Consider the following 139,690-nt stretch of genomic DNA (forward strand, 5'->3'; position numbering starts at 1 on the left):
TATGGTAAGATCTTGTTCCTAAAAACAAAATGGGAAAACTATGTGTTTTTTTATTATTTTTTAATTTGTATGTTTTTAATGTGCACGTATGTATGTATGTGTGTTCACACATATGTGGGTACATGTACACATGGAAAGGCCAGATAGTGGGTGTCTTTCTCACTCTCTACCACGAATAGCTTCTATGCTTACGTTTCTCACCATAACTCTCTGATATGACTAGTTTATCTAACCAGCTTGTTCCGGGGATCCCCACCTCTGCCTCTAGGACTGCAGGTGAGCTGGTACACCTTCCTGGTGTTTATACAAGTTTGGGGGCGGGGTCAAAAACACTAAAGTTGTGTTGCTTATGCAGCAAGTGCTTTACCCAGTGAGCCATCTCTCTACCCCCTAAACTAGATATCTAACACAATACAGTGCTTTTAACAACAAGACTACAGTCACCCAAGGCTCCACACTGCTTGTCCTTGCCGCAGTTGAGCACAGCTTACCCAGCAAGTGCCCAGAAACTCTTTTTGTGCCCTCCTTCCTGGGCCACAAGGTCATGAGAGACTCAGCCTGCTTCCTTGCTCTCTTGCCAAGTGTTTTGCATAACACCCATCCCCTCCTTCTAACCACTGAAGGTTGATGCCTGGCTGTGAGTCCTGATGTTAAAGTCACCTGGGGTTGGTTGCAGCAGTGCCCACGTCTGGCACCAAACTCCGTCATACTGGGACAGGCTTGGTTGTGCCATACCTGCCAAACACCCCGGTATCATAGCTTCATTTCTGTTGCTGTTAGAAAATACTCTTTTAAAAAAACAAACAAGCAAGCAACAACAACAACAAACCCCACCTTGGGGATGGAGAGATGCCTCAGGGGTTAAGAGCATTGGTCCTGAATTCAGTTCCCACCAACCACAGGGTGGCTCACAACCTTCTGTCATGGGATCTGACGCCCTCTTCTGGTGTGTCTGAGGACAGCTACTGTGTACTTATACATTAAAAAAAACACTAAACAAACAAACAAACAAACAAACCACCTTAAGGAGAATAGGCTTATTTTAGTTCAAGGTTCCAGGTTCCAGCCCTTTACTGTGAAGCTGTCAAGATGTCGAGAGCCTGAAGCCAGGAGTCACAGTATATTTATAGTTCAAAGGAGAGAGAAGTCAGCTCATGGTCCCCTGCCTAAGGAATGGCGCTGCCCACAGTGGGCTGGGTCTCCGACACCAATTACAAATCTAGGTAATCTTCCACAAGCATGCTCATAGGCTAACCTGGATAGAGACAATGCTCTCACTGAGAGCCCCTAGGAGCTTCTAGCTTATGTCAAGTTGACAGTGCTAACTATCATACTCAGCATCCCAGAGACTGAAGAGTTACACCTTATTCTCACTCGTGTTGTCTGCAGGGGATGGCTGAGGCTCAGCTCCGCCATCTTTACTCCAGGACCTAGTCAACCATCTAGAGCAATGTGGTTCTTCCTGGCTGATGGTGGGGTAAGAGAGCTTAGCCAGGCACTAAATACCATTACTTCACTGGCTATTACTGGTTACTCAGCCTAGGGGACCACAAGCAGACAAGGCAGTGCTTCCCTCTGCCCTGTGCCTGGGGATACAGGGGCATCAGTGCACAGTCCCAGTGACCACCCTACATCTCATGCCAGGGAAAGAGTTGTCTCAGTTAGGGCTTTATTGCTGTAAAGAGACACCACGACTGAGGCAACTCTTATAAAGGAAAACATTTCATTGGGGCTGGCTTACAATTGTGGAAGTTTAGTCCATTACCATCACAGTGGCAGGCATGGCAGTGTGTAGGCAGACATAGTACTGGAGGAGCCAGAGTTGTATATCTCTATGCAAAGGCAGAGGAGATTGTATCCCACAGTGGGAAGAACTTGAGCATGGAGGACCTCAAAGCCCACCCCCACAGTGACACACCTCCTCTAAGAAGGCCATATCTCCTAAGAGTGCACTCCCCATGGGCCATGAATTCAAACACATGAGTCTATGGGCGCCATATCTATTCAAAGCACCACAAGAGTCTTGGTCTTATGCGGTGCATTCTAAGTAGGAAGAATGAGATACGCTGTGGATGAAGGTTCTGCTTACGTAACATGGTACCTACCACTCTATCTCTGCCAAGTGAAAAGTACTCTTCTCATCTCACAGGTTGGTTGGTTTGTTTGGGTGTCTTCAGAGTCCTGGATATTAGCCCTCTGGAGGCTGATGCCAGGCCCCCAACCACTGAGTACCTTCAAGCTTTCTCGCACTGAAATGTTAGGGAATGTATGCGCCTCTCAGTACACATCTTAGCAGAATTTCCATATGGACATTTTATTTGTATATTCCCGCAGATTGATGAAATAATTTTATTAAGACCATGTGGGAAGAGCTGGAGAGATGGCTCAGCAGTCAAGAGCACCAACTGCTCTTCCGAAGGTCCTGAGTTCAAATCCAGCAACTACATGGTGGCTCACAACCATTCGTGACAAGATCTGGCACCCTCTTCTAGAGTGTCTGAAGACAGCTACAGTGTACTTACATATAATAAATACATAAATCTTAAAAAAAAAAAAAAAAGACCATGTGGGAAAAGCCTTCTTCAGTTCCCTTCCAAAAACAATGAAGACACTGTTGTGATAGCTTTGCATAGCCAGAGGGCGGGAAAGGAGAGCGTGGCTGAGCAGGGCAGGGGCTGGGCAGGGCAGGGGCTGGGCCTGGAAGCTCAGAGGCAGGAGGCAGCGTACTTACAGTTTTACAATTCATGATCATGTTTCTTTTCTTTTCTTTCTTCTTTCTCTCTCTTTCTCTCTTTCTCTCTCTCTCTCTCTTTCTTTCTTTCTTTCTTCTTCCTTCCTTCCTTCTTTCTTTCTCTCTTTCTCTCTCCCCCTCTCTCCCTTTCTCTCTCTCTTGCTCTCTCCCTTTCTCTCTCTCTCTTTCTTTCTTTTTTTTTTCTTTTTGGATTTGGCTTTTTCGAGACAGGGTTTCTCTGTGTAGCTCTGGCTGTGCTGGAACTCACTCTGTAGACCAGGCTGGCCTCGAACTCAGAAATCCGCCTGCCTCCGCCTCCCAGAGTGCTGGGATTACAGACGTGCGCCACCACCGCCCGGCTCTTTCTTTCTTTCTTTCTTTCTTGATTCAGACACAAGAATTCTCTCATCTCAGATATTCTCAACAGATGATGTCAGAGGGCACAGGCTCTCAACCTGTGTGTCCTGACCTCTTTGGCGGCTGAACAACCCTATCACAGAAGTCGCCTAAGACCATCAGAAAATGCAGGTATTCTCACATCACAAGTCATAACAGTAGCAAAATTACAGTTATAATGTAGCAATGAGATAACTTTATGGTTTGGGGTCACCACAACATTAGGAAGTGCACTGAAGGGTCGCAGCATCAGGAGAGTCGATCGAGAGCTGCTGGCCTAGGGAAATGTCAGATCCTTAAGAAGCAGGGTCCTGAGGGCTGGAGAGATGGCTTAGCGGTTAAGAGCATTGACTGCTCTTCTGAAGGTCATGCGTTCAAATCCCAGCACCCACATGGTGGCTCACAACCATCCATAATGAGATCTGATGCCCTCTTCTGGTGTGTCTGAAGACAGCTATAGTATACTTAGATATAATAATAAAATCTTAAAAAAAAAAAAAAAAAGAAGCAGGGTCCTGACACTGAGGGGTCCTGTGGGAGAGGGACACGGAGCATCATGGCACCAAATCTGCTTCGAGTCTCTACACTGCAGGCTGCCTTCTCTTCCCAATGTTTTCCTACTTCCTGTTCAGTCTTGCTGCGACATGCAAATCAGGCCTGCAGGTTCCCTGGCTGAGGCTACAGGGCACCCATTGATGCTGCCAGGGTTTCTGTTCATCCTCTTCTTTTTTTTTTAAGTAGTATTTACTTATTATATCTCAGTACACTGTAGCTGTCTTCAGACACCCCAGAAGAGGGCGTCAGATCTCATTATGGATGGTTGTGAACCACCATGTGGTTGCTGGGATTTGAACTCAGGACCTTCGGAAGAGCAGTCAGTGCTCTTAACCACTGAGCCACCTCTCCAGCCCCTTGTTCATCCTCTAGGATCAGATGGTCACACACACTTCCTCCTCGTGTCCAAAGAGACTTAAAATAAAACAAAATGCACATTCTTTTCCTTTATGTATTATATAAAGTAATCGGGATCTATTTTTTAAAAATACTCAGTGTGGGAAAGATGGCTCCAGGGTTAAAAGCACTAGCTACTCTTTCAGAGGACCTAGGCTTGACCCTTGGCACCCATACGGAGACTTACCCCATCTGTACTCCAACCTAGGGGATTCCTCTGGCTTCCACAAACACCGGAGTACACATGATACACAGGCATACATTCAGCCAAAATACTCACACACAAAAAATATAAATTCAGGCTGGAGAGATGGCTCAGTGGTTACGAGCACTGACTACTCTTCCAGATGTCCTGAGTTCAAATCCCAGCAACCACATGGTGGCTCACAACCATCTGTAATGAGATCTGACGCCCTCTTCTGGTGTGTCTGAAGAGAGCAATAGTGTTCTCATATACATAGAATAAATAAATAAATCCTTAAAAATAAAATAAAGTGTCCTTTACAATCTTTAAAAAAAAAAAGAAAATATAAATTCATCTGCAAATATTTTAAAAGAGTATCTGTGGTGGGGGAAGGGCATGGTGGCACAAGCCTTTAATCTCAGCACTCAAAAGGCAGAGGTAGGTGAGTTCGAGGCCCATCTGCTCTCCATGGTGAGACCCTGTCTTAAAAGAAGAAAAATCATCAATTAGAAGAACTCCTACTCAACGACTTTCCTAAAGCTTTTCTGCCCTCGGCCACAGTTTTGGAGACTAGGAATCTATGAGGAGAGCCAGTTCCAGGATATACTGTGTGTTTGCTGTCCCCAGACAGCGACGTCTCTTCAGAGACCCTGGTCAGCTGTGTGTTCAAGTGTCAAGGGCACGGGTTGTTTGAGATGATGTCAGGCTGCCCGGGCCTGCGAGAGCTGAGGTGGCTTCTCTCCGACCCAACACAATACCCTCTTTCTTCTGCTGCAACATGCCTGAGCCGCGAGCCTTTGATTTTGTTGGAACAAGAGCCTTTGCTACCATCTGCTGGACGAGTCTCATAAGAGCTCATGGCTGCTTTGTTAAGATACACACACGAAATTATGAAACAACTCTCTAAGAGAGAAGTCAGTGACACGATAGGTCATCTTAGAGGCGGCTCCGTGGCCCAGGGGTCCTTGCTGGAGCAGCTCTGAGCCGGCCTCCAAGACAGAAGAAAGGTCAGGTCAGGGGAGAAATTTGAAGTGCTTCTAGCATAGCTCCCTATCTGCCCCCTTGCAGGCCCAGGCCTCAAGGAGGGCCAGGCAGAGCCTCAACTGGAGAGATGTGAAGGTAAAGACAGGGGCCTAGCCAGCAGCCTGGATATCCAGTGTCCCCCAGGGACCCAGGGCCCAGCATCTTCTGACCAAAGAAAGAGAAGGTTTCTTCTTCTGCAGGGAGGAGAAGAAGAGCCCAGGGTCCTTAATGACTCCCATCTACTATTCTCCGACCTGGTGTGTCTGATAGTCCTTTAGACGGTGGCCCCATCACCAGCCCTACAGCAAATGCCCTCTCTTGATGCTGCTCTACTCTCCTGGACATCCTACTGATTCTCACCATTTTGGGGATTCAGACTCCCCCCACCACAGGCTTTGGAATGTGTGAGAATCAAGGCTGATGAATTCAGCAAGTAGGGTGCCAATGGGGGTGGGACTGTGTCTGCAATACACAATTAGTGTTACTTTCTCATAGGCAGAAATGTCCCTGTCCCAGCATTTGGGTATCTAGAGGCCCAGCTAGTAAAGGGTTATATAGGGTTATGAACCAGGCATGGTGACAAATGCCTGTGACCCCATTGTGCAGAGAGCTGAAGGGGGGAGGAGGAAGAGGAGGAGAGGAGGACAGGAGGAGAGGAGGAAGAGGAGGGGAAGAGGAGGAGGAGAGAGAGGAGGAGGGAGAGGGGAAGAAGGAAGGAAAGGAGGGGGGAGGGGAGGGAGAGGAGGAGGGGAGGAGGAGGGGGAGGAGAAGGGGGAGGAGGAGGGGAGAGGGGAGGAAGAGGGGAAGGAGGAGGGGGAGGAGGGAAGGGGAGGAAGAGGGGAAGGAGGAGGAGGAGGGGGAGGGAGGAGGAGGAGGGGAGGGGAGGAAGAGGAGAGGAGGAGGAGAGGAGGAAGAGGAAGGGAGAAGGAGGGGAGGAGGAGGGGAGGAGAAGGAGGGGAGGAGGAGGGGAGGAGGGAGGAGGAGGAAGAAGAGAAGGAGAAGGAGAGGGAAAGAAGAAGAAGGAGGAGGAGGAGGAAGAGGAGGAGGAGGAGAAAAAGAAGAAGAAGGAGGAGGAGGAGGAGGAGGAGGAGGAGGAGGAGAAGGAGAAGGAGGAGAAGGAGAAGGAGGAGAAGGAGAAGGAGAAGGAGAAGGAGAAGAAGAAGACAGATAGAAGATTCACTTTCCCCCCTATATATGAGTTTACAGATTATGGTTGGCTTCCAAGAGCTCCTGAAGGTGAACAACTGTCTTTGTAATGCATAGGTTTAAGAGGTCAGGCAGAGGAATGTTCAAGTCCCATCTTGCAGGTGCATTTCCACGCGATAAAGCTTCTGTTATTTGGTGCTCCCTGAGTCACACTGGTTCCTTTTTATCCCAGGAGAATGGGGGCCCTCAGGACACTCAGTGTCAGACACTGAGACCCAGTGGGGATGGGAATGAGAGGCTCTCCTACCTCAGAACCTTCTGGAGTTGATGGCCTGACACCTCCCATCCCTACCCCCACTTGCTGTTCTATATTCCATCTGTCTGGAGCCTACGAATGCAGCTGACTGTGGAGAAGCTTCCATTGCTGTGGGATGACCAGCCAGGGCCCCACAAGGCACCCGAGATCAAGGTCATGCTGTTCCTGCCGAGCCTGAGGAGAGAGAGCCCTCATGAGCCTGCCTGTGAACGAGCAAGGTTGCCTGTGCTGAGCCAATCACTGGGGTGGAGCCAGTCACTCCAAGCGCTGGGGTGGCGCTCAGCAGATGTGGGAAGCTGCCTCCTACCCACAGTGGACATGGGGCATAGTATGCCTCAGAGGGGGACAGAAGGACTCAGTGGCACACCAGCAGACTGTCCCTGAACCACAGGCACTTCCAGGGCACAGTAAATCTCTCTGCAACATTGACCATCATCCTCCCTAACCACCCAGAGAGTACAGAAGCCCTAGACCTACAGCATGAGGGAGACAGCCACAGGCTTCCCAGGCCTTCAGGCGCCACATGTGCCCAGGTTGGGGCTTTTTTTTTTTGGCAGTCGCGTTTGAAATATTAATGTGTCACTCTAGGCTTTTACAGAACCAGGAAAACAAGCAGCAGATAAAACACCCTTGGAAACAGAGAAAAGAGAAAGGAACCCCACCCTGGCAGGGCTTGGCAGTTCCCACCCCATCTGCCTGATGTAACAATTACAAGTGTTGGCAGGTCAGGGACGCCACCCTCCCCAGAGCTCGCCTCCCCTACCACAGCTTTATAATGCCGCCTCTGTTTGAGCTCGGCTAGCAGCTTCCTGGTTGACAACCCCTGTCCTTTCATTCCTTTAAAGGTTACTTTCATATTTCTTACACAGGCATTCAACAGAGTCCAGAGTCGGCCAGAAACTCTTTGTGTCCCTGAAAAAACACACAAGCATTCAAGTGTTCAGCTCAGATCCCCGCGTTCTGATCAAAGGTTTCAGCTCTACTGTCTTTCATCAGCACCTCTGCTCAGTCCTGTGGGAACAGCTCGCCTGCTGGAAGCCACCAGGCTACACAGGTTCTAGGAGTTCATTCCAGCTTTACCCCACAGCCCAGGAATGTGGCAAGTACAGGCACATCTCAAGTATGTCTGTAAGACTTCTCTAAAGTAGACATAGCTGTACAAAAGCCAGCTCACGGGGGCCGTTCTCAAATACGGCATTGTTCTGGGGTTTCTTCAGTAAGTTTTTTCTCTTAACAAAAAGTCACTTTAAATAAAAAAAAAAATATCAAATGGCGTGTCATACTTAGCAAAGGTCAAATACACATTTTCTTGGTACTGTCCACAGGAATAATGTCATTTTCAGAAATGTTCCCATCCTACGCACCTCCCACCTGCTAAAAAAAAAATAATAATTCAGGGGGCTGGAGAGATGGCTCAGAAGCCACAGAGCACTGAACCTGGAGGACCCAAGTTCAATTCCCAGCACCTTCATGGCAGCTCCCAACTCTCTGTAACTTTAGTTTCAGGGGATTCAACATCCTCAACATCCTCATACAGATATCCATGTAAAACACCTGCACATATAATAATAATAATAATAATAATAATGACAATAACAATAGTAATAATAATAGTAATAATGAATAAAATACAAAAAAGTCAACCTATTATTCTCTACAATTTTTAGCATTGGATTTTCAAAATACTGAAATAACCTAAGAAACTCAGGGATTTTGATATTTAAATCAATATGTACAAATATGTATAAAATGCCCTGTCCCATTAAAATAAGGTGTATTTAATATACAATTTAATATACAGTGAACACACCACTTTTTGTTGTTGTTGTTGTTGTTGTTGCTGCTGTGCTATTGCTATTGTTTCCAAACAAAGTCCCATGTGCCCAAGGCTGGTCTCAAACTCCCTACGTAGCTGAGGATGATGACTTCCTTCCTGTTTTTCCTGCTTCCACTTCTCAGGCGTTAGGACTGCGGATGTCTTCTACCGCAGTCTGCCTGGCACCATACTAGGGTCCAACCAGGCCTTCCTGAATGCAAGGCCTCTCCCAACGGAGCCGTAGCTCCAGCCTCATGTGTTTTCTTTCTTGCCTTTTTCCTTTTTCTTTACTTTTTTTGAGGGGGTGGGGTTTCAAGAAAGGGTCTCACTATGCAGCCCTGGCTGTCCTGGAACTCACTCTGTAGAATTAGCTGGCCTGAAACCTCAAAGAGATCCACTTGCCCAGCTGATGGGATTAAAGACATTGACAATGCCTGGTCCCCACGAACATTTTTTTTCTTCCTCTTCCTCTTCCTCTTTTCCTCCTTCTCCTCCCCCCACTCCTCCTCATCTGTCTTGGGTTTTGTTTTTTTTTTTTTAATTTTTGATGTTGTTTTGATTTTGTTTTTTTTTTTTTCCTAGACAGCTCCTTTGTGTAGCCCTGGCTGTCCTGGAACAAGCTGGGTAGACCAGGCTGGCCTTGAACTCAGAGATCTGCCTACCTCCTGAGTGCTAGGACTAAAAGCATACATAACCACCACCCAGATGAACTTTCTTAAAATACAACAAAACTCTAATATCTTAACAGTGTTGAAGAAGAGAGACCAACGCCAAGCTATTAGTGACCAAACTCAGCTAATTTACACTTACTTGTGTCTCACACAACAGCAAAGTTAGAGCAATGAAGACAATTCAAATATATTTACTTCACTAAGCTTAACCTCCAGGTGGAACCCAGGGCCTTGAGCATCTGAGGTAAGTTCTTCCTAATCTTTCTCTCATTTTCTGAGACAGGATCCTGCTAAATTTCCCAGGCACGACTTGACTTTGAGCTCTTCTTGCCTTGGGCTCTCAAGAGGCTTGGATTATCAGTCTGAGCCAATAGGTCTGGGTCAATTAAATATTCCTTTCCAAGCTGGGCAGTGGTAGTGCACACCTTTAATCTCAGCACTTGGGAAGCAGAGGCAGGCAGCTCTCTGTGAATTTGAGGCCAGTCTGGTCTACAGAGTGCGTTCCAGGACAGCCAGGGCTACACACAGAGAAACCCTGTCTTGAAAAACCAATCTTTCCTTAACGTAGATTTATGTGTATGTGTATGGATGTGTGCACACAGGCCACACCCACAGGCCACACCCACATCAGAGAACTATGTGTGAGTCTGTTCTCTCCTTCAATCATATGGGCATTGAACTCAGGCTGTCAATCTTAGCAGCAAGCTCCTCTATCTGCTGAGTCATCTCACTGGCCCTTTATTAAATATCCTTACTTGGTATTTTCTCTGCCCACTAGAAATCTGAAAAATAGTTGTTTCCAAATAGGACAATAGGTGATTCCCTTCCCCCCTCTGCTGTCCTTGAACCTTATTTTTAGGGGGTAGAGAGATGGCTTAGTGATTAAGAGCATTGGGTTCAGTTCCTAGCATCCATGCGGAGGCTCCCTGTAACTAACTCTGTACCAGGGACTCCTATGTCCTAGTCTTGCCTCTGCGGGCACCAGTCACAGATACACATGCAAGCAAAATACGCATGCACAAAAAAGTGAATCAAATCAAATAAAAATAATTTTAAAATTTTATTTTTAAAACTCGATTTTGCTAGGCATGTTGGTACATAATCCCAGCACTTGGGAGACAGAGGCAGTTGGATCTCTGTGTTCAAGCCCAGTCTGTATAGTGAATCCCAGGCCAGCCAGTGTGATATAGTGAGACCCTGTTTCCAAAGAATAAAAATAAAGGGGCTGGAGAGATGGCTCAGCAGTTAAGAGCACTGACTGCTCTTCCAGAGATCCTGAGTTCAAATCCACATGGTGGCTCACAACCACCCGTAATGAGATCTGATGCCCTTTTCTGGGGTGTCTGAAGATAGCTACAGTGTATTTATATATAATAAATAAACAAATATTTAAAAAAATGAAAGTTAAAATCTATTTCAAGAAAATTCTAACATGGTGTTTTGTAACATTTTTAAAAGACCACTTATAACACATTAAATGTCTATAGAGTTATCATCAAAATAACCAACTGGATTTGAAGTTTCTGTTTTTGTTTGTTTGTTTGTTTGTTTGTTTCCTGACTATCTTGTAGGTCCTTGGCTACAGTGCCAAAAGGCAGGGCAAGGCCAGCTCTCAGTATCTGTGGGGAACTATGTTCTCAATTACATAAAGAACTTTAGGTCTCTAAAATGTAGAGTTTTTTGTTGTTGTTTTGTTTCGTTTGGGGTTTTGATGGGTTGGTTTTGGTCTTGTTGCTATTTCTACACTTGATCTTAGCCAAAAGGCCGAGAAGCGATTTTGTTGCTATTTTTCTTACATTTCTTAAATGTTTTCTTACATTTCAAAGCCAATTTAAAATTGGGCTAAGTGTATTTTTTAAATTCTGTGGGTGGAGATGGTTGAACCAATAACCCAACAGTGCGTGCTTCCAGGGCTAAGACTGCACCGAGGAAGACCATGGCCCCCCCAGGCATGGGTCACAACTCTGGGAGTCTCACTTTCATTTAGAAATCCAAATTTCACTCTTAAAAAAATTACAACAAACAAACAAACAAACAAACAAAAAAAACAACCCACTAACCTGGAGTGTGGAGTGACATTGAGTGGATCCTAGCCCCCATGGTAGATTTTGTTGTCGTTTTAAAAATAGTTTTTGAGACGAGGTCTTCCTCTGCGGCCCAGGCTGGCCTCACACCAACAGATATCCTTCTACCTTATCATCCTAAGTGGCCAGGTCAAGTGTGAGCCACGATCCTGACCCCCCCCCCACACACACATTTATTTTTAAGTCTGCAGAAAACAATACATAAAGAAGACCATGCTTGTAGTAAAAATATCACTTGCATGCAGCCAGGTCTCACAACTACACAGCACGACACACATTACCCTGCAGGTGTTCTCTGAGCACCCAAGTGCCACCCAGAGTCGTCCTTCTTTAGAGGACACCCTGTCCCCTGTAGGTAGGCTCTTTAGGTTCCTCTAAGCATGTTGGTGACACATACTGAATTAACAATTTTGCCCTTGAGATGCAAATTCTTCTAACAGGTCCTTTCAGGTCTCCTAGCACAGCCTTGACTCAATCATTCCGGTAGATATACTACAGATTCTTAAGAACGCTCAGAGAAAGGTCTGACTCATTTTCATACTCGAACTTGACGCTCCACGGCCATCAACCCCTCTTCTGGCTTTTCAGCGTCTCTGTAGCCCCAAATGGAGAGATTCTCCAGGTACCGTTCCCTAAAGCTTCTGCGATGCCTCCCCTGGGTCGGATCAATACCTCCAGGCTACCTGGCACAGTCCTGAGAGTGTTGAACTCAGTCCCAAAGCTACAGTCGAAGGTTATCTCTAAAGGTTTTGGAGATAACAAGGAGAAAGAACCTGCAGCTGACTGGCTAATTACTTCTGCTGGCTTCTTTGTAGTCTTGGCCACTGTCCAGGGCCAGAAGGAAGCATCCTTGGGACTGCCCTAGGCCATACAACAGCCTGGACAAGAGGTAGTAGCCATGGGTTCCTGCGCCTCCCTGTGGGCCTTAAATGCGCTGTGACCCACAAAGACTGTAAAGCTATGGGCCAAGTGTCCTTAATCCTTTCATGTTTGCCTGTACATGTCCCATCTTTAATAACTATTAACTGGTTGCCTGGTCCCGCAGACTTGTTTCCATTTTCCATAGCTTACAGTTTAGATGGAGCCAAGCAGAAATTATGTTTGTGCATGTTTGGATGTGTATGTAGGTGGGGGTGTAGTTTTTTAATTCATTGTGTTTTTTTTTTTTTTTTTTTTACTTTAGACGGGGTCTCTCACTGTCCTGAAACTTACTGATTAGTCTAGACTGGCTGGGGCCAGCAAGCTCTGGAGTATGTCTCTACCTTCCCATGCTGGGATTAGAAGAGCACAATACCTGCCGGACTGTGGTGGTGCTCGCCTGTAATCCCAGCACTTGGGAGGTGGAGGCAGGCAAATTTCTGAGTTCAAGGCCAGCCTGGTCTACCGAGTGAGTTCCAGGACAGCCAGGGCTACACAGAGAAACCCTGTCTTGGAAAAAAAAAAAGAAGAAGAAGAAGAAGAGTACACTACCAGGCCTATCTTTCCCAGGGTTCTGGGGCTCCAACTCTGGCTCTCGTGGTCTCTGAGCAGACACTTCACCAGTAGATGTGTCTGTGCAGCAATGGCTGCCTCACACTGCAGGGCCTGAGAATGGAACCCAGTCTATATGGATTCTTCCACTAACTGCAGAGTTCTGTAGGTTTCAGCTCCAAGTCTTATATCCATTAAGAGACTTTTAAGGACTTTCCGTAGACTGTGGCTTCTCTTTCTACTCTCTTTGCATATGTTTTAAAGAACATTGTTTTTAATATTGATGACATTTGATTTAACAGTATTTTCCCTGGTGGTCTACACTCTCCGTCCGTGTTATATCTCAGAGATCTTTGCCTAACCCAAAAGCAGAGATTTTCTGTTTTTCCCATATGCTTCACGGTCTTAGATTCTGACAGTGACCCAGCCTGAGATCCTTCGTGCACTGCATGAGACTCTTTTCTTTCTTTTTGTACATATATAGACATATCCAGTCACCAGAGCGCATTTGCTAAAATGATCACTGTCAATGCTCTATACCTTCACTCAGAGCCCAAGGACTGAGATGCGTAGTCTGTCCCCATCCGCCCCTGTTAGAGCCAGCACCCACCTCCCTGTCTCCATTGCCACAGATCGACACCGACTCCAGCTCCTGGCATAAGGCCTCTAATTTATTTTCTTCTTCAAGTTTGTTTTGGCTGTTCTTAATCTCTATTCCCATGTTAATTTTAAGATTGGCTTTAAGGTTTAAGTTCTAGCCACTCCCCTTCCTTTGAAGAGAAATCCAACAAAATTTCAAGGATTTTGCCAAATCTGCACGGAACTGAAAGGTAAATTTGAATGCTATACTGTTAAAAAGGCATAATGACGTAATTGTTTGTGCACACACGCCATGGCTTGCATGTGGCAGTCTGAAGAGAGCATTTAGAGGTTGGCTCTCTCCTTCCATGCCATTTGTGAGGCTATGTCCATTCATCCCATCTCTTTCTTCATTAATTTTATTATAATTTTATTAATTAATTAATTAATTTTATTTAAACACATTACTGTTTTTTTTTGTTTTGTTTTTTTGTTTTTTGTTTTGTTTTTTGTTTTTTGTTTTTTCGAGACAGGGTTTCTCTGTGTAGCCCTGGCTGTCCTGGAATTCACTCTGTAGACCAGGCTGGCCTTGAACTCAGAAATCTGCCTGTCTCTGCCTCCCAAGTGCTGAGATTAAAGGCGTGCGCCACCAATGCCCAGCAACACATTACTGCTTAAGCACTGCTTTAGCCACATCTCTCTAACTTTGATTTGTTTCTATTCAGTCTGAAATGCTTTTCAGTCCCCCCTTTGAGTTCTTCTTTGGCCCAGAATTGCAAGCAGAATGAGCTATTTAGTTTCTAAAACACTTGAAGATTTTCCAGATATCATCTATTCGTCTTTATTTTATCATTTGCTTGTTTTTCTTGTTGTTGTTGTCTTGTTTGCCTTTTTGAGTCAGGGTCTCTCTACATATCCCTAGTTATCCTGGGGCTTGCTGTGTAGACCAGACTGGCTTAGAATTCACTGACAGTCACCTCCCTCTACCTCTGATTCCCAAGTACTAGATTAAAAGCATGGAACACTAGGCCTGACAATTGATGCTTTTGAGATAGGGACCCACTATGCAGTTCTGACTGGCCTAAAAAATCACTGTGTAGACTACACTGGCCTCAGGACTCACAGACCCCTGCCTGCCTCTGCTGAAGCGCTGGCACTAAAGGAAGGTGCCACTATACCTGCCTGTTCGTTTCTAATTTCATTTCAATATATCTGATGACATTTTTCTTTTTCCATGTGTGTGTGTGTGTGTGTGTGTGTGTCTGCATGTTTGCACTGTGTGGATGTACCTGTGTATAGGGGATGTACATGCATAAAGTTGACATCTGAACTATTCTCCATTTCTCTCCCACCATAGACATCAGAATAGCACTTCTCAGTCAGTGCCAGAGCTCACCAATATGGCTAATCTTGCTAACCAACTTACACCAAGGATCCCCTTTCTCCACCTGCCAAGGTTAGAATTACAGCAATCTGGTATTTATATTTGTTCTGAGGATCTGAACTTGGGTTCTCAGGTTTGCATACCAATTTAATTTCTGAGCTGTCCATCTGCCCAGCACCAAGACAGCATATTTTGTGGCCTGCATCTTTCATAGTTGCTGATAACTTACTTTACAGCTTAGACTCTGATACGGCTTAGTAAGTGTTAGACATGCTTTCGGGAAGCATATTCTGCAGCCACTATAAATACGGAACATGAATCCACAGTAAACATTTAAGACTTTGACATCCCAGGAGCACAGGCCTGACACTGCCTGGATGGCCAGGAATCAGAGGTAAGACAACACAGAGACCCCAAGAGAGAACTAAACATAAAAATATTTAATAAAATGATTCATATAGTCATTGATTAACCTAGCCCAATTGTTGTCATTGGAGAGGCTTCACCCAGCAGCCGATAGGAGCAGCTGAAGAGTTCCACAGATGAACATTAGGCAGAGCCAGGGGGACCCCACAGAAGGGGAAGATTTGTAGGAGCCAGAGGAGTTGAAGACACGATAAGAGCGTGGCCCACAGAAGTAACCAAGCAGGGCTCGTAGGGACTCATAGAGACTGAAACAAGGAACATGGACCATGTATGGGTCTGAGCGAGGTCCTCTGTGGATACTGTATGGTTGTGTTACTTGGTGTTCTTATGTGACTCCTAACAGTGGGAATGGGGGTTGTCTCTGATCCTGAGATTGGGACCTGTTTGAGTCCGGGTTTCTATTCCTGCACAAACACCATGACCAAGAAGCAAGTTGGGAAGGAAAGGGTTTATTCAGCTTACACTTCCCCATTGCTGTTCATCACCAAAGGAAGTCAGGACTGGAATTTGAGCAGATCAGGAAGCAGGAGCTGATGCAGAGGCCATGGAGGGATGTTCCTTACTGGCTTGCTTCCCCTGGCTTGCTCAGCTTGCTTTCTTATAGAACCCAAGAATACCAGCCCAGGGATGGTACCACCCACAATGGGCTGGGCCCTCCCATCCTTGATCACTAATTGAGAAAATGCCCTACAACTGGATCTCATGGAGGCATTTCCTCAAGGGAGGTTTCTTTCTCTGATAACTCCAGTTTGTGTCAAGTTGACACACGAAATCAGCCAGTACAGGACCCTTTTCTTCCTGTTGGGTTGCCTGGTCCAACCTTGATAGAAGGTTGTACATTTTGTAACTTGTTATGCCGTGTTCAGGGGATGTCTGCTCTTTTTTTCCGCAGGGAAGCATAGGAGGAGTGGATCTGGGAGAGAGAGCCAGATTGGGGGGTGGTGCTACTGGGAGGAGAGGAAGAAGAAACTGCAGTAGACATGTAAGGAATGAGAGGATTTAAAAATTTTAAGTAAAAAAACCTTTCATCCCTTCTGATTTATTTTTATTGTTTATTTGTTTTAGATAAATACCTTTTTTGGGGTTTTTTGTTTGTTTTTTTGAAACAGGGTTTCTCTGTGTAGCCCTGATTGTCCTGGAACTCACTCTGTAGACCAGGCTGGCCTTGAACTCAGAAATTCACCTGCCTCTGCCTCCTAAGTGCTGGGATTAAAGGCATGCGCCACCACCGCCCAGTGATAAATATCTTTTTAAATATTAGATAAATACTGTGTTATGAGGAACTCTATGTAGATCAGGATAGCTTCCAGTTTAGGGATCCACTGCCTCTGACTCCCAAGTGTTGGGATTAAAGAGATACACTTCTCTGATCACCAGTAGAAGGGTGTGGAAACCTTCTGCTTAGGTGTGTTTTGTCTATTTCCTTTTGTGGTTATATTGCTTTTGGCTTGGTCTACCTTCCGGAAGCATTGCATTTAAATGCAAAAAAAAAATTAGTTTACTTCTTTATGCATATGTGTGGGTGGTATGTTCCCACTAATCTGGCTGGTCCTGGGAGTTCCAAGGACCCACCTGTCTCCTCCGCCTCTCAGTGCTAGGTTGGCACACCCAGACACACCTGACTTTGTTTTTATATGGGCACTAGGGATTTGAACTCAAATCCCCTTGCTTTTCTAGGAAGTGCTCTTAACCTCTGAACCCCTAGTACTTCATATTTGGTTTTAAAAAACAGATCTTCTATATGTTTTCTGGTAGTGAATTCTCCAGTCACTAAAACAAGAATCCTAAAGTTTAGGCTGACCTCAAACTCACTGTGTAAGAAGTTTGAACTCTTGATCTTTCTGCCTCTACTTCTAGGTATTGAGATTACAGATGTGTGCTACAAATACCTGGTATGCTTATATTTTTTATGTAACATGTCCGTTGTCTACATGATGTTAATCCTACCATGCCTGGAGCCACCAGATTCATGGGATGAATGCTCCTGGGGCAAGAGTAGCCATCGAGGAGGGGAAGGACACTAGGGTTGATAGCTCGGACACCCTGCATTCGGTGAGAGGACCCATTTGGAGAGAGAGCTGGATTCTCCTGGAGCAGTGGACCCAGGGGCCACAAAATTAACTCCAGGTTGATAGGTGGCTAAGCAGGATTATAATACATATGTGTCATATGTGCATATTGTTGTGTGCCTCTGTATGTGTGTGTGTGTGTAGTATCACTGTGTATGAAGGTCAGAGGCAGTATCTAGAGAGTCACTTTCATTCTCTCCCTTGTTTCGCGGCAGGATCTCTTGTGTGTCTGTAGCTGAGATATGTATTAGCAAGTAGCTAGCCTACCAGCTTCTGACTGACTCACGTCTCCACCTCAGATCTCACGGTAGGAGTACTTTGATTACAGATGAACACTGGGGCATTCAGATCTTAATGGGTGTGGAGGTCAAATTCAGATCACTCTTAACCTGCTGAGGCATCTCCCCAGGCCCTATTATTTACTGAAAAATCCTGGCATCCTAAACCCTTGGGTTCTATTTCTGCTTTATCAACTTGTTCTCAGTGCGTGCTTTCATGTGTGTGATAATCTTGGACTGTGGGATCATACTAGAAAGCCTGGGTTTTAGTATGAATGAAGCCGTGGTTGGGTTGGAGCCTGACCCCCAGATCACGGGATGAAGATTTATGCTGGGTACCACACCAAAGCCAGTTCATAACCAGGTGGACTTAACCTCTCTGAACAGGGTGTTTCAGTTCCCTTACCAAACCTGTCAGCCAATGGGTGATTCCAGCCCTTGGTGGGGAATGTGCCTTGGATTTTAACAGGTCCTTGGGAGTCACAAGGAAGGACTTGTTAAAATCTAAAGTTTCCAAGGTGGCAGCTTTTTTAGGGGGGGTTGTTAGACAGGGAAGTCCCTCTTCATTACACTTCCCAAGGACTTCCTCTTTAAGACTTCAGGTGAGTGGCATGTGCTCAGGATAACAAGGATGACCACACGACTGCACTCAGAACTGTTGCCAGGGGCAGATGGCCAGTGGGAAAGAGTTCTGGCTCTATAAACATGAAGGTGGGAGAAAGGCAGCGACACCAGGGCTACCATACACCACTCCTCAGCATATCCCACACGACACAATCCACACTCGAAAAAGGAGCTGTTGATGGTCCACCTGAATCCCACCGGGAAGGGCGTGTCCTCCTGTCCACCCCTGGCTGTTTACTGGGCACACACCCTCCCTTCTCCAGGACACGGCCTCGTGCTAGCTAACAAATTCAACTATATCCCAAGGGGTCTGGGAGCTAGCTCCATACGCCACCCTAGCGCTAGCTTGTCTGTGGTACTGGCTGTCCGAGGCAGGGATGTCAGCCCAGACTCCATCTCTCTCTGCATAGGACAGACCAAGAACTCCAGGGTCCAGCTATTACTAGACTCCAGCAGAGGTGACATTCTGGTCAGCTCCTTGCTCCACACCTCTATCTCACCCCTCCTAAGACGCCTCCCTTTAGTCAGACACCTAAATTGCTACTTCAAGCTCAACCTCTGAGGAACTGGCCTGCACCAGGTGGGGCTTGCTGTAGTCTTGGAAACACAGTCCAAGGAGGGGCCTGGAGTAAGGATGCCTACTGTCCCACAGATGGCAAGACCTAGCTCTGGAGGCGTGTGGAGACTGCCTGTCCTCCATCCACCCATAGCAATGCAGTGACAATTTTAAAACATGACTGCAGGCAGAGAGAAGGGTGGTGAAGTCCAAAGACACCCAGATCAAAGGGGCCTGAGCCTTGGGGCACAGCAGATGGTGACAACTGGGGGCTGCCTTAACTGTGGACTGCTGCACTAGGCAGGTCATTCTAGTCAGCCCAGCAGGTAAGGCCGCTGTCACCTGGCAAGGGTGGCCCTAATCATTCATCTGACATGGGGGGAGAAGAACCCAACAAGTGTAGGCTGATCAAGGTCTGTACCCCACAGGCAAAGGACGAAGTCACTGCTGCACTCAGAGCCAGGGTTGTAGCAGGTTGCCATATCTTGTAGGGCTTTTGAAAATTTGCAGCCAATCAGAGTCCACTCAGCTTAAGTCCAGGACCTACTGACCTGCACTTGAAAAGGAGTGGGCCCGGGATGTAAGACAGACTACACTGGAGATGGGTGGTGCTAGTCCTCCTTGGCAACAGCTAGTACTAAAGCCACCTTCCTAAAACAGCTGCCCTTAACCAATAGGAACCAACTCAGTCCCCTCTCCCCCAGGGATGAAAGGCACAGCCAATGACTAACATGAGAGTGTATGGGCACTCTCTTCAGAGAAAGCTCTTGGAGTGCCAACCCCATGGCTGTCATAGGGATGTGCCAAGTGACAGGTCATCACCCAGATGAGAGGCTGGACACAACAGGCCCACCTCAGTGTAGCCTGCTCCTTTCTCCTCTGCCTTCTCTGCCTGGTGGCTCTCTAGCCACCCCTTGGGTTTTCCTAGTTGTGATGCCCAGCCTCGGCCTAATGTCTTCCAAAGGTCTCATGTGTCTACTCTGGCCTGTACACATCTGGTGAGCCAGGGCCTGGAGCGTGAACCACAGCCTCTCCCTCCCACTGATACACAGATGATCTAGGGCCAAAGCACAAGGCAAGACGCAGATGAAGGTTGGAATTGCTTTTATTGAGGGGCGGACACCGCAGGGCCCCGCCCATGGTCAGGTTAGTGTTCTGCCTGGCATCTCCACCTGCCACCAGCTCAAGGTTAGTGGAACATGCAAAGCTCACTCAGAGGGTGGAGGCAGGGGTAGGAGCCACCAAGGCCAGGGACTGGCTGGACAGGAAGGGAGAGTGTCACTGGCCAAGTGCTTATGTTAGCACAGATGGGCCAGCCAGTGTCTCTGGGCCCTGGAGGGGCCAGGGCTCCCTGGGAGTGAGGTGGGCAGCAGCACCCAGAGAGGGGTTCCACAGGAGAACTCTCACATCTGCAGAACCCTCCAGCCTCGCCCAGCCAGAATGTCCATCTCCTACCCTGGGTCTGGGTCTTTAGGGCCTGGGTACAAGGACACAGAAGGCACTTACAAGGGGAGCTGAGGCTGGAAGGCTGAAGCAGAGGCTCAGGTCTCAGGGGAATCAGTACAGGGTGCTGAGCTACAAAGCGTAGATAGCTCCAATGGCAGCTGCAGGAGCCAGGCGGGAGGCTGGGGCCGGGACCAGGCCTTATCTTCCCATGGGGAAGGGGCTTCTCTGGGCAGGCTGGAAGAGATGGTTGGCCTGGGATCTCTCCTTCGCCAGCAAAACCCACTGAATATACAGGATATTCAGAGATACACTGGGGAGAAGCAACTGGCTCAGGACAGAGGCCTCAAGAGGCTCGAGAGCTGTCTGCTCGCAGGATTGTCCCCAGTTCCCCTCAGCAGCTAGGACCAGCAGGTAGACATCCAATGGGGTTGGCTTAGAGGTCTGGGGGCCTTTCCCAGATAGAATCCTCCCAGGAGAGACAGGAGAGACAGAAGTGCCCAGCTCTGGATTCTCCAAGGCACCTAGCTGTGGTGAGTGGCAGGTAGAAAGGATTAGGTTGGCCCAAGCAGAGTGAAATGGTGGTCACTGGGCCTGGGCCAGCCCTGCTTCCCAAGACACAGGCTGTCTGGACATCGCATATATATATTAATGTGTTAGTCTGGTCTTTTTGGTTAAATTTTAGGCACCGCTTGGGAGGAAGACACCTTTAAATGTTAAAAAAAAAAAAAAAAAAAAGAAAAGAAAAGACCCCAGTGCCTCCACAGGGGCCTGGCCACATGCAGAGCAGAAGGCAGGGTGCAGGCTGAGGGGATCAGGCCACTGCAGACTCAGGGCCCCCAAGAGAGGCTGAAGGCCCTGAGGCATAGCGGCGGCCATAGCCTGAGGAAGAGTAGGAGGAAGAAGAAAAGGTCATGGAGAAGCCAGAGCCAGTGGCATCGAAGCTGCCGCGGCGGGAGCCGGCCCTGGAGCCGGTGCGTGACCCAGTGCGTGACCCGGCGGTGGAGCCAGAGCCGCTGACACTGTAGGGGCTGTAGTAGCCCTTGCTGGACTGTGCCGCAGCTTCCAGCAGCCTCAGGCCTGTGCCCTCCTCCACCATGCTGCGATCCAGAGCGTCCTTGTAGGAGATCTTGAGCTTGGTCTTGGGGCACGTGAGGTACTTGGAGTAGGCACTGACATCACGCAGCTTCTGGGCTGTGCGGGCATCCACAGTGCCGCGCTGCAGGGCTTCGTCAAGAGACACGCGGCCCGGTGTGTCAGGCTCGATCAGACCACCAGTTAGGTACTGCACCTCCAGGAAACGTTGGCCTGCCTCGTAGTACAGCCAGCCCTTCTTCAGGGCCTGGGCAGCTGACATCTTGGTCTTGGTGCGAGGGTCCTCAAACCCACAGAAGGCCTTCTGGGCCAGATTGATACGGTCTACCATGATCTTGTCCACCAGGCCCTTGTTAACCGCCTCAGTGACTGGGAAGCGCTCACCAGTGCTGGGGTCGATGATGCCCCCGGTGCAGGCCTGTGCCTCCAGCAGCCGCTGGCCAGTGATGTTGTCTACCAGGTTGCGGTGCATGGCCTCCGTGATGGACACCTTCTCCAGAGTCTCTGTGTCTAGGATGCCAGCCACTGGGCCAGACTCCTCAGTAGGATCAGACCAGGAGGCTAGCTGGGTCCTAGGGACAGCAGAACTGATGGGGTAGGAGGAAGATGAGCCCACAGAGGAGGAGCGGGAGCGGAAGCCGCCGGCATTGCCGGAGAGCATGTCAGCAAACTCGGTGATGGAGAGCGTGCCAGCGCGGTACTGGTCCAGAGCTGAGCGGTCAATGAGGTTCTTAGTGATGGCATCATCGATGTCATACTGGCGGCCAGAGCGGCGGTCGATGATCATAGACTTGACGACGCCGTCTGAGGAGGAGATGGTGATCTCTTCCCACTCACACTCCTGCTCCGACAACTCCAGGTACGTCTGGTGGTCAATGAGGCCCTTGCGGTAGGCCTCATACACGGACATCTCCTTGCCCGTCTCAGGGTCCACGATCACCACGCGGCGCTTGCGCACTGAGGACTTGGAGGATGTCTTCCGCTCTCGCTTCTTCTCCTTCAGTGGCAGGAGACACAGGCCAGTCTGGGGGTCAGTGATGCAGCGCTCCATCAGCTGCAGGTAAGTGAGGTTCTCCTCTGTGTTGGGGTCAAAGAAACCCTTGGTGTCATCTGAGGGATCAGTCAGAATCTCGTTCATCTCCTCATCAAAGAGACCACGCTTATACGCCACCTCCACAGGCAGACGGTGGCTCTCCTCGGGGTCAATGATGCCACCAGTGGCTATCTGAGCCTCTAGCAGACGAATGCCGTGGTCCTTCAGGATTAGGCCCTTCTTCATGGCCTGGAAGAGAGAGATGAGTTTCCCAGAGTAGGGGTCCTTGTAGCCAGTGACAGCTCGCTCAGCTGACAGCAGCTTGTCCTTGAACTCAGGGCCCACAATACCCATCCGCACAGCCTCCTCCACGGTCAGCTTGAGTCCCTTGATGGGGTCAATGACATAGCCCGTGGCTGCCTGTGCTTCCAGGAGCTCAAAGGCCGTGCCAGGACGGATGATGCCCTTCTTCATGGCCTGGTACACGGAGAGCCGTTCCTTGGTAGCATCAACAAAGACTCCGGCAATGCAGCTGGTGCCCTCAAGGAACTTCTGCAGGTTTTTAGTGACCTCCTCGATGGAGGTCAGGCCTTCTTGCAGCTGTAGCGCTGTGGCCTCGTCCATGACTTGCGAGCGGACCAGCTCCTCCACAGTGATCTGCTTGCGCAGGCCACGGAAGGTCAGCTTGCGGGCATCAGAGAGCGGCAGCAGCATCTGGCCGCTGCTGTCATCGCGGCGGCAACGCTTGAGCAGCTGTGTGTAGCTGAGACGCTCATCCGTGGAGGGGTCCACATAGCTGCGCACCTCACTGGGCTCTGACAACTGGTCATGCGTGTCCTTATTGAGGTAGCCACGTTGGTAAGCCACCTCCAGAGGGAGGTGGAAACCCAGGCGGGGGTCCACAATGCCTCCTGTGGCTAACTGGGCATCCAGCAGCCTCAGTGCCTCCTCAGCAGGGATCAGCTCCTTCTTCATGGCCTGGAAGAGCGAGATGGTCTGTTCGGTGTAGGGGTCTCGGTAGCCAGTTACGGCTCGCTCGGCAGAGAGGAGCCGGTCATGCAGCTCAGGGCCTACCAGACCCTTGCGTACAGCCTCATCCACAGTCAGCCGCTCACCCTTCACTGGGTCCAGCAGGAAGCCCGTGGCTGCCTGGGCTTCCAGCAATAAGCGGGCCACCTCGGCGCTCAGCAACCCCTTCTTAAGGGCCTGGTAGATGGTTAGCGTCTGCCTGGAGCCTGGCAGGTACACACCAGCCACTGCTCCTGTGCCGTAAAGGTAGCGCCAGGCAGATTCCATCTCCAGAACCTCTCGGAGGCTCTTGGTGCCTTCCCGGAAGAGGTTGTAGGTCTCAAGGGAGATGATGCGGGCCTCGTACAGGTCCTCGGCAGTGAGGCGGCGGCGCACATAGTCATAGGAGGCAAGGTTCTGCTGGCGGATGATCTCCGTCTTCTCGATGATTTCGATGATGATGATGATCATACGTTCCTTGGTTACTCGACCCGCCTGGAAGTCAGCCATGAGCCGGGTGCGCTGATCCTCTGGGATCATGTCTGACTGCATCACTTCCCACAGAGACATGGAGGAGCCGCCGTGGCTGCCACCACCTGGGATGTCAATCTGCGTCTCCTCGAATGCTCTCCGCGTCTCCTCCTCAGTATACACCTGTGTGGTTTCTACCACCTCTGTCTTCTCTGCCCCTTTGAGCGGCAGGAGGCGCAGGCCTGTCTCAGGGTCTTCCACGCAGCGCTCCAGCAGCTGCAGGTACGTGAGGTTCTCGTGGGTGTTGGGGTCGAAGAAGCCCTTGGTGTCATCGCTTGGGTCAGACAAGATGCGGTTCATCTCCTCATCAAAGTAGCCACGTTGGTAGGCCACGTCCACAGGCAGGCGGTGGCTGTGCACGGGGTCAATGATGCCTCCTGTGGCGATCTGGGCCTCCAGCAGGCGGATGCCGTGGTCCCTGAGGACCAGGCCCTTCTTCATGGCCTGGAACAGCGAGATGGTGTTGCCTGAGTAAGGATCCTTGTAGCCAGTGACCGCCTTCTCAGCCGACAGCAGCTTCTCATGCAACTCGGGGCCCACCACGCCCGCCTTGACGGCCTCGTGGACGTACAGGCGTTGGTTCCGCACAGGGTCCACCAGGAAACCAGTGGCTGCCTGCGCCTCCAGCAGGAGCGTGGCTGTGCTGGGTCTGAGGAGGCCGCGGCGCATGGCCTCATAGATGGTCACTTTCTCCTTCGAGTCCTCCAGATAGATGCCAGCCAGGCAGCCGCTGCCTTGCAGCAGCGTCCGCACAGAGCCCACCTCCGAGAGATCTTTGACTGATGTCTTGCCATCCTTGAGCTGGTCAAACTGAGCTCTGCTGAGGATCCTGGCGGCCAGGAGCTCACTGGCCGGCACAGGGGCACGGAGGCCACTGAAGGACAGTCTCTCCTGCCGTTGGGTCTCCACCTCCTCTACAATGGTGACAAGGATCTTGATGACCTTCTCCACGGTGACCTTGCCTGTGCGGAACTGCCGTAGCAGCTCCTGACGCTGCTCTTCAGTGAAGTATTCAGAGCTTATGAGCTCCCACACTGTCATCGTTCTGCCCTTCAAGCTGCCCACAGGAACCTCCACCTTGGCCTTCTCCAGCGTCTCACGGGCCTGGAGCTCAGAGTAGACCTCCTCCTGCCGGGCCCGGACAGCCTTCTCTGAGAGTGGCAGTAGGCTCAACCCCGTCAGCTGGTCAGAGCGGCACCGCTGTTGGAGCTGGCTGTAGGTGACTGGCTCCCGGGTGCTGGGGTCCAGGTACATTCTGGCGTCATCTCTGGGCGATGTCAGAGCCCTGTTAGTCTCTTTGTCCAGGTAGCCCCGGGCATAGGCAACATCCAGGGGCACACGGTGGCTTTTGCTGGGGTCTACAATGCCACCAGTGGATAACTGGGCATCCAGCAGGCGCAGGCCCTGTTCTCGGGGGATGAGACCCTTCTTCAGGGCCTGGAATAGTGAGACACTCTGTCCTGAGTAGGGATCCCTGTAGCCTGTTACAGCCTTCTCAGCTGACAAGAGCTTCTCATGAAGCTCGGGACCCACCAGGCCAGCACGCACTGCCTCATCCACAGTCAGCCTGGCGCTAGTGGCAGGGTCGATGATGTGCCCAGTGCCAGCCTGGGCCTCCAGCAAGGCCACAGCCACCTCTGGCTGCAGCAAATCTTTCTTCAGGGCCTCATAGATGTTCAGCTTCTGCCCTGCTTCTTCCAGCCACACGCCAGCAATGACATTGGTACCCCGCAGGGCCTGCCTCACACTGTCTGCCTCGGCCACCTCCCGCACGGAGCGCTCACCCCGCTGCAGCTGCTGGTAGAGTTCGTGGCTGATGACCCCACTGTCCAGCAGCTCCACGGCAGGCACGAGGGCGCGGAGACCCTCAAAGCAGAGCTGGCCCTTCCGCTCGTGTTCCTCCACCACTGTGATGACAATCTTGATGATCTTCTCCACCGTGATGCGGCCCGTGCGGAACTGCCGAAGCAGGTCCCGGCGCTGCTCCGCTGTGAAGTACTCTGAGTTGATGATCTCCCAGATGGTCACAGTCTTGCCCTGGAATTTGCCAAATGGTGCAGACACAGTGGCCTTTTCGAAGACGTCACGAGCCTCTGTGTCAGTGTACACCAGTTCGCCACCCTTGGCAGCCTTATCTGTGAGCGGCAGGAGACGCAGGCCTGTCTCAGGGTCCTCCACGCAGCGCTCCAGCAGCTGCAGGTACGTGAGGTTCTCGTGGGTGTTGGGGTCGAAGAAGCCCTTGGTATCATCGCTTGGGTCAGACAAGATGCGGTTCATCTCCTCATCGAAGTAGCCACGTTGGTAGGCCACGTCCACGGGGACACGGTGACTGTGCACGGGGTCAATGATGCCTCCTGTGGCGATCTGGGCCTCCAGCAGGCGGACACCATGGTCCCTGACGATGAGGTCCTTCTTCATGGCCTGGAAGAGTGAGATCTGCTCCCCAGTGTAGGGGTCCTTGTAGCCAGTGACGGCCCGCTCTGCTGACAGCAGTTTGTGGTGCAGCTCAGGACCCACGACACCCTCCTTCACCGCCTCATTGACGGTCAGCCGCCGGTTCCGCACAGGGTCCAGCAGGAAGCCCGAGGCTGCCTGGGCCTCAAGCAAGATAAGAGCTGTCCCAGGGCTGAGCAGCTGCCGCTGGAGGGCTGTGTAGACACTCAGTTTCTCATTGGTGGGCTTCAGTAGCAGTCCTGCAATGCTGCTGCGGCCCTTCAGGTACCGGTACACATCTTCCCGCTGCGTGAGCTCCTCCACTGTGGTGTGACCCTGTGCCAGACGCTGCAGTTCCTCCTTGCTCAGAATGCCTGCTGCCTGTAGCTGCTGAGCTGGCACCTTCTGACGTAATCCCTCAAAGGCGTACTCGGGCTCGGCCTCCGCCGACAGGCCATCAAGTGCATCCCGGCCATTGGGTAGCGCCTTTGTGGCAGCAGCCTGGGCGGAGGCGATCTCCTCAGAGTGCGCCACTGCCGCTCGGTGCTCTTCCTCCAGGCGCTGCAGCCGCTCCCTCAGCCTCTGGTTCTCCTCCGCCAGTAGCTTCTCCTGCTGCTGCCTCTGCTGCTCCAGGCGCTGCAGCTCCTCTTGTTTGCGCCTCACACCGTCCTCCGCCTCGCGCTGCTGCCTCCTGGCCTCCTCCATGCTGGCCACCAGCTCCTGCTTTTCCTGCTCCATCTGCCGCTGCTGCCGCTGCTGCTCCTCGCGCAGCTGCTGCGCCTTAGCCACCTCGTCCCGGAAAAGCTGCTCCAGCTTGGCCTTCTCCTGCTCGATGAAGCGCTCCCGTTGCAGCAGGCTATCCTTCTCCGAGAGGAAGCTCTTCTGCAGGGCCTGTGTCTCCTGCAGTATCTGCTCCTGCTGCACAGTCTGCATCTGTTGGGGGGAAAGAAGGGGGTCAGCTCTCAGGGAGGACGGAGACCCAGGATGACTCACCACCACTACCCCATGGGTAGGCTAGACCCTCCCTGCCGCGGGGCCACCCTTCTGCCTGTGAGGAGGGAGGGCGGTACCTCCTCAGACTTGAGCTGCAGTAACTTGGCCTCCTGCTTGAGCTTCTCCTTCTCACGCTCCAGCTCAGCTATGGCCTCCCTCAGACGCTCGGCATCCTGGTCGCTCTGCTGTCGCTGGATCTCGAGTGTCTGCACCAACGTCACCTTCTCCTGTGTAGCGAGTTCAGTGCGGTGCAGCTTTTCCCCGATCTCTTCGGCCTGCTTCCGGAAGCGCTGGGCATCTTCCTCTGCTCGGGCCTGAGCCCGGCTCATCTCGGCCACGCGCAGCTTGAGGCGTTCGGCCTCTGCGCTCATCTCCAGCTGCCGCTGCCGCTCGGCCTCCAGAGTCCGCTGGAAACCCTGTGTCTCCTCTACCAACTGCTGAGCCATCTGCTCCTTGTCCTCCTGCAGCCGCCGGGCCTGCTCCTGGGCAAGCTCCTTCTGCTGCTGCAGCAGCTCAGCCTCAGCCTTGAGCCTCGTGGCTTCCTGTACCGCCTGCATCTTCTCCTTCAGCATCTTCTCTGCCAGGGCCCGCTGCTGGGCCAGGTCCTCCTCCGCGAGCTGCCGCAGCCTCGCTGCCTCCTGGGCAGCCACACTCAACCGTGCAGCTTCCTCTGCCACCTGCTTCATCTTCTCGGCCTCCTCCTCCAGGAAGCGCTGGGTGTTGTCCTTGTCCCGGAGGATGAGCGCCCGATTTTCAGCCTCGATGCGAGCCTTGAGCTTGCCCAGCTCCTCCATCTGCACACGGACAGAGAAGAGCTCCTCCTCCACCTGGCTCCGCTGCCGGGCCGCCTCCGTGACCTCGGCCTTTAGCCGCTGCAGCTCCTCGTCCAGGATGCTCTTCTGGTGGTCGGTCTCCTCTAGCTGCAGCCTCAGTGTAGTCAGCTCCTGCTCGACCTGGGCCTTCTGCCGCAGCGTCTGCTCCGCGAACTTCTTGTGCTTCTCCATCTCGGCGTCGGCTGCCTGCTTCTGTTTTAGCGCCGCCTGCTCGGCCTGCGCCCGGCGCGCCGCCTCCTGCTCGGCCTCCTTGCGCAGCTTCTCTGCAGCCGCCTGCGCCTGCGCCTGGGCCTGCGCCTGCTCCTCCGCCGACTGCTTCAGCCGCTCGGCCTCTTCCACTTGTTTCCGAGACCGAGCGGCCTCGCGCTCCGCCTGTTCCCGGGCCTCCTCCGCCTCCTCAGCAGCTCGCCTCGCTGCCTCTGCCTCGCTCCGCAGCCGCTCCAGCATGCTCTGCTCCTGCTGAAGCGTCTGCTGCAGCTCCTCCTCTCGCTGCTGCACCACAAAGGCGTGGGCCTTCTCCTCCGCCTGCAGCCGTTTCTGCGCGGCCTCCTGGGCCAGCTGCAGCTGCCTGGCGGACTCCTGCTCTGCTCGCTCCCGCAGGCGCCGGGCTTCCTCAACCTTGGCCTTGAGCCGCTCCACCTCCTCCAGTGCAGCCTTGCGCTGCCGTGCGGCCTCCTCCTCAGCCGCCAGGCTCTTCTGCACGCGCTCCTCAGCCTCACGGCGCCTCTGCTCCTCCTCGGCCGCCAGCTGCCGCTGCCGGGCTGCCTCCAGTTCTGCCTGCTCCTTGCTGCGCATCGTGTCCTCCGCATTGCTGCGGATGCGCCCCAGCTCCAGCTCCAGCTCCGCCTTGCCGGCGGCGGCTTTCTCGAAGCTCGCCTTCAGCGCCATGATCTCCTCCTCCACCTGCCGCCGCTGCCGCAGGGTGTCCTCCACCAGGCCCTTCTGCCGCTCCAGCTCGCTCTCGGATGCCTTGCGCAGCTGGGCCAGGCGCTCCTCTATGTCAGCCTTGTGCAGTGCCGCCTGCTCCTCCAGACGCCGCCGCTGGAAGGCCTCGTCTTCAGCCAGGCGCCGCAGGCGCTCATTCTCGGCCTCCTTCTCCTTGAGCGCGATCTCTGCCTCCGTCTTGAGCCTCGTGGCCTCACTGATGGCAGCCAGCTTCTCCGTCAGTACCCGCTCCGCCTCGGCCCGCTGGCGGGCGGCATCCTCCTCGGCCAACTGCCTCTGCCTCTTGGCCTCCTCGGCCAGAGCGCGCAGTCGGGCGGCCTCCTCGGCCAGCTCTCGGAAGCGGCCGGCCTCGGCCTCTAGCCTCTGCTTGGACTTCTCGCTGGTGGAGCGAGACTCTTCCTCGGCGCGTGCCTTGCTGGCCAGCAGCACCTCCATCTCCGCCCGAACCTTGGCCAGTTCGGCCTCCAGTTCCTGGCGCTTCTGCGTGGCCGCCGTCGCCTCCCGTTGCAGTCGGGCCAGCTCCTCCTCCAGCAGCTGCCGCTGCTGCTCCCCCTGCTCGGTCTCGGCCCGCAGGCGGATCAGCTCCTGCTCTGCGGCCAGGCGCTGCTGGGCGGTGCCCTCCGCCAGCTGCCGCTGCTTCTCCAGCTCCTGCTCGGCCAGCTCCCGCTGCCGCACGGCCTGCTCCTCCGCCTTGCCCCGCCGCCGCGCCTCCCGCTCGGCCTCTTCCTTCTGTTTCTCGGCGTCGGCCTGGGCCAGGCTCTTCTGCTGCGCCACCTCTTCGGCCTGCAGCCGCAGCCGCAGCGCCTCGTTGGCCTTCAGCTGCCAGCGCTCCAGCTCCCGCTCGGCTTCCTCGCGAGCTCGCTCGGCTTCGGCCTGCTGCTGTGCCCGCCGCTCGGCCTCCTCCCGCAGCTGCGCCACCGTCACATGCTCTTCCTGCAGAGTGCGCTCCAGCTGCGCGGTCTTCTCGGCAAAGGATGCCCGCTTGCTCTGCAGCTCCACCTCGGCGCTGCGCTGCGCTGTCTCCAGGGCCACCTGCACTTGGCGCGCCCTCTCGGCCTCAGCCTGGCGCAGCCGCCGCTCGGCCTCCTCGGCCTGCAGCCTCAGTTCATCCAGGGCCTGCAGGGCGCGCTGCTTCTCCCGCGCGGCCTCGGCTTCGGCCTGCACGCGCAGGGCCAGCTCTGCTTCCGCCTGCCGCTTGCGCTGGCTCTCATCTTGCACCTGCCTGCGCAGGCGTTCAGCTTCCTCCTGAGCCTGCCGCTTCTGCGCTTCCGCCTCCTCAGCCCTCGCGCGCAGAGCCTGTAGCTCATCCTCCGCCCCTCCACGCTGCCGCTCGGTCGTCTCCAGCTGCAGACGGACCACGCGGATCTCTTCCTCGATGCGCATCCGGCTGCGTTCTGCAGCCTCCACCTGCTGGGCCTTGGCCTGGATCTCCGCTTCTGAGCTCTGCCGCAGATGCTGCAGCTCCTCCTGGATGCTGCGCTTCTGCTGTTGTGCATCCACCGCTGCCTCCTCACGCCGCGTCACCTCCTCCTGCATGCGCCGCTGCAGTTCTTGGGCTTCCAGCTCTGCCTGGGCCTTAGCCTGGGCGTGAGCCTCAGCGAGCTGCCGCTGCTTCTCCAGCGCGGCCTCCACCTCGGCCAGGCGCTCCCGCTCCTCTGCCCGCTGTTGCTCAGCCAGCCGCTGTGGCGGCCGCAGAGAGGGGAAGAGAACCAGAGTCAGTGTGAGCGTGGGGACGGCCCAGGTGCTCACATGACATGGAAGGACCACCACAGTTCACTTGGACAATGCGATTCAGGGATCAGGGAGAACAGAGATTCCAACCCAGCCAGAGACAGCGTGCACCCGCCCAGGACACTCGAGCAGCGAGCACAGCAGCCCCACCATGCTCACCAGCCTGGGGAAGGAGGCCCAGGCGTCCTCCCCTCTTCCCGCAGAGAGACGACGGAGACAGACGGACAGGGAGAGAAAGAAAGAGCAAAGCAGGAGGCTCGCAGGGCCGGCAAGCCATACCCACCACAGTCCTGCCTGAATGCTACCACCCTAGCAGGCCTCATTCCCACAAGGGCCCTCTCCCCTCATGGGGAGTGGGGTCACTCCCAAAGCCCAGTGGAGTGGAGACAAGGTAAGGAGGCAGCCAGAGTAGGAACAGCCGTGCAGACCAGAACCGCTCAGAAGGCCTCTCAAACTGGCAGACAGGCGCAAAGAGGAGGTAGAGCTGTAGGCAGGCCAACAGGCTACCTGGAGGTAGGGAACTAGACAGATGACACCACGCCTGGCCAAGTTACTCTGAGACAGCCCTCTCCAAACCACAGAACCTCATACACCAACTCTTCCTAGGCAAGCGATCCAGTGACACCAACACAGAACCCCAAGAGAAGCACACATCAGAGCCAGGAGGAGCACGCAGGAGCACTCGCCAATAAGAAAGGGCACACTAGCCACCAGGTGGAGAGCAGAGCCAGGCCAGGTCAAGGAGGGGGCCACAAGGGCAGGCAACCTGGGCAGCCGAGCTGGGTGGGGTACCAGACAGCACCAGGCATGGGGCATGGAATGAAGTGTATCAGCTATCTCACACAGCTCTCTATGGGCTGCATTTGAAATCAGCAAAGAGGGCTTCCCCAACCCCCACCCATGGCCCGAGGCATACCTCCTCCTCTTCCATGCGGCGCAGTGTCTCACTGATGAACTTGATGTACTGACTCGTGAGTGTGGTCAGCTCACTGTAGCGCGTGCGCAGATCCACATACTGGGGGAAAGGGTTAGGTTAGCCACTGCCCAAGAGGCCCCATGAAGTCCATCTGTCCCCTCTGCTCAGCTGAGGCTTGGCCCGCCTCCATCCTACCTCCTGGATGACGCTCTCTGATCCAGACTGAACCTTGGGCTTCTTGGCAGGGGAGGCCACAGGTTCAAGCTGAGCCTTGTATGTGATCAGCTGGAGCTCATAGTCCTGTAGACACACACTGCAGTCAGCTACCTGCTCTAGACTCTGGCGGCCTGGGCACGACCCCCAGGCTGCCTCACAGGCTTTCTTTGGCACAGTCCAGGCTTGGGCGGTCATGCAAGAGTCCAATGCCTGCTCAACTGACAAGTGTGCCCCCCCCACCCCACCCCCCGTTTTGAGTTCTAGAGCTGCCAGCAGAGAGACCTCACCTTGATTGCATTGATGTACTGCTTAGCAAACTTCTGGCACTCCTCAACCTTCTCACCATGACGCTCAATCTCCTCCAGCAGGGCCTGAGGGAGGAAGGAGTTAGCATGGAGCTACAGGCTGCGCCCCGCTGCATGCCACGCCTTTCCCGGGCCTACCTTCTCCTGGCGCAGCTGTTCTCGCGCAGCCTGACTGTTGGCCATTGGCACGGCCTGGATCTGCTCTTGCCGCCTTTTGGCATCGTGCAGCCAGGAGCTCAGCGGATCGGCGCTCTCACGGTAGTAGCGGAGCTGGCGGCCCAGCTGTTCGAGCTCACGCTGCCGCACGTCGGTCTGGACTAGCACAGCCTGCCAGCGCTCCAGCAACTGAGTGACGCGTTCCCGCCAGCGCTCGACTTCCACGTCCCGCTCACCATGCCGCTGCTGCAGCCGCTCACCAACTTCCTGCGCCCCCCGCAACTCATCTCTTAGGGTGTTGAACACAGGCTGCTGTGCTTCGGCCTGCGCCCGCAGCTTCTGTTGGGCAAAGCAGGGTGGGTGTCACTGCAACATGGACTCCTGCTGACCCTGCCCCAGTGAAGTACAAGTCCCAAAAGTACCTTTAGTGAGGCCTTGGTGGCTTCGAGCTCTTGGAGTGTGGCAGGCACAGCCTGGGCCTCCTTTAGCTGCTCCTCATGGGTTTTTAGCACCTCCTCAGCCCCCTGGGTACTGCGAATCACCAAGCTGATGGTCTTGAGTCTAGGCAGAGACAGCAAAGCTCAGAGTACGTGGGCTCGAACAACACACCCTCAGTGAAGGACCTGGAACCACTAGGTGCCTCCTGCCGTGGCGGACTCTACCTGACCAGAGCAGATGGTCACTTAAGCTGGAAGGCCCAGAGGGAGATGTTCCAGCAGGAGCTATAGACTCTAAAGTCCTAGAGCAGGTGATACCACCTGCAGCGTAGTTCTCAACCTTCCAGCTCAAGACTGGCTGAGCAAACAGGAAGTAGGAAGGGGACCATGTGCCTGACCAGTGCATTCCTCTCAAACACTGTATTAGCATTTCTGAGTAAAGGCCAGGTGCACTATGTAATACAGAAAGCAATAAATGCTGGAAATCAAGGCTGGGGGCACAAGGCTTCTAAAGGTCAGGTCCTATGAGTGTACCTACTGTGCCTCTGAAACAAACAGAATGAAAGGTGCGGAAACTGCAGCTAGGTACAGGACGACAGGCAGAAGGGGCTGCAGCTAGGTACAGGACGACAGGCAAGGAAGGCTCTGAAGAGGCTGAGGCTGGAGGTCTGGGAGTGCCCTGCTGCCCTGTCCCTCGAATGTCTCAAGCCCTCTCCAGCATTCATTGCTCCTCTTAGGTCTCCATTTCTCTCCACCAAGAAGCCTGTTTGTCTCTCAAACTCACTGATGGCCTTCATTGCTCCTTCCTCCTGAAGCCGCTGGTCTGGCCGCACCTCAGGCCTCCCTGCCTTCCTCCCTCTCATCCACGCTCCCTTCCACTCAGAACCAGGAAGAACCTCTACTCTGACCCCTCCCCTCCCTCCCTCTTCACAGGGCTGGCTCCTGGTGGATGCCAAGTCTAGGACTTCCTGCCTTGGCATTCGGTGTCCCTTATCCCCCACTTCACTTCCCTCTAACAGGAAGACCTATGGATGTGATCTTCAAAGTGCATCAAGCTCGGAGCATTGCTTACCACCACATGCTGCCATGTTGGTCCAAGCCCACCGCCCACTAGCCAGACTGTTCAACAGTCCCCCAAGGGCACTTTACACCCCACCTCCTTCCTTCTTCTGCTCAGACCATGTTTGGAGTCCCTGCCCTCACCAGAGTAGCCCCACTGGATCTGAGATGTGCAGAGGGACACTCACTTCTCCAGGTAGATGGCGGACAAGCTTCGGACCTGTTCCAGCTTGCCCAGGGTCAATTCCAACTCCGAGCGCAGAGTGGGTGCAGCAGGTGATGGCTCTGGCAAGGCTAGAACTTTCTCAGCCTCAGCAGACAGCCGGGCAACTCCTTTGCCCAGCCCCTCCACCTCGGCCTGCGCTTTCTGTAGAGAGACCATGTAGGGGCACAGTGACCAGCAGGGCCTGACAGCCAGCTTCCCCTGAGGGCAAGAGAGGTCTGGATGGGCAGGAGGGGTGAGGAGGGAGGGAGGGCTGTGCCTGCCTGTTGCTCAGCGATGCGCTGGGCACACTCTCGTGCGGGGTCTTTGTCCAGCGGCAGCCGCAGACGGTGCACAACCCGGGTCTCACAGGCCTCCAGCTGCAGCCGGATGTCCTTGAGCTCCGAGATGCATCGCTGACAGCGAGACTCCTCCTGCTCACCTGGGGAAGCAACCAGGTTATGGGGAAACAGCCTGCATACAGCCTGCCCACCTGCCGCCCTCACAGGTCCTTGCCCACCCGTACCCTGCTCCAGGCTTTGTAGCAGCTGCTGGTAGTGACGGGTACAAGACCCATACTCGCGCTCGGCCACTAGTCGGTCCTCAGGCCCAAAGCCGCCAGCGTCCTGGCTGTCTCGAAGGAAGGCCTGGTAGTGCAGCTCCAGATTGCGCAGAGCTTGCCGCTGCTCCTCGGGCTTCAGGGTGCGGAACTGGAGGTGACACATGTCACTGAGAATGGGGCCAGGCCAGATGGTGCCTTCAGGACAGTATCTCCCATCTTTCCCAGGGCCCATAGCCAGTGCGCAGTCCTACCGTGACTAGGGACCAGGACCGGATGAGCTGTATGTCACGAGTGAGGCTCTGCCATGCCAGAAGACTCTTCATGTCCACGTGAAGCTGGTGCCACAGTGTGACCAGAGCCTGATGCTGGGCCTCCAGTCTGCCAGACAAGGACCACGGTCAGAGATCCTGTCTAGAGCCTGCTTCTCTCTCCTCGAACCCCTTCCAGCTGTGAGCCCCGGGTTACCCACCTAGCCCGGGTTACCCACCTAGCCCAGATTACCCACCTAGCCCGGGTTACCCACCTAGCCCGGGTTACCCACCTAGCCCAGATTACCCACCTAGCCCGGGTTACCCACCTAGCCCGGGTTACCCACCTAGCCCGGGTTACCCACCTAGCGACAGCTTCCTGGGCCTCCTGGTTGGGCGGCGGCACAAGAAAGCACACGGAGGGCACGGCGGCCTCACTGCTGGAAGCACTGAGCACCTTCCAGTGGGACGGCTGGGCAGGACCCACCAGCTGGCATTGGTCACCCTTGTGCACAGTCACCTGGGACAGTCAGAGTAGTAAACAATGCAGCTGGCCGACCTATGCTCTGGCCGACCCAGCCCCTCTGGCTTGGGCCCAGCCTGGCTCAGCCCTTACCTCCACCTGCTTGTAGTCACACACGGCAACAAGGGGCACGTGGCCCCGCACAGGGTGGGCAGGGTTGCGTGGCTTCAGCTGCACAATAGCCTTGGCCCGCTTGGCCAGGCCTGAGAGATGCCCCTTGTACTCATTCAGTTGCTCCTTCTCGTCCTGTGGGGGAGGGAGGCTCGGGGTGAACCCAGCTAGCTCCCAGTGCAGGGCTACCTGGCCCGGAAAGCAGCAGACACCCCACACACACCCAGTGCCCTGTCTGAAGAGGCCCCTGTGCTTGGAGGAGGGGCACTTCAAGGCAGGAGCAGTTAAAGGCAAGAGGGGACCGGCCTCCACAAGTTCATCCCATTGACCTCACTGCTCCCCACGAGACCAGGTACCCCACCCTACCTTAGGCTCCTCCTCACATCTAAAGAAGGGGCTAGGCCTACTGACACTCCAGCCCCTGCAGCGGCCTTGCCCCTGCTCCCTCCCCTATGGAGGCCATCTTCCTCCCCCCTCAAACCTGAAGGGAGAGGAAAGAGAACCACTCTCAAGAGCAGTTTAAGGACAGCGTCTATGCCGGAGCACCTGGCCCTCTCACCCTCTCGAGTCAGGGTTGTAGCTGAGGCTTTGCAGATCTTTGCAGTCTTTGCACATCATACAACCAGCTTCCTCCTCTCCCCACCGCCTCCGTGACTTCCTACCTAGAGTGCTGGGACTATTGTGGCTCACCCCGGCCACGCCCCAGCATATATGGGCCTCACATCCAGCTGCCCTTCCCAGCACTGCAGCCCCACCTGCTCCAACCATCAGGCCATAAAGTCAGAGCCTGTTCGCCAGGGCTGGAGGTCCCAGCTCACCTCCACTCAGAGCAAGCCACCAGTCGGGCACCTGTCACCAGTTTTTCTGTTTTGTTACCTGCACACGCACCCCAGTGTGTCTCCCTAGGCCTGCTGGCCTTCTATCCCACCGTCAGGTACCCTCACAGCCCATGTCCTATCTGGTCCCCCTCTCTTCGGCCTTACCTGGGCATCCTGCAGCAGGTCCTCAAGCCTGGTGACGGTGATGGAGCGGTCACAGCTGTACTTCCTGCGGAACGTCTCCTGTAGTTTCTGCAACTGTTCCTCAGCCTCCCGAACATCTGAGAAGAACTAGGACAGCAGGAGGGGTCATCAAGGGGGTGACAGAGCCCTGACCCTAGGCAAGCTGTTTGAGCAGAAGCCAGACCTGAGGGAAGAGGTAGTGGGACTCCCCCAGCCCCACCCCCGGAGGACGGTTAGCCAGGGCCACACATCTGTCAGGTGCTGTGAGGACCCTTTCAGGCACCACAGCTGAACCACAGGAGGAAGAGGCTCTGGTCCTTACCTGGAAGTAGGCTGTGTTCTCTTTCAAGTGTGCTTCAATGCAGCAACACAGCTGTAGCATCCAGCTCCACTGTGTCTGCAAGGCAGCCTGGAAGGACTGTGGACATCATGGTCCTTAGGACCCACTCCCCGGCCATCAGTCCCATAGCCCCACCCCCACAGATGCTCCCATGGCCCCTGCCGCCGTGCCCCCACCTCCACCGTGGGCCGGGCAGGATGGTCTTCCCGCAGCAGCCTGTCCCCTGTGTTCTGGATCTCCTTGATTTTCTTTTCCTTCATTTCCAGCTCACGCATCAGAGCCTGACAAAAAGGAAGAGAGTCTGAAGGACAGTTTCTTTCAGGCTTGCTGTACATGCAAGGCCATCTTCACAGAACCCCGGGAGCTGGACTCAAGGGGCTCCCAGCACTGGGGAGAAGTGTGTGTGGGTGGGTGTAAGCAAGAAGGGGGCGGGCAGACACCCTAAGGAGGGAAACGCCGCCTTACCGAGTAACTTTCTTTCTTGGCGGCCATGTTGGTGTTGCGGTCACTCCAATCAAAGCCCACTTCCTCCTCTTCCTTCTCATTCAGCCACATCAGCTCCTTGGTAGCTGCCGCCACAAACCCGTGCAAGCTCTCTAGGGCCCGGAGGCGGGCCTTGGAGGAGTTCTTTAAGCAGGAAAGAATTAGTCAGCAACTGCCGACTGCCGTGGCCACCGCCTCCCTCTGCCAGCTGCTCGCGTCCCCCACTCACCAGCAGCTTTGCATACTGCAGGTCTAGGCGGCCCAGGCAGTCTCGGTAGGCGCCCCGGGTGGCAGGGGAGAGCTGGCTCTGCAGGAGTTAAGTGAGTAGTAAGGTCTGCAGTGGCCTGGGCCTAGCGAACACCCACAGTCTACACCAAGCGTACCACTCACCTCATCATTCCGCGCCCGATCGATCTTGGCCCGAAATTCCTCGATAGACTGATGCATGCCTCGGTGGCTGCCCAGCTGGGCCTCCACACTAGGCAAGTCCACGCCCCACTCAGCACTGTCTATTCGACGCTGGTTCTCCTCTACCCATGCCAGCAGGTCTTGCAGGTAGCGCAGTGTGGAGTCCTCTAACTCTGGGCGCCTCTGTGTACTCTGCAGGGTCACTTGGGTCACAGGGGCACCCACCCCTGCCTTCAGCCGGAGGTTGTATTCAGTGCGGATGGCTACCAGGCGCTCATGCAGACGATACACCCTGAGGAAGCACAGGAGTTGGGAGGGGGCTCGGGGGGCTCCCAGGCCTCCTCGCCCAGCCCTCCCAGGTAAGGCCCATACCTCCGGTACATCTGTTCACCCTGTGGGTGCCGCCCATCTTTCAGGGTCTGCACATCGTTGAAGAGCAGCCGGATCATACCATCAGCCTTGTCCAGGTCTCTCTCCACTTCCCCAGCCCGCTGAGCCACCTTGCCTGAAGCCAGCAGCCGAATGTCCTGCAACATGGTCCTGTGTGACTCGGCCTGGCTAACTCTCCTGCTCACTGCCTAGGGCTCTCAGCCAAGGCTGCCCCTTCAGCCCTTTCCCCAGCCTAGGAATCAAGGTCCTGTCTGGCTCCCAGCCTTGGGATTCCCATTCACTGCTTTCCATCCCAGTGATCCCACGCATCTTCCTAGCATGCTTCTAGACTAATCTGTATCAGTTCTCTGGAGACTCGGGGTCCTGTTCAAAAGATTCCCACTAGGTCCAAGGACAGGGACCTTCACAGCTCTGTTCACAGGAGCCTCATGCTCCATCGCCTACCACATAACTTCTCCCACCCAGGCCCACACAGCCCCTGCCTTATGGACCCCAAGGCACTTATCCAGCCACAAGGCTGGGGTCCCCCTACTGCTCATTCCCTGAGGAGGGAGGGGATGAGGGCCACGCTGGACTGAGGCAGGGAGGCAGACAGTCCTCCCTGGTGGCCAGAGGCCAGTTCTGCTCACAAAAGGAGGTCAGGGCTGGCAGCAGACCAGAAGGGCCCTGCTTTTCCCGCCCTCGTGCCACGCCCTGGGCTCATAGCCCAGCAGGCCACAGCCCTGGCTGCAGAGTAGGCAGCCCAATGCTCCTCCTACTTCCCTCAGGCCTGGAGGGGTGCCCACCCCACCCCTTGCCCTGCCACCCCGCCCCCTCGCCCCGCCTCTCCTCTCTCCCTCACCGACTGCAGTAGGGAGTCCGCCTGGTTCAGCTGCTCCTCACACAGCCCAGCCTCCATCTGCAGTTTGCTCACAATGCGCTGAAGACACTCCAGCCTATGGACCAGATCACGACAGAGCCCCACAGGGAGTCACTAGGAGCCCACCACACTCCGGGGTCAGGGAGGAGCTCCCCCTGCTCTGGCCTCTCTGCCTGCCTGGGGCGTACTGGCCTGCTGGCCCCAAACACTGAAGCTTGGTTGGGTGTGGGGGGGTTTCCTCCTCAGGCAATGACTCACCCTGGGGTGGTTCCCCTGCCACCGCAGGGCCCCACCCGCCTGCTGTCTCCCACATCGCCTGCCACCCTCCACATGGCCCACCTCTCAAACTCGCTCCGGAGCTGCTTCTCCCGCTCCAGGATGGCCACGTGCAGCTTGCCCCACTCCTTCTCCACGTCCAGTGGGTGGTAGCCAGGGGGAATCTTGAGCTGGCCTGCTTGTACCGCCCCCTGTGAACAGGGGCAAGCTCAGGCCTACACTGAACACAGGGAATCCTGGATGTTCAGCTCCTCCACAACCTGGTACAACCTTGGTTCCTAAGCACTAGGCAAGGTCAAGCCATACTAGAGAGGCATCGAATTCTGGGGCTCATAGAGGCCTCAATTTATCTACCTAGGGAATACATGACCCTCATACCCGCAGCTACCCCAAAGCCAGGAGACGCTCCACTCACCCCCTTAGGAGCACCTCACTTTACCTCCAAAGACTGGTAGATGATTTTGGACCGGTTCTTGTCTGCCTCCTTGGCAGGAAGTTCTGTCTCCTTGAACTTCAAAAACTGGCACCAGAGGATCTGTGGAGACAAGGGGTGTCAGCAGCCACACCAAGACAATCAAAGGACACCAGCCCAGGCAGGCAGGCCTACCTCAATCTCTTCAAAGCTGGAGGGGAACTTGCGCTCCTCGAAAGCAGCGGTGTGGTGCCGGATCCACTGCAGCAGCAGCAGCACAAGCTCCCGGTATTCCTGCCACCGAAGCTGCAGCTCCTGGGAGCAAAGGAGTGCGTGAGCAGCCTGCAGGGTCCTGGGGTCCGGGCCTCGGCCATCGGGAGCACCCATCCACACACTTACATTGGCCCTCACTCCATCCTGCGCTCCGGGCACGCGGGGCATGGCGTCGTACAGGGATGAGACATAGGTGATGATGGACTTCTCATCAGGCTGAGGGACATCCACATCTGCGGGGAGAGGCTGGTTCAGTGGGGCCCAGGCCCCACGGGTGAAGATGGGGAAGCCAGCGGAGCACCGTACCTTCTGGGTCCAGGAGCCTTGTAACTCCCAGGTCCCGCTCGGCCACAGAGAAGGCCTGGTCCAGGTTCTCCAGGTTGGTCTGTCGATACACTTTATTCATGTCTATGAGCATGGGCCTGTGGACAGCCGGGGTGGGTAGCAGAGACACCCAGTGAGCAGGGCTGTATCAACACTCCTTCATACATCCTAGCAAACAGAGCCTGGACCCATCCCCTCTGAAAGATGTGTTACCTAATTCCCTAACAGCTCCAATCCTGCCAAAAATCTGAGTTGATTTTTGTTTTGGGTTGGGGGTTTGTTGTTGTTTTGAGGCAGAGTCTTACTTGTAACCCTGACTGACTGTAACTCCTGGGTAGACCAGACTCACAGAACCACCTGCCTCTGGGTCTGCCTCCAGAGTGCCTCCAGGGCTAAGGCATGCTCTGCCCCACTCAGCCACAGGGTCCAGGGAGCCCATGTGTGGGCACCAGCACAGCAGTGGCGCACAGGTTAGAGAGCATTAGCTTGGGCTGCTATAGTCTCCCTGCCGTCAGGCTTCTTGAGGGGCCATGTGGGCCTGACCAGGAAGAACAGAGGCGTTTCTGAAGGGCTCTAGGGACCTCCCAGGGGAAGCTGCTGGCATTCAGTATACCCTGTGGGCATCAGGTTCCAACAGTGGAAGATACTCCTCCTTCTCCCTCTGCCCTGACTTGTTTGGAAGTCACCGGGTTGAAGTCACCCAACCTCCAGCCTTCCTCGGTTCCACAGGAACACATACTTGTGGCGGTGAATGATAGCATTGAAGAGCCGGCCGTCACGCCAGCTGGTGGTGAAGTTGTCACAACGCAGGCCTTGGTAGCCCTCTACCATACGCTGTGACCAGAGCAGCAGCTTCTCCTTCGCTGTCATGTCCTCCGACTGTCCGCTCACCTGAATGTCTGAGATCTGGCACACACAGCAAAGGTAGTTTAGCTGTGGCTACCGCGCCTGCCTGACCACCCAACCACCAGAAGCCTTGACTAGCTCCTTAAAGCAGAGCAGCTCAGAACGTAACTTTGATCCCCAGGGCTCCCAGGACGCCTGGAGCACACTGGGAATTCCTGTGGGGTTCCTGTGGCTAAAGCCATTACCTCAGAGCCAGCTATTCTAGGTAGCAGCTTCCATAGAAGACAACAGAGTCTCCTCCTCTTCTACTGTCAAATAATTGGTGCTCAGGGATCCCCTTAGCTGTGGGAGGCTAGACTGTACCCCGAGCCCCCAGAGGCTATTGTGTAACCCAGAAGATGGGCAGCAGACACAAGAACAGCTACAGACAGTTAAAGCTGGTGAAGTTGGGGTGAAAGGGCAGGTTAAAGCCCCCCCTAGTTGCAGGCAGGACTGGGTCCACCAGCTTTTTGTCTGTTGGTCTGCCAGCCCATGTGACTCAGCTACCATGCCAGTCTGGCTTTTAGGCCCAAGATCTTAGATTTGTGGCTTCCTGTGAGGCTAGCACAGGCAATTGATGAGTCACCGGGGCATCCCTGCAGCTCCAGAAACTTCCCTAGGCAACCAGCAGAAAACGCATTCCTCTGCAAGGAGGTTCTACCGGCCCTATCTAGCTAGGGCCTGAGGGCACAGGATAGGCAGGTCTAGGAGAGACAATTACGCCCTAGAGCTACAAAACTAGCTAGCATAGGCTGAGGCTGGCAGGAAAGCCAACGAGCACCACCTCCCAAGCCACACCCTAGCCAGAAATAGGGCCAGCCAACCAGCCATGGGGCCCACCGAATCCCTAGGCCGAGGTGGATGGAGGCAGGACAGCCACCTACCTGGAAGTGCAGGATGATTGTCCAGATCAGGCCAAGGGTCAGCTTGGGGTTGCCGTCAGCAATGTCATCATTTCTGATGTTCACTAACTTCACCTGAGAACAAGTGGCTCCGTTAAACAACCCCAACCCGACACTGAGGGAGGTGGCCAGGTGTGGGGCTTCCGACCTAGAGCCTGGGGCCAGTCAGACGGCCTTATTTACCTGGCGATGTCGGAGATAGTCCAGGGCAATCTGAACATTCTGCAGCTTGTGGAAACGCATCCTCCCCTTCTCTCGGGGCTGAGAGGAGGCAAGACTCAGTTAGGGTCCACGAGGCAAAAATTGCTTCAAGGCCCAACCCGTCAGTCACCCCCAGAGCAGCGTGTCAACTAACCCAAGGGTCTCCCCTAGTGTATCATATCAACAGCCCCTCCATGATCCCAGGTTTACCCTCTGTAGCTGGATGACCACCAGCCCAGGGGCAGGCTCGGAAAGCCAGCAACCCTGGCTGTGGGAAGGAAGGAAGGGAGTGGGGAAGAGACAATAGCCAGGAAGCCACAGGCAGTGGGCAGTGGCATTGGGGGTGGAGGTCCTCAATGGTACCCATTGCAGCTTCTGGTGAGTCTCTGGCCCAGCCCCAGGTAGGCAGCATGGAGGACAGCAGGCAGCTTGACACACCGTCATCTGCCTGCCCACGAGTCAGATGTGGGCCAGGCTGGACAGTGCCGCAATCCCCAGGTGAGTTGGGTGAGCTCCACAGTCTTGGGAAGCCCAGGTGCCGCCATGTCAGCAGGCACAACCACTCACCAGGCGCACACTCCTGATTACGTCCCGCTCCCTCGGCTGCCCAGCCAGAGCAGGGCAAAAGGTAAAGGGCAGAGGTCAAGATTCAGAGTCCAAGCAGCAGAGAAACCAAAGCAGAGCAGAGCATGAGGTTACTGTGTTAGAGCTCAAATGCGGAGAACAGCGGGGGTCATGGCGGCCAACAGGGCTGGCCTTAGGCTATAATGCCAATGCCTTGGCTAGGAAGGAGCAGTTGGGTTGGAGGAGGCTGGAAAAGGCGAGAGACTGAGCTGGACACTGAGTGGGTCGAAGGGGAAAGCCCCAAGGAAGGAAGGAAGGCGGAGACAGACACATACCAGGCTGTCTCCTGAGAGGACTTCCAGCAGGGAGATGAGGTTGTGGCCATCACGGAGGTCTTCATACAGGTCGCTGATGTGCCTCTGAGCCTGTGGAAACAGCAGGAAGCAAGATGTCCACAGGTAAGAATCCCCAGGCCCATGCGGGCATGGGGCGCTGCTGTGGGATGGAGAGGCAGGGCCATGGGGCACACCCCTGGCCCATGCAGGCACCTACCTCTGCCCTCCAGTGCTACAGCGGAGCCATGAGAGACCAGAAAGAAGAGGAAGAAAGAGACAGGAGTAAGCGTGGGAGGAAAGGACAGAAAATAACAGGTTTCGGAGATGAAAGGGGAGCTTAAGACGTGTGAGAACCCCAGGGCGCGGGCCGTGGGCTGGGGAACCCTCCCAACTCATAAGCAGGCACCACTAACCTTGATAAGGTGTTTGTTGACCCACTTGGTGAAAGTTTTCTTCTGCACACGGTCTCGTTCATCTGGAGGAGACAAAACCAGTTTACCTACAGCCTGGGAAAAACCTAGAGAGGCCTCCAGAGGTGTAGACATAGTGGCCTGTTTTACCAAACCTTGCCTGACAAGGCTCCACCGGGGCAATCCGTGGCCTTTCCCAGATCAGAAAGTCGGGGGTCCACCGAGAAGCCTCCCCAGACTGACACCAGAGACCAAGGAACACAGGTCGAGCCAGGTCCAGCAGGGGGCTGCTGCTCAAAACCTCCATTGTTTCTAAGACAGGAGGTCTAGAGCCACTGGACAGAGCCCACAGCATACAAGTCCCAGCCTGCCCCACCCCACATGCTGGCTCCCAGGCTGAGCAGGAGCATGGCAGGGCTGGGGCCAGCAGGGCTTTTGGAGGGAAAGTCAAGTCTTCCTGACAGGGCCGCCGGCCTTCCCAGAGACACAGAGAGCCCCAGATCCCCTGGCTTACAGCTCAAGGACCAATCAGTATTGGGCACGGATCACTGGCCCCCATGTTGGAGCCTGTCCCCTAAATCCATACCCTTATAACAGAGCCCCACCCGACTCTGTGCCAAGACTTCCTGATACAGGAAGGGACCCTTCCTGTCACCAAGGCCCTGCCCAGAAGAAATGCCAGCTACCTTTCTTGCCCTCGGAGGCCCTGAGCACAGCCAGGTAGAGGTTGTCCTCTGAGCTGGTCCTCTTGCTACCCAGGCTTTCAGGCTCGGGCACACGGAGCCGGTGCTGAGCCATGGTGCTGCCCCGCCCCTTGGTCACCCTGTCCTCGGCCCTCAGGTGCCGTGCTCCGTCTAGTCTAAGCAGCCTCGTGCGGTGGTACACAGGCTGCTGAAGGCTGCCGGCCGCTCTGGACAGTAACTCGGAACTCAGCAGAGGCTCAGCTCAGACTGGAGTTCCTGTGGCCACTCCCTTGCCTGCAGGGCTCCTAGCGAGGCCGTCCCACCCAAGCTTTACCCCGCCTTCCCCGCCCCCCAGAGGGGAGTGTCCCTGCGGGAAAGGAGGAAGGCAGCCCCTCCCCCATGGCCACACCCTCAGCCCACCAGAAACAGGAAACCCGGGTTTCCTCACCCACCCTAGCCACAGCCGTAGGACCTGGGTATAGAGATGGGGGAGGAGCTGGCCCAGGATCACAAGGGAACACATACTAACCCCATGGCCACCCAGAGGGATCTTATATCACATTTAATGAGCAGAGGTCCCCTACCACACCAGGGCGTTAGAGTGTAGACACAGACGGCCTAGTTTCCTGCAGAGTGACTGTACAGTAAAGTCCTGGGGTGGGGACCAGCCGCCTCTCTTCTTGAAGCTCCCCTAAATCATATCTCCTGCACTGAACAGGGACTATTCCCCCCTGCTCATTAGCCGCCGCCGCAACCGCTGGGCTTTCAGGCCCTGCTGAAGGACCGCTTGGGTTTGGCAGGGTCTCCCACAGGATCTCCAACAGTCCAGCCCAAGCCAGCCCAGCCAGGCAAAGCACACCTCAGGCAAGAACAGCTCATAGCTCAGTGGTGACTCACCCGGCAGGGCAGCCCAGCCCAAGCTGCAGGGGCACCTCCCCAGTCAGGGTGGGAGAGAGGGTTGCTGGGGCAGGAAGGAGCTCACAGAGGGGGCACAGCCAGTGAGTCAGGCCTGGGGAGGGGGCCTGGGTGCTGTGAGTCACTAGAAAGGAAGCTGTATCTTGAGGCAGGATGGGGCTGTTTGCAGCAGGGTAGGGCTGGCAGATAGCAGCTGTCACAGGTTGTAAAGGTGGAGGACCTGGGCAAAGGGCATGGGCCCCTGAGACTACACCTGTCTAACTCTACACGTCTTCTTATAGCCTCTGACTCCCTGACGTCAGAAAATGGAGCCACCTAGGGCCAGCATCTGGAACTACCCAACCGGCCTAACCCACTCTAGGAAAAAATGTACCACCCAGACCACAAGAATTTTCCAGCAGAGGCATTGATGTGATCCAGCTGTGCGCTGCTGAGGACCAACCCGCTTCCTAGAGGCCTCTATTCCAGAAAAAGGTTGCCCTTGCTGCTTCCCTAATGGCCACAAGAGGGCAGCATAACTCTGTAGGGCAGAGCAGGAGCAAGTGATTAAGTCTTGAGAGAGCTTGAAGCCCTAACCCCAGAGAGCACGAAGCTCTCGGCCAGGTGTCCTAACTGAGGGTTCCCCTTTGGCCCAGCGCCCACTGCAACCCACCAGAGATGACTCCTCTCACTCCAGATGCCCTCTGAACCTCAAATCTGACTCCACGTTGGTCAGTGTTCTGGGCGCTTCTCAAAGACTAGGCCGGTAAGCTCCTAGTCAGGAAGCAAACCCTTCAGAGGGTGGAGGTGTGCCAACGGCGGCTGCACTGCTGCTGCGAGCTGTCACTCTGCTGAGGGCACAAGCTCTGGAAATGGACCAGCAGTTGAGCACAGAAACCCAAGAAACCACTAGACTGAGGGAGACAGGATCTGACATTAAAGACATGCGTGGACCCTAAACAAGACTCCAGCCAAGTACTTTCCAGCGCCGTCGACTTTGGCACTATGGTGTTCTGAGGATGCTGTCTGGGAAGTGGACTCGGACCCAGGACAGGGTTCCCACCCCACCCACACACCCACCCCAGCACGCCTTTCCTTAACACAGTTGCCCTCACCTCTCCCAACTCTGCCTTGCTCCTCGCCACGCCACGGGCTGGAGATGTCCCCTCCCCTGCTCGTCCTACTGACTCTCAAACCCACCCACAGGTAACTGTTCCCAAGATAGCCAGCCCCGACCTGGCCAGAGCCCAGGCATGCCCTCAAATGCCACTGCAGTCCTCACGGGGGCTCTGCCACCTGTCCAATCGGCCCCCCGGGACACTCCCCACCCAACACTGTGCTGCACATCTGTAGAAGGCAGCTGATCCTCGGCACTGAGTCGGCCTCCCTGAAAAAGGAGGTAATTATGGTCCGTTAAGGAATGTCTCCCTGATCAACATACACTCTCTCTCCTCTCTCTGTCTCTTTCTCTCTCCTCCCTCTCTGTTTCTGACTCTCTGGGAGAGAACCTTGAAGGCGCGAGGGACAGCACAAGTGGGAGGGCCAGGAGCCCCACCCTCAGCACCCGAACTACTCTGGGATCGCCAGCATGGCTAAAGCACTAAGCCCAGAAAACCCTCTGGCCCGCCCACTTACCATCCCCCTCCTCCAGAGGAAAACCTATCCCTGAGCAAGACAACTGTCTTCCTCCCCAGGTGTTTCCGGAGCTGGGAGGCGGGGCTGTACCTGGGCCAAGCAACACCCCAGGACAGGCTCAAGGCCTGCCCACCAACCTGAGCGGCCGCACCCACCTACACAACAGAGTTGCCGGTAGAGGTAGCCCCTGCGGACCTGCTCGCAGCCCCCATCCAGCCAGCAGGGCCGCTCCAGCAGGACCTCCCTCTGCGAAGTGAAGACGCCCTTCGCCGCCCACGTCCCTGCCATTGCCAGGAGTGCCCTGGGCTGCTCGCAGACGACACGGAAGCCGTGCCTGTGTTGAAGGCTGAAGGCCCTGGCTTGGCCTTCCACGTTCGCCCCCGCCCACAGGACGCAATACCCAGACCCGGAGAACCTGCCCCTGCTGCAAGCGCCCCGCCCCGTGTGGGCCAGGAAGCCGCGCCCCAGCCCATCGGGAGCAAACTGGCTCGCTAGAACTCGAGGGAACCGGGGTGCAGGTGCCCTAGAGTCAAAAGGGCCTGGGAACTGTCCAGTAATCGGAGTTTTCCGGGATTCCTCCCAGGCTCGGCGTAACGCTAAGACTGGTGTCTGTGGGAGTGCCACTCCCAGCAGGATACGCCAGGGTCACCCGCCCCCAAGGAGCCAGATCAGCTGAGGCAATGGGCAGAGTGCAGAATTGCGGGCGACCACGCCCACGCCTGGCGCTGCAGGGCACCTAGAGAACCAAAGGGGGACACAGGGAGCTCTTTCCCTCATGTGGTGACAGGAAACTAAATTGAGCTCTGGGCGTCTTGGTCCCAAACGAAAAACATCTCCGAGAGGAAGAAGCTCTAGGCCTGTGCTTTCTGTTGGATGCCACTGACTGCAGCTGACTCACCGGCTTCTGGGAAACCTAGAGCCACGCCTGGAAAACCCGCGCCCTGGCGATCTTCCGCTGGACGCTCAGACCCAGCAGGCCCGCTAGGGGGCACCAGGTCACAAACACTCCCACCAGTCCCGGCCTGAGGTGCGGCTCAGGAGGGCAGTCCCCCTGGCCAGAAGCCCTGGTGCAGAGCTGCCCAATCCCCAGGGACTGTCCCAGGCTCCATTGACTTCAGCCCCACCCCATCCTGCGGTGAGCTTGGCCTCCTCGGACTATAGCCCAAGGGCTGGTGACTTTGAGGAGAGGGCAGAACATAGCCCAACTTCTTGCCCCACAACTGGTTCTGGTATACCATGTTGGAGGACACTCAGACAAACTTCCTTTGTGCAACTCAGCCTACACTCTGTGGGCAGGGAGGTCACGAGGCAGGCTTTGTGGCGCTGCCCAGGTCAGTCCGTGAACCTGCCACTCTGGTTTTTCACTGCTATGGCAAGAGAGGGGGCCTTTCTTTAGAAGGTGGGCATTCCCATAGGCCTGTGCCCTCAATCGGAGCTCACCCCACCTCTTCCCATTCACCTATTCAGGACCTGAGGCAGGCTCGCCAGCCACAAAGTTCTACCCAGCACACCCCAGCAAGTGGCAGGCTCTTCAATGCGGAGTAGAGGGAGAGGGCACAAGGGAGACAACGGCTTTCACTAACACTGGTGTTTCACTCAGGAACAGGAAGAGGAGGGTTCGGAGAAGGCGAGGGGCGGGAGCAAGGCGGACCCTCCACCCCTGCCCCGCCCCATCTGTCAGGGGCGGTGGCCCACAACAGTGGCAAAGGCAAGGGTGCTTACCTTGCTCATCCAGTGCCTGCCGATGCCCCTTACGCCAGTGCCAAACGGCAGCCAGAGTGACAACATGACCCACGACTACCAGGGAAGGAAACAGGCTGCCCGACGGCTCCATGGCTGCCTCACAGACGGCAGAGCCGTCCTCACCAGGGACCGGCTGCTGCCAAGTCAAACAGCACCTCCCTGCATGGAGGGGGAGCGAAGGGGCGCCCCAGGAACCAGAGCCCCTTGTCTCCTGCTGCCCTGCCCTGCGCAGCCCTCAGAGACAGCCCTACTGTACTATCTGCACTCAGCCGGGGGACAATGTACAGTCCCCTCGGCACCAACCGCGCTCTTACCCAGCCTCCTCCCAGCCTCCTCCCTCTCGTGGCTCTTGGCCGCTCCCCACCCGCACTCCCCACAGGGCCCGGCTCAGCTGTCTCTACGCAGAGCCACCGACGCTCAAGGTTAACTGGAGCCTTAACCCTTGCCTACCCACAGCCACACCCGCCAGGAGGAGGGGCCTGTAGCTCTTCTCCCCAAGCCTCAGCCCCCCAGCCTAGCCTGGGCAAACTCAACACAGGTCCTCCTTCCCAAGTCCAGCGTAACCAGCACTCCCTGTCCACAGCAGAAGGCCTGAACGCCCAGTTTACTCTGAGGGTGCCCTCTGGGGACTGCCACCAAGCACAGAGGGTGGACAGATGTCATTGCCCTCCCTACAGCTGACCCCACCACCCTGACCCCACCAGATGGGTGGGCTCCTCACAGCCCCAAGGTCCAGTGTGAGGCCTTGAACAGGGTCTGAGGGAGAGGCCAGGTAAGGCTAGGCGGGCTGGGGTGTATGCAGAGGAAAACTGGAGTCAAGGCCTCCAGCCTAGCTGGATTCCCAAAAGACTCTGAAGGGTTGCCCCACCTACCGGGCACGATCTTCATTGGGGACAGCGACAGGAGCCCACAGGGCCAACAGGGAGCGGGTGAGGGGCGTGGGGAGGGTCACAGGCCCCTCTGAGGCAGCAAGCCTGCAGCGGCAGTGGTGAGGCCGGAGGAGGGCACAGCTTTCCAGCCTTGTCAGCAGAAGTTGGGGGAGGGGAGGGGAGCAGTGGGCAGGGGGCCCAGGGGGATATAAATATCCAAGGAGGGCAAGCAGGGCCCGTCACTTGTCCAGACTTAGTACATGACGTATGGAGCCCAGGCTCACTGGAGTCCTGGCTGGCCGGGCGGTCCCACAACACTTAGCCCCCTAGCGCTCTCCCGCTCTCCCCCCCAACCCCCATGGGTGATGCTATAATAAGGAGGTGCCTGGCCTCACGATCTCCCATGGATGGAGACAGAGTGGACGCAGGCTCATGTTCCCTTGGGAGAGGGTGCTGCCCATACCCTGCCCATCTTCTGGGGTGCTCTTGGGAAATGCCACAGGGGCCAAAGAGACACCAATCACTTTTCTCCCAGAGAGCTTTGTGCAAGACACAACACCTGGCCCCAGGGCTGACAGGACTGTGTCTCCAAGGTCAGTCTACAAGTCAGAGACCCAGGCAACCCAACACTGGGACCTAAGCCGTATGACCATTCACCTGCCTGTACCCACCGGGCTGCACCTCCCACCCCAGGCCTCTCCTGGAACCCCAGGAATTACAGAATGGGGAAATCCCAAGGCTCCCTGCACCCCTAGTCTGTAGAGGCACAGTGTCCACAAGTCAGCAAGCAGGCCCACAACACATCTGCCATATGCAATACTGACCTGGACCCCAGTGCTTCCTGAGAAACACGCTGAGAGTATGTGTGCATCCGTGAGCAGGAGGGGAGACGCACTCCCATCTCTTTCCTCCCAGGAGCCTGATCACACTGGGCCAGGCCCATGGGTCCTGACTGACAAACGGCTGAGGAGCCTTCTGCCCTCCATTCTGTAACACCTCCTGTGTGGAGCACCATTCTAGTACAATCTTGAGGACATCCTATAGAGTCTTGGCTATGAGTACACTAGTCAGATGAGGAAACTGGGGCTTGGTCATAGTGAGAAGCTGGCCTGAGCCTCCACAGGATCAAATGAGTGCCCAACATATATGGCCTTGACTAAATCAACACAGCAAAGCACACCAGCCTTGTTCCCTGCCTGCTGATGTGGGGCGCCCTGTTCACACGGGGCAGAGGAGTGCATGAGAAGGCTGGGCCCACACATAAACTAGCCTATGGTGCTCAGCTCTGGACAGCCAGGGATTGGGCCAGCTGGGGCGGGATATTGAAAGCCCCTTGGGCAGGCCTAAGAGACCCCTGATGACTGGCAGTGAACAGGAACAGAGATAGTCAGGGAAGGTTCAGCAGAGAGAACAGTACAGCCTCTTTCTCAGCAGAGCATCGGTGAGTCTCCACAGCCTCAGTGACTAGTGCCCCAAAGCAAAGTGCCCTGGCTCTGAGCAGCCCCCCACCACATTCTACACACCCTGAGCTAGCTGTGAGGGGCCATGTCGCCTTACGTCCTGGTGCCTGAGGTCATGAGAACTACCAGTAGTAGATGACACCTAGTCCATCCTCCCTCTGAGGACCTGTTCCCTGCCAATGCCTCCGCTGGAGACTTTGGTCCCTCCTAGCTTTCTAACCTGCACCTGAAGCCTCCACTGCTGCTGCAGTGCTGCCGTGCCCTACCTTGGCCCAGCTGGATCAGCTCCTCCATGCTGTACCTATCCATAGCTGCTGGCCAGGATCCGCTGCTCCCAGAACCAGCAGAGAGGAAGGGAAGGCCGGAAGGAGGGAAGGGGTGGGAGGCAGAGAGGGCTTGCTCATGCCGACCTCCACACCCAACAGTAGCTCCTCCTCATGACTGACTAAAGGGTCCCCATAGTCAGCCGGACCAACAGAACCCAAGCTGGGGACTGGCATCGGTGGGTAGCTTGGGCAGACGGATCTGAGGGTACAGAGGAAAGGCCTGCCTTAGTCCCTAAGCTCTGGGGGCCCCTTCAGGCCCCTGGCCTTCCCTACTAACTCTGCGGGGCACAGGCCAACTCACCCCACAGCATCCACTTCCCCCCAAACCCTCTTCCTGCCAGGCGAGCCCTGCCCCTCCCTTGCCCACACGTGAAACATCCACTTGCTGAGAGGCACACTCCATGTACCCACACACCCCGTTTTGGTGGTAGTAGGGATCGAATCAGTATCCTGACCACTCTGGGCGAGCACACAGCCACTGACTCACATGCCTTGCCCCTGGTCCCTCCACTTAACTTCTTTCCTTCTTAGTTATATTATTTATTTATGCGGTATGTGTGTGCTACAGCATGAAGACGGAGAGAGGCCAGAGGACAACTACGGGGAGTCGATTGCTTCCTTTCACCTTGCAGGTCCAGGGATCAAACCCAGCTCCTCAACTTAACAGCAGGCGCCTTTATTTGCGACCCATCTTGCTGGCCTGCCTGTCTACTCCTCCTTGTAGTCACATTCCCTCCTCAGCCCACAGCTGCCCCTCGTTACCCAAGTTCCTCAACTACCTCAGTCCTCAGTCTGAGCAAGCATGATGTCTCCTGACGGTCCACACTCCCTTCCATCCAGCTGTATATAACCTAGGAAACGCAGACCTGCCTTGTCCACGACCTGGGTACAAACCTTCCAGAGTCTCACAGTCCTTCCTGCAGCCTAGCACCGATGAGCACCGGCCAGGAGCCGGAGCCTGCTGAGCAGTGGGCCAGAAAGACAGAACAGTGCTGCAGGCCCGATGCACGCCGCACAGTGGACGACCACGGGGAAAGGCAGGGTGCTTAGCCACGTGGCGGCATGAAAATGAGAGAGCCGATGTCCACAAGGGAACTGTTACATGACAACCCTCTGAGAGCCCACGCCTCAGAGGGCTCAGTCACTTCTGGGCCAGTTCTGAATTCTGAGCCAGGTGAGATACTATCTTTTGGAGTTAAAATGAAATTCACATACAGAGACCACTCCAGCAACTTTATAACACAAGGAAATCTCTGGGCGCCTGCCTCTTCATGGTGACTCTTAGCTGACCAACTTCTTGACTGCCTGGTTGAGTTGAGCCCCAGCACCACTGATTGTTCCTAAAGCTACCGCCTACTACACTCTCTCTCCTCACCACATCTGAAACCACAAGATATGACACCTCCACTTAAGGGTGCGGATTGGAGATGGGGTGACAGGTATTCCCAAGTCATTCTGCCAAGTGTCTGGCTCCCTGGCCAGGTCCCATCGAACTGGGCCCATGCTGGTGGCCAGCACTGCTGCATCACAGACTTAATGTTTAACCCAGTGGAGGGCCGTGCTATTAAAAGTGCCAATCTTGTTGGTTCACTGCTGACTTTTTTTTTTTTTTTTTTTTTTTTTTTTTTGGAAACAGGGTTTCTCTGTGTAGCCCTGGCTGTCCTAGAACTCTCTCTGCAGACCAGGTTGACCTTAAACTCAAGCAATCTGCCTGCCTCTGCCTCGTGAGTGCTGGGATTGAAGGTGTGAACTGTCGCCACCACTACCCAGCTCGCTCACTCTTTTTAACCCAAAGGAGCCAATGGTTTTAGGTGGCATCAGATCTGCCCCAGCCTGTATATGGAGTCAGCCATCATGCCCCTGCCACCAGCCACACCCAGCACCTAAGGCCGGGAGCTCAGGCCTGAGGGTGTGGGGGGCGAATCCGCCTGGGGCCCTGACTCAGTCTGAAGCTGGAGCTTATTTCCTGTTGGAAACTCTGAATTGCCACAAGCGGTTGTGGCTGGGAAGACTGAGTCACCTCCATCAAAGACAGGGGAGGGAGGTTGCCCCCCCTTTGCCCACTACAGCCACACCCAGAACCCCCTCCTAGTCCCACTGCCAACTGCTGGCCCGGTCCGGACACGGACAAGGAAGCAAAGCAAGAAAAGCAGGGGAGGGCTCCCCTCCCACTCACCACACCCAAAAGGACTGAGACACAGCCATGGTTACAGGGAAGCTGGAGAGGCTATCGACTTGCCTAAGGCCATGGAGAGAGCCCAGAGGCCATTCAAATTCCCCTGCCCCTTCCAGCTATACTAAAGCTCCAATAAGCCACAGAAGTCCAACCCAGAAAGACCAAGACTAGAGCTTCTGCTCAGGCAGCTGTGCCCAATATACGGTCTGCCCTCACTCTAGACTCCCTCCCCCACTCCTAGAGAATAAGTCCCTGCCCGCATACTAAGGCACAAAGAGGGAGGCTGATAGATCCCAGGCCGTTCTGGTGCCTGTAATACATGGATAGTACTGGGTCCTGGGATGCCCTCAGCAGGCATTAGGACAATGTGCTCAGGAGAGCCTGCACAAGCATCACGCAGAGAGCCCATACGCCTACCCGTGTCCTGATGGTACAAGGGCTTAGGCACAGAGGGTGTTGTCCCATCCTCTAAGACCTGGTTCCCAACTGGGGGAAAAACAAACCCTCACCTAGACCACCGCTGGGTCAGCATCCCCATGCCCTGGCCTCTGCCCTCCAAGGCGATGCTCCGGACCTGTGCCCTTCTTCCCATCTCACCTAGAGCCACTCCACCTCCAGATCATGGCTAACCCAGCAGACCAAGCACCCAGTCCTGGGGGCCCTCAGTATTGTTCATATGATACAGAATCTGAGCCACTTGGCCATAGGGGAAGGCAGACTCAAGCCTCAGTGGACAAGTGGTTTGCCTGAGCCAGTCCCATGCCAGCAGATCTTCTATACACGCCCACTTCTGAAAAGAGGGGCCCTCCAAAGGCCACTGGGTGGGGGAGGAGGTGGGGGCAAGGGCAAGGACAGTGCCTGAGAGGGGTACAAACAGGACTATGCCAACAGCTGGTCCTGCCAGTCTTGGGGCAGAGGCCCCGCCCTCACCAGGATTTGCCCTGAGGAGCACAAGCCACGTGGGTCCATTGGCTGGAACACCCAGCCCCCTCAGGCAGAAAGGGCGCCACCTGCTGATATGAACAGAACCCATACACACAATGTGCTGCCCACCAGAGCCCACCAGACCTAAGCCCCAGCACCAAAAACACCTACAGTCACTTCCCATCCCTCATGGCCTGGAGCCAAAATGCAGCTGACCTGTGGCTGGGGCGGGCTCCGGGCCTTGCCTGGCCAGGGTCCCCGCGGTGGTGGCAGACACAACAGGGGTTTCAGATGCCCCCTCCTCACGCTCCTTCCTGCGATAGACCTGCCGCTCCTCACGGGCAGGGTCCTCAGCTGGCAGAGGCCCCCTCTTTGGTGGGCAGCCTAGGGGACCTTGCATGGTCTGCACATGGGGGGAGCGACGACGTGCAGGCATCACCATGGCGACAGGGCGGCGCACGCGCTGCAGAGAGGCAGGTACGATCTCCGGTGGCAGGTGTAGGTACTGGCGTAGGTGGTCAATGCCCTCGTTGGTCAGGTACCAGTAGAAGTGGCACCAGGCAAAGGTCTCCCGCACCAGGCCCCGAGCTTTCAGTGAGGTCATGGCACGCATGACCTGTAGATTGGTGACGCCAGGCACATGGGGATGTAGGCTGCGGGGTCGCCGGTCCTTCTTGGCAACCATCACCCCCTCACGAAAGAGCACCTCATAGATGGCCCGTAGCTGGTCCAGCGGCATGAGCATGCCAGCCACCATGGCTGCTGGACGCCTGCCGGTCAGCACAGGGTGAGGACAGCAGGTGGGGCACAGCCAGGAGGCTGATGAAGCTCCTTTGGCACAGGATGCAGCAGGGGCCACTGGCAAGGAGGCGGGCAGGCTCCGGCTCTAAGCACAAGGGCGCAGGCTCAGGGGCAGTATGGCTCCAGAGCCTTGCTCTGTGAATTCCCGTGCCGGCAAAGCTGCCTGTCTGAGCCTCCCGCCTGCCGCCTGCCCGCCCTCCAGGACGCCTGGGCCGGCCCCCTCTGACTCAGCAGCAGGGCCGGCCCCTCCCACCCACTACTGGCAGGGCCCCTTGAAGAGTGGGGGGCACCAATAAACTGCCCCTCCCCACGTGGGCCACATAACGCCAATGTCAGAAATTGCATCTGTTTCTAAAACATTTGTTCAAGGTTCTCAAGACCGTGTAAGGGCAGGATAGAGTAATGGATCAAGAATCAACACTCCCCCAGAAGATAACAGATGGGCAGAAAACAGGGAGCAGAGAGAGCAGGAAGGTAAGGACAGCACTGATCTGGCGGGAGGGGAGGGGGCGGGGGGGGGGTTAGGCAGAGTGTCATCTGACCATAGCTATCTATAGGAGGGGTTTCGCAAACTAGAAAACGAAAAAAATGCCAGGGAGGAAGATTAGAGTATGGAGAGGAATCTGGGGTGTGGTGGGTGGGCAGGGGCCAGAACACGAGCAGGGGAGCAGCCAGGACGCAGACAGCTGGCTGCAGGCACCACTGCCGCTGTCCATCAGAAAAGGAACAGGACAGGACAGTGCCCCTCTCACCAGATGACCACGGAACTTAACACTTTCATGCCAGGCTAGATTAGGGTGGGTCCAAAAACAAAGCTATCCAGCCCAAGACCTCCAAGAGAGCTCAGGGTGGAGGGCTCTGGGTGAGGCCTCTTCCCTCCCACACCTTCAGTGCAGCTGTTGGAGGCCAAGGACTCCCAGCTGCCGCAAGGAATCAAAGTCACCAACACACCCCAGGCTTGGTGGCCCTGACATCCAAAAACTCCCTCCGCCTAGGCAACCTGAGTGTCCACTTGTGGCCAGAGGGGCAGGTGCTGTGGAGAGGACACGAGGACACGTCAGGGACTGAACTGAAAGGAAGAGGAATGATCTCATGCCCGGAGGGCTGTCTAGCACAGCTGTCAGCTCTGCCAGGTCCTCACAACTGAGGGTCCTCACAACTGAGGGTCCCACACACATGTAGCCAGCGCTGGGTGCCACCACCCAATACCCCAACTCTCCCAGTTATGCGGCGCCAAACTGCCATGCTATTAAGGCTCTCCCTGAGTGGACACACCCATTCCCACCAAGCACTGCAAACCCAGGAACTGATTATAAATAGGGCGGAGGCGGGGGATCCTGCGGTGGGAGGTGCTGGCCAGCGGCGGGCGGGCAGCCAACAGAGCAGTGCGTGGGGCGGGTTTATGGGCTGTCACCATGGCGCCCCAGCCGACTCCAAACATACAGACACAGACGGTGGCGGGTGGAAACTCTGAAGGCTCAGCCAACAGTTCCCAAAGCCTTCCCTGAGGCCAGCCCAGCCAGCTCACTGCGGCAGGGCTCTCCCGCACCACGCCCCTAGCCAGACTCAGGCAGGAAGGGGGCCAGGCCCTCGGAACCCAGCCCTGGAAGTGCAGAGCAGCACTAGGTTGGGTCTGTAGGGCCAAGAGTGTACAGCCACCACACCCCCTTCCCTGCAGCACCTAAGGACCAAGGTTTTAGTTATAGGACCAGAACCAGCTCAGGTCTACACACCCCCTTCCCTGCAGCACCTAAGGACCAAGGTTTTAGTTATAGGACCAGTATCAACCCAGGTCTACACACCTCCTTCCCTGCAGCACCTAAGGACCAAGGTTTTAGTTACAGGATCAGTACCAACCCAGTTCTAAGAGCAAACAAGTTCCGACTTGCTTGGCCTGTCCTTCAGACACCCCTCCGCAGTAACCTGTTCTCACCCATCCCCACTCAGAGTTCCTATCTTCCCGACAGGATTTCCTAACCTAATCCCATCAAATCTCTAATCCCCCACCCACGAAGCCAATACACAATTCACACCATCCCCAAATGATCTCCAGCCACATCCAAAGGCCCCCGAGCCCTTGGACCTGACGTCTCTTCTGCCCAGTCCCACGGGGGTGCCCTTACAGTAACTAAGTCAGCCCAGCCATCCATCGTCCCTATCCCACCTTTAGGCGGGAGAGGGCAGTAGCTCCCAGCCCCAGAACCGCAACTCTCCTCCCTCCCACAGCCAGCGCACCTGCAATCGTGAGAGCGGCAGGGAGGAGCCTAGACCAACATGTCCTCCCACATCTGCCCCACGTGCTCAGGCACACACACAACCCTGGCCTGGCTCTGCTTGCCTTCAGGGTCCCTAGGCTTAGACCTCTCTGTGCCCTGCCCTACCTTGCAGAAACATTGAGAAGTTGCTGATTCAGCACGGAGAGAGCCCAGCAGCACTCCCTGGGCGGCCCCTTCGGGTTTCCAGAGCAACCAGACAGCGCCCTTGGGCAGTCCCTAGACCCCCAACCCTGGACAAAGAGCCACAGTGTGGCCTTTCCCAGGGCCAGCCCGTCTGGCGCCTAGTGCCTTGGGCATGAAGGTCCCCCCACAGGCCTACACTACCCCCTCATACACCAATCTGTGAGCAATCTGGCTCAGGCGGAGGAGTGCTGACTGCTCCAGGGCCACCACCCCCCACTCCTACTGATGCGGCTGCTGCAGTATTCACTGCAGGGTTGCAGGGCTGCTACTGGAGCTCCCCTCACCCAGCCCTAGGAAGAAATCTGGAAGGGTATGAGCCTGGGGTCCTCCATCTCCAGCTCGGCCCATTTCAATGTTACCAGGGAGACAGCTGACCCTGACAGTCACCCATGAGTGGTTGCACTCAGCCAGAGGTCACTGAGCGTCCGAGAGCCAGGCTCCTCCAGACTGTACCTTTGAGGGAGCTGATCTCATGCTGGATGGCTCTCGAGGGGTCCATGTCTTCACTTAGGGGCTGAGGACGGTGTGCTGCAGCCACTGTGTCCAGGACTGCACAGCACCGCACTGCCCAAGGCCAGCACTGCAGCCTGGAGGAGGAGCTGGGAGGTGTAGGCAGGGCTTGCTGGCCGGAGGCGGGGCTTCTGCTGATCAATTTCCAGGACACTGGTGTCCAAAGCGCATGCTCCAGGCCATGCACCACACTGCCCCTCCCCTACTACACAGCCAACAAGAGCTTCCTAACCAATAAAGTCCAGCCAGACTACCCAAACACCAGATAACAGCCAAGTATGCATACACAGCCAGCGCCACAGTCCAGGGCCTCTGCTACCTGAGGAGCCATATGCATGGCCTGCAGGTTGTCCCTGCACAGAGCCTGTCCGTCACACTGAAGCCCCAGCCTCCTATCCACTCCTCGCAGGTAACACAGAGTCTACACCTACAACCTTTAGCTTTGCCCCACCCAGCAGGGTGCCCCTTCCCTGGGCCCTGTCCCATCTAATGTCTTTTCAAGTGTGGTACTTGGTTACCCCTCCATCCTAGGCTCAAGATGCTTCAGTGTCCCAGGCGTTGCCTCTCCAGCAGACTTACTTGACATGCCCTGTCTGTCTAGCTCTGTCTATCCACCAACCCTGTGGCTCAGGACACAAGCTTGGGGTCACCATTCTTCATGCCATCCTCACAAGTCTTCCTGACTCTGCTCTTCATATGTCTTTTTGTCATCACTTCTAATGCCACCCAGCATGACATGCAGCTCCTAGCAGGGTCCAGTCGTCCACCCCTGCACCACTACCATCACCAAGAAGCAGCCAACAGCTACTCTGGTCCAGCCAGCACAGAGGTTGCTAGCATACGGTTAGCAACTGCCTGCCTCCTAGACAGGGTGTCCACACAGGTAGAGAGACAAGTGAACATGTGGTCCACAGCAAGCCATGGGCGTGCATGGTAGATCCTCTCTGCTGGGGAGCCGTGAGGGATGAGCTTACCTCCACAGGACGGCGCTAGCCTCTCTTAGTCTCCTGTCCACGCCCTTACTTTGTCCTCACCCAAGACCCTCTGAGGGCCTCTCAAGTTCATATAATGTAAAGCTGGCATAAAGTGCCCATCATTCTACAGGCAGGCCTGCTATGGCTGGTCAGGTCACAGCCAGGGAGGCCATGAAAATGCCACAGGGGCAAGGTTGGCCACAGCCTCAGAGTCCAGGTATCAGTCCCATTTGGCCTTAAAGCCCCTCACCCGCGCTCCTGCCATCTGTGGGATCCAGGGCATGGGTGCATTTCAGGAAACACTAGTTTCCAAACTTGAGGAAAACAGTAAAAAAAAATAAAACACAACTTTCTAAATCCTCCCTCTTAAAATGCTACTCTTTTCTAAGTTGTATCTGGACAAGCTGAGATTCAGCTTACAAGAAAACAATCTGTGTGTGTGCATGTGCGTGTGCGCGCGCGCGCGTGTGTGTGTGTGTGTGTGTGTGTGTGTGTGTGTGCATGTATGTACACAGAGCCTATACAGGCTAAAAGTCAGACTCAGAGCTTCTTCTTCAGAAGCTATCTACCTTGTTTTGAACCCGAGCCTTCAGCAAGAATGAGTGCTCTTACCGGCCAAGCCATCTCTCCGGCCCCATGATCTTATGGCTGGAAATGGGGACGGGCCTACGGGTAGGAGAGTGGCCTTGGGGGAAGCGGTGTGGTGGCACAAAGGCAGGATGCCCTGTCTTTCCAACTTTGATGAGGAGCCTGGTCCCTCACTGCAGAGCCCAGCTTCCTCACTCCCTTCGCCTGCCTCACTGCCCAGATGTCATGGCTCCGGGCCCCTGGAAACCATCGGTGGCTTACAAACCTTCACTGGCAAAGCACACAGGCCTCTAAAGCAGTAGGACATTCACTGCAGCTGGGCTCTCCAGCATGGAACACGGCAGGAAACCACAACCTCCAGTTTACTCAGGCCATCCTCAGAGGCTAGGCAGTCTGACCTGACACCGCTCCCATAGTGACTAAAAGTCCCATCATGGCCTCGGGACACGCATCATAGACAAAACCAAGTCCTCGGGACACTTTCTGCCAATACCAAGAAAGAAGTGAACACTCTGAGGCTCTAGGACCCAGGCCAAGCCAGACCCTCTCCTCAGCACATAGAGCAGCCCTTCCTCACACTTGCCCTGTGACGCCAGCAAGCTCAGCCATGTGCCCAAGACACAGAAAATTCCAGGTCGGGTCAAGCCTCCACCCACCCTGGGCATCAGATGGGCCACCCCTCGAGTCCTTCTGCCTTCCCCTTTGTTTTTCAAACAAGCTGGTTTCAACCTCAGGCTGGTGCTCTCAAGGAGCCCATCTTTAAACCTGTCTGTCCCTGAGGGAGCCTTCCTGTTGGGGTCCCTGGCTGAGGATTATGTGAGTGGGGAGTGGCCCAGTTGATCTGTGCATCGTCAGTCAGTAGATGTACACTCCTTCCCACTCCAGGAGACCAGGCTCAGTAAAACCCATCTCCAGGCGTCTGCAGAGAGGCCTCCCTCTGTGTTTCCTGTTGCCTAACTCCTTATTACCCCCTTGAGCCGTCATCACCTACTGAAGTGAAGTCCAAGAAAGACATATTTCTGAAGCGCTCCACCACTACTGCCTACTTCACCAATGAATTAAGGGGAAAAGATTCTGGGTGAGGGTTTGCTCAGTGGTTAAGAGCACTTACTGTGGGCTGGAGATATGGCTCAGCGGTTAAGAGCACTTACTGGGGCCTAAAGAGATGGCTCAGCGGTTAAGAGCACTTACTGGGGGGCTAAAGAGATGGCTCAGCAGTTAAGAGCACTGATTGCTCTTCCGAAGGTCCTGAGTTCAAATCCCAGCAACCACATGGTGGCTCACTACCATCCACAATGAGATCCGATGCCCTCTTCTGGTGTGTCTGAAGATAGTTACAGTGTACTTACATATAATAAAAAAGTAAATCTTTGAGCCAGAGCGAATGAGTCCAGGGGAAAAAAAATAAAGCACTTGCTGCTCTTCCAGACCTGGATTTGATTCCCAGCACCTACAGGGCAGCTCTCAGCCATCTCTAACGCCAGATCCAAGCGACCCAGTGCCTTTTCTAGCATCCATGGGTACAGTATACACATGGTGCACATAAATTCACATAAAATAAGTAGTTTTTAAGAAATAAAAGAATGGGGCTGGAGAGATAGCTCATCAATTAAGAGCACTGGTTGCTCTTCCAGAGAATCCAAGTTCAATTCCCAGCACCACATGGTTGCTTCTAACAATCTGTGATCCACTTCCAGAAGATCTAACATCCTCTTCTGGCTTCTTTGGGCACCGGGTACATGAGTGGCATACAGACAAACATGTAGGCAAAATGCCAACAATTTTTTATTTATTTCTTGGTTTGTTGGTTTGTTTTCAAGACAGGGCGTCTCTGTGTAGCCTTAGCTGTCCTATAAACCAAGCTGGCCTCAAACGCAGAGATCCACCTGCCTCTGCCTCCCAAGTGCTGAGATTAAAGGTGTGTGCCACCACATCTGGCTAAAAAAGGCTGTAGCCAAGCTGGCCTCAAACACAAGATCCTCTTGCCTCAGCCTTTGGGTGCAGGGGTTACAGATTTGGGCTACATGCCCAGCCTCCTGGACCACGTGTGGTGGTGGTGGTGGTGGTGGTGGTGGTGGTGGTGTGTTGTGTACTTGTCCCTGAGTGTGTATGTGTATGTGTGTGTGTGTGTGTGTGTGTGTGTATGCGTGTACATGCCAGAGTTCAGTGTACAGTGTCTTCCTCTGTTGATTGCACTCTACCTTGCTATTTTTTGAGGTCTCTTACTTATCAGAAGGTAGACATTTAGATTAGTCTGACTGGCCAATGTGCCTTGGGCATCTTCCTGTCTCCACCCACCCGGTGCTGGGGCTCCTGTTTTCCCCGGGGCTGGGGATCTGAACTCGGGTCCTCAGGCTTGCCCATCAGGCATTTCATCCACTGACCCCGGCTCTGGCCTTTTATTTAATTGAGTGAGTGGTTAGAGTAGTAGTTCAGTGGTTGAGCTCTTGACTGGCAAGGGGGAAACCCTGGATTCTGTCAGCAGCACATCAAATACAATGAATGCAAACCAGAAACAAGTGAGCTGACGGTGCTTTGGGCATCATCTGCGGGTTGTGTGTTAATTTATTTTTTAAATAGACCTTTAAAAGGGTAGAAGGATGGGACCAGTAGACCAGGGAAGTTTGTTGTTAATGAGGGATAATGGCCCTTTGAAATCACAAGGACAACCTCAGATGTTCACACACACACACACACACACCCGCAATGACTGTGGGAGGCTATGGAAAGGTGTTTGAGAGAACAAATGGAGAAACACAGCTGACTTCCCAGCATCAGGACCCAGCAAAGCTCCTCTTAGCACCCAAACCAACTCAGTCTATCACTGACCAAAAGAAGTCAAGAGTTCAGGTGGGAAGTGGTGTGGTACACACCTTTATCCCCAGCACTCTATGAGTTCAAGTCTAGCCTGTTCTACCAAGCAAGTTCTAGGACAGCTAGAGCTACACAATTACACAAAGAAACCCTGTCTCTGGAAAGGAACAAGGGGACAAAAACAGAAAACCAAGTCAGAGTTCACTGGCCTGCTTATTGAAATACATTTTCAAAAGACCAAGAGTCCAGTGCAGTGACTCATGCCTATATAATCCCAGCAAGCAGGAGGATCAGAATTTAAGGTCATCCTCAGCTATGAGGATTGAAGCAGCCTGAGTTATGTGAGATTCTGTCTCAAAAAAAGAAAAAGAAAAGAAAAAAAAAAGAAAAAAGAAAAAGAAAGAAAAAAGTAAAAAAAAAAGAAAAAAAAAAAACCCTAAAATGTGTGTGTGTGTGTGTGTGTGTGTGTGTGTGTGTGTGTCACTTTGGTTGCCCAAGCACTCACAGAGATCCACCTGCCTCTGCCACTAGAGTGCTAGTATTAAAAGCGATCCACCACACCCAGCTAAGTCTGAGTCAATGATCCCCGTTCAGAATGCAGCTGTCCAACTTCCCAGAAACGTTGTTCAGTAAGTTGACCTGGGTGCAAACACTAACTGTGGTTCTGGTCAACCTACTGCTGGTGCAGGGAGAGGGCTCTGTTAACATTTACCTCACCTACTCAAGTATGTAATGGTAAATATGTGTTATATCTTTGAGACTATAACACTAGATGTTAGCCAGGTAGGAGTCCACTCTCTCAGGCACTCCGAGGAAGAAACAATTGTAATAGCAGCAATCATCTTAGAATTTACTCTAACATGTGTTTGCTTGTTTTTAATATGGAACACTTCATAAATGTACACGTCTGTGTAGCCGTCACACTGACATTCTCTCTATTGTTCCAACTGTGTGTGCTGCCAAAATGAGCAGCGAAAACTTGTCTGGATAGAGAGCTGGGGTGTAGATCTGAGGTGGAGCATCAGCCCAGCATGCACAGACCCTGGATTAGATCCCCAGCACGGGCGGTCCAAGGGGAGCAGGGCATTTAAAAACAAAAAACAGAGAAACAGGTCTGAGTAGAAAAATCAGGAAGATCATAAGTTCAAGGTCACCTCCAGCTCCATGGAGAGTTTGAGGCCAGTCTAGGCTAGAGTCACTGTCTCATCATCTCAGAAAAAGGAAAAGATGTGTGTGTGTGTGTGTGTGATCATTTACATAAAATATCAACAAGAGAGTTAACAGTCTTCCTCTGATCCTGTCCCTCCATGATCCCAAACACAGTGTGAAATGCAATCACTCCTGCTCATTCCTCCATCTTCCTTAGGGTTAAAAACAAAACAAAACAACCCCAAAACCCTGGCTTTCCCATCAACCTTGTACCATGGTGGCCCCTCACACTGACAGGTAAAACACATTACTCTTGCTTTCTATGTAGGCACACAGGAGGGTGAAGGTGAAGAACTTAAACCTTGAAAATCTGAAACATTAACAATAGCCACAAACACTGCAATGACCCTGATGTGAAGTTCCTCGCTGTGCTAGCTTCTTTTGTGTGTGTGTGTGTGTGTGTGTGGTGCACAGTGGAAGTCAGAGGGCCCATGTGGGTCCTGAGGAGGAGCTCAAGTCATCAGGCTCAGGAGTAAGTGCCTTCACCATCTGAGCCATCTCATCTATAACAGTTTATTTAAAAACAACAACTACAACAGCAAAAAACCAACTACTAATAACCTTGATGTTCCAGGGGAAGGAATTATTTAATTGAAAATGTGTCCATTGCACTGGTCTGAATGTGGTTTGTCCCCACCAAAAATCATGTTGAGGCTTAACTCCTCAAGGTAAAGGGATTGAGGCAGCAGACCTCAAGAGAAGTAATTAACTGTTTAAGAAGGATTAATGCTGTCTCACAGGAGTGCTGTCCCTCAGGGGACAGGATTAGCACTCTCAGAGCAGATTGCTCTCTGTGCATCCAGATCTTCCCAGGACCTCTCTTCCATAGCTTTTAGCTTCCCAACGTGCTGGCATTTACCAGGCAATGCTGTAGCCCAAAGCCCACTCCCCCCTTCTCCCCCTCCCCCCCCCCCCACAAGAGGCCAACCAGATGAAGCAATCCAGATGAGTGCTGCTTTAATCTCAGCACTTGGGAAGCAAAGGCAGGCAGATCTTTGAGTTCAAGGCCAGCTTGATCTACATACAGAGTTCTAGGACAGCCAGGGCCACACAGAGAAAACATGTCTCGGGGGGAAAAATTTACAAATATTGGCTAGGTGGACACCAGTTAGGTGTAGTGGTACAAATCTTTAATCCCAGCACTTGGGAGGCAGAGAAAGGCAGTTCAAAGCTAGCCTGGTCTAACAGTGAGTTCAAGGATAGCTGGGGTTATGTAGAGAAACTGTTCCAAAAACAAAAAGTTACAAAAGTCAGTGCTGGGCAGATGGCTCAGCAGTTAGGAGCACTTGTTGCTCTGGGAACTGAACTTGGGATCTTCAGTTCCAAGGGATCTGACTCCCTCTTCCACAGATACCGATACACAAGTGGTACACAAACATATATGTAAGCAAAACACTCACACAGAAAAAATCTGGGAAAAAAAAGGATCCTTTAGAAAGAAAAAGAAAAGCGAAGAGTCAGAATTTAAGGATTCCTTGGTTTAGAGAGTTCTAGGACAACACAGAGAAACTCAGTCTCAAAGAAAAGAAAAAAAAGAATATGTATGTATATATATAAATACACACACACACACACACACACATTACACTAAGGTTCACTGGACACCTTTGTGGTGACAATTTTGGAGTTTTGGTTTTAAAAACACAGAAATATTACAAGAATGTTTTCGTTTTAATCCCAGGTGTGGCATATGGGGCTGCCTCAGATTGTCCACAGCAGCTGACTGTGATTTGCCTCGTGCTCTGGCAGAGGCTCAATTTAGCCAGCTGCAGGTAGTTTCTATGACTGTATGGTGAGACATTTGGAATTCTGGGACTTTTCAGAGGAAATGTAAGTTCCAAGGCCCCAAGAGGTGAGGGGTTACCAGTGGGTTTAGTGGACTGTTGGTTGGTGGTGGTCCTGGTTTGTTAATTAGTTGTGCTCAAAGAAACAAAAACAAGAAGAAATTAGATATCCTGATGGCTACCTAATCAGCAGGAAGTAGTCTGAGACGATGCTGCGCCCTTTCTGACCCCTGACTTTATCCAGGGGTCTCTTTCCTTTCCTCTCTATCCATTTTTTCTTATCTAGTATTAGGGGTGTTAGAAAAGGGACCCACAAAGTAGCAAAAGATAGCTACACACCTTATTTAGATAAAGCCCTAGCTGACGGGGTTGCAGAGATGGCTCAGTGGTTACTGATCTTCCAGAGAACCCTTGTTCCCAGGACCCACACGTTGGCTCCGAGCCATGGCTAACCCCAGTTTAAGAGGAACTGACCTTCTGGCCTCCCTCCGAGGGCACCAGGCATGCAAGTGCTGCATAGACATACATGGGCATAAACACTCACACATAAAACAAAAAAAATGTTAAAAACCCCTAGTTACTAAAAAATAGATACAAAGGTCTAAAATACTCCCTAACACTACATCATAAAGCCACAGGAAACACAGTAATAATCGTGGGGCCGGCAAGGTGTTAAAAACAAACACGAAACCAGGCGGTGGTGGCGCACACCTTTAATCCCAGCACTTGGGAAGCAGAGGCAGGCAGATTTCTGAGTTCGAGGCCAGGATGGTCTACAGAATGAGATCCAAAACAGCCAGGGCTACACAGAGAAACCCTGTCTCGAAAAACCAAAAAACAAAAACCAAAAACCAAACAAAACAAAAAACAAAAAACAAACAAACAGGAAGAAAACTTACATCAATCAAATACTAGTGTGCATTCTGAAGTGGGAATTAAATGGTGGACTCCCAAAACATATGTCTGTGTCCCTGAAACTCATAACTGCAGCCTTACTAGAAGACAGATCTCTAATTAAGAATCCATTCTGAATTATTTAGGTGGTCCTAGGTCTAAGGAGAAGTGTCCTTATGTGAGAGGAGGAAAGACACAGAGGCAGAGACTGGAAGGAGACAAAGCAAGCCGAGGAACAGGGCAGCTGGAGGGATGGCAGGGTCTTCTCGAGTGCCTCCAGAGACGACCCGCCAACGCTCGCATGTGCCTCCAGAGACGACCCGCCAACGCTCACATGTGCCTCTAGAGACGACCCGCCAATGCTTGCATGTTGGGCTTCTGGGCTGCTATGGTCTCAAATGACCAAAGAAATTAATGCAGATATCACGAGGTATGGGGTGCTGCTGTCACAAATATCTGAAAAGTCGCACATGGAGGGAGGGTGTGGTGGCTGGTGGTACACCCCTTTAACCTAGCATTTAGGGAGCAAAGGCAGGAGATCTCTGAGTTTGAATCCAATAAGGTGTGCATAGCTAGTTCCAGGTCAGTAAGGGCTGTATAGTGAGACCCTGTCTCAACAAAACAAAGCATAACAAAAATTTTTAAGCATGTAAATGGCTTAAAATTTGGTAATAGAAACTGGAGGATTTTGAGGCATACAAGAGAAAAAGTCCAGGACTGCCTGACTAACTGCTATTTAGAAAGATGAAAGATGAAATGGGATGTATTTGCACAGCCCCGCCCCACCCCAGCTAGTTTGAAGGCCAAGACAGGAGGATTGCTTGAACCAAGTAGTAATTAAGTTATCCTGGGCAATATAGTGAGACCAACATTTAGGAGAAAGAGCAGGTGGGGGTGGGGGACGACAATAAGCTTAGATTGCTGGTGAACTCACAGGAAGAAGTGGAGGGCTGGAGATGTGTGCGAGTTGGGAGAATGCTTGCCTAGCATGCACAAAGCCCAGGGTTTGATCCCCAACATCTCATAAACCAGGCAGAGTGGTGCGGTGACACATCTGTAATCCAGCCCTGGGTGGGAGAATCAGAACTTCAAAGTCACATCTGGATCAGAACTTCAAAGTCACATCTGGCTACATGTTGAGTTTGATGCTAATAACTCTGGGATACAGGAGACCCTCCCCACCACCTGCAAAAATAAAAGATAGGAAGAAGGAAAAGAAAAGAAAGTGTGGAGGTTTGAAAAAGAAAGGCCCCTATCAGCCCACATGTTTGAATGCTTGGTCTCCAGTTAGTACAACTGTTTGGGAAGGAATGGGGGTGTGGTCCTATTGGAGGAGGTATGTTACTGGGGGTGGACTTTGAGTTTCTAAAGACCACAACAGACCGGTCTCTTTCTCTCTGCCTGCAGATCAGGATGTAAGCTCTTAGGAACTGCTCCAGTAACATCCCTGCCTGTCACCATGTTCCCTACCACGATGGTGATGGACTTCAGATGTAACCATCTGAAGCTATAGGCAAGCCCCCAATTATATGCCTTCCTTTAGAAGTTGCCTTGGTTGTGATGTCTATTCTATTCACAGGGATAGGTACACTAACCATCCTATAGTATAGGAGAGAAAAGAAAGGAAGGAAGGAAGGAAGGAAGGAAGGAAGGAAGGAAGGAAGGAAGGAAGGAAGGAAGGAAGGAAGGAAGGAGTGGGGAGGGAGAGAAATGGGGCGAGGCCTTTAATTCCAGCATTTGAAAAGAAAAAGCAGATAGATCTCTAAAACTTCAAGGCCATGCTGATCTATATAACGAGTTCCAGAGATATATAGTAAGATCCTGTAAAGGAGGAGGAGAAAGAAACAGGTGGATCTTTGATTATGAGGCTAGCCTGGTCTACAGAGTCACTTCCAGGAGCCAGGGCTAAGCAGAGAAACCATGCTGGCTGTCACCGATCCCTGCCCCCCCCAAAAAAAAAATAAAAGGAGAAGAAGAAATAAATGAGAAAGCATGTTCTTGCATACTAGAAGCAAGGCGATCCTTGCTTGTCTCGCAGCAGCCACGCTGACTGGGTTGTGCTCTCCTGGGGGTGCAACAAACATGGACAATTAGCTGAAAAGATTTCCAAGCAACTATAGCTCAGTTTCTTCTTGTGGCTCATCTTAAAAGTCAGGAAGAAAAAGAAACTGAGGAAGGAACTGTTAAGCAAAAAGAAACCAGCACTGGTGATTTGGGAAATCCACAGGCTATTCAGCTTGCAAAGAGATGCTGACAAGGGGAGAGTCACTGTCTGGACAGGGTGCTCTGGAAAGAAAGGCCTGTGTGACTGGAGAGCCTCTGCCTAACTGTGACTCACCAGTCCATTCAACTGCCTCTGCAGAGTCAGGAGGAGAGAGATTACCCAGAAAAGCCCTGGGGCAGGCGCTCTGTGACACAGAAGGCAGGCACAGATTTATGAAAAGGCTCTGCCAGAAGTGACCCTGCCAGCCTGGACTAAAGGGACAGACAGAAGGAAACGGAGGTGCTGGACTTCCAAGAGGCTATAACAGGAACATGGTGGTAACCCCAGTCAGCTGCAGGCATGCCTTTCAAAACGGGCAGCAAAATGGATCCTCGTCCTCCTTCCTGGGTCAGGGATTCCTTTGCCTCAGGGAAACAATAAGTGTCTCTGTCAATAGCCAACTGCCCAACTTAGAGAACCCTTCCATAACTAAACCAGGACCCAGCCCCTCAGAGGTCAGGAATGAAGAGCCCCAAAGGCCTGTCTCTCCCGATCATCGATCATCGCCTTCACCTCGCACCGGCTCTACTCCCCACAGCCTCCCCACACCCCTTAGTGCCTGGAATCTGAAGACACACTAAAGAGTCCTGCTCAAGTCCCTCAGTCCCTCACCCACTGCTCCCAGGACTCTGCTCTCAGGACTCGGTGCTCAAACACATATGGTGGCCTAGGCCCTTAATTCCAGCACTGGGGAGACAAAGGCAGGCAGGCCAGCCTGGTGTACATAAAAAAGTTCCAGGCTAGCCAGGGCTACATAGAGGTCTCAATGCCAGGTAGCCCTCTCCACCTAGCCCGCATCCCCCCCCCCACCCTAGACTTGGAGGGTCTTAGGGGACAGGTCTTCCCTACAGATGGCTCCAAATGAACTGTCCCCTGTCAAACCCAATCCAGCATTTCCCACCATGCTGGCTCTCTAGTCACTTCCCATCTCAGTCAGCTGTATATACCAATGGAAGCCTATTGCGTTCCCTGACACAGAGACACTACCCCCTCTCAAGTGTTCTCCATCTTCACTGCCACCTCAGTAACTTCTTGCAGGAACTAAGGAATCATTTCAGGGACCTGGACTGCCTGAGGTGTCCTGCTCAGAGCCCACCTCTCTCTCCCAGCAAGTGAAGTAGGGCTCGGCTCAGGATACAGAGATACAGCAAGCCCCGGGCCCTGCTCTTGGAAGCTGAGTTTGGGGGAAAACGATGTTTAAAAAAGTCCTTGTTGCCCATGAACACACATCCAGACCCTGAAGCCTCCTATATAACAACAACAACAACAACAACAACAAAAAAAAAACAGATGTGTGTGGGTTTTGCCTTTATTTGTGTGTATGCATGTGTCTTGCTCTGTGTGTGCACACATGTATGCACATACATGTACAGATGCCAGAAGAGGTCACTGGATTTTTCCAGAGCTAAAGCTACAGGCCATTATTGTGAGTCTCTAGATGCAGATGCTGAAAACCAAACTTGGGTCCTCTGGAAAAGTAGCAAAGAATCTTAACCACTGAGCCATGTCTCCAGCCCATGGTTTTGTTTTTCAATAAAAGAAAGCCATTCAAAGCACAGCATAAAACCCAAAGGTCATAGGGTGAAAACTGGCAAATTTGAAAGACTCTTCTGGCCAAGATCTGTGGTACAGCTGAGGCAGATCACTGGAGCACAAGAATTTGAAAGCAGCCTGAAAAACATAGCAAAACTCCATCACAGGCAATACTAATACTAATACTTGTTATTAATGTATATTTAATAAAATTGATGTTATTTGGGGTGAAACAAGGTTTCTCTGTGTAGCTCTGGCTGTCCTAGAACTCACTCTGTAGACCAGGCTGGCCTGTAACTCACAGACTTGTCTGCCTCTGCCTCCAAGTACTGGGATGAAAGGTGTGAACCACCACTCCTGGTTCCAATAAAATTTTTATTATTAAATACTCAAAACAAATTTGCCCAAAGTCACCGTCAATGGACTCAAATAAAGATAGACTGATACTTTGGAGGCAGAGGCAGGCAGATCTCTTGAGTTTAAGGCCAGCCTGGTCTACAGAGTGAGCACCAAGACAACCAGGGCTACATAGTAAAGAAAGAAACCCTGTTTCCAAAAACCAAAAGAAAGAAAAAGAAAAGAAAAGCAGGAAGGAAAGAAGGAAGGAAGAGAGAGGGAGGCAAGAAGGGAGGAAAAAAGGAAGAAAGAAAGAAAAGACAAATTGCTGATGTGAGACTGAGCAATTGGGATCCAAAAACACTGCCTCCTGGTCTGGGCGGTGATCGCAGGCCAACTTTGAAACTGAAGCTATATGTGTACAATTTGTACATTTTTCTACAGAAAGGCTATGCTTAAATAAAACCTTCACTTGTTTACAAGATAACCAGAAAATATGAAGTTTACATAATACATAAAGATATAAATATCTAAAGAACTCTCACAAGGGAAAATAAACTTTGGAAAATGGAACACTGAATCAGTCAGTAAAATGGCTGCCACACAGGCACAAGGACTCCTCCCAACCATGTTAAAAGCCAGGAATGGGGATGAGGAGATGGCTCAGTGGTTAAGAGCACTTGCTGCCCTTCCAGAGGTTCAATTCCTCCATCATGGAGGCTTACAACTGTCTGTAACGCCAGTTCCTGAAGATCTGACTCTTTTCTTGCCTCCACAGGCACAAGGCGCATACATGGTACCCAGACATGTATGCAGACAAATACTCATACACATAAAGAAACTAAAGGAAATACCTACACACACACACACACACACACACACCACAGATAGAACAGCAAATGTTCATAATCCCAGAGCTGGGTTGAGAGAGATAGGCAGGTCCATGGGGTTCCCTGGCAGGTCATCCTAAGCTATGTGTTGCAGGCCAAGGAGAAAGCCTGAATCAAAACAGACAGACAGACAGACAGACAGACAGACAGGAGAGCATCAGGGAATGACATTGAGGGTGTTCTCTGACCTCTGCATCTCATATATGATCACATATGTGTACTTACATACACTGTAACAGACCTTCAGAGTTAGTTCTCCCCTTCCTGCGTGGGCCCTGGGAAATGAACTCAGGTTGTCAGGTGCACACTGCAAGTGCTTTGTAATCCACTGAGCCAGCTCACTGGCCCAAGAAACACAACCTTAAAATTTTTTTTTATTGTTTAAGATTTTATTTTTACAAGTCGTGCAGTGGTGGCACACGCCTTTAATCTCTGCACTTGGGAGGCAGAGGCAGGAGAATTTCTGAGTTCGAGGCCAGCCTGGTCTACAGAGTGAGTTCCAGGACAGCTAGAGCTACACAGAGAAACCCTGTCTCAAATAAACCAAAACAAAAAACAAACAAACAAAAAAAACAAAAGAAAAGATTTTATTTTTACTATTTTTTATTTATATGTATGGGTATGTGTCTGTGTGTGCCACATGAGTGCAGGTGTCTGTGGAAGCCAGAAGAGGGTGCTGTATCGCCAAGAGCTGAAATAAGGGAACTAAGCCAGCGTGGGCTCTGGGACTGGAAGTCAGGGTTTCCGGAAGACAAGTGCTCTACACCACCAACTTCTCTCTCCAGCTCCAATAACCTTTTAAAGTAAGTTCAATGTCCATCTAAGGACCAAGTAAATAAGCAGTAATGCTTCCAGGTAATAGAGTATTTTGTAATCATTTAAAACCATGAGACTGTTGGTGGCATTCAATAGGGAAAAAAAATCTTTCCAACAAATCATGCTGGAAAAACAGGATATTCTCACGCTAAGGAGACACCCACTTCATGTCATGTACAAAATGAACTCAAAACAGACCAAAGGCCTCAACATAAGAACTAAATTTATTCTGAGTTCAAGGCCAGCCTGGTCTACAGAGTGCGTTCCAGGACAGCCAGGGCTATACAGAGAAACCCTGTCTTGAAAATACCAAATCAAAGAAAAAAAAAAAAAAAAAGAACTAAATTTAGGGCTGTTGAGAGCTAGCTCAGCTCTGAACACGGCCTGCTCTTTTGGATGATGGGGGTTCAAGTCCCAACGTTTTCAAGGCAGCTGTCAACCATCTGTAACTCTAGTCCTGGGAGATATGATATGTTCTTCTGGTCTCTACAGGCACTGCACATGGTGTATGTACAAGCAGGCAATATAATCAGAAACTCAATTTTTTTTAAAGATTAATGTGCTAAATATTTATGACTAGAAGTGTAGCTCAGTGGGGACCACTGACCTCTCATGTGCGAAGCCTTGGGTCCACTCCCAGAGCCACCAAAATAAATACGTAAAAAGTACAACAAATAGTAAGTGTAAAAGCAAGAAGAAGAAGAAGAAGAGGAGGAGGAGGAGGAGGAGGAGGAGGAGGAGGAGGAGAACTGGAGCGGTGGCTCAGGGGTTAAGAGCATTGGCTGTTCTTCTAGAGGTCCTGAGTTCAATTCCCAGCAACCACATGGTGGCTTACAACCACTGTAAAGAGATCTGATGCCCTCTTCTGGTATGTCTGAAGACAGTGACAGTGTACTCACATATATGAAATAAAAAAAAAAAAAAAAAAAAAACTCCAGAAGAGGAGGAGGAGGAGGAGGAGGAGGAGGAGGAAACATCAGCATAAAAATTCCTAGCTTTGGTTTGAGCAGTGGCTTCTTAGATATAACATGTAAAGCATAACCAACCAGAATAAATAAATGAATAAATCAGATATATAATAATAACGACTTAATACACTTTCTGAGCTGAGGAGCCGGCTCAACAGGTTCAGGCACTTAGCAGCGGGCTGAGGGGCTGGGTTCAAGCCCTGATGCCCACATGGAAGGAAAGAAGTAAACTGCACAGATTGTCCTTTAACCTCCACATATTCACTATGACACATACTTGCCCCAGCCAACAGTGAGTGTAAAATCCCTCAGTTAAAAATACCCTTTCAGAACTTCAGTGTTAAAAGATCCTTCAGTAAATTAGACTGGTGCCCAGTACCCCAAAGGCCCTGGGTTGCATGCAGCTCTCCACAAGAGGAATAAAGTAGAAAAATTAATAGATGGGTAATGCAAAAGTGGGGGATGTACTCAAGACATGAGAGACGTCATGCAGTGATGTTGGGAGAGTGGAGAACTTCAGCTCCTGTGGAAAACCATCTGGCAGTTCCTCAAATGGTTAAATATAGAATGACCACATGACCCAGCAATTCCACTCCTAGTCATCTACCCAAGGGAAAGCTACAAGTCCACACACAGATGCGTGTGCAAATGTTAACAGGTCATTAGTCATAATAATCCAAACATTCACCAGCTAATAAATATGTGGATAAATGTTGCTATATCTGTAAAAAGAAAATTTTCTGCCATGGTGGCACATGTCCGGAAACACAATGCTCTGGAGGTGAAGGCAAAGGATTGTGAGTTCAAGACCAGTCAGGGTTGTACTGTATGATCCTACCACAAAAATGGAGGGAGGGGAGAACAGGGAGCTGGACAAAATACTGGTTTGTGTGAAAGAAGGCACACTCAAACAGGAGGAGCCCGTTTAGATGAAATAGGCAATCCAGAATCCGTAAGCAGGAAAGCACACCAGTTACAATAGCAGGAAACAGGGGACAAAATGTTCTGGAACTGATTATGATGGGTGTACATCTCTAACTATTCTAATACATATGAAAAAGATACAATTTTATATACATATACACATACATATACGTGTGTGTGTATTATGTGTGTGTGTGTGTTGTGTGTGTGTGTATACTTTTTTTTGGTTTTTCGATACAGGGTTTCTTTTTTTTTTTTTTTAAAGATTTATTTATTATATGTAAGTACACTGTAGCTGTCTTCAGACACACCAGAAGAGGGCATCAGATCTCTTTACAGATGGTTGTGAGCCACCATGTGGGTGCTGGGATTTGAACTTATGACCTCTGGAAGAGCAGTTGGTGCTCTTATCCACTGAGCCATCTCTCCAGCCCAGGGTTTCTTTTTTTAAAAGATGTATTTTTTGATATATGTAAGTACACTGTAGCTGTACATATAACACCAGCAGAGGGCGTCAGATCTCACTATGGATGGTTGTGAGCCACCATATGGTTGCTGGGATTTGAACTCAGGACCTTCTGAAGAGCAGTCAGCGCTCTTAACTGCTGGGCCACCTCTCCAGCACCCAGGGTTTCTTTCAGATTTAGAGATCTGCCCGCCTCTGCCTCACAAGTGCTGGGATGAAAGGTGCACACCACGGTGAATTGTATTTACGTAAGTGAATTGAATTATCACCTGTGAAATACTTTAGTGAAATACACTAAGCATGGGGTCAACAAACTAAGGGCTGACGAGGAAAGCCAGTGTCTCCAGAGGTCATCACAGTCAGAGAACTAGTGAGTACAGGAAGCTCTGTCTCCCTCTCTCCAGCTCCCTCCCCTCCCCGACCTCACAGACACAGCACCACCAGCACTAGCACCTTACTACTTTTTATAAAGGTAGTTGTATTGTGCCAGACTTTTTTTTTTAGTGTTTTCCTTTTCACAGTTGAGAGATCACAAGCTCTCTGAAGAGCCCCAAACAACGGCCAGCCTTCACCCTTGCCAGCTGAGCCCTACTGCACAGGATCCCTGCACGGTCACCGTTCATCCATCCGTGCAAACACCCCGCAAATGCAAGCTGGGGGGATGGGGGGAGTGCTGGTGCCAGGGACGAAGATAACAGAGCTCAGAGTCCAGTATGGAGAAGGACAGGACACAGGAGAGGGTACCACCCACAACACGCCAGGTAGGCCACAGCCTCCAAGGGAGTTTGGGAGCCCCCAGACAGGTCTTGCCGTAGACATATGGACATAGTGCCTGGCCCCTTTTCGACCCACTTTCCCCTCATCCTGGTGTGGGTCTCTCAGGCAGACAATTCTTGCAGATTCCAACTCCCAGTCCTTAGCTACTCTCCAACAGCACTCACCCCTGCCTCCTGCCTGTCCTGCCGCCTGGCAGTGTGGCCAGCACTCTGCCAAGTGCTACCCTGCCACCCATGCTGCCCGTTACTGTACGATCCCCATAACTGACAGGGTAGCCTTGAAGGTGCTGCTCCTCTCCACCCTAAACTGTGCCCTGACTCATACTTGGGGGTAGAGGAGGACCCAAGCGTTTTCTTCTTTACCAAACATCCCCATTTCTGTATACTTAAATTATCCCCTCTCCCTCAAAACTTACCCTGCCCTCCTCCTAGCCACAGCTCCTGTAGCACACTAGCGTGGCGCAGCTCTGGAGCCATTAGGAACCAGGCTCAGGGGACCAGGGGTTAGGATGCCTCTCACAGACAGACCAACTAGCAGTACAAGTGAGCCCACCGAATCACAGCAAGGGCGCTACCCTCCATCTGGTTAGGTACCCAGGAGTTTTTAACTCTGCAGGAATCTCCACTGACAGGAGGCTGGGTAGATCGGGAAGACGGAGGGACTCAAGTAGACAGGAAGTTTAGAAAGTTTTAGAAAAAGCATTGCCCTGTGGGAATGGCTGGGGATTTCCAAAGAAGAGCAGTCAGGAATAACCCTAGGGAAGGAGGGGCCTGGGAGGTTGTAAATAGGAATGAAAGTCAATGGGATGAGAGTCAAAAGGTGAAGGTAGTGTCTCTCTAAAGGCTAGGGCCCTTCTTCAGTTTGGGCACTCGAGGTGGAACGTCCTAGGGCAGGCGAGCTTCCCTACCTTCAGAGAACTAGCCAATGGTAAGCTGGGACTAGAAGAGAGGCATAACCACCTAACGGGGAGCATAAGACAGTTCCCCACATCCTTGCAATCTGGGGACCTCAGCAGCCCAACAGGACCACTAGGGTCCAATCTCAATGTGATTACAAGGGTCAGGCCTCAAAAGGAAGCGGGAGGTACAGGGCACATCTGGCAGGAGGCACGGGGCACATCTGGCCTCCTTCCTCTCCGCTATTCCTTTCCTCAGTCTGTAGTCCCAGCTTAGCTATCCCCTGTATGAGTCAAGGAGACTGGTGCTTCGGCTGCCTCAGAAGCATTCCTGGTCCTCACTCACTGCTCCGGGAGCCCCCAGCACCTGCTAGCCTGCTGTGCAACTCAGCTACTTTGAGGCTAGTGAGACACCCATGTCCAGGCAGCTGCACCCGTCACATGACAATTCCACGTCAGGCAGTACTCCTGTGCCCACCGCCCTCTCACCAGATCTCCCATGCCACCTATGCTAGAAGACAGACCAGGGCCAATACTGCCCAGTGAGTCTAACATAAAGCCCTGTCTCCAGTGGAACTAGGCTAAGAAAGAACACAGAGCTGGGCCCAAGGAACCTTCAGGGACATGTTAGCACACTCCTGGATGCACAGGAAAGCCGCACCTCAGGAAGAAGAGGCCATTATGGCTTTAGCATGATACTTAGACAAGGCTCTAGCACTGGACCATATAAGCCCAGCAAACCAACCAGACAAGGAAGGTTCTCGGGGTGCCACTATATATAGTCAATACTGGTCTACAGTACTGCCCTGGGGCTTGCCAGCAGGGTTGTGGCCCAAGGAGACAGATATTTCCATGCCCTGAATCTTTCCAGGGAGACCCTTGAGGAGTGAACAGCAGCCCAGCCTTCCCAATGGTCCTCTAGGGGTACAGTGGTCAGGCTCAAGAGCCCACGGTCCCAGGAGCAAAAGCCAGCCCCAGAACTAGCAGACCCCCACACAGCACAGCCACTGTGCCCACAGGACTATGAAACACCCCCTGCCTGGGTAGGGCGTGGGGTGGAGTGGCACCCAGGCCCTGGGCAAAGCTGTAACAGGACAGCTCTCTCCCTGAGCTGCCCTTGGGGGCAGAGCCAGCAAAACCAGCCATGTGGAGCTGGAACCTGTTTTGTTGGGCTCTGCCTGGGGCCTCAGTATCAACCCTCCTCAGTGTCATATACCCAGACCTCGAAGTCTTTGAAAGCTGGGAGGTACAGTTGGACTCATGCCTACATAGAGCTTACAGACCCCAACCCAGAGCCAAGCATTTGGGCCTTGTGTAGCCGACAGCGTCCAGAACCTGGGCAGGTCCAAGGCTCCAGGAGGGCATGGAGCAGGTTAAGTTGCCAAGGCCACAGACTGGACTGGATAGCCGCTCTGAAGTTCCTCTAGACAAGAAGGGGCTATTTCCAGGGGACAAAGTCAGGGTGCATTGGAATTCCCTGCCAAGGGAGGGTGTGGCCCAGCCCTGACCAGTTTGGGGAGGTGAGGAGAGGCAGTAGCTATGCCATTCACTGCCAGGCAGTAGCAGTCACCCCCACCCCACACAGGCAGTTGCCCCAGAGGAGAGGCAAGGGATAGCTTAGCCTTGACCCACGTGTCTGCTGGGTAACGCCACCGGACACTGGCCTAGACAGCGGACCCTGAAAAGTCCTGCTGTTCACACACCCGCCCCCACCAGGGCCCACCCCAGCCACCCCGTGCCTGGAGATGTCCTATTAAGGTCATAGACGCGGGGGCTCAGTGGAGCGCATCCATCCCTTCCCCGGGCAGAGGACGAGCGAACTTGGTGAGCCTTGCGGCGAATGACTGGGCTCGGTTGGTACAACGGTCGGGGACAGCAGCTGGGGACACGGCCGGCTGTCAGGCTGGCTAACCTGGAGGGGCCCGCGCGCCCAAAAGGGCAGCCAGGGGCCAGAGGCTCCGTTACCTTTGTACTTCTCCCGCACCTCCTCGTAGGCCTGGATGAAATCCTGTTCGTCGGGTGGTGGGCCAGACGTCAGCAGATGGGCCATGCTGGCGGGAGAAGAACGCAACGGGCCGCCGCGCAAGGCCAGCCCTGGCGGCCGCTCTGCCCCCGCCGCCTCCGCGCGCACGGCTTAAAGAGGCCTCCCCCGCCCCGCCCCGCCCCGCACCCAGGATGCCCCACGGGCGGGGCGGGGCCCGGCCGGCCAGCCAGCCGCCGACCTGCCCCGTGGCCGTACCCGCCGCCTGGCGCCCCTTCGCGGGAACCCGAGCCTTGATCCCACACACGGCCAGTTGCAAACACTCCCCTGCCTACTCGGGGAGCCAGAGGCGGCTGACAGAGCTCGGTCGCGGGTGGGAGGGTGGCCGTTCGCCACTTCTCCAACTCCTTCGCCCCGGGCAACTTCACCTGGCCACCTGAGGAGGCCCTTTCCGCCTGGCTCCCTCCCTCCCCTCGCCGTTACTTAGAACCGCCCTCCGTCATGACAGTGGAGTTTATAGTTTTGACATCGGCGAAATAAAAGAAGCCCTTGGAACACGGGGGAAAGTCGCACATAAAAAAGACGGTTACACAACTTACAAAAATACCTTAATAATTAAAAAAGTTCCTTTCTACCCAACCGTCTGACACAGACCGAGCATCGACACACCTTCCTTTACCGATTGGCTCTGGAAACCTTAAACACTGTATGAACCCGGAGCTGAAGCTCTGCGTCTAGAAACCAGTCCTTAGAAAATTACCAGAGAGCACAAAGACTACAGCATGTGGTGCTGGCTACAGCTTGAAAAGCAGTAAACACAGAAACCACCCAACCAGTTAAAAGGGCTTCTGGGGCCAGGCGGTGGTGGCACATGCCTGTAATCCCAGCACTTGGGAGGCAGAGGCAGGCGGATTTCTGGGTTCGAGGCCAGCCTGGTCTACAGAGTGAGTTCCAGGACAGCCAGGGCTATACAGAGAAACCCTGTCTCAAACAACAACAACAAAAAGGGGGGGGGGGTTCTGGGGTACCCTATTTCTACCCTCATCCCTGTCTTTAAAGGCCTGAGATAGTGAAGGGTATTCAAAAGAGTCCAAGTGGGGAAACAACCCCTTTTATAAGATGTGTGTGTGTGTGTGTGTGTGTGTATTCGCGCACCCGCACATGCACTCAGATCAGGAATAGTCCTAAAGGCAGGGTGGGGAGCACGTCTTTTATCTGTCCCCCTCCCCCATCTCCACAGGCTGCTGCTATGCGTCTACCAGCAAAGTTTCTGGATATTGCAGCATCTGCGTGCTCAGCTCCTAGCCTTCAGCTCCCAAGTCCACCCTTACCACCTCCTGCACGTCAAATGCCTCATCATCCCCTAGGGGATAGAGTCAGTGTTCCCTTTCCCCGGACATCCCACCCCAAAGGCCTCCAGCCTCAAATGACACACTTCTCAAAGGAACAGGCTGCCCTCCAGAAAGCTAGCCTTCGGCTGCCTGCTAGTCTCCCATGGTGCCTTTCACCTCACTCTTTCCCATCCTCAGAGTGGCAGTTCCTGAAAGGAACACCTAGCCTCTGGCTCATGGAGGTTCTGGGGCTCTCACGGATTAAACATCTTCTTTCCAGGTGGTAATGTGCTCCCGCCCTCTGATGGCAGCCAAGGCCGGAGAAGCAGTTTGACCTCAAGAGACCAAGAAACTATTCCAACTCACGATGGGCATCTGGACCCGTTTCCAGGAGACCACCGCTGAGCAGTTGCAGCCGGAAGCCAGACGTCAGCCCTTTAAAAGACCTCCAACCTCCTGCAGCTACCAAGGTCGAGCCAGCAGGTGGAGCTGTGCTACCTGAACTCACTAGTTCAGAAGGAGCCCTCCTTCAGCTGATCAATCGCCCCGGATGTCTTATCCAGTCCAACAGCTGGACACAGTTCATAGACGGTGTGTTAACACCCGTGCTGACGAGGCAAGCTGGCCGGACCCTTCCCCATTACCTGCAATGCGGATGATGGCCCTCTCTGCAGGATCCAAGACGCTCCCGTTGCCCACAGAACCACCTCCACTTCGGCGACTTCTCTGGGTTTTCCCGAGGTTCCAGGGCAGTGTGTCCCCGGGGCTGGGTGAACCACTGCTTCCATTGGAACTACCTTCGGCCACCGCCACAGTCCGTACCTCGGAGTCCTCCCCTGACATGGCCTCCTGGAGAGAAAGTAAGAAGGAGTCACACTCTCACCTGTGGGGAAAGTTAATACTGTGTATCGACCCACCACCACCTCCTTAACCTGAACATGGATACCAAACTCCTGTCTTGTCCACACACTGATCCCTGATGCTCAGCCCAGACTTTACAATAGCTCTCCCATTCCTACCTATCCTCACATCCTCCAGCACACACACTGCCCATCGTTCCGGTCTCTTAGTTACCCAAGCGCTAAACTATCCCCGCCCCCATCCCCAGCACAGGACACTGACTCCACCCTCCGCCTGTCAAACCGGAGGAGAAGAGGGTGCTACCTTCAAGCACACATTGATAGGACTCTGTCACTAGGACTAGAGCTTTCATTCCCTGCATTTCAGTCTTGGACTCCCTCTCCTCTGATCCTCCAATAGGCTGGCAATGAGGCCATCATCAACAAACACGGCTTATGCCCCTATTGTCCCACTCTTCAAAACAAGACCTTCAACCCCAGTCCGTGGTCACTGCATCTACCTCCAAGCTGCCTTTAGGACTCCCCATCACTCTGCCCCACCTCTAGCCGACACAGTCCCACCTCTGTCTCTGCGATCTCTGCAGCAAAGGCCTATAAATAGCTGGAACCGCAGCGGCGTGGGTTGCGGGAACTCGGATGCGGCAAAGCCCGGGGGAGCGGGGCAGCCGCTCTAGCAACCCACCAGCTTACTGCGTGCAGTCAAAGCGCACGCATCCCCACGCGTGCACACGCCCCAGCTCCTTGCCCCAAGAGCACTGGCGTGCGAAGAGGTGAATGGGGCTCTGTCTCAGCGGGGGTGGCACAGAGTGGGGGCACAATGTGGGCTCTGTGCCTCGCCCTCAGGCCAAGGGCTGGGAAAGAGTCAACGGTCCTCAAGCTGGTGCTTCTCTCGACCCCACTCCACCGCGGGGCCCTTCAGTGGCTGTCTCTGTTCCAGCCCCCAACCGAGCCTGCCTTCATCGCGGCGTTTTCTGCCCACACTCAAGCACCTCCCGTCCAGTTCCGCAATTTCCTGATCCCAGGGAGGTGTTGATCTCTGCATAGAGCAAGAGGGGCTGCGAAGCAGCCAGCACCTAGTTCCGGGTGGTCTGAGGCCATCCACCCCTACCCGCCTTTCCCCCCAAACTGCCAACACAACTGGAGCCTCTCCATACCCTCCCAGTTCTACGCTCCTGGTGGTTCCGCTTGCCTCCTCTCCGCCGCTGCAGCCAGACTCCTGGGGCCCAGGAGAACCGCGGAGGCAGCGCGGGCGGGGCTAATCTAGAGCCCCGCCCCGGTCCCACCAAGAGCTGCGCTGCCGGGTACCTCCGAAAGCCAGCAAACGATTCACGCGTGACCGGGCTACGTGCCAAGAGTACTGGACCGGGAGGTTGCAGAACCGGAGCCGAAGATATGACTAGATCAGGCGGCACCCACCGAGTGCGCACACCTTGGTGGGCGGTGCGTGAGGAGACAAGAGATGCTGCCGCCGGCGATCGTGAGGTCGTAGGAGTGCACCGCGTCCAGACGCCTAGATTCACTGCCCACCGCCGCCCCCACCCCTCCGTGAACAGCTGACCGGGTCCCTAGCCACGTGGGTGGCCCCCACTCCCTAAACAGGTCGGATTCCGAATTCCAGCCAGTCCTTCTAACTGGTTTCAAGTACAGGTTTATTCAAAGACAGAGCCCCGCTAGGGCGCGGTCCAACCAAGACGGGTGTGCCTGGTGGTGCACACCCTCCTGCCGTGTTCTGCTGACCCCTGGCGGTCGAGCAGGCCAAGGAACCGATTAGATCTGGCCCTCCCCAGTCCAGTCATCCTGGCAATCCAGCCAGAGACAGGAGCGCTTCCGTGGACAGCTCTGACGCTTAAGGACTTTGTGGAGCAGGGAACCAGAAGCTGGCCTCTTAGGTCAAATAGTCCAGGAAAGAGATCTAACAGACCAAGAGAGTTATCAGGGGGTACCCAGGGTTATGTTCTTGCAGGTGATTAGATGAGTCGGTAGAGCTTGAGTGTCGTGAAAAATGACAAAGATTCTGGGTTGGTGTAGGCAATCCACAGCGCTGTCGTAGCGAAGCACCTGACCGGAAGCCCTCAAAGGAGGCGCCTTCAGATCGGGGGAGCCTTGTCCATAGTCACCGGTCAGCACCTTTGCCACAAACACCGCCTTGTGGCCTTCTGCGTTGGGAGGCGAGTAACGATCCAGTACCGACAGAGAGGCACGCTTGGCGAAGTACACGCCTTGTCCGTAGAGTGTGCCTACAGGACAGGACAGGAGAGTCACCGAGGTGAGGGTCATCAGGGTTAGCATGGCCCGCGTCCGTGCCCTGCACAGGCCTTACCGTTTCGGCCACAGAAACTGCGGTTGAAGCCGTGTGTGCAGATGTCCAGCACTGCAGACTCTGGAGTGCCGTGATAGAGGATCTGCTCCGCCGGGCGTTGCCGGCAGCACTGCATCAAACGCTCCCGATGCAGCTGGTACTGTTGTTGCAGCAATGGGTGTGACACACGTTCTACCTGCCAAGTGCATGGTAGTTGGGGTGAAGTTATTTGGAATCTATCCCTACAACTGCCAGAAGAGAGCTGAACTCAGCAATTTGGTAGAAGGAAGAATTTAGGATTTACGTGAAAACTTGAAAGCCCACCATCATGCTCTGTCCAGAGGAATACAGGAACTGTCTCTCTCCATGGGACAAGTGACACTGGAGAGCTAGCTTCCAGGAAGGCCTAACTCCTCCAGAGAGCCCTGCAGGTGGGTAGACCCCACCCCACTCACCTAAACTTAGGACCAATAATCGGGCTTCAACAGTAAAAAGCCAAGCCAGGAGCCTAAATTGCCTCAGCACTGGAAAGTTCAGACAGCAGAGAAGACTTCAGCCAACCAACCTCTGTTCCTGAAGCAACAAACTCAGGGTTTCAAACAGAGCTTTTAAAGAAACACTTACTGGCCTTTTAGGAGGAGGCAGACGCATACCACATCCACAAAACAAAACTACCTGCTATGAAAAGGTCTGGACATTAGAAACAGGACATTTAGGATGAGATTTCAAGGCTGGAGATGCAGTGCGGAGGACAGAGCGCTTGCTTAGCAAGTGGGATGGATCCCCAAGATAAAAAAAAAAAAGAGGAAAGGAAAAGCCAGGAGGTGACCTGCACCTTTAATCCCAGCACTTGGGAGGCAGAGGCAGGCAGATCTCTTAGTTTGAGGCCAGCCTGGTTTACAGAGGGAGTTCCGGGCTATACGGCCAGGGCTATACAGAGAAATCCTGTCTCAAAAAATAGATAGATAGATAGATAGATAGATAGATAGATAGATAGATAGATAGATGAAAGTGATGGGTAAGAGAGAGAGGAAGAGAAGAAATAGCAGAGGAAGGGAGGGAAGGATTGCTGAGCTAATTCTGTTCGTGGGCTAGATAATGAGGTGGTTAAAGCTACAGATTCAACTACGTGGTGGTCTAGGAGGATCTAAGAAAGGGTGCTGAGAACAGAGCTAAGGGACAAGAGAAAGCAGCGAGGAGAGGACAGGGAAGCACATGAAGCAGATGGAGACAGTCCAGGCTCCGCTTCCTAAGAAGGTGGTGCACCTGGGAACAAAGTGGACAATGTGTCCCTGGGCTGGAGGCCGTTGTCACCAGATGGAGAGATCCATGAAGTGCCAAGGACATTGGGAAGGTATGCCCCTGGCGCCTAACAGAAAGCCACAGCTTTTGAAGTGAAAAAAAAAATTTGCAAGTAAACACATGCACACCAAGGTCAGGATGCAAGTACAAACGGGAAGACATTCCAGCGTGGGTTTCTCGGGACCAATACTGGACGCTGGTATAGCATCAAGCATGGGACGGAGACAGCTCAGCAGTTAGGAGTGCACACTGCTCTTGTAGAGGACCCATGTCAGGTGACTCACAACTGCCTGTAATTCCAGCTCCAGAGCGAACAGAGACCTCCACGGTCACCTGCATTCACGTGCACATAATCCCCCACCCCGCCCACCTACCCTGAACAGCACCACACAATTCTTTTAATCTTAAAAAAAAAAAAATCCACCGGGCGGTGGTGGCGCACGCCTGTAATTCCAGCACTATGGGAGGCAGAGGCAGGCGAATTTCTGAGTTCAAGGACAGCCTGGTCTATGGAGTGAGTTCCGGGACAGCCAGGGCTATACAGAGAAACCCTGTCTCGAAAAAAATCAAAGCCAAAAAGCCAAAAAGCCAAAAAGCCAAAAAAAAAAAAAAAAAAAAAATCCAATGATCTTTCTACCTTTCCAAGAAATGGGGAGTGGTGGGGGAAGCTATAAGATGACCCAGAAAGATAAGATCATGGCTCTGCAAGCCTAGAACCTGAATTCAGGCCCCAGAACCCACCCACATAAAGATGGGAGAAGAGCAATGTTTTCATAAATCTGAAGTATATGTACATATATACATATATATGTACACACACACACACATATATTCTAAACACTGTATCCCAGCCAATTGAAAGACCACAAAATTTACATATGTATTAAGTTAGAGCTAGGTGTGGTGGCTCACGCCTTAAATTCCAGTACTCAGAAGGCAGAGAAAGCCAAATCTCTGTGGGTTCAAGGCCAGCCTACTTCTCCACAGTGAAAGCCAGGAAATACAGGGCTCCACAGTGAGGCCCTGATAAATAAAATAAAATAAAATAAGAGTTGTGAAACAATCCTCTAGTTATAAAAGGCTATGTGCATACCTTTTCGTTTTTTGAGACACGGTTTTGCTCTATACCCCAGACTAGCCCTTACTACGTATACCAGCCTCAAACTTTCAGGTATCCCCTGGCCTCAACCTCTCAAATGCCTGGATTATAAGCATTTACCACTACACTCAGTTGTTACTGTAACTTAAAACTCAGAACTACCTACTCACAGACACCCCTATGTAGCAGGAGAGTCTTCACATCAGGGGCCAAGGGGTCAGCTTACCCCGAAGTCAAGCACGACTCAGAAGAGACAAGGAAAGTGTGAAACACACACACACACACACACACACACACACACACACAAGAAGACACTAAGTCCCCAAATATTCTCTCATCCAGTGTTGTTTGTTTGTTGTTTTGTTGTTGCTTTCTGAGATATAGTCTCTTGTGCTAGGCTAGCCTTGACCCCTCGTACCTCAGCTAGTATGTAGCAGAGGATGTCCTCCTTCTCCTGGCCCTCACGGCGGGGATTCTGTGCCACCATGCCCTGCTGTTCACTGTTGGGAACTGAACCCAGGGCTCTGCAAATGCTAGGAAGAGCTACGGTCTTGGTTTACTGCACAGGATTGTAAGGTGTTTTGTTTTATGTGTTTGTTTGCCCTCTTTAAGATTTTTTGTTTTTGCAGGGCTGTGGTGGTGCACGCCTGTAATCCCAGCACTTGGGAGGCAGAGGCAGGCAGATTTCTGAGTTCGAGGCCAGCCTGGTCTACAGAGTGAGTTCCAGGACAGCCAGGGCTATACAGAGAAACCCTGTCTTGAAAAAACCAAATCCTCCCCAGGGGGACTTTGGTGTGCAGTGGTTGCAAACAGCAGCTTCCTTGGTAGTGTATGCAGCCTATTGTCTATATGGGTTGCCTCAAGGGACCTTAGAGACAATTTTCTGGCAGTTAATAATCAAGTCTCTGATTACAATGCTGTCCCTGATCTAGGCTCCAGACAGGTATGTGTGGTGCTTTTGGGAAGCCCCAGGGCACAGTGGCCAGGGTTCACATTGGCCAGGTCATCATATCCATCCACACCAAGTTGCAGAATAAGGAACATGTGATTGAGACTCTGCACAGAGCCAAGTTCAAGTTCTCTGGCCGCCAGAAGATCCACATCTCAAAGAAGTGGGGCTTCACCAAGTTTAATACAGATGAATTTGAAAACATGATTGCTGAGAAGCGCCTCATTCCTGATGGCTGTGGTGTCAAATATATCCCCAATCATGGTCCTCTGGAAAGTGGAGAGCCCTGCATTCCTGAAGGCTTCCACAGTGCTCTCCTATACCCTATCTATAAAATCATGTTCAATGATAAATCTTGCATCAATTCCGGAAACAAAACAAAACAAAAACAAAAACAAAAACAAAAAATAAAAAAAATAAAAAAAATAAAGATTTTTTTGTGTTTGTATGTGTAGGTACACTCAGAAGCCAAAAGAGGGCACCAGTGGTCTCCTGGACTTGGAGTGACAAGGCAGTTGTGAATGGCCTAACATGGTAGGTATTTGGCAAACTCTGAAAGTGTGGAGCAAGCTCCCCTAACCACTGCACCAACTCCCCAGGCTCACCGCAGCTTTTTTGTTTTTTGTTTTTTACTTTAAAAAGATCGGGTTTAGCGGGGTGGTGGTGGTGGTGGCGGCAGCGGCGGCGGGCGCGGCACACACCTTTAATCCCAGCACTTGGGAGGCAGAGGCAGGCAGATTTCTGAGTTTGAGGCCAGCCTGGTCTACAGAGTGAGTTCCAGGACAGCCAGGGCTACATAGAGAAAGCCTGTCTCGAAAAAACAAAAAACAAAACAAAACAAAAAAACAAAAATCAAAAGACAAACAAAAAAAAAAGGGGGGGTTTTGTTTTTGTTTTTAGGGGCTGGAGAGATGGCTCTGTAAGTCAAAAAGCTGTGGCTAGTCTTCTAAAAGACATGGGTTCAATTCCCAAGACCCATATGATGCTCTCTTCTGGCATCCTTGCGTATCAGGCACACACATGGTGCACAGACATATATACAAGCAAAACACTCATATGCATACCATAAAATAAAAATTGAAAAAATATATGCTAAAAAATAGATTTTTGTTGGGCTGGAGAGATGGTTCAGCAGTTAAGAACACTGACTGCTCTTCCAAAGGTCCTGAGTTCAAATTCCAACAACCACATGGTGGCTCACAACCATCGTAATGAGATCTAACGCCCTCTTCTGGTGTGTCTGAAGACAGCTACAGCATACTTACATATAATAGATAAATAAATCTTTAAAAAAATAGGTTTTGATAACATCTGTGAGTGGTTTGCCTGCACATTTTTCTATACACCACACACATGTCTGGTGCCAGCAAAGTTCAGAAGTGGACATTGGGTTCCCTGGGACTGGAATTACAGATGCTTGTGAACTATCATATAATTGCTGAGAACCAAACCCAGGTCTTATGCAAGAGTAACAAATGTTCTTAGCCTCTGAGCTGTCTCTCCAGCTCCAACAGTTTTGATTGCTTGTTTGCTTTGTTTTCTTGGTTTTTTTGAGACAGGATTTCTCTGTGTAGCCTTGGCTGTCCTGAAACTTGCTCTGTAGACCAGGCTGGCCTTAAACTCAGAGAGATTTGCCTGCCTCTGCCTTCTGAGTGCTGGAATTAAAGGCCTGTACTTCCACAGTTTAACAAACACGGTCACGTTTACCTGGTGTGATGCAAAGTTTGGTATTTTTTTCATTATCAACATAGAGCCAAAGCATGGAGACTATCAAGTGCAGTTGATTTATACACCTTAACTACATAGTATATACAAATTATGAGATGGGAGGAGGAAGAGATGATGGAAAAAGAAAACCCATTCTATGCTTCTGTGTATAACTAGACAGGCAAAAAAAAAAAGTCTCTAAAGTAATAGCAGGAAAAGAACCATAAATGTGCCATTTTAAGTGATAGATATCCTAGAAGATCCTAGAAGATTCGAGTAAACGAATGTTACTAACAAAATCACAGGCTGTGAACAGAGAGATGGCAGCTGCTGCGGCCATGATGCTGGTGGTCAAAGGTCATAGCTGCAGTCAGGGCCCACTGGTGACCTTCCTAACCTCCAGAGAAGACCAGCCATCTCTATGTGAAGACTGAGGCTGCTAGCCCCACCCACAATCATTAGCATCGAGAGTAGAGAGCACCTTGTCCAGTCTTACCACACAGTGACAACTCCCCTGTCCGTTGTTGTTTTTTTTTTTTTTTTTTTTTTTTTTGGTAAATGCATATGAGCACACTGCAGCTGCCTTTAGACACCCCAGAAGATGGCATCAGATCTCATTACAGATGGTTGGGAGCCACCATGTGGTTCCTGGGAATTGAACTCAGAACCTCCGGAAGAGCAGTCAGTGCTCTTAACTGCTGAGCCATCTCTCCAGCCCTCTTCTGTCCTTTCTACCCATATATGGCCATCTCTCTTTAGCATCATCTATGAGCGTATCCAGTCTTCTGGGTGAAAGGGCTGTCGGTCATCGTGTTCTCTCCCAGCTGACTGTCTATCTCCATAGCATGCTTCCAGGGATGTCTCTGTTGTCACCCTCCTGCATGTTCTTTGTTCCCTTGTCACAGGGAGCAGACTAGGCTGACAAGCCCTCTCTTCTTCGCAGCCTTTATTTATTTATTTATTTATTTAGAAACCAAATCTCACTGTATAACTCTGGCTGGACTGGAACTCACTATGTAGACCAGGCTAGCCTCAAACTCACAGGTCCATCTGCCTCTGCTTTTCTTTGTTCACATACCTGGAATGCTGGGGAGGGGAATCTAAGGTTCCCCCTTCCTTGGTACTAGCTTGTTTTTTGCCCATGTTCATTGTTGCCAAATTTAGCAAGAATACAGGAGGAGTAGCCACTATAAATATATACAATACATATATGTATGCATATTTTTTCCACTAATCTGTATTTCTAGCTACACACACACACACACACACACACACACACACACACGGGTATTATTTTAGACTGTGGGGCTAGCCCTTTGCCAGAACAGGCCCTCTGTTGGAGACAGAAAGCCCCTACTCCACCCCTATACAGACAAGAACAAGAAGAGTAACCCTCACATTGGCCACCAGATGGTATCAACTGTGGCACAGACAGTCCTACAGTCCCCAGTAGAGAGCCTCACTCAGGCAGGCCTGTCAGATCCCCTGGTCCTTATACCCTTCTGTTTATCTTCCTCAGATTCCAAATGTTCTCCCGGCAAAGAAGGGGTGCTTATCCATTGCAGGGAGCAGAGGAACCTGAGTGAATGAAGTCCTGAATAAATGTGTGTTGTTGACATGGGGGAGCCATTTCAAGACCCCCAGAACCTTGGAAAGCCTTCTCCCTGTAAAAGGTCAGAGGCATAGCAAAACCTTCCTCTAGTCCAGTTGTAGATGTTGATGGTGTGCACAGAAAGATGTCCACCATAGCTTTCTTTGCTAGAATATTTACTGCCCAAAGACCACTCCTAACAGAGATTTCCTAAACCTGCCTTCTCAAGGCGCACGCCTGTTAATCCCAGCACTCTGGGAGGCAGAGGCAGGCAGATTTCTGAGTTCAAAGGCAGCCGGGTCTACAGATTGATTTGTTTTGTTTTGTTTTGTTTTTTATGGATTTGGGCTTTTTTTTTTTTTTTTTTTTTTTTGAGACAGGGTTTTTCTTATAGCCCTGGCTGTCCTGGAACTCACTGTGTAGACCAGGCTGGCCTTGAACTCAGAAATCTGCCTGCCTCTGCCTCCCAAGTGCTAGGATTACAGGTGTGCGCCACCACGCCTGGCCGGGCAATCCTTTCTATCAGCTTTCAACAGATCCACTTTAAGCTGCTTTTGGTCAATTGACCCTAATTTAACACAGGGCACAAGGCCAGCAACACAGGGCATGAACTCACTCGAACAATGCAGATCCTGCTGTGGGCAGCATCCAGGGTGTTATAAAAGGCCTGCACCACGTCTTGGAACTCCTTGGAATTCTCTTCCAGGGCCTCCAGCCTCCCCAAGGGTTCTTTCAGCCCCTGCTCAGACACTGACACACAGGAAGAAAGGACATCAGGGCCATGTCTCAAGCCCTAGCTTAAAAGCTAACCCATTGCACCCTCCCCCAAGTCCAAGGTACAGACTCACAGTTGGTTTTTGAGGCCTCCAAAGGAAAGGTCAAATTCTGGTCCCCGGGGCCAACAAGCAGAGCAGCCAAGTGGCGAGCTGCACGGGCAGGCTGAACCCCAAAGCCACGGAGGACAACGTGGTCACCACGGAGGGTAACACTCACATCGTGACGCCTCTCCAGACGAGCCCCAAGTTCTATGGGCAGCATACACCCTTGGAGACTCACTGTCTCCTCCCGAAGGTGTTCTTCCAAGGCATCAGATAATGCCTGATTCAATTCCTCCATGTCCTGCTCAAAGGATGTGTGCACCACCAGCTGGGCCCTGCCCCCAGTGTCCTCACCCAGGGTCTCTTCCGCTTCTAACAGGGAGAGGGCCATGGCCCGCCTTAGTGCATTAGCCTCCTGCTGATCAGCCACCTGGCTTTGAGACTCCAAGGACCGGTGGATAGCCAGTTGTAGTGTGGCTTCTTCTTCTAATCGCCCGGGTGTCCCAGTGCTAAGGGCCACAGGCTCCTCCCCAGCCTCAAGTGTGGGGATGTCCTGTTCCTGCTCTGGAACTGTCTCCTCTAGCCTTCCAGGTGTCTCCTGAGGCATCCTGTCCTCCTCATGTGGGCCCTCCAGGGTAGCCAGCAGCTCTCGGACTTCCTCTAAAGGCAAAAAGAGGCCGCTGGGTCAAGGGTTGGGCCCAGCCAGGGGGCTGATGATAACCAGTAGGATGGATTGGTATAGATATAAAACGTTGGAGATCATATTTGTGGGTGCAGGGTAGGTCAAAAGGGGGTCACTGAACAAGTGGTAGGGCAGGGCAGGGAGAGGATTGTTAAGAAAGGACCACAGGACATACTAGGGCTCCCTAGGAGTCCTACCCAGTCTTATGTTCTCCTGATCGATGCCTGTACTGTGGTCATGGAGGACGTGGAGGGCCTCAGTGGGATCTGTCTGTGGGCAGAGGATGTCAGGGTCACAGCAGAGGAGGAGGCATCTAGGTCCGGCATGTGAGAAAAAAGACAAAGGCAGAACTCCATCTTACCCTTTCAGGGTCTATGTCCAGGGCAGCGCTGGCCAGATGTTCTGTCCCGAAGATGCACTGGAACTGAGCCTCCAGTCTGTGAAGAAGGTGCTGCCCCTCTGCACCCAGCAGGAACCGGGCACTGCCTGGGTGCTTCATGTTCAGCGTGTGACAACTAATGCTTCCCAGCACACTCTGTAGCAACTCTTGGGCTGCCTGACAGGGGGCCCTGGCTCCACAAAGCTGCGGGACCACAAGGAGGACAGTTTATGGGGTTCAGAGCACAGGAAAGGTACCCGGACATCAGTAAGACAAGAGGCAAAGTTGGGGTCATCCTGAGGGTCACATACCCGAAAGCCAGTTACATCCACTCCTTCAAGTGGGAAAAGAGCGACATCTTCCAGGCTGGCAAGCAGGTCCTCATAATGGAGCTGCAGGAAACGCATGGCCCCCGGCTCCATCGACATCACCATGTCTACCAGGCCCTCTTGATTCTGCACCTCCCCATCCCCAGGGCTCTCCAGCCCTGTCTCTTCAGACTCCGTAGCCGTCGTCCCCACTAGGCCCATTATCTCCTCCTGCCCTGGTGAGTCTATGGTAACTTCCCCCTGGCTCTCCTGCTCCTGAACACCCATTGGTTCTGGGGCCAAGGGTCCTACTTGCTCTGGGAGCTCTGTAAAGCTTTCTACTGGATCTACCAAGCTTGTAGACCCCATAACCCCCTGACTTATGAAACCTGTCTGCTCTGGAGAGCCCATAGTTCTCAGAAGTATAGGCTCCTCTTGCTCCAGAGACCTCAGAGATCCTGAGTCAATTGACACGGCCTGTCCTGCAGCTTCTACAGGTCCTGCCTCTGTCCCTAATTGTCCTGGTGCCTCCCCAGAGCCCACAGTCATAGTCAGAGCCCCGGCCAGTCCCCCAGCCTCTGTAAAACTATGATCGACGACTGCAGGTTCTTGCATAGCTGAACGATCCCCACCACTGATGCCCTCAGCAAGTGTCTCTGGCTCTAGGACATCATAGTGGGGGACAAGGCTCAACTCAGAGCCCTGGAGCCAGTGTTTCTGCTTCAGCACCCGTTCAGCCACTGCAGGAAGAGAGAAAACAGAAAGCACACTGAGTTTCTAGCATAGAGGAAGGGTCTTCCTAGCTTCAGGCGCCACTTACCCTTCCATTGCTGAAAGGAGATGACAGTGCCCAGTTGCCCAGGCAGGCTGCGCAGACCCTCCAAGGGTCCCCCACCACTGCGACGCTCATTTTCCAGGTACAGCTCCAGCAATAACAGGTCCACCGGAGCAGCGCTGTCCACCACACGAACTTCTCGGGTCTGGGGCACCCAGGCCAAGGACACGATGGTTCCATTCAGGGGCAGATTCTGGGCCTGTTCCACCAGGGCACAGACCTCTGTAAGGAATATATGAGTCAACTCGGGTACCCTCCTTGACTAGAAGCTATGCCCCCAACCCTGCCTCTCACATGCCTCTCACCTGCCTCAGAAAGGGGCATGGATAACTGGACCAGAGCACAGTCCTGCCGGGGACTGGCCAGAGCACGGCAAGTCTGCAGGGGATGCCCTGCTGCACATAGCAAGGCCTGAACATGCTGCTCCAGGCTCAGAGGTGAAGTGCCAGGTGGCAGTTGTTGGAGAAGCACACGTTCAGGGGCCCGGGGAGGGGCTGGCCTCAGGTTCAGCTGGACACCATGTAATCGGTGCTCTGCCTGGGCTAAGACCCTCTTTGCATCTGTGAGCAGAGACAATGTGTCAGAGATGGCCAAGCTTCAGGACGCCTAGGCAACCTCTTGAGTCAACCTCCCCACCTGCAGAATCTTGAAAGACGAGGATACCGCCACAGCCAAGCCTCTGCCAGCTGAGGAGAGGTCCTCCACCAGAGCGACGGTGGTTTTCAAAGTACAGTGTGAGCAGTTCATCGGGTATTTCAGAGGGCAGTCCCCGGAGCTCCAAGGCTGCCCCTGCCTCCACCTCTGCCATCGGAATCCTGGGGTGTGACACAAGGGAAGGGAAGAAGACCGCTCGGCTCGCTCCACCTGTTCTGTCCTCTCTCCCACACTCCTAGCTGCTCCCCCATACCCCATATTTACCCTCACCTCTGCTGTCCCAGGCCGGTTGGGTAGGGGTGCTGTCCTTTCCAAGCAGAAGGCCTTGAGGTGGGAAAGCAAAAGTGAAACTGACTGGGGACAGGAAAGAGGGAGGAGCTAAGGCAGAGGCTGTAAGTAGTTCAGGAGCTTCCTCTATTGCTACAGCCTTAACCCTCAGTCCCCAGGGAACTTCTAGGGACCTTTCTGCCAGCCCATCTGCCAGCCACTTGACTAGCGGGGTGGCCCAGATGTCTCCTAGACCTTCTCTTCTTTCTTGACTTCTCTTTGTGGCTAATCACCCTCTCTATGGAATGCTTGAGATACTGTCACTCTGTCAGCCCCTAAGCCCCCGACCTCAAGAATCTGGGTGCTGGGTCCTGGACATAAGCAGTGCTGATCTTATAGGCTGGCCCCTGGCTGGAGCTGGCTCTTAGAAATCTTCAAACCCAGAGGGTAACCAGCTTCCTCCTCCTCCTCCTCCTCTTCTTCTTCTTCTGATTTATTTATTTATTTTATGTATATGAGTACACTGTAGCTGTACAGATGGTTGTGAGCCATCATGTGGTTGCTGGGAATTGAACTCAAGACCTCTGCTCACTCCGGCCCAAAGATTTTATTTATTATCATATGCAAGTACACTGTAGTTGTCTTCAGACACACCAGAAGAGAGGACATCAGATCTCATTACAGATGGTTGTGAGCCACCATGTGGTTGCTGGGATTTGAACTCAGGACCCCGAAGGTCCTGAGGAAAAGCAGGACCGGAAGAGCAGTCAGTGCTCTTAACTGCTGAGCCATCTCTCCAGCCCCCCAGCCTTGCTTCTGAGTGCTGAGGGTGAGTGAGAAGTTCCACCCTTTGACCTCCAAAATCTCAGACCCAGAGACAAGTCTTAAAAAGCCCTTGCTGTCATACTGAGTTCTGACCCCTGGGTCTCATATGATGGAGACGAGAACTGATTCCTGCAGGTTGTCTGTCTTCCACACATGTGCCACAGCACGGCAGGCACATGCATAAACAAATAAAACATGACTATTAAAAGTGTGGCTCACAAGTGTTTCCTTCAGCCTGTGTCTGCCTAGCCCTTCTTTCGAAGCTTGCTCATCAGCATTGCCTCACTGTAGCCACTATGCTGAGACGCCTTTCCGCCACTGATCCTTACACAGACGGGAAGCCAGAGGGCCAGCCAGGCCTCACATCTAATCTTTGCCTTTATTATTATCATTTTTTAATCCTGGGTATCACTCTGTAGCCCAGACTGCCTGCAACTCACTGTGCAGGCCGGACTGGTTTTGAACTAGAAGGGATTCTTCTGTCTCAGTCTCCTGAATGGTAGAGCTATAGGCGTGTACAACCATGCCCAGATTGGAGGCCGGGCCTTTAGAAGTCACTTTCCTGTCCACCCCCATAGCCTGCTTGCCTCTTTCATCTCCGAGGCGGTAGCTGCTTTCCACCCACACCTTCCAGTCAGGCCAGCTTGACCTCTGCTGCCCTTCCAAAGGATCATGGGTTTTTGCCCAGTCTATATGTCTAACCCTGAGGTCCTTGATTCTCTACTACCTCCGTCAACTGAGGGAGAGCCTCCAAGCCTTCTTAAAGGGCCATGCTACCCTTTTTCCTTTTCTGCCACTCCCATTGTGGCTCCTCCACGGAGCTGACAGGAGACCAGTGGCTGCTACAAATCCCAGAGCCAATTGCAGTGAAAGTTACAGTCTAATTGTCCCTACGTCCTATCCCTCTAATCCCTTGTCATACACAAGACCCGGATATTTATTTGGCTCCGACCTCCCAGGCCTCAGCTCTTGCCTAAACCAGTATCCCTGGATCATCTCTAACTCCAAATGAGCTAGCCTGCTACACAAAGCCATATGGAGCTATCCCTTCTCCATGATTTTCCTCACCCAGCCCTTAGTGACAGCTTTAACATGGAGTTAAACCCTTAAAAGACCTCTGAGTCGTCCAGGCTCCTTCTGAGGCCCTCTAGTTGACTTTGTTGTTTTATATGTCTTAAAGAGCCCACTAATTAATTATATGAGAGTCTGTTCCTACAAAAGCCTGTTCCGTCCGTTCTATGCTTTCTTCTTACAGGACTTAACCACCCTCTAGTGCACTGTACTTAGATAAAAGCATGATATCAAGGGCCTGCCACAGGTCAGGATGCATGAGAACAGCTCACGTCACTGCCACTGTTAAATCCTCAGGAATTTCTGTGAACTGGATGTCAAACCAATAGCGTCTTCTGTGCTGGTTCGTTTTAACGTCCACTCGATACCTATGGTCATCAGGGAAGAGTCTTAGGGTGGAACTGTCTACAAGAGCTTGGCCTGTGGGCATGTCTATGAGGGTGGACTGTCCACCCTGAATGTGTGTAACAGCATTTCTCTGGACTGTACAGGAAAGCTAACTGAGAGCAGGTAAGCAAGCATCATGGCTTCCCGCTCTTGGCTGTGTGTGTGGAATGACTAGCCACTTGAGGTCTTGCCTTGATGGAAATTCCAGAACCATGACCTGGAATCGTGAGCCAAAATACAATATTCTTCCCCCGTGCAGCTTTTTAAAATCAGGGTGTTCATCACAGCAACAGAACACATCTAGAACTTGTAAGTAACCATGGTGGGCGTGTTTATACCAGGTAGCATGTGCAGAAGCTATGGATCAAGAAGAACATACCTTCTCAGGCCGAAGAGATGGCTCAGTGGTTAAGAGAACTGACTGCTCTTCTGAAGGTCCTGAGTTCAATTCCTAGCAACCACATGGTGGCTCACAACCATCTGTAATGAGATCCAATGTCCTCTTCTGGTATGTCTGAAAGCAGCTACAGTGTACTTACATATAATAATAAATAAATCTTAACAAAAAAAAAAAAAAAGAACATACCTTCTCTAGACTCAGCTGTTAAACAGCACTTTGTGGATACAGGAGAAAACCCTTTCCTAACCTTACTATAAGGTCTCAGAGTGGCCATACACCAAGAAACAGAAGAGAACCGAAATGTCATCAAGACACTGAGAAACAGAAGACCACCCAGGGGAAAACTTCAAGAAGCACTCCTCTCCCCACCCCCTGCCAGAACTCAGGCAGAGAGTTGGCTCCACCTCTACCTCGTGACAAGATTATTTTGAGGATCTGAGGCAAGTGGCAAGAGTGTTATTTTTCAGGACAGGGTCTCACTATGAAGTGCTGGCTTGGCCGTCCTAGAACTCACTCTGTAGATCAGGCTGACTTCAAACACTCAAGAGATCCACCTGCCTCTGCCTCAGGCATGCACCACCACCACCCACCCACCCACCCACCCACCTCTGAATGCTGTGTTTTAAAGCAAATAAGTGTCCGGGTGTAATGGCTCCTGTTTGTAAGCATAGTTGGAAAGCTGAGGCAGGAGGACTGTCACAAGTTTGAGGTCGACCCGCGTTGCATAGTGAGTTCCAAGCCAGCTGAGGTTACAGTCTGAGACCTTGTCTCAAAACGAAAAGCCAAGAAGGGATGGAGTCCTTGGAGGCTTCAGTTAATCCTGGATTTAGGAACTGACTCCCTGAATCCATCAATAGAGAGACACATAAGCTAAGGAGAGTCATGTCTCCCGAAGTCGTTAGCCGCCACGCCAGACCCCAACCAACTCTGGCCTGAAAGCACAGGGCTTCAGGACTCTGACCTAGGACGCCTACAGAAAATAGACAGCCTAGGCAAGCTCAGCCAAGCAGTTTCTGTAGGCTCAGAAGCACGGGGACAGGTCAGAACATTTGCCTTACATCAAGGCCCCGCCCCGCCCCGCCCTGCCCCAAGACCCCACCCCACCACAAAGTCCCGCCCCACCACAAGGCCCCGCCCCATCGCAAGGCCCGCCCAGTCACAAGGCTCTTCTGCGTCTCCCCAGCCGCAGGCGCAGGCCCGAGCAATCCGGCCGCCCAGCGGGTGCAGGTGCGGACGCACCGGCCATCACCGCGCGCGGCTGCGCAGCGGGCACCGTAGGCACCGGTCTCTGGCTCCCGGGAGCGGTAAGTACCCCCCACCCAATCCCAAGAGTGTATCGCCGCCGCAGCCCCCCTGCCAGTCGGCCATCCCCTCCCTGTGTTACTGAGCGCGGCCGCCTCGGGTCAGTTGGTTCGGACAGGACTCGCGGCCCGCTCGCCCAGACTGGTGGCATCATTGGGGGTGGGGAGCTCTGGCGGCCCTGAGCAAGAGGGAGGGGGCGGTGCGCTGTAGCGGCCCAGACCCAAGACCCAGCGACCCCCCAAGCCGACAAGAGGGCCCATCCACCCTCGGGGCGCATTCTGTGGCCACCGCCCCCTCCTCCGTCGTCCCCATCCCCGCTTTGTTCCCTTGAACGCCCTCTGGTCGCTTCCATCCCCCACACACCCCCGCACCCCGCTGTTCCTGGCGTACCCTACTAGCAGACACCTTAGCAGCCAATACAGGCCTGCATTCAGTACCGGGAGCTAGGGACCTTAGGCCCTGTGCTTAGGAGGGTCAGGGTTCCCGCTGGTCACAGATGGCCTGGGGATTTCCTCGGATAGAAATAGCCACTAGCGCTGGCCCCTTCAAGCTGCTTAGGAGGGATAGGAAGGGGAGGGCCAGGGCACACCCCCACGCCTCTTCAGCCACTGCGCCGTGCCTCTAGACCCTTCCTTGCTGAGCTATGAGCCGAAAGACCCGCAGCGGTGAGAAGGCATCTCCCAAGCTCCTAACTGAGGCTGACAGCCATCACTCTTCTTCCCATCCCCCACCTAAGGGCGATCTAGGGGAGTCCCTTCCAAAGGGGTCCACACGGGTCTCCCACGCCCCACCCACCGCTCCTGCCTCCTTGTTCTGTGGCTCCAGACAGCCCTGTACAAAGGTCATGACCAGTTGTTTTTTTTTTTTCCTTCCTGGGTTCCGCAGCAGGTATGGCTGTCACTGGTTTCAGTCTCTCAGAGCTAACTGTTCTCTTTTTCTCCTCTAGGGGCAGCCACAGAACCCAAGGCCATGTCCCATGAAAAGAGTTTCTTGGTGTCTGGGGACAGCTATCCTCCCCCAAACCCTGGCTATCCTGTGGGGCCCCAAGCCCCTATGCCTCCCTATGTCCAGGCTCCCTACCCTGGCGCCCCATACCCACAGACCCCTTTCCAGCCCTCTCCCTATGGTCAGCCAGGGTATCCCCATGGTCCCAGCCCCTATCCACAAGGTGGTTACCCTCAAGGACCCTACCCTCAAGGAGGCTATCCACAGGGGCCATACCCACAGAGCCCCTTCCCCCCCAACCCCTATGGACAGCCGCCACCCTTCCAGGACCCTGGCTGTAAGTGTGGGGACAGGTTGGGGCAGGGGCAGGGATTCAAGTGTCCTCAAGGGACACTGACCCAGCCTCTATGTCCCCAGCACCTCAGCATGGGAACTACCAGGAGGAAGGACCTCCATCCTACTATGACAACCAGGACTTCCCTGCTGTCAACTGGGACAAGAACATTCGCCAGGCCTTCATCAGAAAGGTTGGGCCTTGGCCAATATGTGGTCTGGGGCAGGGATCCCTGGGAGGCAGTGGAGGTGGGGCTCTGATTGGCTCCTTCCCCAGGTGTTCCTGGTGCTGACCCTGCAGCTGTTGGTGACCCTGTCGACTGTGGCCGTTTTCACTTTTGTTGGGGAGGTGAAGGGCTTTGTCCGGGAGAATGTCTGGACCTACTATGTCTCCTACGCCATCTTCTTCATCTCCCTCATTGTCCTCAGCTGTTGTGGGGACTTCCGGCGAAAGCATCCCTGGAACCTTGTTGCTCTGGTAACTCCCAAACCTGAGCCCAGTTCCCCTAGGCTTGTGGAACAGGAAAGGGAGGTATACAGGGTTGGACCAAGAGCAGTTCCTCACAACCAAGGCCCTCTGTGATTCTCTTCCACAGTCGATCCTGACCGTCAGCTTGTCCTACATGGTGGGCATGATAGCCAGCTTTTACAACACGGAGGCGGTCATCATGGCCGTGGGCATCACCACAGCTGTCTGCTTCACCGTGGTCATCTTCTCCATGCAGGTGAGGGGGACCTGAGACAGGATGGTTGCCCCAGAGCCCCCAACACCCACAGTCTCACCTCCCTCCCTCCTGTCCTCCCAGACCCGCTATGACTTCACCTCGTGCATGGGCGTGCTCCTGGTGAGTGTGGTGGTGCTCTTCATCTTCGCCATACTCTGCATCTTCATCCGGAACCGCATCCTGGAGATTGTATACGCCTCACTGGGCGCTCTGCTCTTCACCTGCGTGAGTGACAGTGTTGGGAGGCTTTTCCTGGGGTGCCGGGTGAGTGCATGAGCCGTGGGATACCGACCAACTGTGTCTTTACCAACTAGTTCCTGGCAGTGGACACCCAGCTGCTCCTGGGGAACAAGCAGCTGTCCCTGAGCCCAGAAGAATATGTGTTTGCGGCCCTGAATCTGTACACGGACATCATCAACATCTTCCTATATATTCTCACCATCATTGGCCGTGCCAAGGAGTAGAGCAAGCCCCAGCTCAGGTGGCATGGTTTGGCTTAGACCCATGCCCCTGGCATGACAATGCCATCTGTGCTTCCCTCTCTCTGATCCCTGGGCATGGCCTGGAGCAGAGGGAGCCCCTCTCACCCTCGTGTATGTACTCTGCAATTACTTAACGTTTGGACCCTCTACGGCCACAGCATGGCCCCTTTAACCCTTTTGCCCTTGCCAAGGGGTGACAGGGCTGCATTTCTGTGCCACCTTCTGTCCACTCATTGTTGCATGAGCCCTGTCTGCCAGCCCCATTCCAGGGTCTGGGATCAGCACCAGGTCCCAGGGGAGAAGGAGCATACCAAGAGGTGAGGGTGCACGTCTTCCCTCCTGACCCAGCTCCCCTGGCATAGAGTACCCGTGTCCCCTCCCCACCCTGCCTTCTGAGGGGCATGCAGGGTGGGGTCTCATTCTCGTGCTGAGCCCCAAGAGCAGAGAGAATGGCATGCTTCAGGGGAGGAGGCTCTCTCGTGCTGCCATTGTTAAAATGCCAATAAAGGGGAATCTTCTGCTCTCTGCTTCTCCTTGTCTCTTCACTTCTACTTCTGCATCCCCCTGGCTGACGGAAGTTCTGGACAGGCATTGACAACAGCGGTTAATGACAGTAGCTAACCCAATATGCTGCTACTTCTTTCCTTGCTGTCTTTCCACACCTTAAAATGTGTGCACTGTGATCTGGACTGATGGCCAGGACTCCTGAGGCACAGGGGCATAGTGCCAGGTCACACAGTTTGGAGTAGACGGGCTGTGTGTATCTCTACTCTCCCGAGAACGTCCCAGTGCAGCAGTGGGCTGGCTTTCTGTGAGGTCCCTATGTCTCTGCCCAGGAGCAGCAGCATAGGTCATTGGCACAACCCTGAAGGAGCCAACAGATGGCTCTACAAGGCAGGCTCCGTGGCCTCTGGTTCCCTGGTTTGGCGCTGGTTCCTCAGGCCTTCCCGTTCTTTCTCTGGCCCTTGCTCCTGCCACATCATCTCTGGAGCCTCATCTGTCCAAGTCCCTGAAGTCTGGCTCTGCACAAGCAGAGTGAGCCCATACTGTCCCCACAGAAGGCTTGTCGATACCTAGATTTCAACACAGGTCAGTCCCCTAGCCTCCTGAGACCACAAGGTCAGAGTGGCCTTGATTCTTACAGGTTTCTTCTCTAGGACTCTGCATCGTGATCAGCATAAGAACCTCTCTGGGCTATTGCTTCCTGGCAGTAGATGGGTGTATTTAATTTAATTAATTAGCATCAGTTCCATGAGTATGCCACGAAGCCGCCCACTGCCTACAGGTACCTCTACTGCAGCCAACCCACACCTGGGGTTTCTGCATTGTCTCCCCAGGCCAGATGCAGCCACCCCCTCCCCCATTCTGTCTCATTCCCCCTCCGGCCAGCCTCAGATTCCTTCAGACCTTAGGCCTACAAACCAGACTGCTAATTGTGAGCCTTGGATCCCATGACCCACCTACCTAAGACCCATCTATCTGGTGCCCTCAGGATGGAGCCAATATTCCTCATCCTGGCATCCAGGCTCTGCCATCAGGCCCTGATGCTTTCCTACTCTCATCTGTAGCCCTGGCCTCAGACAAACTGAACCAAGTGGTTTCTCCTAGACAGTCTATTGTAGCCCTGCTGCCAAGGGGTGGGGGTTGGGTGGGGTGATTGCTGCCAGGAATGCTTTCCTGGAGTCTGCCTTACTTGAACAGCTAACCTTAGTCATTTGGTAACACAAGGTGACAAAACCACTTTCTCCCACCTCCTTTCTGGCATCCTTTCGCGCAGATGCAGTTCCTCATCTAGAGTATGGTGGCAAGTTCTGTAAACCTGTTGTCTAGTAGAATTATCAACCTAAAGGTTTGGGGTTATTGCTCAATGACTAAGAACTTGCCCAAAAACTTGCTTAGGCATGTGCAAGGGTCTGGGTCCCCAGCACCATAAAAACAAAGCTCAACTCCTGACGCGAGCTCACAGGTCCAGAGTAAAGAGGCCATTCACGTCTTTAAAACGTCAAGCAAGACGGGAAGGGTAGCACAGGGGTTATCACAAAGCAAAGTGAGTAAGGGCAGGGCTTCCTCAGAAAAATCCTAGGAAAACTTAATTGGGGAAGGGACTTTCTAGCTGGGAACAGCTAGAAACTGGAGAAGGTGACAACCAAACGAGAGGACTTGAAAATGTCCTGTAGATGAGAAATGTTCCACAAGAGCTACTGTATTTGTTTTCAAGCAGAGACACCCTGCGAGAACCTAGAGTTCTCTGGCAGGAACGGGTGCAGAAAGCAGCAGCAAGCAGAGATGTATTAGGACTATGAGCAAATAGTTCCTGCAAGGCATGAGGTTGACTGGAATAGCCAGGACGGGGAGGTTTCTCTCTGAAAGTAAAACAGAAACCAAGCTCCAGATCTTAACACAAGCACTTGAGAAAGTGGAAGTGTTCATATTGGTCGATGGAGATGGCTCAGTGAGGAAAACAATTGTTATGCAAGCAGAGGAAGTGCATTATCCCCAGGACCAGGGTAACATCGGGCATGGTAGCACATATCTGAGATTCTCGGGCATCATCTAGATGGGTGGCAGATAGGACACTTGCAGGCCATCTAGCCTGGAGGATGCAGCAGTTAACAACAAAGGGTCCCTATCTCAGAGTAGAAGGCAAGGACAGACACCCAGTGTGTCCCGTGACCTACGTACACACAACACATGCCTCCACAAAACACATGTAGCACATGAGAATATTTTTTAAAAAGCTCAGAAAGTTGCTGTGTAAAGTTGAATGCAATCACGTGTGAGATAATGTTGGTGTTTGTGTGAGGAAGAAAAGCACTTTCCAACACTTGGGATCTGCCCTGTTCCTCCTATCTGTGAGGTCTCAGTGTAGCTAGGAGCTGTGCTGGCACCCACAGATAGAGACACCAGGGTTGCTAGGAGCTGGCCTGGCCCCCACAGATAGAGGCTTGACGTTCTGTTTTAACAATTTCACAAAACATCGGCAGCAGATCAGGTGGCACTATTACAATGATGGGTCAAGAAAAACCCAACACCCTTCTCTTTTTTTTTCTTTTTTTCTGTTTTTTCCAACACAGGGTTTCTCTGTATAGCCCTGGCTGTCCTGGAATTCACTCTGTAGACCAGGCTGGCCTCGAACTCAGAAATCTGCCTGCCTCTGCCTCCCAAGTACTGGGATTAATGGCATGCACCACCACTGCCTGGCCCCAAGACCCCTCTTAATCACAGGTAAACAGAAAAAGCATAGGAATTGTTCAAGCTGTAGGAAGGACCAAGCTGTATTCTCTCCATGTCTGTAGTTCAAGAATTACCCAAGCATTTATGGGTAGTAATCCAACTTGGTCAAACCATAGATGTGCCCAAGAGAGCACTTACAGGGTCAACTACACTAAGGCCAAAGATTTATTTGCATAAGTAATTATGTTGCTGGGCAGTGGTGGCGCACGCCTGTAATCCCAGCACTCTGAGAGGCAGAGGCAGGCGGATTTCTGAGTTCGAAGCCAGGGTCTACAGAGTGAGTTCCAGGACAGCCAGGGCTACACAGAGAAACCCTGTCTCAAAAAAACCAAATCAAAAAAAAAAAAAGATTTAAAAAAGTAATAATTATATCTTGTTTTCAAGATTAAAAAATACAGGCATTTATGGAAAAAATGTTCACCTCTTTACCTCGGAGCAACGTTATCATTGCTGCCTGTTGCAAAGCACAGTAAAGGGTTAGCTCTAGACTCTAGCTCAAGGCCACCTCAGATCCCCTCATACGTCTTCCGCTGAGCCAGGGCTACTACTGTTCAGCATCTTGAGGTTGGAAGCATCTTCAGAGCAGGATCTATGATCTGAATTTTACACAGAGTCCAGCACCTGGTGCAGAACCTGGCACACCATGGTGTCGATCAAGCGTGGACTGAATGAAATTAACACAGCCCGGGCTACACAAGCGCCACCTGCCTCAGGACAAATGACAAGGTGGTCTTTGGCTGACCATCAGCATCAGTGGGTGGTGCCTCAGGCCTAAAACAAGTAAAACTAAGGCCTTGGTAGGTAGCACAGTCATGTTTGTGGGAAGCGCCCGATGGGAGGAGGAGAGAATGCAGGGGAGAAACAAGGGAGTCGAAGCTGAGGGTAGCCTGCCTACCAGAGGCTGGAGGCTCAAATGTCTGAAGTATATTATGCAGGCAACAATGGCTCTGAAATGGTTTGGGCGGAGGCAGGAAAACTGGTGAGGACCCTGTAGGGCCGCAGGTGGGAGGAGGTCAGAAGTGAAGAGACTCCATGCAGATCTGGCTTCAGGCCTGCAGGCCAAATTGGCCCCTTTTCTAGCGGGGTCCAGATGTTCCTCTCCATGTCACCGGGGCACCCGATCACTCCTCAGGTTCTACTCTGTCTCAGGCTCTGCAGGACATTGGAGACCTTTCAGAATGGCCAGACCTTCCCCTCCACTCCAACTTCTCAACTCCCATTTCTTCAGGAGCAGAGTTGCTTCTCCCTGTAGGCACCCTGCCCTCTGGATGCGCTTCACCAGCCACGCCCTCTCCCTCCCCACTGCCACCTCTAACTGGAAGGCCCCTGAGCACCCAGTCTCTTTCATACCACCCTGGCTTGTGTTTCACCCCCTTCCAGAAGTTTCCTGGTTCTGGGATAACTCCAGCATCAGGCTCAAGCCCTCCTCTTGATCCCAAATATCACCATGCCTTCTGGGCCATTAAGTTCTAGCTTTTGAACGTGTCTCAGACCTAGCCTATCTCTCCTGTCACATGATTGTCACTACAGCAGGCAGCCTGTGAGAAAATAGTTGCAGTGGTGTAATTGACAGAAGTTGCCCTGAGTAGACCAGAATTCACATTTGGGATCCTCGGGAGAAAGTCCTGGCAAGTTCCTGGGCTCTTGCCTTGAAACTTGGAAGACTCCAACTAGAGGAAGAGGTGAGGCAGCCAAAACCACAACCCAGGCTCCACCCATCTCTGCCCAAACAGTTATGGGAAATTAGTCCACTCCCTGTGCCTGGCAGTGGGTGAAGTGAATTCCTTCTTTAAAAAAAAAAAGATAATATCACCTAGACACAACATATGTCATTAAACTTACTAGGTATCTCAAATTATAGGGTTGTCTGGCTACCAACCAAGAGAAAGTCAAATGACGGAAACAGACCTAGAGGTGATTCAAAATGGAGAACACAATCTTTACTACAAACATGATTATTAGGGAAAAATAGAAGTGGAAGTGGTAGAATGTAGAAAAACTGTGGGAAATTCCACCATGTACTCAATTCTGTAACAATAACAAGAATCACCTGGGCGTGGTGGTGCATGCCTGTAAGCTCAGCACTCAGGAGGGAAAGGCAGGCAGATCTCTGAGTTTGAGGCCAGTTTGGTCTACAGAGTGAGTTCCAGGGCAGCCAGGACTACACAGAGAAACCCTGTCTTGAAGAAAAAAAAAATGACTCAAATTGAGCTTTAAAATTTTTCTTTTTAAGGTAAAGTCTCAGGGGAGTATGGAGTGACAGCTCAGAGGTTAAGAGCATTTACTGCTCTTGCAATGGACCGGTGTTCAGTTCCCAGCTCCCACGTGATGGCTCACAGCCCTCAGAAACTCCAGTTTCAGGAGACTCAATGCCTGGTCCCGACATCAGCAAGCACTGGCTATGCACGTGATTCATTTGCATATAAGCACACAAAATACTCGTTTACATAAAATAAAATAACCTACATTTGGAGAGGCTGTGGAGAAGTGTGAGTCCTCTTGCACGGACTATAGGAACAGTGCTGGGGGAAACAAGAGAACAGTTCCTAGAGAACCTAAAAATAGCATGACCGTATGACCCAGTTACAGACTATAATAATAAAGGATCAAATGATAAGAACCTAGTCTCTTTATAAACGTTAAATGGTAAAGAAATACAGAAACTGTACCAAAATTATGATGTTTACCATGAAAAAAGACCTATAGTTTGCTTGTGGAAGTGGGCTCTTTCAAAGAGAGTTACCCCAAATCTGGTGGAAAGATGTAACACCAGGTGTAAGGTGTCTGGGAGACACCCAAGGTGTGTGTGGCTAGTGTGTCCTTCCGGGCTGTGGTTTGCTTTCATATAACTTTTACTGTATTTTATGTGTATGAGTGTTTTGCCTGCCTGTATGGATGCACATCACACGTGTATATTGATACCCGCAGGCATACATGGAATCCAAAAGAGGGTGTCAGATCCTCTAGAACTGAAGTTATCAATGCGTAAGCTAGCATGTGGGTGCTTAAATGGAACTGGGATCCTCTGCAAAAGTGTAAAGGGCTCTTAACTGCTGAACCATCTCTACAGCCCTTCTCATAATGTTTCTGGTGGGCAAAATTAAACACGGAGACATAACATTTACTTTCGGTCCAATTGTTCCCAAATATATCAATAGTGCTGAAACCAGTTTGCATCCCAAAACATGCCAGCAAAATTGTTTGGTGACTTATTCCCTTAACTAGCTCTTCTAAAAATGCAACCATCCCAGCTGTACCAGACAAGGTTATTTCTATCTCTGTCATGAAAGTGTAGAAAAGTGTCTAAGGACCCAAAAGACTGAAACAAAACAAAACAAAACAGACTCCCAGCTGAGCTACACTCACCACTGTAGGAGGTGGGATTACCCCTAGGGGTGGGGTCAACAACTGACCAGAGCAGAATTTGAGAGTTGATTGGCTAAAGCAGGTTTCCATCATTCCCTCCCAAAGGGCTCTTAAAGCGTGTGCCAGAGAGCCAAGCTTTTCCCAAAGTTCTAGGAAGTGGTTTTGGAAAGATATTTTTGATTTGTTGAAACCTATCAGAGATTAATTCCCAGGGCACGCAGGAAGGGCTGGCCCAAGAGTTCAGGAAGAAGCCAGGCTTCCTCAGGGCAACATCTGTCCCTGGGATCTGGCTGCAGCCCAGCTAGGGACATGTGACCTGGCCAGGCTGTCTCTCCAGCCTAAGGTCAAGGACAAGGAGGCCTTCCTAGCTACCGTGTAGGGTGGCAGTGTTACAGGACAGACTTCGGCCCTGTGCCTGTCCTCCTGTCTGAGCTTTAGCTACCTAACCTGGGTCAGAATAAGTTCTTGTGGATTGTACATCTCCAGACCATTTCAGCAGCCCTTCCCCATCAGCCCAGGAAGGCTGGTAAAGAGCCTGTGTAGAAGTCAGGGGGTTCACTGCAGGGTTCGTTTACACTCACCATGTAGACAGCCAAGTGGAGGTGCTGCGAACTACACTCACAGAGAAGGAATCCAGTCTGAGGTGACCTCACACTCCCAGAGGGACATGGCCAGTAAAATGCTGGGTTGCATTTAAACACCACTCCTCAGACTGTCACCGAGTCACTGTTCTATTGCTGTGAAGGGACTCCCTGACAGAAGCAACTCTTATAAAAGAAAGCATTTAATTGGGGCTGGCTTACAGTTTCAAAGGTTCAGTCCATTATCATCATGGCGGGAGGAAAATGGCAGCACTCCGGCAGACACGGTGTTGGAGAAGTAGCAGAGATTTCTACATTCAGATCCATAGAGCCCACCACTGGCCCTGGCTTTGGCTTTTGATAAACTCAAAGTCCGACCCTGCAGTGTTGTACTTCCTCCAACAAGGCCACACTCCCTAATCCTTTTGAAATAAATGCCTAAGGATTCGAATATAAGAGCCTATGGGTCCCGTTCTTATTCAGGTCCCCACAGTCAGCTGCCGAGTCCCGATTCCCTCTGCTTACAGAGATTCCTCATGAGCACTGCTTTTAAAGGACTTGTTACAATTGGGCTGAGCTGAGAGTTGGAGAGAGGGCCATTTTTCCAGAAGCAGGCTAGCCCGACAGCACCCTCCATGTCTGTCTCGCCGTCACCAGTTCAGACAGTGTGTCTGAGGTGCCAGACAGGCCTACTGTCCTAGAGTGCTGGAGAAACAAACTGAAGGCAGGCTCATGTGACTTGGGGAAGGACACACCACCCAGGTGAAGAAAACAGGGTGAGGAGCAGTGAGAGCTCTCAGGGAAGGGAATGGCACCCAAAGGGGTGAAATTTCAAGAGGCCTGGACTTCACTCTGGGGCCAGGAGTGAAGACAGTGGCTAGTGCCAGCCAGAGGTCATTTGATACTCCACAGAATGGCCAAGAGACTTCAGAAGGGACAGAAACGGATTCAAGGGACCTAACCAAACCACTCTCCTGTACACTGATGCCTCCAGTCAGAGAATATGAGCTGCTGCTGCCTTCACTCCAAATCCTCTGGCGCTCCTACCTGTGCGTAAAATACAAAGTACTTCCATCTGCACAGAGACCAGCATTCCAGTCTTGTATTTCTCCACAGAGAAATCCTGTCTCAAAAAACCATGGCGGTTTTCAAATCATCTCGTGGGCCTCCATAAAGATCTTCAGAAACATACCAAGCCCAGGTCTCTGTACTGTTACTCCCTTAGTTTTTATTTATCTTATTTATGTACACTGAGCCTCACTGTGTAACCCTGCTGGGACTCTCTATGCAGACTAGGTTGGCCTGAAACTCGCAGCATCTGCTTCTGCCTCCCGAGTGCCAGGATTGGAAGTAAAAGTGTATGCACCACACCCCCGCCTCTGCTTTTGTTGTTTTTGTTTGTTTGGTTTTTTTGTTTTTGTTTTTTTGAGACAGGGTTTCTCTGTATAGCCCTGGCTGTCCTGGAACTCACTCTGTAGACCAGGCTGGCCTCGAACTCAGAAATCTGCCTGCCTCTGCCTCCCAAGTGCTGGAATTAAAGGTGTGCGCCACCGCTGCCTGGCCCCAAGACCCCTCTTAATCACAAGCTGTAGGAAGGACCAAGCTGTATTCTCTCCATGTCTGTAGTTCAAGAATTACTCTGGAATTCACTCTGTAGACCAGGCTAGCCTTGAATTTGGAGATCTGCCTGCTTCTGCCTCCTGAGTGCTGGGATTAAAGGCATGTAACACCACCACCTGTCTCTCAAATTTTTTAAATCCCATTTTATTTTGTGTTTTGCAGACTGGTGGACATCAGAAGACATCCACCAGAGTCAGCTCTCTCTTTTCATCATGTGACTCTTGGGGAGCTAATGCTATGGTGGGAGGGGCTTTTACTGACAGACATCTCAGGACCCAGTTTTGCCCTCTTTCAGTTCCCTCCCTTCAGGTTTCCTGACAAGCATTAACCTGTTAGGGAAGCCGCTCCAAGCCTCCATCAGCAGGCTCTCCTGTTTCCCCCTTTCCTGGTCTCTGCTCATGACATATAACCTTGTCTGCCATATCCTTTCAGAGGACACCGTCCCTCCTCCTGCCAGGATTGTGGTCCTATGGCAGCCGGGACTTTGCTGTACCCCCTGTTCTGTAGGGACCGACTCTCGATGGCTGCTGTGGAGAATTACCTAAGCACCGTCCTTTCTGTAGCCACAGACCAGCAGCACTGCTGCCTGCTCCTGGGAAATAAACAGGCTATAGCGTGGGAAATGTCACGTAGCTTACAGTTACCGTGCCGTGCCTAGCTCTTAGTTCTCAGGCCATGGGCTGGGGAGATGGCTCCATAGAATTGAACCTGAGTTCAAATCCTGAAAATTCACATAGAAAGTAGGACGGTTGCTTACAGACAGCAGTGTTTGGGACAGAACCAGGAGGATCACTGGAGCTCAGGTTCAACACGGATCTTCTTAGGGTTTCTATTGTTGCAATAAAGCGCTATGAACAGGTTGAAGAGGCAGCTTGGCAGTTAAGAGCACCGGTAGCTCTTCCAGAGGTCCTGAGTTCAGTTCCAAGCACCCATGGATGGTGGCTCATAACCATCTGTAATGAGATCTGATTCCCTCTTCTAGTGTGCATGAAGACAGAGTACTAATATATAAACTAAATAAATCTTTAAAAATAAACAAACAAAAAGCAAAAAAACAAATGAACAAACAAACAAAAAAACCACCATGAACAAAAGAAATGTGGAGGGGAGAGGTTTTATTTTAGCTTTGGAGTCCATATCCAGGGAAGTCAGGGCAGTGACCTGAAAGCGGGGAACGGATGCAGAAGTCATGGAGGGGTGATGTTTACTCCATTTCTCTTCAAGGCTTGCTCACCCTGCTTTGTTATACACCCCTGGGTCCACTGGGGTGGTGCCTTCCTCGTAAATCACTAGTCAATAAAATGTACCTCAGACGTGCCCATTGGGGGAAGCTGGTGGGAGTATTTTCTCAAGTGGTGTGCTCTTTTCCCAGGTGACTCGAGTGTGTGATAAGCTGACATTGAAAACTAGCCAACAAGATGAGACACCACGTCTCAAGTGACTACGGCGGAGAGAGTTAGAGGACACCCAAAGTCTCACACTACCGTCTTCTTCCCTCCCTCATCTCTACGGGAGCGTGTGCACACCCACACCCACATCCACACAGAGGTAAATAAAAAACACGTCAGGCCTGTCTAACATCTGTGCTCTTCTCTCTTCCCTCAGCCAGCCTGGGGGAGTATTACAAGCAGGGAACTGGGCTAGGGACCCCATGAGCTTCCGGTGGTGAGGCTGCATGAGCAGTTCCCGCGGCATAAACAGAGGGAGAGTGAGGCTTCAGACGCCCGACTGCTCCCTGATTGTCCCCAGAGCACATCATGTGCCTGGGGCTAGCAGGTTCCAGATCGACAGTTTAATGAGGAAATGTGTTTCCGGCAGGGAGGGCTGCTGCTTTTCCCCCATTACCTTATCTAGTGCTCCCAAGGACAGCAAGAGGAAGGATGTTATTATCCCTACACCAACATGAAGAGATGGCAGCCTGGAGACGGTGAGGAAACTGTCCCAGACCCACGGCACTTAACTCAGAGATCAGGCATGGATCCAAGCACTGCTGCTAAAGGGAGAGTAACAGGTCTGATGGGAACCGACCAGTTGACAGCCCTGAGAGGGGCAGCACACAGGCTGAGTTCTGAAGGGTAATGACAGGAAGACAGAGAAGGACAGCATGGGCCTGAGGCTGAGGAGCGCCCTGGCTGCTGTGGACTGACAGTTTATGTTCTCTCAGAATTCATATGTTGAAAGCCTAGCCCCAAAGTAATGGTGTGGAGAGGTGATTAAGTCTTGAGATGCAGGACTCATGGATGGGACTAGTGTCTTTATAAAGAAGACACCATAGCTGGGTATGGTGGCACACACTCATCATGCCAGCACTCAGAAGGCTGAGGCAGGAGGATTGTGAGTTCAAGGCTAGCCTGAAATACATATAATAGAAATAATATATATTTATATTTATATAATATATATTTATATATGTATATTATATATATTAACTCTGTCTCAAAAAGAAAAAGGCCACCAGTGATCTTGCTCCCTCCTTCTCTCTCTCCTCTCTGCCTTTTGGGGACCCAGGAGAATATGGCTATTGTCAACATGTTAGGAAGGGATCCTAAGAGAAACTCAGATCTTCCAGCACCTTGATCTTCTGCTGCTACCCTTTAGAACTGTGAGAAAGAAAGCTATGCTGTTTAAATTGCCAAGTCTACAGTCATTTTTTGTGCTGCAAAGACAGTCTGAGCATCTGGAACCCCAACCCCACTCTCCCAGCAGGTCTCTGCCAGCATGCTCTACCTGGTTGGTAGAATTGAGCACTATACCCTGCGGCCTTTCCAGAGCTGACCCTACCCTCTTTGGGTTTTTTGTTTGTTTGTTTGTGTTTTAAAAACAGCTATTGAACCAGCAATGACAACATTTCCAAGCCTCCAAAGCCTCAGAAAGCCTCCTGGTCTTTGCATTTGGGCCCAGCCCTTCCACGAGAGATAATCTTGGGGATTCGATCCCCGTCTCAGACGCCCCCTCCCCCCAATTCTCTGCTTCTAGCCAAGCCCTCTGGAGATTTTCTTACCTCTCTTGGTGTTTTGAGACAGGGTTGCTTTGTAGCCCTGGCTGTCCTAGAACTATCTCCACAGACCAGGCTGGCCTCGAACTCACAGAGATCCAACTGCCTCTGCCCCCCGGGGTGCTGGGCCTAAGGCCATGCACCACCACAGATTTTTCACTACAGCCTTTCTCACTAGCCATGAGCCTTGCATGGATATACAGCTGCCTCATCTCTCCTGAACACCATCTGCCTTCCCAAGATCACAGCCCAGTATAGGGGGTTCACAGGTATAATCCCCACATTCAGGAGGCAGGAGGATTGCTTTGAGTTTAATGCTATTCTGGACTGCAGAGTGAGTTCCAAGCCAGCCAGGTCTACAGGATGAGACACTGCTGTCAAGAAAATAACTTTTCTTTTAACAAAAAGAGCACCTAGTTAATGCCTTGTCTAGCCTGCCAGTCAACACACAGCCCTCCCTAGCAGCTGCTGCCATTCTGTCACGCCAGACCCACCTCTAGCTTGCCAACCTTCAGCCAAAGAGGGATAAATAAGGACGCATGGCTCATAGAGAGCAGACTGCCCGCACTCTCGCAGACACTGTCCAGATGGTGGTAGTGCAGGCCTTTAATCCCAGCACTTGGGAGACAGAAGCAAGCAGGTCTCTGTGAGTTCGAGTTCAGCCTGGTCTACAGAGCAAGTGCTAGGACAGCCAAAGCTATAGGGAGAAGCCCTGTCTTGAAAACAAAACCAAACCAAACCACCGGTAGGAATGTGCGCTAGAGAGGTGACGAGCTGGCTTCATCAGAGACCTTGTTCTGTGGCGCTCCACGCAGATGCCCTGTCAGAAGTCTACTGAACCTCTGAATTACTAATTCCCCGTCAGTATCTGGTGTAAGGAACTGGTCAGGACTTCAGATTAGATCTGTGCTTCTAGAGCATAATTTTGCAGGAGGCAAATGAGAGCTCTCTGATTGGCCTTTTGGAAGATAGCCAGTCCGCACGTTATCCACAACAAATGTAAAGCAATTATGCCATAAGATCTCCACTCAGGCTGCACGCACACATGTGGAGAATGTGGTATAGCATCCAGTAAGGCAGGGCATGGTGGCACATGCTGGTAATGCCAGAACTTGGGAGGTTGAGGAGGAAGATGAGGACTTAAAAATTGCCCTTGGTTACACAGTAAACTTGAGACTCAAATCCAAAATAAATAGACCATAGGCGTCCATGAGACCCTGTCTCAAACACACACGTTGCACACTCACGCACTGACCAGAAGAAGGCTTTGTCTATTCTGAGACCCACCATCGCCCGGCCCCCTCGCCCCCCCACCCCCCACTACCCCCACCCCCACCCCCGGTGTGAGGGGAGTGGCGTTGACAATTTTCCATGAGTCTGGGGCACGGGCTCTGCTATGAGGGCCTGCCGACGTCAACAATATGTCACTTGAAACTTCATCCATTCCTTGCACATTCACTTATGCCTTTCTTGGCCATCCACATCTAAAGTCAAACTCTTTTCATGTGCACACCACACAGAAACATACATGTACACATGCATGTGCATTAAACACACATGTGCATATATACTCACACCTACATGTATACAAACATGCACACACAATTTTTTATTTGTTTGTTTGTTTGTTTGTTTGTTTTGGAGACATAGTCTAGGTATGTAGCCACGGATAACCTGAAACACCCTATTTAGACTAGGCTAGTTCTGAACTCATAGAGTTCTGCCTGACTTTGTGTTCCAAGTGTTGGGATTAAAGATGTGTTGCAACCATGCCTGTTGGATTTTTCTGTATATTGGCCCTGGCTGGTCTGGAACTCGTGTTGTAGATCAGGCTGGTCTCAAACTCCCAGAGATCTCCCAAGTGCTGGGATTAAAAGGTGCCCCTATGCCCAACTAGCATTTGGGGATTTTTTTTCTTAAAAAGTAAAGCTCTTATTGGCTGGAGACCTTTCAGTTTTATGATAGATAGTGTTCTCTTAGGAAAAAAAGAATAGTGATTTGTTCATACATTTTTGAGCCCCTTCTATGCCCTAGCAGGGCCTTTGCTGGGCTCTGGCACACAGAGCAGGAGATGCTGTGACACTTCTCTTCTGGGCAGAGTTCTGACGCAGGTACCTGTCGGCTGCCGTCAGAGAGGGTGCTGGAAGTGAAGCCCAGAGTCGATGATGCGCTCCCCAAGCGCCGAGCTGCACAGCTGAGAAGACACTGAGCAAACAGAGAGGTGGCTGTACCCCAGCGCTCTCTCACCTGTCCCATGATGCACTCTGCCTATTAACTGCCACCTCTGTGCCTGGCAGACTTGAAGCAGTCAATAACTGTCACTCATGGCCCCTCGGTCCTCTGAAATGTGAGACAGGGGTGGGTAAGAGTCGCCCCTGATGTTATTTGGTAACATAGGGAGGAGAGCAGAGGATGTCGGAGCACTCACTTAATCCCAGCCCCGGGGAGACAGGGATGGGAGGATTTCTGTGAGTTTGAGGTCAATCTGGTTTACAGGGCAGGCCAGTGAAGGTTTTGAAGTGAGACCCTGTTTCAAAAACAAAAAACAGCACCAACAAAACCAATGAATGGGGAGGAGTGGTATCTGAATGGAACAGAAGAATGGACAGATCCTCCCAGAACGGACAGATCCTTCCCCAAAATGGACAGGTTTTCTCCCCCACAGAATGGACAGATCCCATCCTGAAGCACCTGCTATCAACAGGATGAGAATACACGCTGGCAGACCGCAGAGTTATAAGCAACTACTTCAGGCAGGATCAAAGTGGTCACATGGCCAGCCTTGGTACTCTTTGTGTTGGCCATGTCCTGTAGATGGCAGCTTCCCAGGGGATGCCCCCCCACCCCAGCATATCATAGTCCATCCACGGGGAGGGAAAGGAGGTCAAAGGTGAAAGAGGGTAGGGGCAGGCTCCAAGACACACCCCGGTTCCTTAACAAATTTATTTTTTGAAAGGGGAAAAAAAAAAAAAGGTTCAGCAAGTTTGCTGAAGTTGCAAAACTTCCAAGCCAAGAGGGGAGCAGAGATCCCTGAGGGATCGCCAAGCCAGAACGCTGAACTGAATCTAATAAGGCAAATTTGAATGGGGACAAACTGTGCAAACCCAGTGACCGGAAAGCAGAGGGAGTAGATGTGACTCAGCATTCAAGAAGGGACACAGCACAGAAGATTTGTTCCCAGTGAATTCCTGAGGAGCCTGGGAGGGATGAAAAGCCCACGTGGATGCTGGGAGATTCCTCTCAGTCCTGCTGGACCTCCAGCTGCCTGCAGACAACATCTCTGACCTGTTTGCACGGCCCAGGAACCCAGGTAAACTAGACTGAAGACAGCACAGGGACAGCCATTATCCCTACTCTGCAGACCTCACTTCCTGAAGACCCAGATGGATGGGAGAAAGTTCTAGATAGGTCCCCCTCTCCAAACTTCCAATACTCTCTGTTTCATGATCAAACCCACTAATCTGGGTACCAAAGGACACTTTGCAAATACAACATAATAAAACTAAAGATAAAGGGGAAAATGCAAAGAGGAAAAAAAATGCAATGAAGAGGAAATAAAAGCAGAAAGAGGGCTGTAGAGATGGCTCAGCAGTTAAGAGCACCAACTGCTCTTCCAGAGGTCCTGAGTTCAATTCCCAGTAACCACATGGTGGCTCACAACCATCTGTAATGGGATCTGGTGCTCTCTTCTGGCCTGCAAGCAGATCACTGCATAGATAAATAAATCTTAAAAAAAAAAAAAAAAAAAGCAGAAAGAGCTGGAGAGCTCTTGCAGAGGAGCTGAGTTCAAATTCCAGCACAGCTGCCTGGAGCTCCAGCTCCAGGGGTCTGTCTGCCTCTAACTTCTGTGGGCACTAACACTGCCTGCACTCACATGACCTGAGAACACACACACAGACACACACACAACAAATCTGTTTTGTTTTGTTTTTTTAAAAAAGATTAAAAAGTTATGGAGTTATGGTCATAAGTAGAAAAACGAAGAGGGGTGAGTGACTTAATGGCCTGGGAAAGTCGGGGCACCCTTCGAGAACATTCCCTCTATACACTGTAGCTCCACGGAGAGGCTGGAGTCTAAGAGACAGGGACCACAATCTACCCTGACACCCTGCTGCAAAACCAAAAGGCGGTAGAGAAGGAAGTCAGCTCTACCCACACTCCGTCACACAGCCAACCCCTGAGGAGAGCCACGTGTACTCACTCCCATCTCAACTTCCCCTTCCCACTCACTTGCCAGACCTGAGGATCTGGAGTTGGCCGCATCGCTCCACCCAAGAAGTCTTCCACGTGTCACCAACGACTTTCACGTCATTACTTTTCCGTCGTGTCTCATCCGACTCCCTAGAAACATTAGGTAATATTGCTGCATCACGGCCTTGAAACGGTCCCTTGGGTGCAGCTGATCAAACCTGCCCTCCCTGAGTATTCCTTCCATCATGCCTGTGGCTTCTCCCCTCTGTATTTTGCAGACTTGCCCTAGTTCTTCGAGGCACAATGGGCCTCCCATTCATTACCAATTCCTGGGTGATCTCATACGCCCCTGCTTGCCACTCCAGAAGCTGATGACTCTCAAATGTGTCTTTCCAACCCATGCAGCATGCTCTACTCTGAGATCCACAGCAGAAACTCCCACCTCACTTAGCACATCCCCAGGATCTTGTAGCACGTCTAAACTCTACCTGGAACTTCTTTCCTGAACTCGATCTCCCTCTATTGCTTTGGTATAAGCAGTGACTATTCTACTAGCCAGGCCAGACACTCCAAGGCCGTCCCTGGCCCCACCCCTTGCCATCATTCCTAGGACCTCTTTGAACTCCTCTAACGACCTCTCAGTCCTGACCACTGTCTTCATCCATCTCCAGTATAACTCACTGAGCATGCGGATGGCCGCCATGACCTCCTTCCTGTACACCATACAGCAGGGTTTCCCCTCCAGTATGTTCCATACTCCCCTTTTAAAAGCCCTTCTAAGTCAACCTCAGTGTGTCATGACCTGGGCGCTCCATCTTTCTCTAGCACACATAAGATCTCTCTTCACGTCCACAGCTCCACCTTCCTCAAACTTCCGCATTCCTTTTCCTGGAAGGAACTTCCCACACTTGATATTTATTATTTCGACCATCACCTCCTCAGGTAAGGATGCTCTGATTCAACTGTATCTACTCCATCCACACCTTCCTTCCTAGCCTTTATCACAGGGGTAACTCCACATTTTCATGTTCTCGATATGGTCATTCAGTTCATAGTGGCTGCTTGTAATTGGCACTGTGACTCCAGTTTCTAACACAATGCCTGCACAGACTGAGGAAAGAGGCACTGGGGTAAAAAAAATATTCAGTGATAAGTTGTTTTCTATGATGCAATCTTTTGCTCATAAGTCTGTCACTGACTAGATGAGACCCACCTATATGATTGGAGGGGATCTCCTTTACCTAAAGTCAGCATTGTATAAATGTTAACCACAACTACAAAACCATCTTCAAAGAAATGTCTATCGCAGCCTCTGACCAGAGACACGGGCACCGCGCACTAGACTACCCAAACTGACCCATCGAAAGGAAGTAGCAGCGATGATGTCAACTCAAAGACAAGACCGCGGTACGCTTATTGTCACATGCTAGAGGGATAACCAGGAGACACAGTTCATAAAGTTAGGAGGAATAATGAAAAGAACTCATTCGTGGTCCTCAGGTACTCTTGTCCTCAAGGCCAGAGTGACTTAGGATTATAGAACAGAGTGTCAGAGATCGGGGGCAGGCCCTCCCATTGTGAGGTCCAAATAGAACACCCAACTTTGACTGACCCCAGCCTGGCCTGATTTCCTCTTCCTCGGCTCCACTCTCTGCCAGAGTCTGCCCACTGGAATCTGGTCTGGGACTGGACTTTACCTTCCTCTCCCTGCCCCATGGAAAGCTTTGAGAGAAGATGACCACAGGGCCAGTGGAGGGCTTGAGGATCGGCCTCCACTGACTCCCAAGATCAGGCCCATGGCATTCTTTCTAGATAGCTCCAGGAGAAGGGCGTGGCAGGAGGACTCAGTCCTTGGCTCTTGACCCCAGTGGAGGAGGACCGGCTCCGGTTCTTGTTCGGAAGTCCTAGCAGAGGAACACAGCTGCTTTGTGTATCTTTGGTTGGACACTGTTCCTCCTCCTGGAGAAGGTTCTCTTCTACCACGTGGACAGCTTCAGGAGGGACATACATGGGACAGTGAGGGAGGAATGGGATACTCGCTTAGCCAGCCAGATCAGCCAAGTCAACTCAACCCTGGCCGATCACAGAGTAACAGACGGTGCTGCTGGATCACCACCATCACGTCTTATTTTAGATTCCTGAGAGAATGAAACTCTGGAATATTCAAGCACCTGGGGAGCAAAGCAAGAGTCACTACAGATAGGAGTAAGGGAACCCATGTCAGAAATGGAGACTCCTGAGCTGGGGGAGCCTGGTGCTTGGTTAAAGGAGACTCTCTAGTAGCTAGGGAAGGAATGAAGCACTTGCAGCAAGAAGAAATTATGGGCCAATTTCCTGGCACACAAGACAGAGCTTCCTCGGGAGATAGCTGACAGATGAAATCCAGGCATGCCAATGTCAAAAGGAGAGGACACCCTGCCCAGGAAGACAGGATAATGAATATTCATCGACAAGTATCCAACCAACAAATGCCTGGGACAAGATGCACCCATTGCTGTAGTCTGAGGTACTCTAGGGATGCACGACACCTACACTCACTGAACCTCCTGTGGAAAGCACTGGCCAATTGCACAGACACAAGGCAAGTGATGTGGTCTAGGGCTTATCAAAAGGGAAAGTCCAGGGGCTACAATTAGCTCAAAGTAGGGTAAAGACAACAGCAGAAGAGGCAACTGTGAAACTAAAATTGGCCAGACCTTGTCAGGATATTTCAGGCTGAGGTAAGGCAACACACAGGCCTGGAGTCCCAGAGAGCTGAGCCTGTTAGAGCGGAGGGCATAGTCTCTGACCTCACAATACCCAGAGCCTACTGGGCCAGCCTTGCAGACTCTGGTGCCCTTTTCCAGCCCGGGCAAGGCCCCGGGCCCTGGGCAGCCTCCAGGTGCAGTGCCCTCCCTTGGGCTGCACCCTCCCCACTTCCCTGGGGCATGTCTCTACTTACAAGTTATGAGGGGCTCCGGCATCAGATAGAGAGGCTGGTGCGGGAAAATGAGGAACTGAAGAAGCTGGTACGGCTCATTCGGGAGAATCACGAGCTCAAGTCTGCGATCAAGACTCAGGCAGGTGGCCTCTGCATCAGCGGGTTCGCCGGCGGGCTTGGTGAGGCAGCGGCAGGCCCTTCCCAACATCAGGGTAACTATAAGAGGCCTGGGGATAAGGAGAGTGGGGAGGGGAGGACGGAGAGCCAGGATGCTGGGATCTGAGGAAAGTGTGGAGAAAGGGCTTAGCTAGTAACAAACAGGGCATTTGCCTCAACAGAGAGAGGCAGGCCAAGAACATAGGACCATTGGATGAAAGGCCAACCTAGGTCCCATAATATCCAGCCCATGGGAGCTTCCTCTCCACAGTCCCCTCAACCTAACTTCCAAGCAACATCATAGACTAAAAACCGCCCAGCTCTGGAATCCAAATCTCCCCACTGAGTTCCATATGCTACCGGCCCTCAGCCTCCACATCCCTGTCCTCCCCGGCCTCCAGCCTTTCCTTCAGCACAGGATCATTCCCTCCGTTTTGTGATGACCAAAAAGAAACTCGTATCCAGAAGCTGAGGAGAGGAAACCAGGACCTAAAGCCAGGATTTAGGATTTGTTAGTGTGTGACAGACGCCCTGGCGCTAGTGATACCCAGAGCAGCGTGAGAGCACAGAGCCAGCAAGGTTACAAACGTTGGCAGAAACATGGTTGAAATGAAGACCCTCGCCGAGCCTAGGTACAGGGGTGGGGTTAGAGGGAGGTGGGATTCAGACACACCAAGGGATGACAGAGGCTGCAGAGTAACAGGAAGGAAGTGTTGAAAAGGCAGAAAGCTGTAGGCAAAGAGTGGTCAGCGTTGAGAATCCTGGGGGAGGGGCCAGCGTCTGGGGGTAGCGAGCTCCCCGGGTATGACTGTAGATGCTATGGCCGACAGATTCTAAGTGTGCTCAACAGAGGAAGCACTAGTAGTTTATGATATCCATGTCCCTCCCTACACAAGCCTTCCCGTCCTAGAGGTTGTGTTCTTTCCTGTCCAGTACATGGCTTACAGTGACCTGCCCTCTGTCACAGATCTTCTTCTTACCAGCCCTGCTTGCCCTGCCCCCTCAGTTCCTGAGGAGGCATGCTGTCTCTCTTGTCTAAGAGGAGGACTTTGCTCTGCCTGTTTTAGACCTTCTACAATTTGGCAATGGACCCCAACAATGCTGTTCTGGAAAGGTTATGAGTAACATCCGAAGTGCCTTCTCCACCTCTGCATGGCATTTGGGAATAATAACCCTCCCCAGTCTCTCTTCCTGAGCTCCCAAGCCAAGTTGGTTATCTACATCCTGACTCACGTTAATCACTGACTCCCGGGCTCAGGCTTCAAGCCCTGCCTCTCCACCCTCAGGCAATCCACCTACTGCACTACGCCAGCTCTACAAGTGAAAATAGCTTCAGAGGACCCTGAAGGCCTAATTAATCCCTGGAAATAGTCTCTCCCGGGTAGGGGCTGGAACGCAGTTGGTAAGGTGTTCGCTTAGCATGCAACGGAGTCCTGGGTTTGATCCCTAACCGTAAAACTGGGTATGATTACACAAGGCAGGAGCAGGAATTCAAAGTCATTCTCACTACACAGTGATGACAAGACGGGCCTGGATTACACAAGACACTGCCTCAAAAAGAAAGTACGGCAGTTCATCCCTAACTGGACTGACTTCTGGTTGAGAACTTGAACCCTGTACTTAGAGGCTGAAGTCCTTCCAGGTCCTGCACATTCCTCCCCTGCTCCTTTTTGGCTGGATTGCTTACCAGTAAGCCTGGCTGTAGTGGGCAGGCTTCACGTCTAGCAATGCTCATAAGCACCTGCAGTTTTAAATGTCATATCATTAGTAACTGAAATAACAGGATGAAACAACGAAACCAAAACAACAACAACAAAAAAGTGGGGCGGTAGTGACACACACCTTTAATCCCAGAAGAGGATCTCTGAGTTCAAGGCGTCCTTGGTCTCCAGGGGGAGCTCTAGGACAGCCAGGGCTACACCAAGAAACCCTGGCATCCCCACTCAAACCCTGTCAAAACCCCATCAAAATGAAAATAAAAACCCCACCACCACCAACACACACCCACACACCACCACCACTAACAACAACAACAACAGCAGCAACAACAACAAAGCCAGTCAGGGTGACAAAAATATATGCATTGAAGAGGTACAACATTGAATAAGTTCCATAGGCTAACAAGCTCGATGCCTGCTTCCTCCTTCAAGCCTTAGATTTTAACCCTTCCTAAGATATCTTGAAAATATGTAATTCTGTATGAGTTTGTATCATGTGTGGTGGTCAGAGACAACCTCAGGTGCTGGGTCTCGTCTTCATCTTGTTTGGGTCAGGATTCCCCTTGTTTCAGCCATTGCACTGCATACTCTGGGCTGCCCAGCCCGTGGCTTATGGGGGACGCCCCAGGCTCTGCTCTGATAGACACATGCTCCCATGTCCGGCTATTACATAGGTTCTTGGGATCCAGATCAGGTCTTCACGCTTGTATTACGTGTTTCTATGCATTGAGTCATCTCCCTGGCCCTTGTGATTTTGAAACAGATTCTTACTATATAGCCTAGCCTGGTCTTGAACTCAATATGTAGCTCAGGTTGGCCTCAAAGTGGTTATCTCTCTATGTCAGCCTCCAGAGTGCAGAGTGCATGCAACCATATCTGGCTTTTAGGTTTACATTTTAAATCCTTGGGCCTGGAGAAAAGGTTCAGTAGTTAAGAGCCTTGGACTCTTGCAGAGGACCTGGGTTTGATTCCTAGCACCCATGTGGCAACTTAAAATCATTTGTAACTGCAGTCCCCGACACACTCTTCTGGCATCAGAAGATACATGCACAGAGATACATGCATAAAATAAAGTAAGAAAGCCTTGAACTATTTCAGATCTTTTTTCCTTTTTTTTCTTTTCTTCTTCTTCTTCTTCTCTTCTTCTTCTTCTTCTTCTTCTTCTTCTTTTTTGGATTTGGTTTTTTTTGAGACAGGGTTTCTCTGTGTAGCCCTGGCTGTCCTGGAACTCACTCTGTAGACCAGGCTGGCCTCGAACTCAGAAATCTGCCTGCCTCTGCTTCCCACAGTGCTGGGATTACAGGCATGTGCCACCACCACCTGGCCTATTTCATATCTTTAGGAAGGAATTCAGACAGCAGAAAGCAACAGGAGAAAGTGTGGTATAGAGGAAGACTTGGTCATAGTGTTACATGAGAAAGAACTAGACAAAAGCGATGTGTGTGTAAGAGTATATGTGGTACCCAAATGCCCGGAGTGATGAAAGGATGTGGGGCACCTGGTGTTGGTGTGTGTAACTGAAGTACACGGGGTGCATGTGAGTACATGTGTGTGTGAACATGTGTGGAGAACATACACGAGTTTGTGAGAACATAGCATGTACTCTTTGAGGAGTGTATGTTGTAAATATGTATGTGAGTAAATATGGCTGTTAAAAATGTGTGAGCTGCTGTGTTATGTATGTGGTGTGGGAGCTTGTGTTTATGCTACATATCTGATAGTGTATGTTGTTCCTGTGTGTATAGTATTAATCTCTAGGGGTCAGTGAGAGGTGAACCATCAGCTGGAGAGGTCAGCAGGGGTCAGATCACAACCGACTGTGAATATTAAATGACATGCTAAGGACTTGCTCCTAAAAGCCATACGCGAAAGCTTGTGAGTTCTAACAGGAAGTAGCCACATTTGTGCCCAGAAAGATCATTCCAGCTGCTGGGAGGAAGCACAACTGTGTGGGGGTGGGGTGGGGAGATGAGTTACAGAGAAGCTTCTAGTCCTTCATGGGGGGAGACCACAGCATGAACTGCAAGTGGACAGAAACCCATTCCAGTGTAGCAAGAAAAATAAATAAATCCTAACTGCTCAATGGAAGGGGGCTAGATAGCCGGGCATCGGTGGCACTCGTCTTTAAGGCCAGCTCTTAGGAGGCAGAGGCAGGCAGATCACTGAGACGAAGCCCAGCCTGGTCTATAGAGTGAGTTCCAGGATAGTCGGGGCTGCAGAGAAACCCTGTCTTAAAATAAAATCGAGAGGAAGGTGATGTCTGACTGGAAGGACTATGTCTGACTGGAAGGACTAGGGGGCTAACCTTGGTGGCACCACACAGTCCACCAAGGAGGATGCTTCACAGTTACCTCAATGGCTCTTATTCCCACGTTCCCACTGCTCTCTCTCTCTCTCACCCTTCTTGTTACAACAAATTATTTCTTTCCTTTTTTTTCTTTTTAATTTTTGGCTTTTGATAATAGAGTTCCATGTAGCCCAAGCTAATTTTGAACTCCCGATTGCCCTGCCTCTGCCTCTCAGGTGCTGGGATAACAGGGCTTCAGCACACCACCTGGCTCCCATAGCCTGTTTCTAGGAATGGCCTTGATCATGAGGTCAGATTCTTCCTTTGCTCTCGAGGACTTGAGCTTTAATTTCTCTTTCTAAGACCACCTGGCTCCTTTAAGCTCTGGTCCAGGGCTCTGACGCAGCTGAATTCAGGAGGAACAAAAAGGAAATTTAGCTGGGGAGATATGAACACGTGGGCTGTAGGTACTCAAAATCATGTATACCAGACCCACTGTGACACAGGACCAAGACCAGATGGTGGGAAAATGGGTGGTGGATGGGGCCACCAGACCAAGGGATCATGAGTTCTTCCTAAGGGATCACATCCTAGCCCAACACTCCAGGAAGGACAATAATCCTAAATTTACATGTACTATTCTAGATCATTATAAAGACCTATTTATCAGAGTAAGAAAGAAGCACATTGTCTAAGCATTAACATGAATAATAACTTCCGACCTCTCAGATACACAGTATATGGGCTTCCATTTGAGTTCCTGCCCACGGCTCTGACAATGTCAGAGGTGATCCTGGAGGAAGGATATACAGTTTTGAAGGATGTCATCCTCTGTGGAAGATATCCACAGAGAGAGTGTTGGAGACATGGACAACAGGAGCCCTGAAAGCACAGAGAGGAGGAGGAGGTCAGGGCTAGACAGAAAAGATTCAAAAGCTGTTGGGAATTGAAGCCCCTAGAGGGGTTAAGAATACTTGGGAAAGCCAGGTGATAGTGTTACATACCTTAATCCCAGCACCAGGCAGAGGGAAGCAAATCTTTAAGTTTGAGGCCAGCCTGGTCTACAGACTGAATTCCAGAATAGAGAGCTACGCACAAAGAAACCTAATGTCAAAAAAGCCAAAAAGCTAAAACAAACAAAAACAACATCCTTGTTGAACTGGGGAGGTGGCTCAGAGGTTAAGAGCATTGGCTGCTCTTCCATAGGACCCAGGTTCAATTCCCAGCACTCACATGGCAGCTCACAGCTGTTTATAACTCCAGTCTCAGGAGATCTGACCCCCTCGCACAGACATAAACGCAGGCAAGACACCAATGCACATGAAAGAAGAAAAAAAAAACTAAAAAACGCCTTGGGAGAGAGTGCACAGCAGCAAGAGACTGGCAAGAACAAGTGAGAACAAGTAGAAACAAGCTGGTGAGGACATCCCAAGACACACAGGAAATGACAGCAGTTCAATGTCTTGGAGGCCAAGAGACAATTTCAAAGGAAATGACGTCAGCCAGGGGAAGGCTTGCTCAACGGCTGGGCAAGAAAAGTGTATAATATTTCCATAGCCTTTTGTGAACCATGACTTGTATCCACGACTTCAATAGAAGAAGTGTGATTTCAACCTCGCTGAGAGAGGCTGAGCAGAGCGAGGTAAACTAAGGAGAGAGAAAGAGCAGGGACAATGGGCTGGCTCAACGGCAAAGGTGGCTTGCCGCAAACCTGATAATTCAGTTCCTAGACCCCACACTGTCTGTGTTAGGCAAGAACTGATTTCTACAAGTTGTCCTCTGACTTCCACACACACTTCGTGATATGAATGTGTGCATGTGTACAGACACAAGTGTAAAAATACTTTAAAAAAAAAAGAGTTTCTCTGTGTAGCCTGAACTCACTCACTCTGTAGAGCACAGAGTTGCGCCTGCCTCTGCCTCCCGAGTGCTGGGATTAAAGCTGTGCGCCATCACCACCTTGTTAAGAGGAAATGGGAAAAATAGATGGCTGTGACATTTTGGTTCAAGAAGTTTGGCAAGATGGACTTGTTTATTTTAGCTTGCTGTTTGAGTCCATTGGGGTAAGGATGAGGATATGAGTCACCCGTGTCTGCAGAGAGACATCAGCTAGTGCCCAGCTAGCTCTCTCCTTGTCATTCACTCTGGGGTCCCAGGTCATGAGATAGCACAACCCAGAGTCAATTCAGGTTTATCCACTTGGTTGATCCACTTTTGAAAGCCCTCACAAACTAAAGGTTAGGTTGCCTTTTGTTGTTTGTTTTTTCATATTGAGATGGTTACTCTTGCAGTCCAGGCTGGTGTCAAATGTACCACGTAGCTAAGAAATGACTGTGAACTCCTGACACCCTGCCTCCACTTCCGGAGTGTGAGGATTACAGAAGGTGAGAAGCCATGTCCTCTGGGACACTCTAGGCGTTTCTTAATTCAACCAAGCTGACTACAGAAATTAACTTCCGGGGGGTGGGGTGGGAGACAGAGCATTAGCTAGGGAGACTTTCTTTTCAAATGTAATAATTTTTCTGAAAGCAAGGGTGGAGCCAGGCAAGGTGACAGAATTCTTTAATTTAAGCACTCTAGAGGTAGAGACAGACAGATCTCTGTAAACTTGAGGCTATCCTGGTCTGCCTAGTGAGTTCCAGGCCAGTCAAGATTACACAGTGAGAGTCTGTTTCAAAAAACAATCAGGGCTGGAGAGGTGGCTCAGCGGTTAGGAGCACTAATTTCTCTTCCAGAGGACCTGGGTTCAACTCCCTGCACCCACACAGCTGCTCACAACTGTCTGTAACTCCAGTTCCAAATGTTCCAATCTCCTCGTGCAGACAAGCGTGCACACAAAACAGCAATCAAATAAAAATTTAAAAAATCAAACAGAGGCCTGGAGAGATGGCTCAATGGTTAAAAGCACTGGCTGCTCTTGTAGAGGTCCTAAGTTCAATTCCCAGCAACCACATGGTGGTATGCAACCATCTGTAATGGGATCTGATTCCCTCTTCTGGTGTGTCTGAAGACAGTAGCAGTGTACTCACATATATAAAATAAATAAATCTTAAAAAAAAAAACAAACAGAAAACAAGAAGAAGGGCAGAGAAGAAAAGGTCTGAAATAAAGATGGTAATAAGAACTGAGAAGGGAACCTGGAAGTACTATTTGGTTATATAGTGAGCTAAATTGTGCTAAACAGTACTAGCCATTTGTAAGATTTCCAAAGGCCTAAGCCAATACCTTATGTCTTTTCTTGTAGTAGTAACCCAAGGCAGGCATGTAGTAGACTTTGAGGGTTTAGAAGAATGTAGGCTCGTGTACTGGCTGAGAGGAAGGGGAAGGCTGGGAGGACTGTCCAAAAGAAAAACCTTCCCAGGGAGACACAGCTGCCGAGAGCTTTCAAACATTGACACACACATAGGGAATGGAATTAGAGCGGATACAGGCTCAGACCTCTTGCTCCCGAGACCTCCAGGCCTTCCTCAGATGCTCACACCAGGCTGTCTCTGTGAGGCAGAGACAAATGGGCGCAGGACTGTTAGAACAGCGGAAGAGAGCAAAAGTGAGAGCTAATGCTCAACACTACAAAACGGTAGCTGACAAATGTGCCCTCTTCCCAGCGGTCAGACCTAGCTTCTCCACACAAAAGTCACGACACAAAATTCAGGCACGATGGTAGCTGCCAATACTCCCAATACAAAAGATAATGGAGGCAGGAGGATTACAAATACTAGGCCAGACTGGGCTACACAGCAAGATCCTTATTCAGAAAGAGAAGTGGCTCAGGCTAACAAGGACAGTGGTTGGCATGGGACAGACCATAGAGGTAAAATAGCTAAGAAGTCTGAGACATTTTATTAGTCACCTAACTCCCCATCCTTTTCCTCATGGGCTTTCTAACCTTACCTGTGTGGCATCTGCTTGCTGGGGTGGCTGCTTCCTCCAGCAGGGGGCAGTCTTCCACCCCACCCACCATCCCCATTTTTTTTCTCCCAGGAAAGAACCCTAATGCCTACCTGGCACCACCTCCCACCCACTTCCTTCCTCATCTCAGAACTTTAACCTAGTCACAAGACCTGTCTTTACCCTGACTCACATTTTTAGAAGCCAGTTCTTGGATCACAAACCTGTCCCTCCTAAGTCTGCTCTCAGTCTTCCCACAAAACACTGTCCCACACCAGATTCCCAATCTAGGACCCTGTTCTAGAGACTCTCCTGTCCTCTAGGCTCTCCCTCAGGACCAGGAACCCTCTCTCTTCAGGAGGCTCCTCCCCTCAGGACGCTCCTCCCCTCAGGACGCTCCTCCCCCCAGGACACTCCTCCCCTCAGGACGCTCCTCCCCTCAGGACGCTCCTCCCTTCAGGTCTCCCTTTCCCCAGGCCTCTCTCCTCAGGACCCCCTTACATCTCCCCTCCCTGAGGACCTTCTTCTCAACCATCCTTCATCTTTCCTTGCTCTCTCCTCATCCCTCCATCTCTGTAGAAAACCCAATTTGAAAGTCTTAGCTAAGTCTCACCTCCCCTTCCTTCCCAATACTCTTTCCTCTCAGCCTCAGCCTCCACATGTAGGGACCTCCCCTAGCGCTGTGACCCCTGAGTGTCACTCTAAGACTTGGCAGGCCTTCTGAGCCTGGCGGGTCCTGAGCGGGGAGAGCCACCAAAAAGTAAAGGGGTGGTGGTCTGTAGGCCCAGAGATGGAGCTGCCAGGCAGGGGTGGGTGTGAGAAAGAGCAGAGAGGAGAGAGGTAGGAAGGAGACCTGGAGCCTGTGATCCGGGAGACCAACGGCAGTCAAAGAGTTACACATGGTAAACTGCGTCATAAACCCTCACAGGTGTGCTTTTCTCTCTTAACCACATTGTCTGATGTAGCAAACTTATCTTTCCTAATGCTAGATGATTAAGACAAAAATACACCTGAGGCTGGAGTGGTGCTCAGTGGTTAAAAGCACTGGCTGCTTTCCCGGAGGTCCTGAGTTCAACCAAATGGTGGCTCACAGGCATCTATAATAGGATCTGATGCCTTCTTCTGCCATGCAGGTCTATATGTAAATAGAGCAGTCATGTAATTAATTGATTAAATCTTCTTTAAAAAGATAAACATGCATCCACTAATAAAAATTTTAATTCTATACAGTTCTAGTGTGGTAGCAGAACCTAGCAAGCTTTGGAATTTACAATCCCTAATTGACTATATTCAGACTCTAACAAAGGGCTGAAGCATCAAAGGCTTGTACATTTTTTATTATAGTCAAAAGTGTACCGCTGAAGGGTCTTAGAGGTGGGTGAGGCGGTGCATGTCTATTTAGAGGAGAACTCCTTCCACAAATGAGGCCCTCTTACTAGAGTTCCCCCAAACTCAAGCTTCTTTCCCCTGAGGCTGCTGCTGATCTCAGTGACCCCGATTAACCCTATGGGTGTTATGCCTGCGCCAGGCCTTTCGATGTGAGTAGGGTCTGCGCCTGTAGTGTTACACTATGGGTCCTTAACTGTCTGAGGCACAAATGTTACCCTAAGTGCCTGTGACCCTGACGCATCCTTCTCTATAATAATTGTATAAATTATTAGTTTACTTATCACCTAGTTCAAACTTTTAAAAACAACTATTTTATGTATCTAAGTGCACTGTAGCTGCCTTCAAATGCACCAGAGGAGGGCATTGGTGTGAACCACCGTGTGCTTACTGGGAATAGAACTCAGGACCTCTGGAAGAGCAGTCAGTGCTTTTAACCTGCTGAGCCATCATCTCTCCAGCCTGCCCCCCGTTCAAATGGTTAAAGTATACAACTTAATAGCTTTAAATATGTTCATTTATGTGTACAAACATTGGCACAGACAACTCTAGAGCACTCTCATCCCTAAAAAGACACTTCAGTCCTTTAGCAAGAGTGCTCCCACTGCCTTCCGAGTGCTCCCTGGGCACTCACAAATGGCTGATGCGGTCGCCTATTCTAGACTGTCTGTAGAAACAGGATCATTTGCCGCAACCTTTCACTCAGTAACGTTTTCAAGGTTTGTCACGGGGTTTATGACTGCAAAACATTTTGTTTATTCACCAGTCTGCAGACATTTAGGATTGAGTTGTTTCTTTTTTTTAAGCTTTTATGAATAATGCTTCTACAAGCATTTCTATACAAGTTGGGGAGTTTTGGTGGTAGAGGCTCCACGGTCCCAAGCGTAACAGGCACATTATGCCCCTGGCCCTGTGCACAAGTATCTTTGTGTGGGCAATGCTGTTCTGTTTTGTTTTTGCTTGATCTACTGACAAAAGAAACAGAAGGAAGCAAAATAACAAAATGCATTTAAAAACACACTTCTCTCTACTTATTTTTAATCTCACACTTATTTACTTAAAGAGGCAAACATGAGGAAATCAAAGAACGTACTGAGAGTCAGTTCCACCCTCCCACCTGTGGGCACCGGGGATTGGCCTCAGATCGTGATGCTTGGCTGTAAGCACTTGAACTCTTTGAGCTATCTTTTGGGGGCCAAAAATAGATTTCTGTAGTTGGTAGTTTGAAATAAATAGCTAACAAATATCTCTGAGCTCTTTGTGTAGTTTCTTTTGCTCTGGGGTCCTCTTGAGACTTTTTTTTTTTTTTTTTTTTTTGGATTTGTTTTTTTTTCGAGACAGGGTTTCTCTGTATAGCCCTGGCTGTCCTGGAGCTCACTCCGTAGACCAGGCTGGCCTCGAACTCAGAAATCTGCCTGCTTCTGCCTCCCAGAGTGCTGGGATGACAGGAGTGTGCCACCACCACCCGGCTTGAGACTATTTTTAAAGGCATTATTTATCACTTGTCCGGATGTTTTGCCTGAGTGTATGTGCGATTACGACAAGCATGCCTGGTGACCTCAGAAGTCAAGAGGGCTTTGGATCCTCAGGATTGCTGTGAGCCACCATGTGGGTGCTTAAAAACTGCAAGAGAGGCAAACGCTCTTAACCGCTGAGCCGCAACTCTCCAGCCCTGAGACTTTATCTCTTGGAATTCAGATGGGCACACCAGGCATTATATTTCCAAATGGATTTTTAACCTTTTTTATTAATTAACCTTTTAAGTGTCAATTAACCTTTTCTCATCGTTCTTATTTAAATGCAAATAGACATTACTTTTTTGCTATAATTTTAACCCCATTACTGCTTGTTATATTCCTCTTTCATTCTTACAAAAGTATTCATTTACATATATACATTTTAATACTAGATTAATGCATTATTATATATATATGTAATACATTATTATATATATATACTTATTTCTTTTTGTTAGGAGAAGGCATATGTACCATGGCGTGCATGTGGAGGTCAGAGGGCAACCCTCAAGGGGTTGGCTCTCTTCCCCCTCACCACATGGGCCCCAGGGATTGGACTCAGGTTATCTGGCTTGGCAGCAGGCACCTTTCCTGGCTAAACTGTCTTGCCAGTCTGCTATAATCATGGTGGGAAGGGAGATGAAAAGTCAAAATTTGCATATTGAAAATAGTGAGCTGGGCAGTGGTGGCACACGCCTTTAATCCCAGCACAGGCAGAGGCAGGTGGATTTCTGACCAGCCTGGAGACCAGCCTGGTCTACAGTGTGAGTTCCAGGACAGCCAGGGCTATACAGAGAAACCCTGTCTCGAAAAACAAAAAAAGCCATGTGTGGTGGCTCAAGCCTGTAATCCCAGCACTTGGGAGGCAGAGGCAGGCGAATTTCTGAGTTTGAGGCCAGCCTGGTCTACAGAATGAGTTCCAGGACAGCCAGGGCTACACAGAGAAACCCTGTCTCAGAAAAATAAATAAAATAAATAAATAAATAAATAAACCAATTAATTAATTAAAATGAAAAATGGAGAAGAGATTTCTCTGTATAGTTCTGACTGTCCCGGAGCTTGCTCTGTAGACCAGGCTGTTGAACACCTGCCCCTGCTTCACAGTGCTGTGATTAGAAGCGTGTGTCACTGAGCCCAGCTGTGAAAATCTTTTTAAAAGGGTAGATTCCAAATTAATTTTTTAAATGAGTTGTTTTGTTTTAAAGTTGTTTTTTTTTTTTTACTTTAGGTATTTGAGTGTTTTGCTTGCATGTATGTCTGTGCACCACATACATACATATCCACACACATACAGTATCCACAGAATCCAGAAGGGGACATTGGATCCCCTAGAACTGGAGTTATAGACAGTTGTGACCTGCTGGAAGGTATTGGGACTCAAACTGAGGTTCTTTAGAAGATCAGCCAGTGCTCTTAACCACTGAGCCATCTCTCCAGCTCAGCAAAATCAAAGTTGTTTTTTTTTTTTTAATTATTAGATCATGCAGTTACAAAAACTCTTCCTGTATTCTGCCGTGTCTCCAAGGGATTTCCCTCCCAAAAGCCATTTAGGGAAGCCTGCTTCAGAAGTCAAGAAGAATAAGATCTCTGCCCCATTCCTCTTCAGGTGTCCGAAGATAGTCAGAGATGATTCTGGGCCTCTCTGAGTGATGGTTGTGTCCAACTAGCTGTCAACAACCTGCACCCCTGCTCTGATAGACTATGCGTGGCCCTAGGCCGCACCGGGTGCTCACACTCTGACCCTCACTCGAGGTCCTATCATTGTGTGTTTCTACAAGGCCTGGCTCTCTCCTCCCAGCCGAAAGCAGAGGGCCAGGTTAGCTGTCTGGGAGAACAACCACTAGGAGGCGCTCGTCTCCTGGGTGTGGGGTTGGCGGCTCAGTGAAGTGGAGACAGGAGGAGGAGAGGCTGGAACATCCTATGGACTGAAGGGAAGTGGTCAGCTAAGAGTCCTGGAGTTCTGACTAGAGAGTTGGGGCTGAGCAGCAAGCCTCGGGGACTGAGAGAAGAGAGGGCAGAGCCACATGCAGAACCCTCTAAACCCACAGAATGCTCTCTGCTGAATGCTTCTGGCTACCGCACAGATGCCCGATGCTCAGAGAGGGCAGGTCAAGCCAGCCAGCTCAGCAGGCAGGCTCATGAGTGCCTCTCACTTGCATCTAGAAGGGCTTAACTGGGATCTTAGCGTTCTTTCTGTATCCACAGGTGTATTCCTGGCCCCAGCCTCAGCAGCAGCAAAGGACCCCTGTGCAGAAGACATGGGAATGGTGGCCCTGGCACCTCTGGCTGACATGTTGAATGCCTCACAGCTCAGTCCTGCAGCAGGCTCCCTTGTGAACCCCCTGGCTGCTCCTCTCAACCCACTGCTGTCAGGACAAATGCCCTTGTCGCAGAACAACCAGTTTGCCAATCTTGTGCCATGTCCCGGGAGCAACCAACTGACCAGTCCTATTGCAGTTTCCCCGGGGGTCACCTTGGCAAGCTCTCTGGGTTTACCCTCGACTGGACCCCTGAACAGTCAAATGACCAGTCCAGTGACTGTACCCCCAGGGACCACTCTGGCCAGCTCACTAGGTCTAACCTCAACTGGTTCCCTGACAACAAGCAGCCGGCTGGTAGGCCCCCTGGCTGTATCTCAGAGCAGCCCCATCATGGCTCCCCTGGCTGGCTCAGTGGCAGTCTCTCTGAGTAGCCCCCTGCTCTCCTCCACAGCTACCCCTCTAGGTGTTTCTCAGAACATACTGCCCAACCCCATAAACAACGTAGGGCTGTCAGAGGCGCCAAAGGTGCGACTGGCAGAGCCACCCCGAGGAAACCTCTCTGGAACCTCAGCCTATGCAGGACCAGCGCCCACCTCCAAAGGTAATTGGGTGCCCTGGGTAGGCCGATTCCTGCTCCCAGCCTGCCTTACTCTAACCCTTCCTCTCATTTCCACTCCTCCACATCCCAGTCACCAGTGAGCACCTCCAGCCAAGCCAGGACCCAGAGCCCCTCGATAAGTTTGTGGGTGCACCCCTCCAGACCACCACCTCTATGAGTGTCATGGCCACATCCAGTCCCACAGCAAATGTTAATGCCACCTTAGCTACTCGGACTCAGACTGGTGTTTCCCAGGAGCAAATGCCCCCCTACTCTTGTCCAAAGCTCCCCAACAGGCTCTCCTCCTTGCACAGTCTCCAACTCTGCCCCAGCTCCTGTCCCCCAAGCTGCTGAGAACGGTTCCCCTTCAAGAAACTCCCACTCCAACTCCCCCTCCAGGGTGCACCAATCCCCTAACCCACCTGTGCCCAACCACCATTCTCCTCCACACAACCTCCCCTCCCTGCCCCGTACCTCATCCTCTTCGGCTTCAGTCAATGACACCCGGGGTTCGCGCATGACGGAACAGTCCCGGAAGAATGTCCTGGAGATGGAGCGGAAGACGCCCCAGCGAAAGTCTAACAAGTTATCTGACAGTCCCCGAGGTCAGTAACAGTACAGAGGATCAACAACGTGAGTGTGGTGCCCTGTTCCTCATCATATACTCGGACTGCTAACTACAGTCCTACCACTCCCTCCACCTATTGCTCGCCTGAGACCCTCTCTCATTCCTAGACACCAAACAGCTAGCTTGTGAGAGGCTAGTGGGGGAAATCGCCTTCCAGCTAGACCGAAGAATCCTGTCCAGCATCTTCCCAGAGCGCGTGCGCCTCTACGGCTTCACTGTCTCCAACATTCCAGAGAAGATCATCCAGGTCTGTGGCTGTCCATCTCCTACACATTGCCAGAGGGGCCTTCACGGATGGGGCAGTGAGCTCAGTCAGTACTGAAAGATCAGGCATTTAAGGGGACTGAGATGGAGGGCGTCCAGAGCTTGGCACAGGCAGCCAGAGGTGTCCAGAGCACCCGGTAATGGAAGCCCACGGTCCAAGCTCTACAGACTCTAGAAGAGAAGAAGGATGTGGTTTCCTCCGGTGAGCAGGCCGCATTCCTCTTCTGCCTCCTAGATGGTCTTTGGATGGGAAGCACCAACCTCTGGGGGACCAAGCCCACAAACCTAAACAATTCTATGGCCCATCGCCTTCAGCATCTCCAGTGCTCACTGGACACCCTAGGGAACAGAGGTCCTAGAAGCCATGGAGTACTGTCATGTGTCACTATAACCCTGTGTCTTACAGGTGCAGATGGCCCTGGTCAGGGGGTAAGGACTGGGGATATGGGTCTGCACTTGGTTGGATACCCAGAATTTGCCATGTGAGACCATGCAGGGCCTATCCCTACATACAGGTCATTTGAGCTTGCTTTTCTCAGGGGGGAAATGGCTTCCCCATGTTGCCAGCTGCCTCTTCTCTTAGGCCATCTTTGTGGACAAATTGTACATACCTGCCATCTGGGTCGGAATGACTTCTGATTACACAGGCTAGTTCTTAGCTTGCCTTTTTTTTTGGCTAAAGTATCCTTTCATTAGATGCTTTAAAAAAAAAAAAAAAGGTGGGCTGGAGAAATAGTTCAGTGGTTAAGAGTACTGACTGCTCTTCCGAAGGTCCTGAGTTCAAATCCCAGCAACCACATGGTGGCTCACAACCATCCATAATGAAATCTGACACCCTCTTCTGGTGTGTCTGAAGACAGCTACAGTGTACTTAGATATAACAATAAATAAATCTTAAAAAAAAAAAAAAAAAGCAGGGTCTCACTGTGTAATTCCAGATGGCCTGGAACTCACTTTGTAACTTTGTAGGACAGGCTGGCCTTGAACTCCACAGAGCTCTGCCTGTCTCTGCCTCCCAAGTACTGGGATTAAAGGCATGCTCCACCATTCCTAGTTTAGATGCTTAATTTTAATGTGTTCAGAAATGTCAGTCTTTGCTCATGTTATTTGTATTGTCTCAATTAAGAAACCTTCCCCTAGCTACAAAGTGAGGTCCAGGGCAGTGAGGGGCTACACAGAGAAATCCTGTCTCAGGAAAAGAAAAAAGAAAGAAATCTTTCCCTAGCAGAAATTCCTGACACTATTTTGTACTTAGTCGACATTTTCTCCTAAGGATTTAAAGTTTGAGTTTTTGAAAAAATCTTCTTAAAGATTTGCTTTTCTTTTATTATGTGTATGCTTGTATGGGAGGGTTTTCCACGGAGGCCACATCTCCTCAGTTGTGAGCTGCCTGGTGAGGGTGCTGAGGACCAAATTCTGGTCCTCAGGAAAAGTGGCAAGCACCCTTAACAGCTGAGCCTTCTCAACATTCCCTCAAGGTGTGTTGTTTTGAGACTTTGATTCTTCTGTAAGCAATCATGGTAGAAGGTGGGACATGTCCTCTCCCCAGCATGAAAACACCTGACTGACTCCAGAGACCACCAAGACACAGGGTACCCACTTCATCAGGACAACTCTAGGGCTAGAGGGGCAGCCCCTGGGACTGAGGGATAAGAGAAAATGACAAGGAGATAGAGGACTGTGTGGACGTGATGGTAGCAGAAAATGACTGCTTTTCTTTTGAGGGGCACAGCCTATCTATGGAGATCTCAAAGGAGTTCCCTAGCAGTCGGTCGGTACAGTCTCTCAGAGCTCAGAGCTGCCAAAGCCAGGAAAATGCCCAGTGCGCACCAGTATTCCTTAGACTTGCATCTACAAGGGCTCTCTAGTCTGTCTGGGTCCAACTCTCCTTGTCCATTTTGAGGGAGACTTTAAGAAGGAAAGGGTGTGTGCTAGGATAGGCTAGGATGTGGTGGTGTGTTGATTGGACATGTGAATTGGGTGAGCCAAAGGGGACTTTTTTTCCCCCAAGACAGGGTTTCTCTGTGTAGCCCTGGCTGTCCTGGAACTCACTCTGTAGACTAGGCTGGCCTGGAACTCAGAGATCCGCCTGCCTCTGCCTCCCAAGTTCTAGGATTAAAGGTGTGCACTGCCGCTGCCGCCGCCGCCACCTAGCTTTGAACTTTTGATTGCTGGACTTCAACACTTTAATAGCTGGACCTTGGTTGTCAGCCCCAGGAGGAGGTAGTGACCAAATGAGGCAATATATATGCCTTGGTAGCTAGCTTTAGGAATGTAATCCAATGGTTTTGAACAAGGCAGAGGGAATGGGGGAGAAAGGCAAGGGCTGCCAGAACCGTGCTTGGCACGCTCAACCTGGCCAGAGTTCCTTCACATTTATTCTATATAACAAGACAGCAATGTTCCTGGGTTTTCTGTGGAGAATCATTAGCCACAAACTCAACCAAAGAGTGTCCCGTGATGCAGCAACAAGAGATCACAAGATACCAAGGGGTAGTTGGCATTATAGAGCCACCTAGCAAAGGATGACCTTAAACTTCTGATCCCCCTGCCTCTACCTCCAAGTGCTGGGATTAGAGGTCAGCCAAACCTGGCCTTGAGAAGCTGGACCTCTTACCATAGCACGCTTGTCATTCTGTCCAAGAGCCTGACTCATCTCTTTCAGACTCAGTGTTTCATTTTACTTCTGTCAGCGGTGACCCAGACACTATAACTTCTGGGGACAGCTCCACTGAAACCCACCTGGAGACAAGGTGGCCTCTTGGAGCCAGGCTGATACCCCACCATATATCCCTCTATGGGGTCTTCCAGGCCAACTCATGGGGTCACATTTGGAAATCTTAATTTTATCCCGTCTTCAAGGGTCCCCTCCCACCTGGCGGGCCTTTGGTTGAGTCTCTCCTGCATCTGATTCAGGTCCGCCCAAATTTTAGTTCCCCCACTCAGTGTATCTGTTTTCCCATCCCCCACCCCCAGTGTCAGTGGTTGGAATCCCTAAATTCTACCCAGACCTGCTAACACTGGTCAAACCCCCAATTGTCCCTACAAGCCACTTGCTCTCCAAGGCTGTATAGGCTTAGTGGGTTGAAATTTAATAGAGGTTTTTGTTTGACAAGGACCCTGACATTCTACTGAATCTGGCTGTCTTTATTAGATTGTGCAATTACACTTTCTTTTGGTTTCATCATTGTTGGGGTTTGGGGTTTGTTTGGTTTTTTTTTTTTCCCCACTGTGTAACCCTGGCTCACCAAGGGCTTGCTATGTAGCCCAGGTTGCCCTAACACTTACAACGATCCTTCTGCCTCTGCCTCCTGATTACATAGATTACAGGCACATATTCTTATGTCTGGTACCGCTGTGTCTTTTTTCCTAAGTTTCACCTGTATCTTTATGTATGGGGTGCTAGTGGTGGTGGTATATGTGTGTGTAAGTTTAAGAGCCTGAAGAGGTCAGAGGTATTTGCTCCCCTGAGCAGGAGTTACAGGTAGTTGTGAACCACTGCACAACATGTGTGTTGTGAGTTAAACTCTGGCCCTCCGTGAGAACAGTACGTGATGTTAATGGCTGAACCATCTCTCTAGCCCAGTTACGCTGTCGTTTAAACCCAACTAAAAGTGGGCCACAGCACTCTCTTCTCATTCTTCCTACATAGTTGTGAAGAATTTTTTGGAAGATGTTTGAAGTACCTTTCCTCTTAGCACCCTGATCCTTGGCCCCTTGAGTGCCGTCGTGTCCATGTGAAAGTGACTAGGGCCGTGTAGGGTGGCAAGGGGCGCCTTGACAACCCAGGTGGGCTCCTGAGAATGAGTTCATGTTTACATACTGATTTGGTACCCAGGTTACCTTATGTAGCCAAGCCCTCTTAGGCATTCTAATAAACCTGTATATATCAACTTGATTTTTTTTTTTTTTTGGATTTGGGTTTTTCGAGACAGATAGCCCTGGCTGTCCTGGAGCTCACTCTGTAGACCAGGCTGGCCTCGTACTCACAAATCCACCTGCCTCTGCCTCCCAGAGTGCTGGGATTACAAGCGTGCACCACCGCCACCCGGCTTGATTTTTCTTGGTAACAATCATATTGTTTAATCTACCATTTTGATAAAAGTCTTTTAAGCCTCAAACCTATGATCCTCCTACCTCAGCCTCCTGAGGATGCCCATCTTCTATGTCCTTTTATTTTTATATATTTTGATTGTTAAGACAAGGTCTTGTTAAGTTTTCTAGCTGGTTTGGAACTCAGACTAGTCCCAAAACTTGCTGTGATCTCCCTCCCCTGTGATCTCTGTGAGAGGTGGGATTAGAAGCATGCACCATTGTGTTCAGAGGATGAGTGAATGAATGAATGAATGAGTGATTTACTTACTTATTGAGACAGAGCCTTAATGTGTTTGTATCCCTAGTTGGACTCATACTACACAGCCCAGGCTAGCCTTGAACCTGAGTCAGTGCTCCTGTCTTGGTCGCTAGTTCTATATGTATAGGCATCTAACACCATGCCCATATATTCTTTTATTTTTTTAAATACTGGGCTGGAGAGAGGGCTCTTTGGTTAAGCACATGTTCTGCTCTCCCAGAGGACCCAAGTTCAATTCCCAGAATCCATATCTGGGGACTCACAACCACCTAACTCCAACTCCAAAGGCTTCCAAAACCCCTGGCCTATGTGGGACCCTGTATTGTATGTACAGTACTCACAGACTGACACATACATAAAATTAAAAAATATGTTTTTATTAACATTGAACCAAGAAATTAAATATATTTCACAAAAATTGACATATGAAACTGATTTAAAAAAAAACCATAAAAATCCATGCTTCCATGTAACTCAGCTGGCAGAAATGCTTGCCTAACAGTACCACATAAACCAGATGTGGTGTACACGCCTCCAATCCCAGAACACAAGTATCTTAGGGTTTACTGCTGTGAAGAGGCACCATGACCGAGGAAACTTTTATAAGGCACAACATTTAATTGGGGCTGACTTACAGGTTCTGAGGTTCAGTCCAGTATCAACATGGCAGCTTCTAGGTAGGCTTGGCACTGGAGGAGGAACTGAGAGTTCTACATCTTGTTCCGAAGGCAAACAAGAGAAGACTGGCTTCTATGTTGCTAGGAGGAGGGTTTGAAAGCCCCACCCCCACACGGACTCACTTCCTCCAACGAGGCCACACCCACTCCAACAAGGCCACACCTCCTTTTTCGTTTGTTTTTGTTTTTTGAGACAGGGTTTCTCTGTATAGTCCTGGCTGTTATGGAACTCACTCTGTAGACCAGGCTAGTCTGTCTCTGCCTCCCAAGTGCTGGGATTAAAGGCGTGTGCCACCACTGCTCAGCAAGGCCACACCTCCTAATAGTGCCACTCCCTGGGCCAAGTGTGTTCAAACCACCACAAAACGATGCAGAAACTGGAGGGTCAGGAGCTCAAAGTCATACTAAGCAACAAAACAAGTTCAAAGTCAGCCTAGGCTACCCAGGAGTCTATCTCAAAGAAAGGGGGAAAAAAACCTAAATGAGCAAAATGAAACATGCTATCACACCCCCTAATGCTGTGACATGTGATAGGACACGTTGATGTGTTTTATAATCAGGTTACACATCTTTCTACTCAGTTCTTTGCTTTTTTAAAAATATGTTTAATTATGTATAGTGTGTCTGGGTGTGGACCAGTGTGTATGAGTGTAGGCACCCTTAAGGTCAAAGGTGCCACATCCCTGTGTTGTGGGTCTACATCCTGCCCTGCCGCCCAGGTGCTGGGCAGATGAAATGTGGAGTGCTAGACCACGTTTACTCAGTGCCTCCACTATTGGGTGCAGGGCTTGACTGCAATGCAGCCTAGGATGTGGGAGGCCAAAGCTGGGATTCCATCACTCCCAGGCATCTAATCACAGCTGGAAAACCATACAGAGAAGTTGGGAGTGAAGGGTTGGGCATTGCAATGAAGAGCCCAGGCTGGGGACTCCCAAACTCCCGGACATACAGGTGCTGCTGGTTCAGGGAGAGTTGGGAACGGAGTTGGAAGCTTGCAGGCTGAGGACAATGGAGCCCAGAGCCAGGGGAATGGGAACTCCAGCTTAGCTCATCGATGAAAGTCCTTAGCCTGGCACAGAAGGACCTTCTGCAGAAGGCCTCGGCTGTGGCACTGTAGGAGAAGGCCTTTTCCACACTCCCCACAGCTGTTCTTGATGAAAGAGAGAGTCCTTGTTCATCATGGAAAATGGGTCCATATTACCTTCTCAGGGTGCACCAGAGATTGAATACCTTTGCAGGGAGGAATGTCTGGGAAGGGAGCTTATTGGCTAAACCCTCGGGGCCTCTACATACCTCACTGGGATGGAGAACTGTGTTCTAGGCTATGTGACTGTGACAGATGTGGGGACTGTGGTCATG

General features: G+C 51.8%; 4 protein-coding genes, 1 long non-coding RNA gene and 1 pseudogene across 14 annotated transcripts in view; 3 read left to right on the forward strand and 3 right to left on the reverse strand.

The window, feature by feature from the left end:
• Positions 1-19,791: 19,791 nt before the first annotated feature.
• On the reverse strand, positions 19,792-81,595 carry Plec (plectin). 7 transcript variants are annotated; one of them, XM_052160834.1, is made up of 33 exons: positions 81,485-81,595; positions 80,115-80,319; positions 43,551-43,612; positions 43,138-43,227; positions 42,221-42,298; positions 42,020-42,112; positions 40,990-41,156; positions 40,233-40,348; positions 40,053-40,159; positions 39,849-39,968; positions 39,681-39,776; positions 39,305-39,432; positions 38,948-39,041; positions 38,089-38,243; positions 37,699-38,008; positions 37,538-37,615; positions 37,291-37,452; positions 37,002-37,106; positions 36,808-36,903; positions 36,468-36,593; positions 35,467-35,619; positions 35,216-35,370; positions 34,854-34,980; positions 34,567-34,750; positions 34,325-34,482; positions 34,027-34,205; positions 32,765-32,903; positions 32,325-32,681; positions 32,169-32,252; positions 31,861-31,965; positions 31,666-31,764; positions 27,318-30,698; positions 19,792-27,180 (listed from the first exon to the last, which is right to left on the reverse strand). In XM_052160834.1, the coding sequence occupies exons 2-33, from the start codon at positions 80,311-80,313 to the stop codon at positions 20,962-20,964; spliced, it is 13,722 nt and encodes a 4,573-aa protein (XP_052016794.1). In that variant the 5' UTR covers positions 80,314-80,319; positions 81,485-81,595; the 3' UTR covers positions 19,792-20,961. The 7 variants fall into 7 exon arrangements, with proteins under 7 accessions (XP_052016794.1, XP_052016799.1, XP_052016798.1 ...); XM_052160839.1 differs by lacking the exon at positions 27,318-30,698 and having other exon boundaries at positions 81,485-81,594; XM_052160838.1 differs by lacking the exons at positions 80,115-80,319; positions 81,485-81,595 and adding an exon at positions 78,124-78,259.
• Positions 81,596-81,962: 367 nt separating this feature from the next.
• On the reverse strand, positions 81,963-93,326 carry Parp10 (poly(ADP-ribose) polymerase family member 10). 3 transcript variants are annotated; one of them, XM_052160843.1, is made up of 11 exons: positions 93,224-93,326; positions 92,936-93,114; positions 92,605-92,859; positions 92,285-92,521; positions 91,468-92,204; positions 91,139-91,360; positions 90,975-91,047; positions 90,126-90,755; positions 89,894-90,027; positions 82,651-82,825; positions 81,963-82,567 (listed from the first exon to the last, which is right to left on the reverse strand). In XM_052160843.1, the coding sequence occupies exons 2-11, from the start codon at positions 93,105-93,107 to the stop codon at positions 82,263-82,265; spliced, it is 2,940 nt and encodes a 979-aa protein (XP_052016803.1). In that variant the 5' UTR covers positions 93,108-93,114; positions 93,224-93,326; the 3' UTR covers positions 81,963-82,262. The 3 variants fall into 3 exon arrangements, with proteins under 3 accessions (XP_052016803.1, XP_052016800.1, XP_052016802.1); XM_052160840.1 differs by having other exon boundaries at positions 93,218-93,308; XM_052160842.1 differs by lacking the exons at positions 81,963-82,567; positions 82,651-82,825 and adding an exon at positions 87,743-89,264 and having other exon boundaries at positions 93,224-93,302.
• On the forward strand, positions 85,789-85,911 carry LOC127668315 (uncharacterized; annotated as a pseudogene).
• A 3,733-nt stretch (positions 93,327-97,059) lies between the features above and the next one.
• Positions 97,060-100,213, forward strand: Grina (glutamate ionotropic receptor NMDA type subunit associated protein 1). The gene is made up of 7 exons (XM_052161214.1): positions 97,060-97,207; positions 98,152-98,487; positions 98,568-98,677; positions 98,761-98,961; positions 99,080-99,208; positions 99,290-99,433; positions 99,523-100,213. Exons 2-7 carry the CDS (start codon positions 98,175-98,177, stop codon positions 99,670-99,672), a joined length of 1,047 nt encoding a protein of 348 aa, XP_052017174.1. The 5' UTR covers positions 97,060-97,207; positions 98,152-98,174; the 3' UTR covers positions 99,673-100,213.
• A 14,241-nt stretch (positions 100,214-114,454) lies between these two features.
• Positions 114,455-120,700, reverse strand: LOC127668021 (uncharacterized). 2 transcript variants are annotated; one of them, XR_007973981.1, is made up of 5 exons: positions 120,596-120,700; positions 120,441-120,494; positions 118,619-118,876; positions 115,726-115,827; positions 114,455-114,806 (listed from the first exon to the last, which is right to left on the reverse strand). It is a non-coding gene; the product is annotated as an uncharacterized LOC127668021 (long non-coding RNA). The 2 variants fall into 2 exon arrangements; XR_007973980.1 differs by having other exon boundaries at positions 115,717-115,827.
• The window catches only part of Spatc1 (spermatogenesis and centriole associated 1), a 23,092-nt gene continuing 2,006 nt past the window's right edge, over positions 118,605-139,690 (forward strand). The window contains 6 exon segments of the mRNA XM_052161446.1: positions 118,605-118,809; positions 131,755-131,950; positions 132,032-132,409; positions 132,486-132,690; positions 132,692-133,013; positions 133,144-133,283. Of these exon segments, the coding sequence (XP_052017406.1) occupies positions 118,605-118,809; positions 131,755-131,950; positions 132,032-132,409; positions 132,486-132,690; positions 132,692-133,013; positions 133,144-133,283 (1,446 nt within the window).

This window comes from Apodemus sylvaticus, chromosome 17 (assembly GCF_947179515.1).
Source record: "Apodemus sylvaticus chromosome 17, mApoSyl1.1, whole genome shotgun sequence".
Taxonomy (NCBI): Eukaryota; Metazoa; Chordata; class Mammalia; order Rodentia; family Muridae; genus Apodemus; species Apodemus sylvaticus.

What these genes read in the sequence shown, in the direction of transcription:
- Parp10 (XM_052160843.1), bottom strand. Translation starts at nt 93,107, where the DNA reads ATGGCAGAGGTGGAGGCAGGGGCAGCCTTGGAGCTCCGGGGACTGCCC. An exon ending in CGTCTTTCAAGATTCTGCAG is followed by an intron (nt 92,860 to 92,935) that starts GTGGGGAGGTTG and finishes CTCTGCTCACAG; the next exon opens with ATGCAAAGAGGGTCTTAGCC. An exon ending in GCAGGATCTGCATTGTTCGA is followed by an intron (nt 82,826 to 89,893) that starts GTGAGTTCATGC and finishes TGCACTTGGCAG; the next exon opens with GTAGAACGTGTGTCACACCC.
- Grina (XM_052161214.1), top strand. Translation starts at nt 98,175, where the DNA reads ATGTCCCATGAAAAGAGTTTCTTGGTGTCTGGGGACAGCTATCCTCCC. An exon ending in TGGTCATCTTCTCCATGCAG is followed by an intron (nt 99,209 to 99,289) that starts GTGAGGGGGACC and finishes CTGTCCTCCCAG; the next exon opens with ACCCGCTATGACTTCACCTC. An exon ending in GCGCTCTGCTCTTCACCTGC is followed by an intron (nt 99,434 to 99,522) that starts GTGAGTGACAGT and finishes TTTACCAACTAG; the next exon opens with TTCCTGGCAGTGGACACCCA.
- Plec (XM_052160833.1), bottom strand. Translation starts at nt 55,014, where the DNA reads ATGGTGGCTGGCATGCTCATGCCGCTGGACCAGCTACGGGCCATCTAT. An exon ending in GCTATCATTCACCGCCACAA is followed by an intron (nt 40,349 to 40,989) that starts GTATGTGTTCCT and finishes GGCTGTCCACAG; the next exon opens with GCCCATGCTCATAGACATGA. An exon ending in GTGACTACAAGCAGGTGGAG is followed by an intron (nt 35,371 to 35,466) that starts GTAAGGGCTGAG and finishes TGACTGTCCCAG; the next exon opens with GTGACTGTGCACAAGGGTGA.